Below are 138969 nucleotides of genomic sequence, written 5' to 3'. Positions count from 1 at the left end.
GGGGTTGGGGGGTATCTGGGTGATGACAAGGTGGGGGCGGGTCTTAACAGGGTGGTGAGGTGGTATATATTGAGGGGGTCACGTAGCCCTGGGCAGACATTTTGTCTGGGATCAAAAGCTGGAGCGTTCCTGTGACATTGCTGACACCTGTCTGGCTAGCATGGCGGGTATTGATGCAGCGCTGGCCTCCTTGAGAGAGGCGGCCGGTACGCAGGGAGCGGCCTGGTTACAGGAGCAGGTAGCGGGCCTCATACGGGGGTTGGGAGCAGACGCAAACACGTCTGCCCCATCTGGCGCCCGGCCTCGGAGGTCCCGGCCTCCGGAGCGCCTTAGCCCTTCCTTCACCCCCAGAACCCGGCGCTGGTCTAGGAGCCCCATTCGGGACCCTCCAGGCTGTTCCGCGGGACTGACACCTTCCTCCTGTCAGGTTCGGTCTGGGAGGAATCCATCAGGACGGCGGGGTTTGCAGCGCGGGAGGGGTCGCCTCCCCGTGCAAGAAGAAGCAGCAGGAGTGACGCCGGGTCCCGGCGCGGCGGAGGATGTCGGCCACACAGCTGCCCGGCGAGAGGGCGGTGGCGAAAGCGGTGGGAGAGCCACTGGGAGCGAGCGGCAGCCGGCTGGCTTGGACAGCGCTGAAGAGCCAACACACAGTGCGGCACCTGGGGGATCCCTGGCGGGTGTGCGTGCGGCGCCCAGACCGACCAGAACAGAAGAAGTGCCCAGGTCGTCCGGAGGAGAGGGAGCACGTCAGGAAGCAGGAGCTGCGGCTGCTGGGTTCACAGCCCCCAGGCAGCCTGGTGAGTCTAAATCTATGTCTTCTGCGCCCCTGTCAGTTAGTCAGGGGTGGGGGCGGGGGTAGGTCAGCAGAGTGAGGCTAGTAGGGGAGTTATGGAGTTGGTTACTGGTTTTGCGGAGTGGTTTTCTAGGGTGCGGCAAGGAGCAGGACAGTCGCCCGGGAGCGCGTGGGTTACGCCAGGCAGTGCTGTGGGCAATGGCAGTGTGGGTACTGCACAGGCTAGTGGGGAAACGGAGGTGGAAACAGTACGGGTTAGTGATTCTGCTAAGGGTGAAGTATATGTCTGCTTTGAGGGGCCGCTAGGGGCCCACCTGAAGCAGGAGGTAAAAGATAAAATTTGGAAAGGGGATTATGTGGACATCTTTTCATTGCTCCCATTGGAGCGCTTCAATTTAGACAGGCCGCGTAAGGAAGAGAAGAAGGAGGAGGAGGAACGTCGGAGGTATCGGTTGATACCAAGGACGTTTTCCAATTGGCTACAGGCTTTTGCTATTCTGGCAAGTGTGATTGGTGAGAAAGCGCCGGAGAATTGCTCACCCCTTTTTTGCTATATGGATGCGATTGCGGAAGCAGAGAGGGTTTATGGGGGTCAGGCTTGGCTGCGTTATGATGAGCAGTTTAGGCAACGGAAGGCGGTGCGACCGAATATCAGGTGGGACCATAAGGATATTGGGCTGTGGCTAAAAGTAACAGCGCCTAATCGGTTGGGGCAGCCCTTTCGGGGGGACAGGGGGGGAGCAAGAGAGGGGGTCAGTAACACGGCTGTGCAAAAGGGCCTATGTTTTGCATTCAATGAAGGATCGTGTCGCTTTGGAGCGAAGTGCAAGTTTAAGCATGAGTGCTCATCCTGCAGGGGTACCCATGGGGCAAACAAGTGTTTTAGGGGAAAATCGCGGGAGTCCACTTCAAAAGGGGGTGACTCCAATACGCCTGGAAAGGATGCTGGGGTATCTGCATAGATACCCGAACAGACAGGCGGCGGCGCTTTTGGAGGAGGGATTTCGGGATGGGTTTAAAATCCCTTCGGAGGTTGAGGCTACCTGGGCTTTTAGGGGAAATTTGAAATCGGCCAGAGAGCACCCAGAGGTCGTGGGGGAAAAATTGGCTAAAGAGGTGCATTTGGGGCGAATGTCGGGTCCTTTTTCATCGCCGCCAATAGCTGATTTGGTGGTTTCACCGTTGGGGGTAGTACCCAAAAAGGAGGTGAATAAGTTTCGCCTCATACATCACTTGGCATTTCCAAAGGGGGCGTCGGTCAATGATGGTATTGACCCTGACATTTGTTCAGTGGTTTATACGTCATTTGATGCGGCGGTACAGTGGGTGAAGCGTTTTGGACAGGGGGCCCTCTTGGCAAAGACTGACATAGAAGCGGCCTTTAGGTTGTTGCCGGTTCACCCATCGAGTGTTCGTTTGTTAGGTTGTTTTTGGGAGGGGGGTTACTTTGTTGACCGTTGCCTACCGATGGGGTGCTCCCCGTCGTGTGCCTATTTTGAGGCGTTCAGTTCTTTTTTTGGAATGGGTAGTTAGGGACGTGTCCGGGTGTGGTTCGATTATCCACTATTTGGATGATTTTTTGTGCATTGGCCCAGGGGACGGCAAAGTCTGTGCATTGTTGCTGTGCACTATAGAACGGGTGGCAGACGATTTTGGGGTGCCTTTGGCTCCTGAGAAAACTGAAGGGCCGGCATCAGTGATTAGCTTTCTGGGAATTACTATTGACACTGTGTTGATGGAGTGTCGCTTACCTGCAGACAAATTAGAGTCGCTGAAGGCGGAGGTTGGGAGGGCGGTGAGATTAAAGAAGATTAAGCTGAGGGAACTGCAGTCTTTGTTAGGCAAATTGAACTTTGCCTGTCGTATTATCCCAATGGGCCGGATTTTCAGTAGACGTTTGGCAGGGGCGACTGCCGGAATCACTTCTCCTCATCATTTTATCAGGTTAGGGAGGGAGTTGCGCGATGACTTGAAGGTGTGGGCGGAGTTTTTGAAGTCATTCAATGGCAGGGCCCTGTGGATGTCAGACGCGGTGGTGGCATTTGACATGGATCTGTTCACTGACGCGGCCGGGAGCGTTGGGTACGGGGCTTATTGTTGGGGTCACTGGAGTGCAGAAAAATGGCCGGAGCCATGGGTCCTTCGGGGCTGGGTTCGTAATCTGGCTTTGTTGGAATTGTTTCCCATACTGGTATCGGTGGTGATTTGGGGGCCATTATTTCAGAACAAGAAAATCTGTTTCCATTGCGATAATATGAGTGTGGTTGAGGCAGTTAATCATTTGTCGGCATCCTCTCCTCCTGTGGTTAAGTTATTGCAACGGTTGGTGCTAGAATGTTTGGCCTTGAATGCTTGGGTGGTGGCACGGCATGTTCCAGGAGTGTCTAACTGTATAGCGGATTCTTTGTCTCGTTGGCAGTGGGATCGCTTCAGGGAGCTGGCGCCGGGAGCGGATCAGAGTGGGGTCGATTGCCCGAGGCACCTTTGGGAGCTGCTGGAAGAGTAGCGGATCAGCTCATCAGGGATTCCCTTGCCTCCGGCACGTGGTCGGTATACTGTCAGGAGTGGCAGCATTGGAATGATTGGTGTAGATCTGTTTGCCTGCCGGAAGAAGAGGATGAGATCAGGGTGTTGCTATACATTGGCCATTGTAAAGAGCTGGGGTGGTCTGTATCAAAAATTGGGCGGTGCATGGCGGGCTTGGCGTTTGGTTTTCGGGCTTGTGCAAAGCCAGATGTCACGAAGAGCTTCTTGGTATCACGGGCGCTGAAGGGATGGAGAAGGGGTCATGCAGTGCGGGATAAGAGGAGGCCGGTTTCTTTCAAACTATTGCAGGAGTTGGGGGACAAGTTGGGGTTGGTCTGCCGGTCGGTTTATGAAATCAAGCTGTTCCAATTGGCCTTTTCTCTAGCGTTCTTTGGGGCATTGCGGGTGGGGGAATTGGATAGTCCGAGTGTCGCGGTACCGGGGGGCCTGAGATATGAGGAGGTTGGTTTCTTTTCGGATAGGGTGGAATTTGTTTTGAGTCGTTCAAAAACAGACCAATTGGGTAGGGGAAAACGGGTGGTTTTGTTTGAGGTACGGGGTTCTTCTATGTGCCCGGTGGAATGCCTTAGAGTTTTTAGAGAGTGTAAGTTTCCCGGGGGGCAGCTGAGGGACCCATTGTTGGTACACGCCGATGGTTCATTTTTGTCTCGTTTTCAGTTTGTTAGTGTGTTTAGGAAGGGTCTGCGGTTGCTGGGCTTGAGAGAGGAGGAATACGCAGGGCACTCTTTTAGGATTGGGGCAGCGACAGAGGCGGCACGCTTGGGTTTTGGGGAGGACTTAATTAAGAAGATTGGGAGGTGGGATTCGGCTCGGTTCAAATCTTATGTGAGGTTGGAAAAGTTGTAATGTCTTTTGTGAGCTGCTGACCGGGAGTTTTTTCGTGTTTTTGTTTCTTAGTTGTTTAGGGCAGCTTTCGTGCCTCATCTGGATTATGGGACATTCGTATGTTTTTTGGGGCGCCATTCGAGCTGGAATGAAACCGAACGGACGACGGTTGGGGTTGGACAGTCGGGAATTTGAAGTCCGCTGGCTGGGAAAGCGTGGTATGGTGTGGAGTGGGGTGTTGCCGGAGTTTCATCGCTTTGTTCGGCTGGATAGGCCTCCTGATATTTTAGTTTTGCATATAGGGGGTAATGATTTGGGGGTTAGGCCTTTCCGTGAACTGATTCGCGACATTAAGTTTGATTTATTACGCCTTTGGGCGTTATTTCCAGATGTGATTACTGTCTGGTCTGATATAGTGCCCCGGCAATTTTGGAGGGATGCGCGTTCAGTGGAAAGGATCAATAAAGCTAGGATAAAGGTTAACAGAGCTGTTGGAAAATTTGTGGCTAGGAATGGTGGAGTTATGGTGCGTCATTTGGAGCTGGAATCTGGTACTGGCGCATTTTGGAGGGGAGATGGGGTCCACCTGAACGCGGTGGGCATGGATCTATGGTCTCTGGCGATACAAGACGGGGTAGAAGTTGCTGTGGCTTTGTGGCGGGTACGCAGGGGGTTAAGGGGTTAACCCCATGCGTTGTGGCGGAGGGGATCCTCGAGGTTGGTGGTCAAGGAGGCTTGGCTTTGTGGAGGGGAGGGCCCCATGGCGGGGGCTGGACTCCTCGGGGTGAGGCTATATATATATATATATATATATATATATATATATATATAGATAATGAGCACTGGGTCTTTGCAGATCGGTGCCCTCGAGCCAGTGTCATCGGCTGGGGGTAAAAGCGTGAGGGAGAGTGCTCGGATATGTATGCTGGTTTTAGGGTTTTGGGCCTCGAGGGTCACCTTTGTCGGGTAATGTGGGGATTATTGTTGTAAAAAACTGTTATTGTTTAATAAAGATGGCTGCTGTGGCCAATTTCATCCAACATGAAGGAGTGGAGTGTTATTTGAAGGGAAGGGGATGGGGGAGAATGGTCACAGCGAGTTGACAATACCCTGTCATGTATGGGGCCGGACTGAGGCGGAGCCTAGGGGGAGGCCCTCTTGACAGGGGGTGGAAGGAGCTTAGGAATAATTGGGTAATAGGAGTTGGGGGGTATCTGGGTGATGACAAGGTGGGGGCGGGGCTTAACAGGGTGGTGAGGTGGTATATATTGAGGGGGTCACGTAGCCCTGGGCAGACATTTTGTCTGGGATCAAAAGCTCCCACCCACCCTCCCTATAGTTTAAGGTTAGCAGGGCTGTATGTTAGATAAGGTTAGTCATTAGGGTAGGTTTTAATTTCTGTCATGGTGGCCAGGGCGGAGGGGATCCTCGAGGTTGGTGGTCAAGGAGGCTTGGCTTTGTGGAGGGGAGGGCCCCATGGCGGGGGCTGGACTCCTCGGGGTGAGGCTATATATATATATATATAGATAATGAGCACTGGGTCTTTGCAGATCGGTGCCCTCGAGCCAGTGTCATCGGCTGGGGGTAAAAGCGTGAGGGAGAGTGCTCGGATATGTATGCTGGTTTTAGGGTTTTGGGCCTCGAGGATCACCTTTGTCGGGTAATGTGGGGATTATTGTTGTAAAAAACTGTTATTGTTTAATAAAGATGGCTGCTGTGGCCAATTTCATCCAACATGAAGGAGTGGAGTGTTATTTGAAGGGAAGGGGATGGGGGAGAATGGTCACAGCGAGTTGACAATACCCTGTCATGCCCATAGCATACTATATAACACACACCGTTATGCCCCTCGCATACTATATAACACAACGCAATGCCAATCACTTACTATATAACACAGCGTTATGCCCCTCGCATACTATATAACACACTGTAATGCCCATCGCATACTATATAACACACTGTAATGCCCATTGCATACTATATAACACACTGTAATGCCCATCACATACTATATAACACACCGTAATGCCCATCGCATACTATATAACACACCGTAATGCCCATTACATACTATATAACACACCGTAATGCCCATTACATACTATATAACACACCGTGATGACCATTACATACTATATAACACACCGTAATGCCCATTACATACTGTATAACACACCGTCATGCCCATTGCATACTATATAACACACCGTAATGCCCATCACATACTATATAACACACCGTAATGCCCATCGCATACTATATAACATACCGTAATGCCCATTACATACTATATAAAATACCGTAATACCCATTACATACTATATAACAATGCAATGCCCATTACATACTATATAACACACTGTAATGCCCATCGCATACTATAGAACACACCGTAATGCCCATTACATACTATATAACACACCTTAATGCCCATCGCATACTATATAACACACCGTAATGCCCATTACATACTATATAACATAGCGTAATGCCCATTACATACTATATAACATAGCGTAATGCCCATTACATACTATATAACACACCGTGGTGCCCATTACATACTATATAACACACTGTAATTCCCATTACATACTATATTACACACCGTAATGCCCATTACATACTATATAACACACCATAATGCCCATTACATACTATATAACATACCGTAATGCCCATTACATACTATATAACAAAACGTAATGCCCATTACACATTTGACACATAAGTGCCACTTACCTACATGCTCGATGCCAGGGGCGTCATGCTCGATGCCAAGGGGGACTGAATTTGCTCATTGCCAAGGGGGACAGAACTGTGCAGCAGCCGGCTCCAGGCTCCCCGACGTTATTTTCAATTCAATGCACCGCCAGCCCCCCTGCCCGCAGTTCCCCCACCCGCTCCCAGTGCTGACATCAGAAATCATGGGGCCCCTTCACTGATATCTGTGGGATAATATGGATTATTATTCCCTAGTGGGAAGTCTGTGTGTATTGATTCCAAATAAACAGTCCTGCAGAATAGATGTCTGTTGAATGGTTAACTTAGTGTTGTATCAAGAGAGTGTCGGTCAAAGAGCTAATCTGTTACTTAGCTCACAAAGAATAAATGTGTAGTTGCTTACAGCTTCATTTAAGTAGTGGTTGCAGTAATCGTGGTCCCTTATAATGTGGGGACCGCCGTACAAATACTAATATCGGGTGGCACAATATAGGTGAGGGCTAATACAAGCAAACATGTCCAATTTTATTACTGCAAAAAGTTGCTTTCTCAAGTGATTGATGCTTCACTCTCCCAACTAGTAAAGCAGTTACAACTTCATAAACGCTTGTGCGTATTAACTAATTGCTGAAAAGACTGCTAATATCTGACTGCCATGTGGGATTACTGTAACGCCATAGTGGGAAGGTACTGGTAATAATGAATTTTACACATTGGTGAATTGCTCAAGAATAGTATTAGGGTGATACGCTGCCGCTCCCTGCAGGGTTTCCCTGTGCGGGGATAGAGATTGCAGGGTAGTCACCCGCCTCCCTCCTCCCTGTCGCATGGCCTGCCCGCTCCTGGTTCTCCGCTGTGTCCGGGAGACGTGCTGCTATTTAAAATTCACATCTCCTGCTGGACCGCGCTAGCCAATAGGCGCTCGAGCAGCCACCAGTTATTATCTGCTGGACCGCAGGCACCTATTGGCTAGCGGTCCAGTGGGAGACATGATTTTTAAATAGCAGCACGTCTCCCGGACATAGCAGGGAGCCGAGAGCAGGCAGGGGAGTGGGCAGACGAGCGTGCAAGGGAGCGGGCAAGCTGGCGGTGCCGGCACAGCTCCGGCGCCCTTATATCTTCCGGCGCCGGAGCTTGTGCTCCGCTACGCCCTCGCTACGCCCCTGCCCTCCCCTCCCTCCATTAGGTAGAGACAGGGAAAGTGGTGGCGTTTTTGGCCTCCCCCTGCAAACTAGAATGCTTGGTACTCTTTACCTAGAAGGGCGACCATCGCGGTCATCGCGGGCATTGCATGCACTAAAAAATCGGGTGTGATGCGACCAACGCGATGCCCGCGTTTTCCCATAGGGAACAATGTTAAATGTCTCAATTGACCCGATTTTCCTGTTCAATGCCTCAATTGACCCGATTTTTCCATAGGAAATAATGTTAAATGGGCCACAGAGGCCAAATAGGCACCCTGAAGTGTGAAATGGCCCCCACAATTGTTAACGCCACCCCACGATCAACGTGAACCCGAAGCGTGGCGAGCGCAGCGAGCCCGCGAGGGGCGGCGGTACGCATCCTACTACTTTTTCATACCCCCACTATCCACGTCGGCGTGGAGTTGAGAATAGAAAGTGTGGCGAGCGGACGCGGATACCTTCACAGGTATCCGCGTCCCCTCGCGGGCTTCACAGCTGTCCGCATCCGCTCGCCACGCTTCGGGCTCGGTGGCTCGCTGCGCTCGCCACACTTTCTATTCTCAACTCCACGCCGACGTGGATAGTGGGGGTATGAAAAGGTCGTAGGACGCGTACCGCCGCCGCTCGCCACTCTTCGGGTTGACGTTGATCGTGGGGTGGCGTTAACAATTGTGGGGGCCATTTCACACTTCAGGGTGCCTATTTGGCCTCTGTGGGCCATTTAACATTGTTTCCTATGGAAAAATCGGGTCAATTGAGACATTGAACAGGAAAATCGGGTCAATTGGGACATTTAACATTGTTCCCTATGCGATTTTTTACTAACGATGCCCACGATCAAAATCGTGGGCGCCGTTCCAGGTAAAGAGTACCGAATGCTTTTCTGTGAGAGTTACTATGCAGGGCCAATGTGGAGGTTAAAATGTTCCCCCTCACCATTAGAGGTGATAGAACTCAGTTCCACCCTGTTCACCCTCACTTTAACCCCTGAGAACGAGTATTAGTAACAGGTGTCTCCCAGTTATATTGGGGGCACATAAAAGTAGAACAGACTGCACAGAGGGCAGTTTTCAGAGAGCATTTGAAGGTTGGAAAAAGCAGGACTGGTGGTAACACTAAGGGATTTATTTTGAGTTTTACACAAAGTGGGTGTAGTTGCGGGAAGATTCAGAAGACTGGTTTACTACCTTATGCTAACTCAAGAATCCATAGGGATTGTGCAAAGGTTTTTGTAGTCTGCAAGCAGTAAAGACATACTGCCTATTGATTTTATGCCAGTCATTGCAATGGTCTTCATTGGTATTGGCACCATCCTCGTGTCACTGTAAGGGCATGAGATCCATCAGAGATAGGCTTAACTACTCCATATCCATGACTCAGAATCGCACACAGCTTTTGGAATAAGTCTATAGCACTCACATGGAACTCTCATGAAACTCCCACAAGTTAGGGCAGTTTCATTGGCTCTCCTTGTTGCAGACCCAAAATGACCAATTTCACAGTAAAACAATTCCGCACGACTCAACATAGCACGGACATGCACAAAACAGAGGAAATTGGTATCTGTGAATGTTCCGTATACAAAAACATGCTGTTTGTGTCCATAAAGAGAGAATCACTCCAAAGATAATGTTAGCCACCATTTAGAGCACTGAATCTTCATGGAGATCTGAAAAACCAAACAACTTACTGGTTCTATTTTCTTTGCATTTCTGACTGCTGGGTGCACCCAACCACATTTTATTATTAATTGACAATCAGGTTAGGTCATTGATTGTGTCTCATTTAAGCATGCACTGTACAAGGCCTGATTCCCCTCTCCTTCTTCAAGTGCAGTGGAGATCTATCTCAATCATATGGTTGAGATGTTCTGAAAGCTGCTTTTCTGTGCCAGCTGGGGGAGTGGCACTGCACAATACCATGTCCCCAGTTGATAACACTAAGGACCAAATATAAAAGAGTGTGAGAATCAGAAAATGGGAGATCTTAAGAGTTTTCCCATTTTTTTAAAGCAGCAATCAATAACACTAGAAAAAAAACATTTGCCATGAAATTGAGTGCTGCTTTCAAGAAATTGAAAAATTCTCCCAAAATCCGTCACTTTCTGATTCCCACGCTCTATTACATTTGGCTCTAAGTGGGTACCATGAGAGGCAACAGAACCCCGGCTCCTGCTAGAGGCAACAGCGCCCAGCTCCCACAGACCCTGACTCCCGCATGAGGCAGCAGACCCTGCCTCCCACGGACTCGGCGATTGTAATTGAATAAAAAATGCCTAAACTACGGGATGGGGAAAGTCACGTGCAGTAAAGCGGGAATGTTTCTGATCCCATACTCTAGATCAATAACATATTGCTTGGGAACAAAACATGCTCTACTACAAGTCTGTTCCTAGTTGATACATCTCTGCACATAACTACATTTTACATATTTGGATAAGTATTTGATATAGCGCACATTGCATAAAGCAATACAGGTATTTATCAAATGGATCATCTTTTCCTACTTGTGTCTATTTTTCCTTATTAATATTTATAAAATGAACAATATTATTTTCCAGTCCAATAAAAATAAATTCTATATGCAATTCCTTTGAATATACTGTACTAAGACATTAACAAGACATTCCTTTAAAAATGGCACATTACCTAAATAGGAACATTGGCCTAGCTACTGTATATGGTGGGGACAATTCTATCCACAAAGTTGCTAAAATAAATATTCCATCGACAATTTTGTCAAGCTATAAGCAACCAGATACCTTGAATGATGCACTGTGCATGTCAACGGAGTGTAACATCATGTAATGAGGTTAATATAGGGGAACATAATTTAAATTTCAATTATAGCAAATGTAGTAATGTTAAATAAGTTTTCCTTAATCCCCTTTAGTTACGGAATGTGAGTCACAGTTGCGCCGCTCTTCTCACACTCATCACAGTTCTCAGAACACAAAGCACTGAGTTAACCGGCTAGGGAGGTAAACAGCTTAGTATTATGTAACCTGGTATCAAGTATTTCACTGTATAAATATGACTGGATAGCATCATATTAGTTTCAATGTAGGAGAGAGTACAGGGTCAGAATGGAGATATTCGGAATAACCACTCTGTTACTTATTGCCTGTGTAGTCTTCTTAATTTTAAGCATAACAGTATCTAGAAAACAGAAGATAAATAGCAAACTACCCCCAGGTCCATCTCCACTGCCCATCCTGGGCAACATTCTGCAACTCAATGGCAAAGAGGTCTTTAAATCACTCAATAAGGTACGTATATTAAATGCAGATTGATGGTGTTATTAATCAGCTGTGTTGAATAGATTATGGGGGGTATTTAATATGGGATTCTGACTGTCTGAACTTCCTACAGTCGGAATCTGGGGCTGTTTTGTTTGATCCAACAGTAACTCGACAGTCGGAATTCAATGTTCCAGCTGTCAAGTGTCGGAAAATCCGTGGATCATCGAAAACAGAAGCCGATTGAATTTGACATTCCATGGCTGTTACTGACAAAACAGATCCACCATTAAAAAAAAAAGATGGATCTAACAGCCCTCAATGCTGTCGGTAACGGCAGCATTGAATAGGTGTGTGCTGATAATTCCCCTGTCAGGAAATAACTGCACATATTGAATACCCCCCTAACTGAGTATTGGGGTTATGTGACGTGTGTAAGACAATAGGACTGGCTTACTAACATTACATGTAGGTGCAACAATTACAATATATTACTAATTGATCTGAATTATGTACTACATGCTTGATAATGAAATAAAGCGATTGATTACTATGGTTTGGTGAAAATTACACCAATTAAGATCTATTGTAAACAGTAACCCTTTTAGGTCCAATGTCTAGTCAGGCTCAATAGCCCTAGCGCTAGTAGCAAATCCAATGGTGAGCCACTTTAAAATAAGAACATTAACATCGATCCACATTCAATGTAGACCATTTTTTAATTAATAAAAATTACAATTAATTTAAACATTTAAACCAGACTGAATTGCAAAAAAGTTTTTTGCAAAAGGTTAAATCTGCTCATTTCACTGGCCCTTATTCTGGTTGGTGCGGATATGTCTGCGTGCGTTCGTTCCGCCGATGTTTTGTGTCTGCGCATGTGCAGAGGCATATCTGCGCATGTGCGAAAGGGACATACGTCCAAATTCCGCATGAATTGTTTACACTACGAACAGGGGGAGGAGAGGGGCGTGAATGGCTGTTTGGCCTCATTAACATATGCATACGCCCCGCGTTTCATGGGCGTTCCCATGAAAACGCTGGGCGTACGTATGGTAATGAGGCCGTGACGCACGTGTAGGGGGCGGACATATGACATTGCCGGATGTCAGCTGCCCGCCCAGATCCCTGCTTTTGCACGGAGAAATGCCCGAGTGGTCTGAGCTCGCGAGAGCTACCTGACCACTCGTTCCTGCATTCGATGGTCTGCGACCATCGAATGATGGGGGAGGTTCCCAGAGATGGAGGAGGTGTATACATGAGAAATCCACTCGTGCTCCGTGCGGTCAGCGGCTTACCGCATTCGGACGGAGTGAGCGATCCGTACGGAAGGCGGGGTTTAGGACGCACGGTCCTGGCCGCATATTCGGCTCCGGCCGCACAGACCAGAATAAGGCCCACTGTTATATACAGTTTCTTACTTACAGTTTCTTATATAGCGCAGAAGATTCCATTGCACTTTACAATTGTAGACAGTGATAAAACAAACTGGATAACAACAGACAGATTTGGAAGTAAGAGGGCCCTGCTGAATTTTTCACACATTGACCTTTTGAGGTCAACCTAGACACTGTCCGCCTAATTACTGTCCACCCTTTGATCCATGCCCAAATCCAGTAATTATGGATATCAGAGTCCCGCTACTGGGAGGGCTTCTTGACATTCAGAATGTGTACAGGAACAAAGGCAGTATGTCAGCTGCAGCATCGGAAATGTATTGGGTTAGAAATGAGTAGATACGGAAAACAAATAAAATAAACCCTGCAGCATATATAAAAATAGCAATGGCCATTTCACTATTGAAATTTAAAAAAAAATATGTATATAAAATCTAATAGAAATGTAATGTTAAAACAAGATTATATTTCCTATACTGTATAAAAGTAACCTTTTCAGGTCATAATGATGAATACAAATATTTGCTTTTCAGTTTTCAAACACTTTAAATTTTTATGGATTCACTTGGCAATCACAGGGTTAATAAACATTAAATTAAAAAATTCTAAGAAAATGAAGTCTGTAATGGCAGCATACAGTGCAATCTTCTAAATGTATAGCCACTTTACAATATAGTGTTCACTTTGGCAGCATAGTAATATTTATTTAATACCTTTGACAAAGCTGTACCCCCCAAACAGCGAAACGCGTCAGAGGCTTTTGGACCATACCTATTTGCTGCATTTGCTATTAGCAAGGATTTGGGGACCTCTTTCCAATTGTTGTTCCCGTATAAGCCCCTCATTGTGGTTGATCTTGGCCCTCCACTAGCTAAGTGGATTGGAGAAAAACCCCAGCTACTTCTACTCACTTGGATTACAATATACCAACCAGATTCACCGCCATAAGCCTCTGAGGACGATTGCTGCAATGCCATCCCAAGAGATTGAAATCCTCTAGCGGTGCTGGGTAACTATAAATCCAAGTGGGCATAACAAATGCTTTAATAATCTTCTCCACCGCCACAATTCCCACAGAATATCAGCCAAGACTATTATTCCACAATTTTCCCCCTGCAAATCTCCGGTCAAAGTCCATCACCACAGGGTTTTATCTATATCTTATTTTATTTTTGTTTTTAACTCAATTTAAGAATATTTTTATACATGTCCTAAATGTATTATGACCTGTAATTGTTGTTAATAAATTTATTGGCCCTTTTTTCATCAATCAAGCGCCACTTTTCTTGTATTTTATAGTAATATTTATTTCATATATTTACACAATGGGGCAAATGTATTAAGCCTGGTAAAGTGGTGATAAAGTGAAAGATGATAACGTACCAGCCAATCAGCTGTGTTTTAAAAATGAGTTAGGAGTTGATTGGCTGGTGCGTTATCACTAGAGACAGGATTATATGCAACATAAAAAGCTTGAAATATGCATGCAAATATGCATGAAAAACACTTAAAATATGCATGAAAAGTGTTCAAATATGCTACATTAAATAATGAAAAAAGTAATTTTTAACTTATTTATAAAAAAAATCAGCATACAATTAGTTGCAAATAAACCTCAAAAATAGGCCCACAGCATCTGCAGATGTCTAGTGCTATACACAGAACTTTTTTTCTTCCTGGCTGCTACAGCAGACTGCAGCATCCAAAGCTCTTCTTGCATCAACTACACAGACCCTCATCTCCAGCGAAGATGGATCAAATGTCAGCATTTCGTGTGAGGGAGGCGCAGTGGAAGGCTTCCTCCCTGCGCCGCATACTCACTGTGACACAGCATTTCCTCCGCACCTTGTGATGTCACAACCCTTCTGCCCACCTCCTCTGCTGCAAAAGTCTGTCTCTTGGGGTAAAGTCCCAGGCCAGGGGCAGGCCAAGGTTTGGGAGCTTCGTAATAGCATCCACCCCGACTGACTTTTATCAACATGGATTGGCAGCGTAGAGCAGTGTCAGACATATCGTACATTCAATGTTCACCACACTGCGCACATATTGCCCCAGCCTGCACACTCTACCACTACCTGGCCAGCAGCAGCAGGGCAAAGCAGTGCTGTAACTTGCGGGTGGAAAGGGGCAGGGCCTAAAATATGCACCATCACTAGATTTTAGGTAAAATATGCAATAACCAGTAAGAATGGGCAAAATATGCAAATGCATATGCAAATATGCAAATGCATATAATCCTGTCTCTAGTTATCACATATCAATTTATCAAATTTCCAGGCTTAATACATTTCCATAATATTTTATATATAAATGCAAAGGTAACTGAGCCACGTTTAGTAGGGGAAAAAAAATCTCCTTTTTTACCCCTTTCAAATCTCAAAAATAGCCCGGGTCAGACCTGGGTTGGTGATGTGTTGACCTGGGTCGATATGCGGTGTGAACTCACCACACCAGATATCCCGGGTCGACCAACTCGCCAATTTCACTCAGGTTATAAGAAGGGATAAAGCTGGGTTGCCCTCTGTATAATGGTCGGCCGGGTTTCATCTGATAGTTCCAGATGCGGGTCCAACCCAGAATCACAATCCCTGCTCCAACCGTGTTTGTGATCTGGAAGGGATGTTATTGATGACCCCAATGAATAATTGATATGTGCTGCCAATTTAACCAATTCTTTGTAAAGGGACTACAATATATCTTTAGACAAGTAACAGGTACCTATGGCTACAAGCTTTTTTTTCCAAGCATCTACTGGACATGTTGTCTTTAATTGACAGAATGCGAAGTTACAATATCTGTTCTAGTGTGTACTGTATGTATATACTCATACATGTAATGATAATTAATATCAGTGGTGGCACAGTTCATAGCACATATTTAGTGCCAGTTACAGATGTCCCTGGTACATTCCTGAAACTATGGTTTTTGGAATAATTTGGATAACAGATATTTGGATAAGCGGTACTCAACCTGAATATCCTGTTAACTCTTGTTTTGTTTTTAATTCAGAGGCCACACAATAGATTACACAATTGCATATTGCATTATGGAACCTACATCCTACACCCTCTTATCTGTCACATATTTCCTGCTGTTCCTGAAAGGAGTAGTTTTACTGAGACGGATCTACAAGATTAGCACATTAACAACAAATAAACTCCATCTTTATTTAATATTATTTAATTAACTCTCTAATGTCTTATTATACCTGGGGGGGGGGGGGGGGGGATTGGATGTACTGTACGTCTTATCACCATGTACAGTATAACAGGTATTTTACTTTTACATTCTGTGATATTTGCTAATGACCATAAAAGCTGCTTTTTATATAATATTTATTTATGGTATTTATCTGTTCCACCTTTTCTTCTATCCATTCTTACTGTACATGCTTACATCACTGTTGCTGACATTGAACCTGAGCCAACCGTGTACCTGGATTCGGTATGAAATCCTGACGGTCAAAATACGGATAGCTATTGACCGACGGTCAAAATCCTGACAAGGTCAAAATACCGACATTTAAATTCCCGACAAGGTCAAAATACCGACATATAGAATGTAGACAGGAGAAAAAGTCAACATGATTTTCGTTTTTTTTTTCACTGTTTGTTTTACCCGAATGTTGACACAGTCGACAAGGACACAGTTTGAAGTCAACCGTAGCCCCTCGCATCGCTCACTTCGCTCGCAATGCTTTGCGCACGGTGCCTCGCTGCGCTTGGAACACTATCTTATTCTCCCACCACGCCCTAGTGGATGGTAGGATGTCGGGTCAAAAAAAACAGTGAAAAAACCCAATGTCGACCTCGCAACCTGTCTACATTCTATATGTCGGTATTTTGACCTTGTCGGGATTTTAAATGTTGGGATTTTGACCTTGTCGGGATTTTGACCGTCGGTCAATGGTTGTCGGTATTTTGACTGCATCCCCTATACCTGCCTCTGAAAATAGGAGATAGACAAGGCAGTCAATATGTCAACTGGTACAAAAGGTTGACCTGTTGATCCTGTCGACCAAATGACTGTCAACAATCTTTTGTCGACCTACTAACTGCATATGATCCTTTGATCTTTTAATCCACCCCCTCGCAGGACATGTTTCTAGGCAGGGGTGACACTTCAAGTTTGACACCAGATGAGGCTGTGAAGTACTGTATCTATGTAGGCTGGGAAAACGTGGGTGTGGCTTGTGGAGGGGCAAAGCTTCACAGGAGGGAGCATGGCTTTGGAGGGGGATTATTCAGACCTGCCCAGACAGCTGTGAAATCGCAGGCCGGACGATTATCCATTGACTGTACATGCATATAGATCGCTGCTAGCATGCTTGAGGTCATCCTGCGATAATATTCAGCATCTTTTTTTTTTTTTAATCACTGGCCATTTGCAAATTGATTGACAGGACTTGTGGGTGTCTTCTGGGAGTGTCAGGGAAAATGCAGGTGTGGCCAAGCATTTTCAGGGAGGGTGTGTGGTGTCAGCTCCGACCTCCATCAGACGGTGTTCATCGCAGATGCTGACTAGGTCCTGGGCTACGCACAGACTGCACACACTGGAATTCGATTGCGAATGGATTTGCATGAATTGCTATGATATTTTAGCATCCTTGCACAGGGCAGGATTTCACTCTGGCTCTGCAGCCTAGAGATCAGGTCTGAATAACCCCCTTGGATCCTAAACACCATTTTTCATCACTCCAGGGATACCAGAGATGTTATTTACAGAACCCAGCTTCTGTCACTGAGTAGGAGACAGCATTTTGGTTTCACCCCTTAGGGGGTGATACCCGGGTGCAGGCAACCCGCACCCCTGCAGTGACATCGCTGTTTGTAGGATGTGACTTATAGCTTTGCAATAGTCCCATGGGGGACCAGACACTTAGATGCTTGGCATAGATATGAGATAACACAAAGGGGGTTATTTTGGTTCACTCTTTCTGACAAAAATCTTCTTAGATGGACAAAACCATGTGCACTGCAGGTGGGGCAGATGTTACTTGTGCAGAGATAATTAGATTTGGGTAGGGTTTTACTTCAAAGTGAGATCTATATTGCAGTGTAAAAATAAAGCAGCCAGTATTTACCCTGCACAGAAACAAAATAACTCACCCAAATCTAATTCTCTCTGCACATTTTACATCTGCCCCCCTGCAGTGCACATGGTTTTGTCCATCTAAGAAGGATTTTGTCAGAAAGAGTGAACCAAAATAACCCCAAAAGAGCTGTCAGCATGATGGATCCTCACCCAGTCTGTGATTCCTTGCACTCCCATATTTAGTTACAAAGCCTATCATTGAATCTGCCACTTTCCATTTAAGCATATGTACTGTGTGCCATGCAATTTCCATTCTCTTTTACTTGGCACCAAGCTGCTGAAACTGATGAAAGAACCATGTTCAATGGCCAGAATTCAAACACTAATTAATTTATTATATTAACACTTCTATGTATAAATACCTGTACTGAAGTCTTATGAAGGACTAATTTGTAAACTGTATTAAATACTGTCCTTATAGCTCAGTGAAAAGTATGGTCCGGTATATACCATCTACATGGGAATGGAACCGGTCGTGGTGCTCTGCAGCTGTGACGCCGTGAAGGAGGCTCTCATTGAATATGGGGAAGAGTTTGGTGCCAGGGGTCACATGCCTCTGCTGGACAGGATAAGTGGTGGCGGCCACGGTAAGGCTACAGCTAGAACAGTAATGGACGTCACATGACTCATATTCAGAATGTTGGCCTTGATATCATTTTCATGTTAACTTGGCTATTGTTTAATAATAGCTGTTACCCTAGCAGTATATTCTAAATTCATTATCTTCTTAGAATCATTCTATGTATACTGATCTCTCCCAATCCTGACCTACAGTATTGCAAGAGTCTATTTATATTACTCCATGGGGGTCATTCTGGTTCCTTCGCTTTTGTTTTGTTTCTTTGAATGTGCATAAGGATTTATGCGCATGTGCCGGCTCTCTTGGCGAGTAGACTCACATAGTCGTCAGCCCATTTGCACGGAGCAATGTGGACGTGGGGCGGTGGGCCTGGGTCGCGCCAATGGGAATGCCCAGCGTTTTATGGGCGTCCCCATAAAACCTCTGGGTGTTCCCATGGGATTGCGGGCTGGAGGAGGTGTGCCAGGGGTGGGTGGCTGACATCACATGACTCAGCCGCCCAGCCTGTATTAGGTTGGAAACTTGCAAATATAACTCAGTTTCCACTGAAATATATTTGCATGCCCTGGAGAAATCATTCGATGGTCGGTGACACATTCCCTCGCATGGTTCCGAGAGGATACGGTGACGGCAGAGGGTGGCGATTAGGTGGGTGGTGGTGGGGCCTCCTTTAGGACTCGGCAAGCTTCACAGCATACCGAGTCAAACAGTTGAAGGGCCCATGGCCCTAGATATGGCAGCTTCAGCCACCACACATCATCTCCAATCATCTCAAATTCGACATATCCCTAAACTGGTTACACACTAAGTTACCATGTGCATACACAGTTACCAATAGTTGGTGTGATGTGTTCTGACTGAAGTAACATTTACATGTGCCCGCCCAGTTGTGCCTCTCTGAGTTACTGGCAGCCTTTGCACAAATAGACAGATATATCGGCCATTGGCTGTGTTGCAGAGCCTACGTGATAGGTCTGTTGATAATATTGTTCACAGACATACAGTATGGCTGGCAAACACCCACTGACGTGCCCACAATAAAGTGAACATTCTGTTGAATAGCCAAATATATTGGCCAGTGTGACGCAGTCAGAGCCGTCCCTAACCAATTTAATACCCTTGAAAAAAATTTGGTCTAGTGCCTCCTAGCACCACCACACCTTTTGGTTCTGACCTGGCACCCACCACCCAGCAGCACAGATCACAGCAGCCAACAATACCCCATTGAAATCCCATTGAATTCCTAATTTTGGTGCCATGCCAGCAAGAGCATTGGCACCCCCATACAGTGGCGTAACTACCCAGGGTGCAGGGGGTGCACCTGCTATGGGGCCCGGGGGCTTGGGGGGCCCGGCAGGCACTCCCCTGCACCCTCTTGTAGTTTTTTTTTCACACTCTGCTCCCCATGTACAGCGGGGAGCAGGAGGTCTGGAGGCAGTAGCCGTGTGCAAGGAGCGGGGAGCAGGAGGACCAGTGGCGCCGCCTTTACAGTACAATGGAGGACAGAGGCAGCACCTGTCCTGTACGCATAACTGCCTGTACAAAGGGAGAGGTTTGTCCGGTGGCAGCAGCGGTGTGCAAGTCGCAGGGAGCTGTGAGGAAAGAAGCGCCTCATGTATAGTACAGCGGGCAACAGAGGCACAGCGGCAGCGTCTGTACGCATTGCTGCCTATACGCAGGGAGAAGGTAATCTGGTGGCAGCAGCAGTGAACAACGGAACAAGTCACCGAGGAGGCCCAGCGGTGCCACCTGTACAGCATAGGATAGAGGCCTGGCGTATGCAGGGAGAAGAACGTACTATGGCAGCAGCAGCGGTGAGCATAGGAGCGGGCACTTGGTTTATATACCTGACAGCATTGTGTATAGCTCTTACTGCAGTGATGGGGGCTGTGCGGAGGGGGTAAATTAGGGAGCACTGTACAAGGTGCTTAGCTCTCCCTGTTTCCTTTCCTTTCTTTTTTCCCTACTGCGATCTCTCTCCTCTTTTTCTCCCTCCCATGCTCCCCCCAACCCCTTCCTCCCCACTCTCTTTCCCCTGTGCTCCCTGCTCTTTCAACTCTTTTTCTACTTTCTATGCTCCCTCTCCCCTGCTTGCTCTCCTTTTTCTCTCTCTGCCATCCCTTTCTCCTCGTTTCTTTTTCCCCTCCCCAGTTTCTTTCCTCTCTTTTTCTACCTCTTATGCTCCTCCCTCTTTTTATATGAAGTACTCTGTCTCTCTTTCTTTCGTGACCACCCATCATTCCCTTCTGTTTTCCTCTCTCCCTTTCCCCAACACCCTCTTTGTGTTTCTCTCTTTATTCTGCCCTTTAAGGGGCACTATAGTGCCAATGATGGGGGGGCCCTCACAAGATTTTGCTATGGGGCCCACAATGTTCTTGTTACGCCCCTGCCCCCATATTTTAATAGAAAGAGTGCGTGCTGAAGGTGTTCGAGCCAAAAGGCTGTTATTGCTGGGAAAGGGTGTGGCCACACAATAATTATTATGATTTAGGCTTAGTGTGCCCCTAGCCTTTCCAAAATGCCTTCAGTATTTGCCTAGTTCGCCTATGCCTAGGGCCGGCTCTGGATGCAGCATTATTGCTCCTGTCCCCCGCAACACAAGCAAAGAACATTTTGCAACAAAGCTGATGTTCTTTATTACAAATTAGTTATCATGTCTTCTATCTAAATGGACCTATCTGTTCTGAGTCTTCTTTAAGGCCCTAATACGCTATAACCATGTATTAAACAGATCCCTGTCAAGTCTTTCAACTCAAACTGCTTATCTGACACCGCCAGCCCCTTCCCACCTTCCTTCCCTTACTACTTATGGCTTAACCATATACTTCAAAAGTAAAACTGACACCATGTGAACACAAACCTTAATCTGTTTGAACCAGCATTCCACACCCACATTTCCCTCTATTACCATATCCACACTACAGTATGGGGGACATTTTCAAAGATATACATACAAATTGCGTTCAATGGTTATATGAAAAGAGAGTTGATCCTAATTCACAGTATTGTTGCTGAATATTAATAGGCGTCTCTACAAATGTCTGAAATTCCATGCAAGCTTATTCATTGAAAACATATTTCTCATATTCTTTATATTATATTGTGACCCATTACGAATGTTGTATATACTATATTTTCCCATGAATATATCTGAGAACTTTCTAAATAAGGGAAAAATACTGTAGAAAAATACTATTTATCTTCCAGAAGGTGCTAAATAAATGAGTATATTCTGATTGGTTACCCGAAAGCAACTTCCCATGTGAGCTAGAACTCCCATCTTAGTAAATTTCCCCCTTTGTTATATTTTTCCTTTTAATGAGGGTTCTGACCTTACAGCTATAGCCCCGCTCCTCGCCTCCATGTTGCTACCGAACGACTTAAGAAATCCATGTGTAACCACACATGCTTTATTTAACTTTGACCCTCTCACTTAGGGACCGATTCAAGCCTCTTTGCACAGGTCTAAATTCGGCACCCGTCTCCGATGATGGAGGTCTGCCCATGGGCATAGGTGATAATGCACATATGCAAACCCCCATAAGCAAGCGCCTTCTGTGAATTTTTCACCCGCCTCCGATTCGATGGAAAGGATCAACCGAGAAATAAATCCTGACTTACTTTTCACGGCGAACAGTGAGCAAACGTTGAATGATTTTTTTTTTCCTCTGTGTGGGCACTTGTGAGCAGGTGTGTAAGAGTGTACACATCTGCTCGTAGAGTAACAAGGGGATTTGGCTGACTGGGTGGGGGGCGCGCAGCGGGGCAGCGTTTACCTGCTTGCTAGGACAGGACAAGGTCATGCTGGGTCACCCCCTGCAATTGCATCGCTAATATACAGCGCAGGGTCAGCATGTAAAGGGTTACTCCACTGCCTGCACAGATGAACTGCAAAGCCATGGTTTGGGTGGCAGCAGATGTCTGTGACATCATGCAGCCACTGCAGCCCGTTATGCAAAACGGTCCAGACATGCCCCCAACAATGCCAGGTCGATGTGCAAACAAATCCGCATGGCTGCTCTCCTCGCATGGCCTTAGGCAGAAGTCTCATAATACAACTGCAGTTTAAAGGGTCATACATGCGCCTACAAGAAAATGGCCTACAAGCAAATTTGATCCATCATTTTGTAATTAATTGTGCAGCGATAATTCATCAACTTTGCAAAAAAGGACCCAATTATGTTCTCATTAGCCTCTGTAAAACAATGCAGAATTTCCATCCACACAAACCAAAAAGCCCCCATACACTAGGTAATTCGCATGCAGTTTGGGCTCATTTTCTGCGATTGCAGTGATCAATCACAGGAAAAGAGCCCAAATTGCATGTGAATGACAGCAGGTCCGATGCAAAGCATGGTCACGTGTGCATCATACAGGAGCCTGTGAGTCACATTGGGCAGGCTTGGCTGGAATCCCATGCGATATATCAGATGAAAAAGGCTCAAGGGGGCAGCTCAAGGGAGATCGTGAGTGACTCCTTTGAAGGGAGAAGTCATCCTAATGTATACCCAGCAAAATCTTAGGTTACCATTTGCAGGCTAGGATTAATCATGTACACATGATATTCTTTTACACTATTTTCAGGGGTGGTCGCTAGCAACGGTGAACGATGGAAACAGCTACGTCGCTTCTCTCTTATGACGTTAAGAAATTTTGGAATGGGCAAAAGAAGCATTGAAGAAAGAATCCAAGAAGAAGCCCAGTTCCTTACTGAAGAATTCAGGAAGAGCAATGGTGAGTCCAAATAATTTGGTATTATAGGGGTATCCCACTATCTCCATCAGCATTGGTGAAACTGAGATCACCTCCACCGACCAAACGCGCTGCCTCAGTGTCATCATTGACTCCTCCCTCTCTTTCGTCCCCCACATTCGTGCTCTCTCACAGTCTTGCCGCTTTCACCTCCACAACATCTCGCGCATCAGACCATTCCTCTCCACTGACGCAACCAAAATTCTCATTCACTCTCGTGTCATTTCCCGCCTTGACTACTGCAAAATCCTTCTCTCCGGGCTATCACTCGCCCGCCTCGCCCCTCTCCAATCCATTCTTAACACCGCTGCTAGGCTCATATTCCTCTCCCGATGCTCTACCTCCGCCTCCCCCCTCTGTCTATCTCTTCACTGGATCCCCATTCCTTTCCGAGTTCTCTTTAAACTCCTCACCACCACCTACAAGGCTCTCTCCTCCTCCACCGCTCCTTACATCTCTTCACTGATCTCTATCCACACTCCCTCCCGTCCTCTTCGCTCCACCGCCGACCACCGCCTGACCTCTCACCTAATCACCTCCTCCCACACCCGTGTCCAAGACTTCTCTCGCGCTGCCCCCCCTGCACTGGAACAACCTCCAAACATTCATCAGGCTTTCTGATTCCCTTACCTCCTTCAAGCGCTCCCTCAAAACCCACTAGCCTACTTATTCTATTGTTTTTCGTTCGTCCACCTACCTCCTTTTAGTCTGTTAACTCTTATGAGTAGGGCCCTCCTTCTTAACTTACTCACCCTAACTCTTCACCTGCGCTCCTACACTGTTCGTCCCTTCCTCTACTTCATCTTCAGTCTCCTCGACAATTTCCACACCTACTTCTGAACTGATGCTGATTTTAGTTCTACCAGCTATACCCCTATTTATGCTGTATTTTATCAACACACCCTGTACGTTACCTTGTAATTAGTTTTTTGTTTACTATGTACGGCGCTGCGGACACTTTGTGGCGCCTTATAAATAAACAAACTACTACTAGTAATTAAGAAGAGATTATTATGGGAGGGTGTGGGTCATAGGGTTGACAAAAATAAGGTCGACAGTCAAAAGGTTGACCACTATTGGTCAATGGTGAAAAGGTTGACACATGAATAAGATCCGCATGCATTATGTCGACATGGTCAAAAGGTTTACACAAGCAAAAGGTCAACATGGAAAGGTTCGATATGAAAAATGTAGAGTTTTTGTTGACGTTGGACATTATATACATATAATAATGAACCAAAGGGGCTGTTAATGCAAATGGACAAATCAGTTTTGTAAGTCCAGTTTTTTGGACAAATCTTATGTGTTCTCTCTCTGCATACAGTGTGCCCAGTTTTGGAGCGTACACATCTATATACAATATATAGTTGTACTTAGGGAAGTCAATCCTGGGATTCGTATTTTGGAATATTATGTATTTCGGAATTTTTGGTATGGGAGACTCTGCCTGTATATTGGATACAGGTTGAGTATCCCCTATCCGAAATGCTCGGGACCACGAGCATTCCGGATAGGTGAATTTTTCGGTTTTTGGAATATATTTTTTAAAGCATACTTACCTGTCCCCTGATGGTGTCCGGTGGTCCCTCTGCGTCCACGCAGTCCCCGGGTGTCCACAGCAGGCCTCCGGCATCTTCTCTGGGTCTCCAGCGGTCCCAGGAATGCATTGCGCGAGTGTGCGCGCGCACCGGTGACGTCACCGGCACGCGCGCACACTTGCGCAATGCATTCCTGGGACTGCTAGAGACCCTGGAGATGATGCCGGAGGCCTGCTGTGGACGCCCGGGGACTTGGTAAGTATGAAAAGAGGGTTAGGGGGTTAAAAAAAAATAAAAAAATAAAAATTCGAATGATTCCAAAAACCACGGTTTTTGGAATAATTCGGATAAGGGATGTCCGGATACCGGATACTCAACCTGTACTATAATGAATTCAGAATACACAGATACAAATAAATAATACAGAAATATATATAAAAAAAGCAAATGGCAACAATTTCTGTTAACTCTTCTCTAATGACAGGACAGCCTCTGGACCCAACATTCTACTTTGGCAAAGCTGTTTCCAATGTAATATGCTCCGTGGTGTTTGGAGACCGGTTTGAGTATGATGACAAAACTTTCCTCCGCCTTCTAGGTCTCTTAAATCAAGTTTTTCAATTATTTAGCTCTGTATGGGGACAGGTAAGGAATAATTGTGACCCAATACAAAGCCTGTGCTATTTTTAGAAAAGCAATTATTGCACCGAAGGCATTCATTTTTGTTTCTTTAGATGTATAACGTCTTTCCCAAAATTGTTGGAAAGATGCCAGGACCTCACCAGAAATTCTTCAAAGCAATTGACGGCATTCAGGAATTTATTGCAGAAAGGGTGAAAATGCACAAGGAGACGTTTGATGCCAGTTCTCCTCGAGACTTCATTGACTGCTTCCTCATGAAGATACAGCAGGCGAGTTCCAAATTCGCCAATCTTCAATACTATACTATCCTGACAAATTATTTTACAAACTCTTTTTATAGACATGTTTTTGCTTCTGTTTTTTTTTTTTTTTTGTGTTATATTTAACAGAAAATGAACATTTGTTTTTTAAATATGAACACTGGATGTAACTTTTTTTAAATGTCAAATACTATCTATAGGACATTACTGACATGGTCAGTTTACCTGCGAATATACACAGCCTAGTCAACAGGTCTGAATCAGGCCCAATGTACTGTAGTGAGAACCACTCAAGTGATCTTATATTAGTCAATAGCTATATACTGAAGCAAAATATGTACAGTAAGAACATGAAGATACAATTTATTGCAAGAAGTGATAATGCCAAAAACGTTCAATTGATAACGGTATTAATATACTCCACATCAGTTTTCAATATTCAAATATGTACTTTAAGCTCTTATTATTATTATCACCAGTATTTTATAAAGAGCACACATATTAAAGAGTATATTTTGCCATTCCAATAAGCCCCTACTGAGCTCATAGAACATACTCCCTACCACATGTACAAATACGACATTAGTGCCATTAACATTATGCCCACACAGTAGTAGTGCCCTTCACACATTATGCCCACACAGTAGTAGTGTAACTTGTAAGTTATGCCCATGCTGTGATAGTGCCCCTTGCAAGTTATGCCCATACTGTGGCAATGTCCCAGACATGTGATGCTAACAGTAGTACAGTATTACTCCTTACACATTATGCTACACAGTAATAGTGCCCTGTCAGAAACCGCGGTGTAAGTTCACACCGGCGCATGCATCCACGTTCCTTACCTGGTGTGTTTTGCAGCGCAGGCCCCTGTCCTGTGCTGTCCCTGGGTACTGTCCATGGCAGGATCTGAGAGGCATTGCCCTGAATTATTGCCGGCGTCCCATGCTGGTCCTGGGCCGGGCCCACGACACATGGGTGCCGCCATGACACCTGCAATCACATGTCTCTGTTGTCCAATGATTTCCCTGTGACCTTATTGCTCTGACCTGTGCACTGACTCATGTGACCAAAGTTGTGCACAGGTACTTCCTGGACTTAATTGCTGCTGTAGCTTGCAGCCAATCACAGACCAGCTGTGGGGATATAGGCAAAGCCATTGGCCCATTACCCCTGCCTTGAACAACTTGCCTGATTCCTGTGTGTATCCAGTCCTCAGCGGTGCAAAGTGGATCCTGTCCAGAGTCCCTGTGCAAAACCCTGTGCAAACTACTGCTGTCATCTGCTGCTGATATTAAAGCTCCCTGGCTCTCCTCACCGGCCAGGTTACCTTCCTCACTGTCTTCTTACTCCAGCTCCCAAGGGAAGAGGATAGAGCACTCCAGCATCTTCAAGCAGAGTTTGCTGTTGCCCTTAAAGGGCTATACCACCTTTTGACTCCCAAGTCAACACAGGCGTCAACTCCTGTGTCGACTCCCAGGTCGTCAACAGCCATGTCAGCTCCCAGGTCATCAACAGCCGTGTCAGCTCCCAGGCCGTCAACTCTCATGTCGACTCCCAGGTCGTCAACATGCTCCTGTCGACTCCCAGGTCGTCAACAGTCATGTTGGCTCCCAGACCATCAACTCCCGTGTCGACTCCCAGACCATCAACTCCTGTGTCGACTCCCAGGTTGTCAACAGCCGTGTCGGCTCCCAGGTCGTCAACAGCCATGTCGGCTCCAAGGTTGTCAACTCCCGTGTCGACTTCCAGGTCGTCAACAAGCTCCTGTTGACTCCCAGGTCATCAATACCCATCTGGCTCCCAGGCCGTCGACTACCCTCTGGCTCCCAGGCCGTCTACAGTACCGTGTCAGCTTCCAGGCCGTCAACACTACATGCCGGCCTTCCGGGCCAGCACAGACCAAATATCAAGTTCCAAGTTCCTCAGTTCCAAGCTCACTGCCACTAGTCACCGTCCATCTCCAGTGACTGGCCAGTTAGCTGTGGGGAACTCAGGTCAGAGGGCCGCAACCAAACCTCCTTGCGGGGGTCCCTGGTGAAAACCGTCGGTGGTGTTAGACTCCGTGCCTCTGACCACAGTCTCTTCAGCTCTCCCTGCCTAGCTGTGCCCGCAGTGCCAGTGATACTTCTATGAACCTTTCCTACTTAAAGCCTCCTGTGTTCCAGTTCACAGCATCCACCACTGGGCCGCTGCTGCCACAGCCGGGAACACCAGAGACCCAAGCCTTGACATGCCCCTTACGCAGTATGCCAACACAATAGTAGTACCCTTTACACATTATACCCATACAATAGCATAGAGACAGAGAATTTGATGGTAGATAAGAACCTCTTTACCCTTTTAGTCTGCTCTTTTACATTTATCTTTTTAGTAACTTCAACTATATTTATTCTTTAGTTCTTTAAGAGGAATGTCTTATGCCTTCCCCAAGCATGTTTACATTTTCCTACTATCTTAGCCTCTATCACATATAGATGGAGCCCCTGCCATCATTGGCCGGGGCTCGCCAAACCCTCCCCGTTGGCGAGCGCCGGTGGCAGGGTCTTCACTGAACTGGGACGCATGTGTGTCTCACATGCACGCGCATCCCAGTCTCTCGGCGGGGACGCTGCATGTCCCTGCTTATCTCTGCTTCAGGGAAATGGGCAGGGTTATGGGGGGGGGGGGCGCTCAGGGCAGCGCGGGGGAGGCGGCGGGGACTGGAGGAAGGCTCTGTTGCCCAGGGGGCGCGCGACCATCTCGTGCGCGCGCGCTCCCTGGCGGGGCTGGAGTTAGAAACGCCAGCCCTGCAAAGATGAAGACAGCCCCATCTGTATGATGGGAGGCTATTCCACTCATCCACTATACTTTCTTTGAAGTTATTTTTACTCAGATTTCCCCTGAACCTCCCACCTCCAGCTTCAGGGCATATCCTTGTGTTCTTATACTTTTCTTCATTTGAAGAATGTCTCCTTCCTGCACCTTGATATAAATGAAATTTTTGATTATATCTCCCCTTTCCCTTCTCTGCTCCAAACACTTTCCAGGTAAATTTTGTGGTGTAGGCCATTCACCATTTTAGTTGCACTTCTTTGCATAGTCTCTAATGTAATGTCTCTAATACTTCTGGAGATACTGTATGGCCTCCAGAACGGGACACAGTATTCTAGATGAGGTCATACCAATGACCTATACAATGGCATTAATACTGATTTGGCTTCCTCGTTGCTTTGCTTACATGCCTTCAAATCATCTAAAATGGTGACTCCTAAATACCTTTCCTCCTTTGTAGTCACTGCATTGCAACAATGATAGAATTCAGTTTGGCAGTAAATGGCTATAATGTAGCAGCTTTTTCTTGATTAAGTGTTACTGTGTACACTGATGACTATTGTCGTTTTATCAAATGCTAGTTAAAAGCCTGATAATATGTCGGCTTAGTCCCTATCTGCTCCTACCTCCCATTTCTGTCTTCACAGCTCCCTCTCTTTATATCCAGCACTATTGAAACAGATTATTTTGCTTTCACTTTCTCTTTCTGAGTAAAAGTGACCTCCAGTGGTCACTGGCGGTACGTCCCCTCAAAAAGGTGAGGCGTAGTTAGGCTTTTATATAGGTATAGATTAATATTTATTAAAATGTATTATTAAATAATAAAATAAATCATCTTTTAGCTTACTATCAATGTAGCAGATGGGCAATAAATAATGTCTTCTTGTTGACATTATCGTATTTAATCAAAGACACAGGATGTATTAGTTATTTATTCCTGCATGCCATTTCTACAGGAAAAAGATATTCCTCAGAGTGAGTTTCACATGGAGGCCATTGTCAACACCACATTTGATTTGTTTGGTGCTGGTACAGAAACTGTTAGCACAACTCTACGTTATGGACTAATGATCCTCCTCAAACATCCAGATATTGAAGGTTAGATATTTACTTGACATTCTAATAAGAACTAGAGCTGTACCCAGACTCTCCTGTTATGTTTTTGGGACTAAATAGCTGTCATGCTTTGGTTTTAGCAAAACCACACCTCGTGTTTTGTTTTTTTAATCTGAATTTGGATTTCTTAAAAATTTATAAAAACATATAAATCATGTGATTTGGATGTGTTTTTGTTCTTAAAGTATTATTATCACAAATAATATAAATTTCCATTCTGTTTCAGTGGGGGAGGGGCTTAGGTACTTGTGTACTTTCACGGCTCCCATTGCATGCCATCACATGCCATATGTAGTGGCATGCGATGGGATGCGATTTTTGCCGGGTTTTAAGCATTTTTATAAAAAAATCGCATGCGATCGCATCGCATGCGATTTTTAACAGAAATGCATCCAAATGCATTGAAATTAGTATCAAACATGTTCAATGGCCCCCAAATGTCATTTTTCAGGCTGTACCACCCCCACTATCAACGCGAACCCGAAGCGTGGCGAGCGCAGCGGTACGCGTCCTACGACCTTTTCGTACCCCCACTATCCACGTCGGCGTGGAGTTGAGAATAGAAAGTGTGGCGAGCCCGAAGCGTGGCGAGCGACACCTGTGAAGCCTGCGAGGGTACGCGTATACCTGGGAAGGTATCCCGTGTCCCCTCGCCACGCTTCGGGCTCGCTGCGCTCGCCACACTTTCTATTCTCAACTCCACGCCGCCGTGGATAGTGGGGGTATGAAAAGGTCGTAGGACGCGTACCGCTGAGCTCGCCACGCTTCGGGTTCGCGTTGATAGTGGGGGTGGTACTGCCTGAAAAATGACATTTGGGGGCCATTGAACATGTTTGATACTAATTTCTATGCATTTGGATGCATTTCTGTAAAAAAAGCATGCGATGCGATTTTTTACTATGCGATGGACATCGTGGGAGCCGTGATTGTACACAAGTACCGGGGCTTAAATGCAATCCAAAACCCACTAGATATGGTTTATAGATCTTCGAAATGAATTTTGCATGGTGACATGAGTCGGGACTCAGAACCCTATAGTATCAAGATTTGGGTCTCAGTTCAACTAAGAATGCCAATGATTCTATGTGTTTTCTGCAAAACCAAACCACTCATCTCTAAAAAGAATATTCACAGTATGTCATTGGGCAGAGTCAGGCCAGAAGTTTGTATATTTTGACGAGGCTACTCCCACATCTAGAGAGAAATCTTTCTCAACAGCAATTATTCATTTAATGAAATACTGTACATTGGTGCCCTATTTAATGCAATGGCCCCATAGTAGTGCCCTAGTTCACATTATACCACACAGTGCCCCAATTCATATTATATTGTTCCAAATGAACAAATTAACCATATGCCATACTGTACTTCTACTAGTACACATGCCATACAGTGCCCTCAATTGACACTATGACACACAGTGCTCAGCTGGCATTTCTAGGAACCTGGATATACAACTTTATGACCTGGGTGCAGTTCATAAAGGCCCTAGAATTGGGCATCCTAAGGCTTTGGGCTCCATAGCAATGGCATTACCTGCACCCACATGGGCATAGTGATAACAGATCTGCATTTGTGAAAGGGGTTATGTTGAATTAGGTCTAGATCAGATGGAACAAGCAGACTCTGTATCATGCAATGCATTACAACAGAGTTTCCCAAACCCAGGTGACTTAACTTGTACCTTTAGTTAATTTATTAACCATCTGGATTGAACCATAGATATCATTAAAACATGAACTGTAATAGCAGAGTTTGGGAACCCTGATTTTCAGTATTCCTGATACTATCATGTCTAACAATTTGTGTCTATGGGGGAGGATGTATCAATGCATGGAAAGAGATAATGTGAAGAGAAATAAAGAAATACCTAGTCAGCGTCTAACTGCTATTTTACAGGCTGTGTTTGAAAAATGACTGAAGCTTATTGGGTGTTACTTTAAATCTTTCGCTATTATCTGTCTTCTGTTTGTAAAGAGATTTCCTGTTTCATTTCAATGTCAAAAAGTTGACAAATTAAAAATAAAAAAAAAAAACAAAAAAAAACAATTGCTCTGAGTTTGCATCTACTGTATTCATAAATTCTCACACAATAATACAAAGTTTGTCTAATTAAGTCTGTGTAGGTTGTGGCACCAACATAAGATGTTCAGGCCCCCATACATTAGTCCGACTTAGTTATCGTCGGACCTGATTGTCCTGGCAGCTCCCCAGGAGGGATCACAAGCGATTAGGTACTTCACGTGCCAAGTTTTGCATGTGATATTTCGCATACGGGGAGCTGCATGCCAAGGGAGCAGGGGGGCGGGGGATGCCGGCGAGGAAGCAGGAGATGGCAGCGGGCAGGGGATGCCCATGAGCAGAGAGCTGGGCCAAGGGAGCGGGGGGAGGGGGTTAGTGGAGGGAACCAGGGAGCCGGACCCCCCCCCCCCCCATATAAATGAATGGGCAGCCACTAATACCCCTTTCAGACCGCACTTTTGCCGTTTCTTTACCGTTTTAAAACGGTCATTTCTGCAGTCTGAAAGCTGCAGAGTGAATTTACCGGTTCTATTGAACTGGTATTTCTAAACGGTAATAAAGCAGGGTCCTACCCGTTTCAGACCCATTTATTTTCATCCACTGTTTTCTATGGGTTAAAACAGGTTCAGTGTTTTGAAGGAACAAAAACTGCATTCAAATACCGTTTAAGGAGAAAAACTGCACTGAAATACCATTTAAAGACATGCGGTGTGAAAGGGGTATTAGCTGACAGACCTGTTTTGAGAAACATTTTAAAATACCTGGTCAAAGCCAGTTTTGCGGTCTGAAAGCAGCATAATTGGCTGAGACCTTTCTCAGCCAATCGCTGATTCCCCTGACTGGTTCCCTCTGCCGCTCCCCCCTGCTCCCTCCACCCGGCTCTCTAGTCGCTGGAATCCCCCGCCGGCTGCCGCTCCCTGCCTGGCTCTGGACTGCACATAACATTTAGCAAATCTTATGTGCAGCACGTCCGACCTCCCGACTCCAATCTGATGTGCACGGGACCTCGCATTGGGTTGTACGGGATGTCTACATGTACGATTTGGGCTATCACAGCCCGATTCATTCGAATCAGGTGAAATTCTGCCCAAATTGCATAGTGTATGGGGGCCTTTAGAGATTAGAACATATATGTTTTACATCCCTGCAGAACACATCCATAAAGAGATTGACCACGTCATTGGCAGAAACAGAGCTCCAAATATTGAAGATCGTGCTCGTATGCCGTATATGGACGCTGTCATTCATGAGATTCAGAGATTCATTGACCTCATCCCGATGGGAATACCACACAAAGTGACTCGGGATCTGCACTTCAGAAACTTTGTCATTCCTAAGGTAAGGACAAATGCATCCATTTTTACCATACTGTATGTTACTGTCCTTATACTTATGTCACTTGTTATTGGGAGTCTCACTGCAAACTTCACTTTATAGAGCTTGACACAAAATATCGCCATCATTTGCATGGCAAAGTAACTTCCTATGAACCAGTTCCTCGACTGTAATAAACAGAAGAGTCAGAAGGAACTGTGGGCCTGTGATAGACTGCTACCATTGCTGTATTAGGTTTCTCAGAGCAGGTTCATACTATTTGAGATGTGTTAGGTGAGTGATCTAACTCTATTAATGGAAAGGTTCTTGCTCTTAGAATTAATTTTGATACAAACTCAGGTTCAAAATGGAACCCAAAAAACTTGAGTATGGTTTTGCAAAACAAAACAAAGATCTAGAACCAAAACAAAAACACAGGGGACTGCACTCATCTCTATTCATTATATATCAATGAGGCAATGAGGATTATACTGCACCAGGGCCTGATTATAGACCTGAACCTGGGCTGCATATGTTTGCAGCCTAGCGATCAGGTAAACGCTACTTGCCTAAATACCGCCCCCTCTGTCGTGCAAATCCCCACTGTAAAGTGTGAGGGGATGTGTACGGCAACACATCTCTATGCATGTGGCCGCAAGGAGGAGAAATAATTAGATGGTCACTCACTATCAAATGATTCCTGCAGCCTTCGCTAAGAAAAGTCAGCCTGGACCTCCTTTTCTACCACCCATCCGGGGCAGGTGCTGACGTCATGCGATGTCAGCCATCCACCCCAAACAGGCATCGCCACGCCTGGGGATGCCCATAAAATGCTGGGAGTTCCCCTGTTCCAGTCTCCAGTCTCCTGCCCGCCCCCTTCCCATTCCTGGGTCTTGCACATGCGCGTTTTCGCACATGTGCAAACCCCTAAATTCGGCCCGTTATGGAGGGTCTGAATCAACCCTAAAGTTCTCCGGAGACAGTGTAAAATGTGACATGATTACATTCACCAGCTTGGCATTCCAGTGTCCATAGAACTTTGGATATGATGGCAGTCCGGTGTTAGACACTCAATATTGGTTTTACCAGCTGGAGCCATATGCTTCATTGTGGAACCAGAACGTTTCTGCAATGTACATAGAGGCATCTGTAGGAGATAGAATCCTCCTGTTTGCATATGAAAATGCACAATTAGAACACTCTTCTGATCCAGTGACCAGCCAGGCTGTGTAAGCTGAAGCTTCAGCAGGCTGGCTCTAGCATCTAGACACCTGGGTCCAGGAAGTCTGTATACAACGATGTGAACCATGTAACCATCACACCTTCAAAACGGGGCAAAATGCCCGTGATTTGAGGAATGGTGCCACCTCGTTCTGTACTCCAAACACTGCAGCTTATCAGTAATGCAGTGGCTGACGGGGCTGTAAGCAATATCATAAGACCCTTTGTGTACATGCGCAGAATAGGTCTTGTGTCTGCACAGTCCCGACCTAAACACCATACTTGTAGGAAAAACCATTGTGTTTACCTACAAATATGAATTAGACCATTACAATATGTCTGTTGATAAATTATTGTATTATACAAACTACACAACATAAATCATAATTTATCGCACAATAGAGAGATTGTTTTAAAAAATAAATAATTTCTAATGTGTAACTACTATAGGAGATAACTGGTTAGAAACATTCTAAGAGACTGCAGTAAATGAATATTCTCTTATACAACCCAATGTGATAAAATGGTTAACCTCTTTACATTGACTGTTTCCCAGGACACAACTGTTTACCCAATGCTGAGTTCTGTACTGCGTGACCCCAAGCAATTTAAATACCCCAATCAGTTCAATCCAGGACACTTTCTGGATGACAATGGGAAGTTCTGTCGGAATGAAGCATTCATGCCATTCTCTTCCGGTACGTCTCTATAGTTAAATCCTAACTATTAAATGACAAAGCTATAATATTAATAAACTATAACAATAATTGTGCAATCTAGACAATGTGATTATAAAGGTCCTTCTTGTAGAGCAGGCATGTCCAACATTGGCCCTCCAGATGTTGTGAAACTACACATCCCAGCGTGCTTTGCAATAGTTTTAGCATTCTCTAATAGCAAAACTGTGGCAAAGCATGCTGGGATGTGTAGTTTCACAACATCTGGAGGGCCAACGTTGGACATGCATGTTGTAGAGTATAATAGTATGAGGGAAGTTCCAAAAGTAGAAATAAACAAGCAGATCTAATCCAAATTGTACATCTTATATGTACCTAATATTTGTGTGACTGCTGAGAAACTCCTACTTCATACCTCTAAACTAACACGAGAGCTCTTATTTTATCCAGTTATAATACCCTTTAGCAAATAACACATTTCAGTATACTGCCATACCCAGGATTCAAACCTATAACTTGTTGCATTCCAGTCAAAACCCCTACTCATTGAGCTATTTGTTGCTGAAAAAACACTATGGCCAGTATTCAATGGCCGGGCTGGCGGCTGGCAGCGAATCCTGTGTAGGATTCGCTGCACTTTCGCCACAATTCTCCCTTCAGAGAGATTCGCCCAGCAGCCTCCCGTCCTCCCTATTCAACGCGTCAGGGGCTCTCTACCCCTGACGGCGATAATCACTCTCTGGGGCGAATAGTCCAGGGCTCTCTCCCCTGCTGCTGCGGCTACACTGCCACTGCAGGGGATTGAGCAGAGTCCCGGCGGGGGAGCGCGCTGATACTGCCAGGAGCCCCCGCACAGCATGAGGATGGGGACGGCTCCAGCAGCAGTAGCAGACCTCCGGCTCCAGCAGCCCCAGCGCTGACATCTGCGATCACCGCGCTGGGGCTGCCAGAGCCAGAGGTCTGTTGCTGCTGGAGCCGTCCCCGTCCTCTTGCCTGTCAGCTCATGTCCCCCGCATCCCCTCCCCCCCACCACCACAACCAGCGCAGCAACACACATGTGTCCCACCTGTGGGGGTGTCCAGTCACTTTGTGGGGGTGAAGAAGGGCTCGCAGGGTGCTGGCAGGGTGCTGGGATCGGAGCCGCTGCACTCACTGGTCCCGATCAGTGCAGTGAATATATGAATATTAATGAGCGGCTCCGGCTCCCGGCCCCCTGCTGGCGAATGTGTAAAAAAAAAAATAATATATTGTTTAAAAAAAATATATATATATTAAAAATATATTCATGTGCTGCAAGTATATGAATAAAAATAGCATGCCCTTTCATAGGAAAAATATTCTGATTTTTTTAACAAAAAAAAAAAATTAAAAACGCTTTAATTTAAAAGATCACATTACAGTTCACCTAAAAAAGATGACGAATGCTAAACGGAGAATCATGGCGAAAATCAATGGAGAAAGCAGTTCTCCATTTGAGCATTGAATACACGGTCGGCGAATTCCACTAAAAACCTCATTGAAAATCACAGGCGAATTGTGGAGAATCCTTTATGGCGAATCGGCAGACATTCGCTGTTCATTTGTGGCGAATTGCCTCCATTGAATATGGCGAATTGTTTTTTGTGACAGAAAATTCGCCGTTAACCCAGCGAATTGCCAGATTCACTGGAAAAAAAACGGCGAATCTGAGGCATTGAATACTGGCCTATAAGATTTCTAACTACATGATGCTGTTTTACACGGGATTAAAACCCATTGCATGTGGTATCTTAAGTATCTTTACTCTGCCCAGTTTTATCTCACATTTATGTTGTGGCTACTGTTTTACCGTTCTCTAGAAAAATGGGGATCAACTAAAGTAAGTGTAATTTTATCCTCCAGGAAAAAGGATCTGTCTTGGGGAAGGTCTGGCGAGAATGGAACTTTTCCTGTTTTTCACCACCATTTTACAGAACTTCAGTCTTCGGACACCCATGGACACAGAAGATATAGATTTAACACCATTAATGAGTGGATTTGGAAATTTTCCACGTTACTACCAGCTGTGCTTTATCCCACGCTAATCATTAATGTTCTCAAAATATGTTTACTTTAGTGACTTGAAAAGTTAGTACTATGTGCATAATTTACTAATTGTTGCAGGAAAGAATCATATACAGATACAGAAAAAAGTAGGACTTATAGAGCATCTTGCACCAACACCTGACAATTCTGTAGTGTACAGGTACTGTACTGTCAAAAATATATTATACATTTAAAATTATATTAAATTATATTGTTTAATAAACTTTCTTCAGGCTTCACCCACTCTGTGGAATGCCCTCCCAAGCACAATAAGACTCTCCTCCGTCTCCAAACCTATAAGCGTTCCCTGAAAACTCACCTCTTCAGGCAAGCTTACCAAATTCCAGATCCAGCCACTTAACCTTCATATACTGTTCCTATCTAATCACATCCCCACTGTACAGTCCACACATATCCACTCTTTTCTTCACAGTTTCCATCCTCCTGACCACTGGCCAAACTGCTGAGTCACCGTATCTTACAGCACACGAGGAACCTTTGCATTCTGGTGGACTTTATGCAATAAAGATTATCTATCCTTGTGTATCAATGCCTATTTCCCTATAGATTGTAAGCTTGCGAGCAGGGCCCTCACACCTTTGATTGTCTGTAAATACCCAGTTTGTTGTATCACTGTCTCCTTTGTAAGGCGCAACGGAATATGCTGCGCTGTATAAGAAACTGTTAATAAATAAATAAAATAAATATTGTGAATGAGTATTTTCTCCCCTTGGCTGACAAGAAGTGGCGAACTAGTGTTGTATCTATGTCAGGGGTTGGGCACCTTTTTTCTACCAAGGGCCATTTGGATCTTTATAAAATCCTTTGAGGGCCATACAAAAATTCCCAACTGAAAAATGATCCTGCTGTAGTATATATGGTAAAAAATGTAATTAACTCACCCATAATGCGATGGTTGGAACTGCTTCTTTGGTCAGGCTTTTGATGTTAGCTGGTACTGATGCGTTGCTACAAGTGGTGCTGACAGGTCAGCCAAGCCCTGGTAAAATGGAGGGGGGTGGGGATGAACACTGAGTGGGGGGCCTGGCCCCTGGAAGGAAAATTTTTTAACTCAATTTGTGCAAGATGCAGGGTGTGGGCAGCAATGGCATTGCGCACAGAGGGAAAGAGATGACAGGCTGCAGCTGCCTCTCTCCCCAGTTCAGCACACGGCACTGAGCAGTATTTGCTGAGCTGGGGAGAAAGGCTGTGCTGCGGTGGCAACCTGTCCTCTCTCTCTCTTCCTGTGACCGACTCTCTGCAACAGGGGAGGGAGAAGCGGGACGCAGGTCCCTCCAACAGACCTGGATCAAAAGTACCCCCTCCCCCTTCTTCTCGACGTCACTGTTTGCTACTCACAACTAGAGATGAGTGGGTTCGGTTTTTATCTCCAAATTATCGCAATTTCAGATTTTTCCAATTGGCTATCGGCTGGCTTTTTTGAATAGGCAATAAGATCCCGCTTTGACATCCAAGGCGAACCCGCTCATCTCTGCTCACAACTGGTTTTACAGGTTTGCGTCGGTCAGTCTGGAGCGCAGTCGAGTCTTTGCAATGGTACAGTAAGTATTGAAAAGAATGGCTCACAGCAGTAAGTTGTTCCAAACAGAGATGCATACTGTATTTCGATGCATGGATCCTCAAAGTGGGAAATTTATTATTAGTAGATACACCCAGCTTTCATCTAAACGTCACTTTGTAGCGGAATGATTTAGTGTAATGTGCAGGTTACCAGGCACATCATCTGGTTCTACATTGAACGGTATAGCAAAGATGTTCAATTCCATTTGTTTACTATTCACATCCTTAAATCTTTCATTAAGTGCCTAAATTAAACCTGCACATTCACCAGGTTATTGAAGTGTCGTAGAAGCCTTTAATTTAGTTTCATATGATTTTACATTTAAAAGCAGGGAGCTGAGAAGCTGGTTGGGGCCCTGCAGCTTGACGTACAGCTCTGAGAAGCAATCCAGGCAGGCAACCAGGGCCTGATGGGTCTCAGGGGGCCCGACCTGCGACCACTGCCAGGGGTGGAGCAGAGCTGATTAATACTGGTCAGGCCCCTGCAGGCTCTCAGTGTCCGCCAATAGTCCTCTATGGGGGAGGGGGGTGGGATTTTATGGTGGGGCAATAGCCCCAGCTGTCCTGACTGCAGTTGATGGTGGGGAGTGCAGTCCCTGCTGTCCTGACTATGGGGGTGGGGGGAGCCGCTCAGAGGCAGAACTCTGGGAGGCAATGGAGTCATCTGCCGCCGGGCTCCTGTTTCCAAGGGGGCACCTCTCCTCCCCATGCAAGTATAAATCAATTATTTAAGAGCCAAGATATTGCCTCTGTAGCTGAGTTCTGAGAAATATATGTGTTATCTATCTATCTATATTTCTATATAAATATATATTTTATATAACGTTTTATTGGGTTGTGTTGTGTATGTGTGTGTGTGTGTGTGTGGGGGGGGGGCACCAATATATATCTTGCCTCCGGGCAACTGGAACGAACTTACGCCACTGGAGCCGCTACTGTCCTGACTGCAGGGTTGCGGGAACCCCTGCTGTTCTGACTGTGGGGGGGGGGGGTTCAGTGAACTGGTCATGAGGTTGGATTATTTGTATCCTCTCTACTCAAAGGTTATGGCAGGACCAATTACCAGTTAACTAAAGATCACCATAGGTGAGATGTTTGTAGATACGGTTGGGGCTCCTATGACAATAGGTATGAGTTCTTAACATTGTCCATCAGCTGCACCCAAGAACTTCAAGACTGGGTAAAGAGAACTCATATACTTGCGTACACGCTGGCCGATATATCAGCCATTCAAATGATTGGCCAAAATATATCTATGGCCACACACTGTAATGCCTATTACATATTATGCCACATAACTGCCGCTTACCTACATGCTCATTGACAGGAGTTACATGCCTGTTACCAGGGGTTTCTTGCTCAATGTCAAAGGTTACATTAGAAACATAGAAACATAGAATTTGACAACAGATAAGAACCACCTGGCCCATCTAGTCTGCCCCTTTTTTAAACATGTTACCATGTAACATGTAACATTTTGTAAAGATATAAATATGCCTACCCCAAGCATGTTTAAATTGTACTACTGTATTTGCCTCTACCACCTCTGATGGGAGGCTATTCCACTTATCTACTACTCTTTCTGTGAAGTAATTCTTCCTTAAATTTGAATAAAATATCAGGAAATATTTAGAGAGCGCATGTGTGACACTATTAAAATTAACACTCCTTTCTTCACTGAAGTGTTTATTTATTTATTTATTTATTTAAATCTTGTATATTTTTACACAAGAACCACTTTTGAAAGAGCGCACATGTGAAACTTTAATTGGTAAAAACCAATAATGATTTATTAGTATAATTCATAAAAAATACACATATAACACCATAATAAAATAAACAATCTATAATATCAATATCTAAGAGACACTGAAGGTAGTGGGAAGGGGTGGCCACCCTTTATTTCTGCAGTTGAACTGATAATAAAGAATAACTTCCTTTCATAAGGCTCCTTAGAGACTCACAAACTGGCTTCAACTTCCCAGCAACAAATATCCAGATAATATGATCACAGTGGATAAGGTATATTAATTTGAACTGCATAATACCTTTAGATTTGTAATATCCAGGGTCCATATCCAAATTCTTTGATGTGAATGCCGGCACAGTCTCCGGTGTTTTTTGTGTGCAGAGGAGAATAGCGTGTAGCGTAGACAGCGGCTGCTGATTCTGTAGACAGACCGCAGTGTGAGACCAGCTCACTTTAACTGCGTCTGTAGGTAGTCCGCTCACTCACAGCTGGGTTTAGGCAGTCTTGATGCCGCTGTCTGTACTTCCCTTGTCTCACCAGATTTGGATTGAAAAAAAACCACGGCTGTGTAGGCAAGGAGTCTTTAGAGATTTTGGGATCTGTCGCTGCGGGGCTTCGTGCCCACCACCATTCAGACGTCAAAATAGAGTAAATTCAGGAGGTCTCTTGACGCATTTCTCCGACTTTAGATCATGTCGGTTTCCTCAGAGAAAGGGGTGTTGCCGCGAGTTGAGGACGGAAATAGACGAGCTCCGGCCGGGAGATCGCCTATTTCCGGCTTTTCTTGGCAGAATGAGCCAGACAGCTTGTGATGTCAGGCTTGTTCTGCCGAGAACCCCTGTTCAATGCTGTCGGGAGCACGACAAAGATTGAATACCTCCCTTAGTCTTTGGCTTTTTGAGACCTAAGTGCATGATTTTGCATTTTTTGGCATTAAACTGTAGTTGCCATGCTCTAATCTACCTAGATCATCAATCATTTGTTTTACTCCTCCTGGTGTGTCTACCCTGTTGCATACCTTTGTCTCATCTGCAAAAAGGCACATTTTACCCTCAATTACATTTGCAATATCACCAATAAAGATATTAAAAAGCACCGGTCCAAGTACAGATCCCTGGGGTACTCCACTTGTAACCTTTCCCTCATTTGACTATATTCCGTTTACTACAACTCTCTGTTGTCTGTCCTGCAACCAAGATCTTATTCATTCAACTATCTTAAAATCCAATCGTAAGCTTTCAAGTTTATTTAACAGTCTGCGATGTGGGAGAGTGTCAAAAGCCTTACTAAAGTCTAGATAAGCTACATCTACATCTCATTGCAAGGGGTTACATCTCGTTGCCAGGTGGTTTTCTTGCTCATTGTCACTGGGAATTACATGCTCTTTGCAAGGTGGTGTTACACACTCATTGCCCAGTGGGGATTATATGCTCGCTGCTCACTGGGGATAACACACTCATTGCCCAGTTGGGATAACACTCTCATTGCCCAGGAGGAGTTACCTGCTTGTTACCCAGGGGGAGTTACCTGCTCATTGCCCAGTGTAAGTTCCATGCTCGTTGCTCAGGCGACATTACATGCTCATTGCTTGGGGGTGCGTGCTGTGCTCCAGCGTTTCTGGAATCTGCACTTCCGGGTAGCGCTAGGTGCTCTGCGCTCCCCTGTCAGACACTAGAGGTGCAGTAGCATTTCTAGCGTCTGTCCCCAACCAAACAAAGGACATCTTTGGAGGGGTGAATGGTATTTATGTGGTCAGACACTCAGCCCCTAAGGTGCCGCTCCCTGCTGCCAGGCTTCAGTAAATTTGTTTTTTGTTTGGTTTCATCTCCATGTACCCTCATCTCCATGTACTGCTTGACTTCATCCTGTGGTTTGTAAAACCTCATGAGCAGGGGCAGATTAAGGTCTGTGGGGGCCCTGGACAACGAAATTGTGGGGGCCCTCACAGACACCCACCAAGACACCCTGGTCTTGGCTGGAACCTGGGCAGTGCAGGGGGTCCCTGCAGTGATCTGGGCAGTCAGTGCCGGGGTCCCTGCAGTGTATGAGAAGTCAGCGCAGGGTCCCTGCAGCAGATAGGAACTAGTAGCGGTATTGGCTACTAGTTCCCATCTGCCACAGGAACCCAGCCACTGACTTCCCATCCGCGGCAGGGACCCTGGCGCTGACTGCCCAGCCCGCTGCAGGGACCGTCTACCCACTTGTGGTGCCTGACCCCATTGCCCGACCCTGCTGCCTGAGCACGGGGCGACAGGAGCCCCCCACTGGCAGCAGTGCCGGTGTGGGGACCGCTTATGTGTGGGTAGTCCCTGTTGCTTAATCTGTTCATGAGCATGTTCCCGCAACATGTTCCCGCAACTCAGCCACTGCAGTTCACCGTTATAAACTAGATCACCAAACTCAGAGTCAATATCAGTCAGCAACTCCTTAACTGGTGGCTGTTAAACCCTCTGCTTTTGCCAAAAATGTATGCATGACACTATTATTGACATCACACTGTTAAGCCGCAGAGCCTGTGTGCAGAGACTTTCTTGGTGTATAATGCAGTGGCATATAATTAAATTGCTTGGATCAAGACTGAGACAAATCAGTTCTTTCTTGACAAATTAACCCTTTTTGTAAGTCAACCATGGCTGGAGCTCCATCTGATCATTGCAACCTTTCAGTCCAATAAATTGTTTGTAATGTCTTTTTCATCCAATCCGATGCGCAGTCCCATGAGTGTCGGAAAGGAGCCCACAGATCGTCCGTATTGCACCATTGATTTATCGGAAACAGATGGAAATGGGTGGAAAAAGGGGCGCTACAGTATTTGTGCACATGATATATCATATGCGATGTATCGCAGGAAGTTTGACTGATGTTTCCAGTCCCCCTAGCCTGCTACCCCAGCCCATCAGATAGAATGTTACAATTGTAAACCATAAGATATATCACATGTGGCTGGATATATCTTATGCGATATATCTTACGCAAAAAATTACACCGAAGTACAACATCGGATGGAGTCATTCCCGGGAAGGTCCAGTGGGAGTTCAAGGGAAATCGCTTCTGACTTCAGGGTCAGACATATCATTGTAGTGTATGGGGCCATTAACAGTCTGAAACAGTTGTACTTTGTCTTGTGCTAACAACTTCGCAGAAGCCGATCTCCCTCTAATTGAGGCCTCAGCCTCTTTGCGATTAGTTCACTCACTACATAACTCATCTGAATAACGTTGCCTCTGTCACGAGCAGTGCAGTCGATAGCATACCCTCCAACATTCCCAACTAAAAAAACGGTACATGGGTGTGGCCATTGATAGAGGGGCGTGACCATGGGTAAAGGGGGGCGTGGCCTCAACCATTTTACGTTCAACTACATTGCCAATTTCTTCAAGCGTTCCATTTTAATATAAATATTGTGCTGGCTGTTCCTACCTCGTGACGTCACGCTGCCCCGGAGGTGGTGGCTTGTGCTGTAGCGGACGGGACTTGTAGTCTCTGCACAGCCGAGACATCCCCAGTCTCTCCCTGAGCACTGGGAGCTGAGCCTGAGCCTGACACAGACCTCTGCCGTGCACCCTGGGAGATGTAGTCCCGGCTGGCTGCTCCTCCATGCTCCCTCGGGAGCAGTAGGCAGTATAATCAACTACATCTTCCAGAGTGCCCCAGTCAGCCAGAGCCGATATTAAAAAAAGGTACAATCGGTACAGTTTATTTTAGCCGGTACAGACCGTCAAAAAACTGTACTGTACCGGCTAAAACGGTACAGTTGGAGGGTATGCGATAGGCGGGGAGGCACTTTTTATCCATGCCTGGGTCTGATGGATGGGCCTGGGTCATGCCGCCCCTCCCCCACTGCATAGACCGGGTAGTGTGGAACAGAGAGCACAGGCTGCCGCAGTAGCACTCCCTCTCTTCCCAGAACAGAGAGCACAGGCTGCCGCAGTAGCACTCCCTCTCTTCCCAGAACAGAGAGCACAGGCTGCCGCAGTAGCACTCCCTCTCTTCCCAGAACAGAGAGCACAGGCTGCCGCAGTAGCACTCCCTCTCTTCCCAGAACAGAGAGCACAGGCTGCCGCAGTAGCACTCCCTCTCTTCCCAGAACAGAGAGCACAGGCTGCTGCAGTAGCACTCCCTCTCTTCCCAGCTCCGCACATGCTGCTCAGTGTCGTGTGCTGAGCGGGGGACAGAGGCAGCTGCAGCAGAAGCCTGTCCTCAAGCACACAGCCCAAACTCTCTGCAAATTTATACATTTTTTTTACAGGGACCTACCAATGGCCACGCCCTCCCTTTGGCCACACCCTTTTTTACTGGGACCCAGCAGAGCTTTTAGCGGCCTTAGTCATGAGGCCTAGTGAAAGAAGCTTGTGATTACAAACTCCGCTGAAGAGCATTGATTTTATCCAGATGCATTTGGCCATGCAATTCATTGCGTTTAGCATGTTTTGAGCTGTTATGAAACTCCAGATTGGCTTTTTTCATTACTATGAACGCATCGCAACAAAGTAGGCATACAGGTTTGCCTTTTACTTCAACAAAAACGTAATCCTTTGTCCATTTCTTTTGGAAAGATCAACATTCAGCATCAACTTTTCTTTTCCTTGTAGTAACAAAATAGGGATAATATGTGTATATAAAATCTTATGTCCATGAGGAATGGTGATAAGTGATATCAATGAGCCTGTGAGTGTAGGCACACAGAGAGTATATGCCTCTCAAGAGGGCCGCCACTGCCAGTCTGTCAGCTTATGGAGGGCTGTGTTAATTCAGGGTCCCTGACTGTATTGACCACCTCCTGGTACCTGGTCCTGGTGAGGATCCCACTGCGGCTCAGTGCAGTCAGAATCAGGCCAGGGGGTGCGTCCATCCAGCTGGTGTCCTGGCTTTATGGAGTGGACTAGGCTGCAATATCAGTGGAGCAGCACTGGTATCCCCTTAAGTGTGGGATCACTTCCGTGTCTGGATACCGCTTATTTTGAGTTAGGCCAATTACGTTAGAGTTGGGGTGGAGTTATAGCAGTAGCCGTTCTTTCTTGGCCACCATTAATTAATTAATCTAAATGAAATAATCAATCTAGTTTAAACTTTGCTACAAAAAAATCAGTTAACAATTTCTGCCAAACCTATGCCTCCAAGTCTTTATTTCAGGTTTATTTATATAAGTTAAGAATGTATAAATATGACATGCTAAAGGTACACATGAGATGTTGGGATATTTAATACAATCACAATGTTATGAGTCGCCTCTGGAGGGTCTGTGTTACTGCAGCCTGACATCTGTATGTACAGTTTCACCTGTCATAGTTGGCCATTAGCACTCTGCCCGTGTGTTTGGCTGTCCAGCTGCTGTGATTAGGAGGCTTGTCCTTTCTGATTGTTTTCATTAGGAGTTGCACCCTATATTATATTATATGCTATACTGCTAGTTTCTAGTGCTGCTCATACTGAATTACTCCTGTATTTGGTGAATATCTGTTTCTTTGCATATACTGTACCTGTTTCTGTGCATATCCTGTGCACTGTAGTCTGTATGTACTTGCTCTGATTGAGCTCCTGTTGTGTCTCTTTGGATGCACCTGTTTCCTGGTGTTGCTATTAGAGACTAAAGGAGCCCATACACGGTCTGTTGTGTACGGTTCCGTTCTGTACTATGCGATGCGCGCTCCCGCGCATCACATAGTACGGTACAAAAAGTATGTGCTGCACATACTTTTTGTACTAGGTACACATCGGATCGGATCGCAGTGCATGCACACTGCATGCACTAGGGATGCGATCCGATCCGATGTGTGCTATTTAAGTTCCAAACGGATCCGTTAAATGGACCGTGTATGGGCTGCTTAATCCACATGGGCATCCTGTCCTTTTGCCTGTCCTCAACCGGCATCGCTCTGCGCTCCTGTCCTGTATTTCTGTCTGCCTCTATCAGTGCTGCTCCACTGTCTGGTCCAGCAAGTCCATTTGTGAGTACCTGTATTGTGTGTAACTGTTCCCTTTTTCTGTCTGCCTGTCCTATATTTAGACCCTACCCAGGACTGCACCACTTATATCATGACCATTACGGTTCAGTACCCAATGCTTGGCTTCCCATTTCCAGTGCTGTGGGCTAGTGTGTACCATCTGCTGAAGTGGTTCTGTGCCAGTGGCACATGGTAGTGCACTAAAGTTCTGTTTGTCTCATGTGTCTGGTTTTTCCTCTTGTGTCCCTGCCTGACTCATGTTCTGTACTTACCTTGTATAGTCTCCAGTAGCAGCCTTGTCCGTGGAAAGACCAGGCTGCATCCTGATAATTGGTGGATCTATTCCACTGAGGAAAGGTGGCTGTTATTGGTGAAGGTTTAGTTAGCATGAAGCTAGAAGATGACTGTGCAAGTGTAACAGCGCCACCTAGTACCATCTGATGGAAATTATAACACAATGTATTAAAATACAAATTTTAACATCATAAAATGTTAAAAATGCTGCTGTTGCTATTGTTACATCTGTAGTTAGGCAGTTGGTTTCCATGCTTGTTACACATTGCCATGGTTACGGACCTTGCAAGGCAACCATTTCCTTGTTGCCATGCTTGCATTATCCCTTTAATCTGTACCTATTTTACAACTGATTTATGGCTGCAAGCATGGCAGAAATTGATGATGATTACCATGTATGGCCGTGTGTGGTAAAAAATGTCATCATCACCATCATCATTGTCATCAATGGCTGCCAGGCTGTGTGTGGTATAGCCATTGATGATGTGATGTCCAGGCAACTATTAGTGTCAGTATTTCAAGACGATATAGGGACAGTCTGTGCAATTTTTTTTCTCTAGGCTAGAAATGGGTATACCTTGACAGCAGCCTATAACCAGGCCAAGATACTCGCCGCTGCAGCGAGATGGCGCAGCAACTAGTTGACTCTACTGAAGAAGTGGGCGGACTTAGAGGTGGGGCCCAGGGTATCACGCAGATGAAGCATGTTATACACAAGGGCCGGTAACACTACGATCAGGTCCTTGTACACTACAGTACTGTAGCACACACAGCCGGGCATGCATATTATAATATATATATATATATATATATATATATATATATATATATATATATATATATATATATATAGTGCTATTTTTCAGCAGGAACCAGCAGGAACTCAGTTCCTGAACCTCTAATTAAATATGACATCATCAGGAACTGGGTTCCTGAACCTGTTCTGGGCCAAAATGTACTTTCCATAAAATAAGTTTTATTTGAATGTCCCCTGTGAGTGCCTTTGTTTCTCAATACAATCTCTCTCTCTCTCTCTCTCTCTCTCTCTTTTTATTAATCGATCCACCCCCAGGCCCAGAGTTCCTGGACCTATTTTTCCATAAAAATAGTACTATATATATATATATATATATATATATATATATATATATATATATATATATATATATATAGGAAGAAGCTGGTGCGGCACTCAGTAGAATAATGTTGAAGAAAATAAACTCACGGAGCCATCAGGTAAAGGACAACGTTTCAGTTGTATTTAACAACTTTTGTCAAGTCTTACAAGACTTGACAAAAGTTGTTAAATACAACTGAAACGTTGTCCTTTACCTGATGGCTCCGTGAGTTTATTTTCTTCAACATTATTCTACTGAGTGCCGCACCAGCTTCTTCCTTGTTATCCCTTATTGTGAAGGCACCAGGAACCCTTGGCTGTTTTATTGGGAGTGCCTGACTAGTACTTTGTTATATATATATATATATATATATATATATATATATATATATATATATATATATATATAATCCAAAAAATCCACTAATGGAAATGAGCACTCGCCTCCAAGTTTTTAAGATAAAAAAACTTTTTTCATTTATTCATCAACAGAAAAAAAGATTTTTAGGTTTTACACATACCAAGTCAGTTGTCAGTTTTTCCAAAAACTGTCCCAACGTTTCGATCCCAATCCAGGATCTTTATCAAGGGGAAGTCACCAAAATATCACAGCCTTTGAAGGGAAAATGGAGTCAGCAGTCCAGAGGTCCTTCTGCTACATATATATAGAGGGGGATTGACCGGCACTCCAGCAGGTATCAGCGATATAGGACCGGGGTGCAGACACCAAAGAAATGGTACAGGGGGGCAGGGCCAACTTAACACCATTATGGGCCCCCGGGCAAAGCAGCGCAGTGGGCCCTTCCAGGAGCACACACTTCCTACTTGGGCCCCTCCAGGAGCACAAACAAATCTAAAAATAGAAAGCACAGAAACAGTGAGGAGAGAGGCAGTGGGGTTGGGCAGAGAGGGATCAGGCACAGAGAGAGAGAGGGTGAGAGAATGGGGTTCAGGCACAGAGAGATAGATAAGGATGAAAGAGGGGGGGGGTCAGGCAGAGAGAGAGAGCGACAGGAGTGAGGGAGAGGGGGGGCAGGAAGAGGGAAAGAGAGAGAGGGGGGTCAGGCACAGAGAGAGAGGGGAGATCAGGTACACAGAGAAAGGGGGTGAGGCAGAGAGGGGTGAGAAAGGTGGGGTCAGGGTCAGAGAGAGAGAAGGGGGGGTGAAAACAGGGGGGTCAGACAGAGAGAGAGAGAGATTAGAAAGAGGGGGCAGGCATAGAGAGAGGGGTAAAGGAGAGGGAGGTGTGAGGGGGGTTTAAGCAGAGAGAGAGAGAGGCATGATCGACACATAATGCACAAAGATGAATATAGGTCCAGAGCTGGCATCTGTTTACTTGTTAAGGGAGGGATGAGCCAGGAGGATATGATGCCGATGGACCAGGACAGCAGAGCAGGACTGGAGGGAGTCTCAGGAGGACCCATCACCCGAGGACACTCTTGGTAGTTGAGCTGGTGGCAGGACTAGCAGGCACTGGTAGCGTGGCTGCCCGAGTCCAAGCAAGGTACCCAGAGATACATAGTCGCGCTGGCTGCGCGGCACGGCAACCCTGATGCTTGCACAGTAAGAGCGCGGAGGCTCAGAGAGATCCCGCCCCCGCCATTGGCCGCATCCCGACCCCTCCTGCACTCCCAGTAATGCTGTGCGGGGTGCGGGGCGGGCGTCGGCAGCTGCACTGGGGTGACTTGAGTCCTCTCTGCGCCCACACAGACCCCGCTTCCCCAAGCATCAGCGGGGTCTGGCTTATTGTACACCACTGGCGGGGAAGCAGGGATGCGGGCAGCTGGGAGAAGTGGCTGACAGCTTCTAGAGCTATTTGCAGGCATTGCGGGAAGCGCTGCTGAATATGAAAAGACTTTCCAGATGCTGATTGGCTGAATTCTCTCCAATCAGCGTCTGGACAGTTTTTTTCATATTCAGCAGCGCTTCCCGCACTGCCAGCAAATAGCGATACTGTACAAGCTGTCAGCCGTCGCTATCCCGCTCCCCGCATCCCTGCCCGGATCCTTGCTCGCAACTGCTTGCCGCCATGCCGTCTTTCCTATTGGGATGGGCCCTTGATTCATTGGGCCCCTGGGCAGCTGCCCATCGTGCCCAATGGGAAAGACGGCCCTGCAGGGGGGGGCAAACGGGCGGCACTCTCACGGATTTCAAAAAAGACGACACCAACAAGCAGGTGAGATGATCGACGTTTCGGAAGTCACTCCTTTATCTTTATGTTCTTGTCTTGATAAAGGAGTGACTTCCGAAACGTCGATCATCTCACCTGCTTGTTGGTGTCGTCTTTTTTTAAATCCGTGAGAGTGCCGCCCGTTTGCCCCCCCCCCATATATATATATATATATATATATATATAATCTATATGCAATGAAATGAAATTCCTGGGTGTAATGGACGGTTGTGCTGACAAGCCCAGCTGTGTCTCGGCAGCGCAACCATCCATTACTCCCAGGAATATCCTTTTTAACTCATTTAGGGTAATTTACCCCTGTTCCCTGATCACTGATTTAGTGCACCGGGGGTCCTGCAGGAGAGTTAGAGATGAGCAACTTATCTGCTCCTGAGGAAGCCGGAGAATGGAATCCAGGGAAATGCATTGAGCCTTACACTGTATTCTACAACTGTGACCCTACCATCAGTTTGCTGATTCATTATTTAGAGACAATGGGTAAATTTACTAAGATGGTAATAAGACTTTACATGTTATGTTGCTATGGGCAACCAATCAGAATCTACTTCTCTACCCTCTGAAGATAGTAGATAGGATCTGATTGGTTGCCCATAGCAACATCACATGTGAAGTCTTATTCCCATTTTAGTAAATTCCCCCCAATACCTCACCACATAATTGGACATTGCTTGTTTTGGGACCTACCCTCAATTCCTCAGGAAAACAGCATGTGCTGACTGCATCTCCAGAGAACCAACACCACCACAGGAACTGGTTCATGCCATTTGGGTCACCCAGCCATTGTTCCTAGATAACCAGGACAACAATTGGATTGGTTTCAGGATTCCTGTGCCCTTTTCATACCCTCCAACATGACCCATTCCATTAGGTACAAAATGAACAGTTTCTGGACTTCCCTCTTAATTGATAATTGCAGTCACCTGTGTTGAACTAGTTCAGTGACGATAACGGTGTTCCAGAAAAGGTGAAGCAATCCTAAATTAAGGAAGAAGTCCAGAAGCAGAGCATTTTGTACCTAATGGAATGGGTCATGTCGGAGGGTATGCCTTTTCAATATAGACTGAGCAAGCAAGGATCATTGGGAGACATCTGCATAATTGGGACGACAGCATCTTCCCTAATTGCTCCTGTGATAAACTCATATATATGTGCATGCAGTGATTTTTGGGCATATAATGCCATACTATTTATCCTTAATATAAGATACTGAAAGTTGTGTTGTGAAAAGATATGCTATCCCCACAGTGGACATTGTCTGAGTGATGAACAATTCCCAGCAGTCTCTGCAACTGTTTAAGAGGTCAGGAGTTGGTCACATGACCAGGGTCAGGGGATGACAGTTGGGAGGGAGCAACTGTTGGGCTGTGCAGTCTGTGAGGGTAAGATGGAGAGTCTCTGTGGAAAGGGGCAGTGAGTAGGAGTTAAGGCCGGCAGCAGTCCAAAAGGAGAGAGGGGTGTGGTGAGTACGGAGCCAGCCCCCAAAGCAGTATAGTGCAGCCCTGGACCAGCCAACACAATTAGGAGCCAGTTCCAGTGGCCTCTATAGAAACGCTGACTGACAGACCTAGAACAGAGCTACAGCTGGGCCATGACGCCAGCCCTGCTGGAAAAGTGAATGGAGGTGTGGTGAGTCCAGCCCCGTGTAACCTGTGAAGGACAAGGAGGGGTGGCCATTCCCTATATAGTAACAGAGCAGCTGGGTTATCAATACCGAAAGCTGAAATATTTAAGAAGAAAGCCCGGGAATGAACTGTATCCTATCTAATAAGGTTCAGCTGATACAGCGGCCAAACAGCTTTTAACCATAGTCTGAAGTAAAGACTTTTTCACCGCAATTGCCACTTATGCATATGTATTAATGAAAATGGAGCTGTTGAAAATAGACTTTATTTCCAGTGTTAATCTCCTCAGATACTTTACCTATACTACGGAGAAGTCATATAATATTGCTATTCTGCATTAAAGACCTGAATATACACTGATAGAACAGCTCTGAGCGAAGTATCAGATTACGCAGGGCAAAGAACAGCATATAATAAGTGCCCTGTTACACTACCCAGCAAACGCCAGCAGTTGGTGCACGATATAGCCAGCAGTGAATTTGTCAAGCAGAAAGCTGTGAATACAGTGCTGTAAGGAGGCTGAAGTTAGAGAATTAGCCTGCACTATTAGAAAGGACAACTACCTCAGAAAGTGTATGATCAGAGACTAGATCACCCATACTATGCAATAAAATACAGGCTCTCCTTGGCTAGACACCTTACAGCTTCCAGCAGAAAGTTATTATATTCTTATTAAATTACATGCACGCAGTCAGCTTCAGGGAAGTACAGAGGAAAGCACAGGGAGCCGGACCTGCATGTATACTGCAAAGCTTTAACCCTTCATTGGCTAGCAAAGATATCCTTCATCCATTAAAAGTAATTGAACCATAACACAACAGCGTAGAATTTACCTGTTAATAACTCTGCTTAGTGGATTATAAAAAGGGACTGAAAACTTGAATAGAGCTGCTCCAGAGTTCTGGAAAATCTAGTAAAACATTTCTACTTTGTGTAAAACATCTCTGGATTTCTTAACTATATTCCTAAAGCCACATAGAACATTTCCTGTTGCTATTGACTTTCTCTCACCTTTAATTGAGTCAAGAGAGACTAGAAAGACTTCTACAGGGACCTGGAGGTGGGCCTAACCTAAAAGGAAAGGGGAATAATAAGCAATTGCCTATTAGAGTGTTTATAGCTGCAGCTACTACTACTATAATACTTAATGCATTAAGTAGCCTTGAGTGAGTTGTTACTAGGGATGTAAAATATATAGATTGTATTGTATTGTTGTCGAAATCAAATTGTTGTCACATTCAATCAGACCCTGATATTGTGCATTATTATTTAATTGCTTACATGCTTAACCTTGAATTCCTAGCTGAAGAGAAGCAGTGTTCCAGCAAAATAAAACCTTATTTATTGTACTACTGCTTTCCATTGGTGAACATTATACCATTGTTAAATTGATGTACCTGTGAAAGGAAAAAGAGAGAGAAATACTTACCAGAGTAGATACCTACCCATGATAGATTTCACACTCCCAGGCCCTGAGAATCAGCACATCAGCACAGGATGGTAATAGGAACTTGTTCGCATTCAAAGTTGGAGCAATACACAACATCAATTTCAGTGATCACTACAGCTCAATATTTTAGTTTAATATTGTACACATGTATTTTTTATTGATTACTTATTATTATTTTATTGTCTAAATCAATTAATATAATCAATATAATTAATTTGTACTGTCTAGCATCTTTTCAGCCATCGCTGGCACTTTTCTTCTTTTTCTTGCAGACGAGCAGCAGCCAGCACCGGATCTCCGATCGCTGGCCCCTCGCTCTTGGGGAGTATCATTTTTTTTTTCATTAGACATGAAAGGCTGATCACAGAGACGATGCCCAGCAGAGCTTTCTCTGCACTCGGTCAGAGAAAACTGTCTAGAAGGAATGGGATCATAAAGATCGTCGACAGTCATTAGGTCGACACCGCTGGGTTGACATAGAGCAAGGTCGACTGGTGCTTAGGCCGACACAAGCATTAGGTCAACATGGTCAAGGTCAACAGTCAAAAGGTCGACATGCAGTTTTTCACTGTTTTTTTTTACCCGAATGTCGACACAGTCGACATGGAGACAGGTTAAAGTGCATCACGTCCCACTTGCATGGCTCACTGGGCTCACCATGCTTCGGCCACCATGCCCCAGTGGATGGTATGGCATGAAATACTGCATGACGGCACATGTCGGCTCAAAAAAAAATAGTGAAAAACCCCATGTCGACCTTTTGACTGTTGACCTAATGCTTGGGTCGACCTAAGTACCTGTCGACCTTGTCCCATGTCGACCTAGACACCTTTCGACCTTGCTGTATGTCGTCCTAATGACTGTCGACCAACCGACCGTATCCCGTCTAGAAGGCAGGAATTGCAGGGATTGCGCTACCTCGGTATCATGTAATTATTACAGGGCTCACTGCTGTATTTTTGACAATTCTTTTGTGTAAGTTTGGCTAGATCACATTTCCCACAAAATCCTGGGCGTTCCCCTACAAACGCAGGTGTGTCAGTGCTTGCGTCGGGCAGGCGGCTGACATCACATGAAGTCAGTGGCTGGCCCCCTTTTTTAGCGATCTGCAACCAGGTATAGAGTTACTTTTATCTACCAGCAGAGAAAAAAATCGTCCAGGCAGCTGCATGCGAGGGGATGTGTTTGTGTACACATCCCCTCGCATGCTAGCATCCAGCCAGGAAACACTTACCTGTTCGCTAGGCTGCAAGTATACGCAGCTAGGTCTGAATCAGGCCTACAGTCATAACGTAACATGACGGGAGCTGATTTATCCCTCTCTGAGGCTTAGCACATCTGTCCCCTTAATACACAAACTCCAGCTAACAAGTTTCTAAGCTCATACCACCTGTATGGATATATTATATTATATAGAGGTATTGGGTGAGATTTAATAGGATGAGAGATTCAGAAAGTGAGAGATTTGGTAAGAAATCTCCAGTTTTTTTAAAGCGGCAATCATGTACACTACAAAACCAGTTTGATTTTGCAGTGTTAATGATTGGCGCTTTAAAAAAACTGGAGATTTCTAACAAAATCTCTCACTTTCTGAATCTCTCATCCTATTAAATCTCACCCATTATCTCTTAGTAATGTTCTAATACAGGGTTCTGGAATGCAAAGCGAAGAGCTACCGAGCTACAACAGGGCTATGCAGATCAGTGTACAGTACAGGTCGAGTATCCCGTATCCGAATATCCGTTATCCGAATTATTCCGAAATACGGACATTCCAGAAAGTGAAAAAAAATTTTTTTTTTGCTAAAAACTCACTGGGGACATATGTAACAGCATCACTGGGGACATGATATGTAATTGGCACTATATATGTGCAAGACAATGATTGCTTGGCATTCAAATTCAGTGCTGAGATAGTACACACATTTTGTTTCACGTTTTGAAACCTTGTTTTTTGAACAATTAAAATATGTTTGTGTGTATTTTATGTGGTAATAAAATATATTTGTGTGTATATTATGTGTTTATACAGCATAAATGCAAGATACTTCAAAATACATCATTGAAATATTAAAATATTCCGAAATACGGAATAATCCGTTATCCAAAATTCTCCTGGTCCCGAGCATTTTGGATACGGGATACTCAACCTGTACTTGTAGATGCTTTTCCTGTAACATTGCGCAGATTTATATTGTAGTATGTCATTGTCAAATACTTCAGCGATTAGCGAGGGATGAAGCTTAGCTGGTAATAAGGGGGTACATTCCCAAACCCACTCATTTGTGGGGTTAAGTTTATTTCTTCAATGTCCACTGGAGACCTGAGACTGAAGTTCTGTAAAAGAGTGGTAAAAAATAGGAAGAGCTCCGTTCTGGCCAATCCCTCCCCGAGACAGATCCGCTTCCCTGCAGGAGAATCGAAAATCGGGAAATCAGAATCTTATTGTTTACAGTTCCAGTCACCAGCGGTTACAAGATCATTACGATGCTCAAATGCGATCTGCAGGTGGGGGTCGGAGGGAACGCTTTTTCATTGGCGGGTGGATATGGAGAGGGGGCCGGAGGGACCAATGGCGGCGTGGCAGACGGCGGGCAGAGGGCTGCGTTATGTAGCGCAAGAAGTGCTAGCGGGTGGCGGGGGTCTGTCAGTTGTGGCGGCAGAAGTGTTTAAAACACTGGGCAGCCCTCTGATTGGCTGAGCTATCTCAGCCAATCAGAGGGCTGCCCAGTGTTTAAACAATTCTGCCGCCACCACTGACTGACCTCAACCGCAGCTCTAGCACTTCTTGCGCTACATAACGCCACCCTCTGCCCACCCTCTTCCAGCACCCAATGTGATGGCATGTGAATTTGGGTGCTGCAAAGGGGGCAGTTTAGCATCACAAGATGCGATCAGGCATCAAATCCGATCGCACATATGTATGGGCAGCATAAGAGAGGGCAGGGTCATGCCAGAAGTGAAGTATGTTCAAATAGTGATAGGGGTATTTAAACAAAGGCATAGGAGCTTCATGGCATTCATACAAATTCAATATATTAGTGTCATTTTAGATTACATTCATCTATAAAGTACTTTGCACCTTTGGGTGCAGCGGTGTGCAGTGGGGTGAGGCAGAGTGTTTCCTGTCAAACTAAAGTATATGCTAGAGTTTTTGAATATATCATCCATATATGTCTAGTGTCTGATTGTGTGTCTCCGAAACACTGCCATCTGTTGGCAGAGAGTGAAATGACATCTCTTTCACACCTGCACAAACACAGAGGCAATCACAAGGTAGCAGACTAGCTTTCGAAACATTTGCTTTGAGCAGGCTTACTAGTAAAGTATATTAAAAATACAAAGAATGTGTTCAATTTGTATTATTCAAGTCAAAACTCCAAAGAAAAAGGTCTGTGGCAGGTGAGGCAGTGATACCTTTTACGCCCATCTCTTATAAAAACTCCCCAAATTTCCATGGGTATAAACTGCTGCACCTGAATACAATACCCACATGTACCCCTGGGCTCAAATATTGTAAATCTGGCTCTGGTATTACCATATATACTCAAGTATAAGCCTAGTTTTTCAGAACATTTTTTATGCTGAAAAAGCTCCCCTCGGCTTATACTCGAGTGAGGGTCCCACTTGAGTCAATACGTTTTCCCAGTTTTTTTGTTGTAAAATTAGGTGCCTCGGCTTATATTCGGGTCGACTTATACTTGAGTATATACGGTAGACTGACACTCTTCAGCCATTTACCTAATCACATGTCCCTGTTTGGATGTACAGTACTTATCTGAAATACGCCTCATATATTTGGGAAAGGCATTTTCTAACATGTAAAATTGATAACGTTGATACCTTTGTAACCACACAATCATTTTACACATACTGTAGTTTATTGCTACATACTGTAGTGTGCATTTTATCACAAAATGTTGTGTTGCATACTGGGGGTTATTCTGATTTACTTAGAAAGGCACAATCACTCTCTAATGGACAAAACCATATGCACTGCAGGTGGGGCTGATGTAACATGCAGAGAGAGTTAGATTTGGGTGTGGTTTCTACTTCAAACTAATATCTATATTGCAGTGTACAGAAACCATAAAACACCCAAATCTAACTCTCTTTGCACATGTTACATCTGCCCCACCTGCAGTGCATATGGTTTTGTCCATTAGAGAGTGATTGTGCCTTTCCAAGTGAATCAGAATAATCCCCACTGTGTAGGACATTTTATGGAATGGAACTACAAAAATGTCCATTGATAAAGCAAATGTTGCAGATTGATAAGTTCTGATGAAGACGCACCTCACTGCGATCAAAATATGCATACATTTTGGACCACATTGGCGATTGGATTGAAGTGAGCTTGCTGCAGGTGGAATTATATTGAACATGCATCTACACAGACCTTTCCCCATTTATGGCCAAATTAGCTTTGCCTTAGTAACTGCGAGTTACTGTAGCCACTCCTTGCAATTTTTCTTAGGATATGCTCCATTAATCCGCTAATTTATACTGTACAAATTATTTTGGGTCAAAAGAAATGGGAACTACTCGTGGTGGAGCAATTTAGCTGGGCCACATCAGGGAAATGTATGTTGCTCCAATGTGTCTAAACCAGTGGTGGGCTGGCCAAATGTAAGGAATCTCGCACAATACAGTATGTGTTTTTTTTGTGGTCACTGGAGGTAATTTACTTAGAAGAATGCTTTTGTCGAAGTGTAATGAAAGATGCAAAATACATCCCAATTTTAAAAAAAATGATCTAATATTTTAGGGGTAAGGGATGAATTTGTAATATTCTACAACAATGGTAATGTTACCTAAATAATGCAACTAGTGATCACTGTACAGTAACTTTTGTCATAAATTGAGGTTCTAACTTCATGTACATACCTAAAGAGAAAGGCAAAAATGCATCATTCCGACAGAACTTCCCTTCGCCATCCAAAAAATGTCCAGGATAAAACTGATCGGGGTATTTAAACTGTTTGGGGTCATGTAGAGCAGAACTCAGCAATGGGAAGACAGTGGTGTCCTGGGAAGTTGGAAAATGAGTCAATGAGAGATGTATTCAACAAGGCCAACCATTTCCTCATTAGTTATTTATATTCCAATAACTAGAGTATATGGTTTTGGTGTAGCACAAGTGTATGATGTTGGTTATGCTATCACCTATTTTTATTTCCTTATAGTATTATAGGAGACTCATATCAGATCTAGTTTAACTTTTCCCTTACGTTCTTATAAAACTGCTTTAAAATGTCCTTGTGACAGCATTCAAATGAACTAATGGTATGACAACTTCTACAATGGAAAATGATCACCTGGTCGGATTGGGAAAGCAGAGTTTTGGGAGCCGCACAAGGTTATGAAGGTTATGAAGTGTGAATTGGGTCAAGAGAGACCCCTCTCACCACTCAGGTGGGGTTCGGCCTGAGTTGCCTGATGCCAACTGTTTTTAGATGTTATGTCCCTAAGCTGGGTAGAGGGTCTTTATATGTTAGCGGTGCTCCATGGAGTCCGATATGCATGCAAAGTTGGGGAGAAGGGAAAGTGGACTCTTTTTTGTGGGGCACTCTTTGTATCTGATTCTGATTTAAAACTTAACTTTTAATTTTATTAGTATTACTAATAAAATTAAAAGTTAAGTTTTAAATCAGAATCAGATACAAAGAGTGCCCCACAAAAAGAGTCCACTTTCCCTTCTCCCCAACTTTGCACCTGGTCGGATTGCCCCTTTAAAATAATGTCGAAGTTAAACCGATATCCCACATGGCCGCTTTAATCGGGTGGCATTGAATCTGGCCACTGATTTAATTTCTAATTATGGGCCTGATTCAGAGTCGCTCGCTGTTCGCCGGGTGAGTGAACGCCCGCTGCCGAGCAAATGTCCACACCTGCATGCGAATGGATGTGTACTTTGACAGATCCATTTACATACAGGTGTACGGGTGAAAAATTATCCATGGTCGCCAACCATGGAATGATTTTATGCCCGTTGACAAATAAATGTCAATGTAGACTGACTTTTATTTGCCTCGGATATGGCAAAATACGGGGAGGGCGTTGACATAATGTGACGTCAGCCACCCACCCTGTGCAGGTTTCACCGCACTTGCGTTTGCATGGTGACGCCCAGTGTTTTCTGGATGCACCCACCATTTATGTAGGCACATCCAGGAAACCCTGAGCGCCACCATGCGACAGCCCGCGGCCCGCCCACTACCTGCACTGCTGTGTGTGAATGCCTCGGCGGTTGTGATAGTTACTGAATGCGTTTGCACATCGGTCTGCACATGGGTATATTCACCGATACGCATGTGCAAACCCAAAACATCGGTCCCGCAGTGAATTTGCTGGAAACCGAGTCATCCACAAAAATTCCGGACGCATTTTTGGTAAAGCAGCACAATGCATCTTGTGAAAAATTAAAACGTGCTTTATTCTGTCAGTGGGGCCGGGGAGGAGCACATCCTGAAATGCAGCAGACAATTCAGCAGCAGGCACCAGGGCCGTCTTAACAGCAGTGTGGGGCAATGGGCAAAGCAATGCACTGGGGCCCTTACCCATTCTCCCCTCCTAGGGGTGGGAGGTGCTATCAGCAGCAGCTTTGATGTCCCACGGGTGGCAGGGGGTGCTCTATCTTCCATTCAACATGTAGGACCTGGTGCAGTAACTTCTGCTAATTACTCCTTTACTGCACAGGTGGTGGGAGGGAGAACACTAATGTGTGGAAGGGGGCACTGAGCTGAATGAAGGGTCCCTTGTAAATGACTTCCAGGGAGGTAGGGGGTGTTTTATATGCAGGCAGGGCAGGTGACGGGGGGGGGGGGGGGTCAAGGGGGACACCTGTACCGGGCCCCAAGCTTGTGAGGGGCCCCAAAGTTCTAACGGGCTGTAAGCATAGCTGCGGCAGTGCAGTGCCTAGAAATGGTTTATAAAGGCACCCACCTGGATTCCCGTAAGGGTACTTACCCAGACACCCCTCCAGTATTAGTGAATATTAATTGTGTCTTTTGTAATAATAAAAAAAAACCTTTAATAAGTGGTATACAAAAAATTTTCGGTACTTGTTTCCTAGAACGGCCACAATCGTGAGTGATCGTGGCTCTTAATTAAGGGACACGATCCTCACGATGTGGCCGATTTTTTACAATTTTTTCACTTTGATTGACAGAAATCGGGTCAATCGGTCGGTCGCGACCAATTAAAATCGGCCGCGATGCGACCGACCGATTGACCCGATTTTTCCATAGACTTCAATGTTAAAAAAAATTTTAACATTGAAATCGGGAGGATCGCGTCGGTCTTGTGCCATTATAATGGCACAAGATGAGATGGACTTGATTAAGTCCATCTCACATAGGGTAAAATGATAAAAAAGGTGAAATGGCCCAATATGACCCATTTCACATTTTTTATGTGCCCGCCATGACCCCACGATAGACGTCAACCCGAAGCGTGGCGAGCGCAGCGAGCCCGCGAGGGGCGGCGGTGCGCGTCCTCCGACCTTTTCATTCCCCTACTATCCACTAGGGCGTGGAGTGAGAATAGAATAGTGTGGCGAGCGCAGCGAGCCACCGAGCCCGAAGCGTGGCGAGCGCAGCGAGCCCCGCGAGGGGACGCGTATCCCTGTGAAGTTAGACGCGTCCCCTCGCGGGGCTCGCTGCGCTCGCCACGCTTCGGGCTCGGTGGCTCGCTGCGCTCGCCACACTATTCTATTCTCACTCCACGCCCTAGTGGATAGTAGGGGAATGAAAAGGTCGGAGGACGCGTACCGCCGCCCCTCGCGGGCTCGCTGCGCTCGCCACGCTTCGGGTTCACGTCTATCGTGGGGTCTAGCCCACTTAGTAACATTTGGGGGGGCAATTGAAACAAATCTGGTGAAAAAAAAAAAAAAATCGGGTGAAAAATCGGTCGGTCGGATCGGTCGCATCGTATGCGACCAAATCGCATGCGATGCGATCGATCCGATTTTTTATCTTACGACCACAACGATCTAAATCGTTGTGGCCGTGCTAGGAAACAAGTACCAAATTTTCTGCTCAAGGGGGCGTTGTTAGGGGGCCCCAGAGATATCAGTGTACCGGTCCCCAATATTTCTGTTGCCAGCCCTGTTGGTCTCATCACCTTCCAGATTTGATGCCTATGACCAGGGCCGGACTGGCCACCTGGCATTTCTGGCAAATGCCAGAAGGGCCGATGGACTTGTGGGCTGATTTTCTGCAGAACATCGCTGCAGTAATCAGGCTCCTGAGTCCGCCCTGCTGCCGCCCTCCCTGTCCATCAATGTGGCCACCGCGTCATTTGCATATTGACATCATGATGCAGCATCCAGCCCTGAGCCCACCCCGCTGCCTCCAGTATGCACCGCCCAGCCCCTCATTACCAATTTCATGTCATGACACCGCAGCACCATGATGCGGCGGCCACTACTGAGCCCCCCCCCATGCTGCCCGCCCTGCTGCCTTGTGAGCCCCCCTTCTGACCACCCCACTGCCTCCTGAGCCCACCCCGCTGCCTCCAGGTGATGCAACAGACCACGGCTGTGGCCAGAGGGAGAGAAGGAACTCCAGACAACCAGGGGACACTGGATCCCAATGGGATCATCCAGTCCATCCTGCAGAGTTCCAGTGCCAGTGGTGCCACAGTGCAAGCCAAGATAGTAAGTGTCCTGCTCTTGTTTTATTGTCTATGACTGACTACTAGTCCTTATTCTTAAACCCCTTGTCTTACCCTACCCTAGGCTATGAACCTCTGACGTATCTCTCGCATATTGTGTAATGGACATAACTGTATGCAGCATATTGAGTAAATGGGCATCACGGTGTGCAGCATTTTGTGTAAAGGGGCATTACGGTGTGCGCTTAATGTGTAATGGGCATTACGGTGTTCGGCATAATGTGAAATGGGCATTACGATGTGTGGCATAATGTGTAATGGGCATAACGGTGTGTTCCATAATGTGTAATGGGCAGTGTAATGCCTCCTTTTTGTGATGCCATGCCCCCTTTTAATGAGACCATGCCCCTTTTCACCGCGCAAGGGTCCCGTCTGCTAGAGGTGGGCCTGTGTGCTCGAAATGCCAGTGCCGATTTCTGGTCCCTGCTGATGACGCTCCTTGTGATCTCCAACTTGAGTTTATTGACCTGCAATGTGACGCTTTGCTTAAAGAGCAATTCAAATCAGATCCTCTTCCCCGGTTTTATGCCTCTCTCAATGGAAAAAACTTTCCAAAGATAAAGACTCATGCCCGGAAGATGCTTGTCCTATGTGGCTCAACCTACATATGCGAACAGGCATTTCCAGTGATGAAATTTAACAACTAAAAACACAGATCTTCCATGAATGATGACCACCTTGCAGATGTGCTCTGTATTGCAACAACAGAGATGTTCCCCTTCTCCTCCTCCATTCCGGATCCTTGTACTCCGACATAGACATTTACTGGATTTTTCATAATCAGTGTTAATTTTATTATTCGGTATGTTTTGTAACATGTTTATTAAAAATATTTGTGATAAAAATATTACAGCATTTTTCGTGATGCATATTGCATATACAAGATATTTTGTGTGCAGCCCTCGAATATTTACTGGAAGTGTTAAGCGGCCCCCCAGCCAAAATAGTTGCCCACCCCTGCCATATATGGTTAAAAAACTTTATGATAAGGCACAGAAATTATTACATTCAGTGGAAGAAACCAGGCAGGCTGATGCTGATGATGTCACAAACAGCCTTTGTGATGTCACAGCAGGAATGAAAGAAAAGACCCTGCTTGGAACAGGACAATCACTCATTGGATGAGAGTGAGCGGTGTTGGTAGCTATAACCTGTTGTAGCTGTATACTATACACGTGTTTTCTCATTGCTTTAAATTCAAGTTAATTCTTGGAACATTTACAGAAAATGTGGCGTCGCTGTATAAACGCATTTTCTAATTTCTTTAAATTCAAGGTTACTCCTGAACCAGTTACTCGTAAACTGGTTACTACTAAACCTGCACGGAAAATGTGGCTGCCTCATTTTGGGCTGACACAACAAGACAGACGTAAGATTCTACAGGGCTGCCGTATGACTTTCAGCGCTGTTGAAGCTGCACAGCAAATACTGCGCCAGCAATTTGATGTACAGGGACTGCAACCTATTAAGAAAGGTGCGTATGGCTCCTTTGACGCCATCTCTGGGCTTGCAGTACAATTACACCCAAATACAGATATCCGCCACTGCTTTATGTCTTGTTTTCGGAATGGACGGATAGAAGTTGCCGACAGTGCTACATGGCGGCTTACCCCCATGGCTAGCAGACAACTGAAAGATCTCTATGGGGCTGTCGTTCCAAAGGACATCCTGAAAAACATCAAACTCCTGGATGTGGAGAAACAGGACCCATACTCATTTGATTGTGCAGTATTTGCTATAGCGAATGCTGTGGAGTTCCTCTTCACCGGGGACATGCCCATCTGCCGATACAACCGTGCATTAATGAGGCCACATCTCATACAGTGCCTGGAGGATGGAGAGTTCACACCTTTTCCAAAAATCAGGAAAAGAAGACGCCAAGAAGAGTATGGAAGTAATAAGCGGAGGAGACTCAATCCGGCTTTTACTAACAGCATCGAAGAAACTGAAAAAGTGAGACCACCTCCAAAAACCTGTAGAAGACGCATCACTCAGTAAGGACGTCATAAACTGGGGAAACCTGATGTGGCAGTTATTAGCTGCAGCTCCACATTAAATCCCACGTGGCGTCATATTATAGAACTGAGCAGAAGGAAAAACTGGGGATTAGGGCTACTGGCGACACCCCAAAAACAAAAACGACACACAGCAGCCACCTCATGGGTGTGTTGGAAGAGCTGCTAAGCTGCTAATTATTATTTAAATGTTGTCAGTTACATCAAACTCATTGATAACTTAATAACAGGAAGAGATAAACCCTGGGTACCTTAGCTAGTAAACAAATAATAAATTATATTAACATAGGATGCTAGTCGCTGCCTGTGACCTTATCATTTTCAGTGAAGTGCTGACAGGTAATTGTCTCATGTGCATATATATATATATATATATATATATATATATATATATATACATATATATATATGTGTGTGTGTGTATACACATACACACATGTGTAACACTGTGTGTGTGTGTGTGTGTGTGTATATATATATATATATATATATATATATATATATATATATATATATATATATATATATTATACACTAAACATCGGCACTCACCTTTCCTAGTTTTGGGGTGCCCTATGGCTTGTGACCACATTGTTTAAACAGAAATTGTAGGGGCTCTGCACTCACTAAATTAACTGATATTAATAAATAGTAGAGATTTGGGGCATGAATTGATCAATGCATTTAAGCCTGCAGCCCCCTTCACGGGACAGCCCCCTTCACACATTAATGTGATAGCTATGTGTATTGTAGCCATTTTGAGCAATAGTGTTAGGACCTGCAGAAAAGTGGTACAAACACCCCGTATTCTTGGGAGTAAAGTCCTCAGTCCAGTGAAGTAGAGATAATAAAGTTCTTCCAAATAAAAGTGTTTATTTCATCTTTCAACCAGTAGATACAGGCAATGCTAATATGTGTCCGTACTACTGCATTGACTGTATCTACTTTGCCTGTTGATGACATCCCGGCATATAATGTAATGTATATTTGATTGATTGATCCAATACACTGTTTTACCAAATCCGTGGAGTGCCATCTGCTATGTTCATCTAGAACTGTGGTAAATATTTATGATATTTCAGCAAGGTATAATGTGAATTTTGGCTTATTCTGTGTGGCATAATGTTAATGTTGTGCCTAATGCATTGGGAAGGGAATATTTTGCATAGAGTGAGATGCTGGTAGATTACCAGGAAATATGTGTACAAAGGGCCTCATTCAGATGTGATAGCAGTGCAAATTTGTTCTCAAAATGGGCAAAACCATGTACACTGCAGGGGGGGGGGGGGCAGCTGTAACATGTATAGAGAGAGTTAGATTTGTGAGAGTTATTTTGTTTCTGTGCAGGGTAAATACTGGCTGCATTATTATTACACTGGCATTAACATTTCAGTTTCCACACACCCCACCCAAATTGAACTATCTGCACATGTTACAGCTGCCCCACCTGCAGTGCACATAGTTGTGCCCATTTTGAGAACACATTTGTACTGCAATCAGATCTGATTAAAGGTGCCCATACACGCGCCGATATGTGTGCTGTGCGTTTTGTACTTCATTTGTGCCGTGCAATTTTGGCACTTGAAGGGGGATGCGATGTGATGCAATCTACTGTACTGTGCGGGTGTAATGTGATGCGATGCGATTTTAGCCTCTTTTCTTTTTTTTTTTAGTTTATAGTTAAGTAATGTACATTGCATCGCATCGCATCGCATATGCTACAAAAGTGATGCGATGCAAGGCAATGCAGCACAAAAAGTACTTCCTGCAGATACTTTTTGTGCTATACAACATTGTACCCGCGTGGACGCGCATCGCATCCCCACAGGTACATGGTGCGATTCTATCCAATGCGATGCGTTTTGAACTTTAAAAGTTCAAAACCCATGCGATAATCGCAGCGTGTATGGGCACCTTAAGGGCCATAAAGAAGATTCCTGGTTACAAATATCACCCCTGCGGTAGGATACTGTTTTTATAGGGCATGTGTTGTAGAGGTGAGGGCAATTCTGTAGGCAACTGGGGATGAAGGCTGACTTTTTCAGTCTTTTGTAAATATTTTGCACTAATCTTAATTTTAATTTAAAATATGAACAGGCTGAAAAATGTGTTCCATAAAGAAAAGAAAGGTAGACAGTGAATGCAGATAATTCAACAAAGAATGGACTCCTAACCAGTGCTATTTTTCAGCAGGAACCAGCAGGAACTCAGTTCCTGAACCTCTAATTAAATATGACATCATCAGGAACTGAAAATGTACTTTTCATAAGATAAGTTTTATTTTAAAGTCTCCTGTGAGTGCCTTGGTTTCTAAATACAATATATACACCTATCCCTCCCTCCCTCTCTCTATTATATATGTTTTTTTTTTAAATGAATTGATCCACCCCCAGACCTGCAGTTCCTGAACCTATTTTTCCAGAACAATAGTACTGCTCCTAACTGTTTCTTTTACCTTGTGGGTGAAAAAGCTGTGTGCTTAATCTGTAAGGAATCTGTGGCAGTATTCAAAGAATATAATTTAAATCAACATTTTGAGACAAAACATGCTTTAAAGTATAAAGCGGAGGAAGCCAATGAGATGGTTGCTCGAATGCAAAAAAATTTCACTGAATTATCATCCGCACAGGAAGGAATTACTAGAGAGAGCTATATAAAAGCACACAAAATGCGCAAAAAAACAGTAAAACCATTCAATGAATGTATAAAGGAATGTATGGTTGACGCTGCTGCAATATTGTGCCCTGGCAAGAAAAAAACAGTTTGAAAACCTTAGTTTGTCACGGCGCACTGGATGAAAGTTATGATGTCAAAGACACAGCCCAGTTGATGATTTTCATTCGAGGTATCAATGAAAAATTTGACATTACAGAAGAATTGGCTTCAATGCAGCCCATGAAAGATACAAAAACTGGAAAGGATTTATTGGAGGCTGAAATTCAGTGTATGTCCAAAATTGGAGTGGATTGGAAAAAAATGCCTGGTGTGACAACAAATGGATGCCCCAATCTAACAGGAAAAAATGTTGGATTGCTAAAAAGAATTCAAGACCAAGTCACAGAAAATAATCCAGAACACAAAATGGTCTTTCTACATTACATTATACATCAAGAGGCCCTTTGTAAAAGCATTTTAAAATTAAGCAATGTTGTGGACACTGTTACAAAAGTTGTCAACACTATCTGTGCAAGAGGATTAAATCAATTTACATCACAAAATCAGAAAATATTTATCATTGGTCTGCAGGAGAAGGTTGGATAATGGAGTGGGCTTTATATTCATCATTTTCCAGTGGAAGGGCTGCTTGTTTGACTGCAGATCTCACCATTATCTGGAAATAGATTTCTTAGCCTTCAATAGAATAAAAACCTAGAGTCCCAACTTTCAGGAGGTGCTGGGAACTTGGGGATCAGAGATCAGGAGCCAGAGCAATCCATTGACAAAAATATAAAACTGTACACCAGACGTTTGGAGCTGGAGCAGGGACCGGCTGCTGGAAAGCTGATATCTCGGGGTCTGGGCATGATAGAGACAAGCCGCTAGTGTCAACAGAAAGGGGAGAGTCCCAGCTTTTGGAATTTACTCTCAGATATAAGTCAGAGAGAACCAGAGAAATATGACTGGGAATTGCAATTAACCGGGCAGATGTGAACTGCTGCTTTGAAGTTGGATATCTCCAGTTCCCCCTGGGCAATTTTTAAAATTCACGTATCCCTGGAAAAAGCTATCAGCATAGGGCCCTTATACACCTGGGGCCCCTGGGCAAGTGCCCATTAAGCCCATACAAAAAGACGGCCCTGGCAGGCAGAGCACTACTGATCCAGGTTTTTCCTTGTATGCTGGGTCCAGAGAGAAGGCAGGCTGGTGGAGTGCATGCCAGGCTCCTGCTTCCCGTTCCGTAAGAGCGCTGTGACCTTGCACCCCAGCATGCACAGTGGAAGGGGGAGTGGTGGCCACGGTGGAAGGGCAGTGGGCAGGCTGCTGGAGTGCACGCAGGGCTCCTATATCCTGCTCCTTGAGAGCACTGTGACCCTCGGCCCCATTGGCACTGGCTCCCTACCACCACTGCTAGGGCTGCAGAGCCCTAGTTATGCCACTGCTTGTCAACATTGACAAGCATTAAGTAGCCGCCAGAACCAGTGCTTACTGCACATTCGATTTTATTAATTGAATTCCAACTTTCACTGTTTTTAAAGCACTTTATTTAAACCATTCTTTTAATATGCTGTAAAAATTTTAGTGGTATCCTCACCTTTGGAATGATAAAATCTCTGAAGTGCACATCGCGGGTCACTTTGTGTGGAAGACCCATTGGGACGAGGTCGCTGAATCTTTGAATCTCATGGATAACAGCGTCCATGTACGGCATACAAGAACGATCTTCAATGCATGGGGCACGGTTTCTGCCAATGACTTGGTCAATCTCTTTGTGGAGGAGTTCTGCAGAGATGAAAAGTAGTTCTCAAAAATAATAGATTTAATGTCTTCAATCTTCTGATGAAAAATGGCACATTCAAATGAGAAATTAGTTGTGTTTACTGTTAATTCAGTGTTATACTGGATGACAGATACTGTATATATCTAATTTATTCCTTCAAGCAGTGGCGTAACAATAGCTCTGCAGACCTCACGGTCTGAGTAAGTGTGGACACCAGGGTCTGCGGGGCTATCGATGTGCTGCACTGCTCCCAGGACCAACCTTTCTCCTCTGCTTGCCGCCGCCGAGACCCAGAGGTTTACTTGTCTGCGGTCCCGGCTCTCAACCTGGCTGGCTCCTGCTAATGAAAAATAGCCCACACAAAATGTCCACCCCCTTACAGTGGATACTTTTTGAGGATGCTAAAGGAGGTGGCGACCTGCTGTTAGGGGCAGCCATTTTGTGAGGGTCATTTTCATTAGCAGGAGCCAGCCAGGAGGAGCGCCAGGACTGTAGACAAGTAGTTGTGCGGGTCCCGGCCACAGACCTGGCGGCGGCAAGCAGCAGAGTAAGGCAGGGGTGGGCTTTATTTTAGCAGTGGGGGGAGGCAGGCTTTTTTTTTACGGGAAGCAGGCTTTATTCTAAGGTGGGGGGGGGGGGCGTTGCCGAAATTTCCGTGGGTTGGGGAGCACATTTCTTGTCATGACACTGCCATCAAGCATATTGTAGTTGCATGGATAGGCACCATATTAAAAATGTATCGTTTGGACCCCACCACACAACATAATATCGATGGCCTTTGGGGGCAAAATATAATAAGGTGCAATATTTTACACAGCTAAAAAAAAATTGCACCTTATTAAACGTCACATGTGCGATTTTTGGTAAACGTCCGATTTTTACAATTTTTTTACCAAATCGCACATGTCTAATAATCGCACCCTATTACATTTCGCCCTGGGTTTCTAAATGAATGCATTTTGCATCCTATTATGGATACTTATACTACATTAAGTTCTACAACACGGTACAACTGGAGGCATTGATCTGCAGTATGGGCCTAATTCAGACCTGATCACATGGCTGCTCATTTTGTAAATGCCTACATTTTCCCTGACACAACCAGAAAACGGATGGCTACCACACATGGCCAGTGATTAAAAACATAACAGAAGTTTAGGTACTTGTTTCCTAGCACGGCGCCCAAGATTTTCATCTTATGGCATCTTCACATCACATCACATGCTATATAGCCGCATACGATGCATGCGATGCGATTCGATGGTATACGATTTTTTATTGTACAACCACCCTGATGGGTCCTTACAATGTTAAATGCCCCCCCCCATTGTCAACGCCACCCCCAGGATCAACGCCAACCCGAAGCGTGGCGAGTGCAGCGAGCCCGCAAGGGGCGGCGGTACGCATCCTCCGACCTTTTCATACCCCCACTATCCACGTCGGCGTGGAGTTGATTTTAGATAGTGTGGCGAGCGCAGCGAGCCACCGAGCCCAAAGCGTGGCGAGTGCAGCACGCCCCGCGAGGGGAAGCGTATTACTTTACATATATTGCGGGGCTCGCTGCGCTCGCTACGCTTCGGGCTTGGTGGCTCGCTGCGCTCGCCACACTATCTAAAGTCAACTCCACGCCGATGCGGATAGTGGGGGTATGAAAAGGTCGAAGGACGCGTACCGCCACCCCTTGCGGGCTCGCTGCACTCGCCACGCTTCTGGTTGGCGTTGATCCTGGGGGTGGTGTTGACAATGGGGGGGCATTTAACATTGTAAGGACCCATCAGGGTAGTTGTTCAATAAATATACCATCGCATTGTATGCCATTGTATGGCATATGATGCAATACGATATTTTATTGTACAATATCGCGTCACATCGCATCCCATTGTATACCATATTTAGTCTTATGGTATACGATGCGATGGGCGCCGTGCTAGGAAACAAGTACCGAAGTTTATTACAAGACAGCAACATGCATGCGAACAACAGGCCATATGCATGTGCAGTCTATTGATATTCCCCTATGTTGACCCTTTACTTCTCTTTTCCCTCAATGTTGTCCTTCGGTGATTCTACGCGACATTGACGTTGCTCGTGCAACCACTATAGGACAATGGTGAGGGTAGGTCTAACGCTTACCACTTCTTGTAGCAAGGAGTTTAAATGTATTCTCTTGACTTTTGTAACCTACATAGTTATCTGACTACAGTATTTGAGCATATAGCTGGAAGAATGTATCAGAGGGATTATAAACACTTATTGATCAACGACAGTGCTGGAATCAACACTTTTCTCCAAATTCTTAAAATCAATGTGACATGCAAAACCAACGGCGGTGGCTCACCTGGACCTGTGTCCACCACAACATTACTAAACTGAAGTATAACAGCAAACACAATTTAATTAAATCAACAAGTATGTGACTCTCAATAAGAAATTTTTGGACATTGGGTTCCCATGAGTTATTTTGTTTCTGTGAAGGGTAAATACTGGCTGCATTATTTTTACACTGCAATTTAGATTTCAGTTTAAACACACCCCACCCAAATGTAACTCTCTCTATACATGTTACATCTGCCCCAACTGCAATGCATATGGTTTTGCCAATTTTCCAAACAAAGTTGTACTGCGATCAGATCTGAATAAGGGCCTCAGTTTGAAAAACAACATGTCACTTTTTGAAGCTTGATACAACTGGCTCCATGTCAATGGACACTATTACTCAAAGCCTGGATCTTTGTGTCTACTAACCTTCTACATCTGGATGTTTGAGGAGAATCACCAGCCCATAACGTAACGTAGTGCTAGTAGTTTCAGTACCAGCAGCAAACAGATCAAATGTCGTATTGACAACTGCCTCCTTATGAAACTCGCTCTGTGGTATGTCTTCTTCCTGTGAAAAATACGACGCAGGAGTCTATTTCTGTGCTTATGCAGAAATAGCAAATAATCATCTAATAATGTGAAATACTGTATTCTGTATGTATAAATCAAAAAGTCACAGAAAACTTCTCCCACAACACAAAACATCTTACAAAAATACCTGAGGAGAGTTTAGGTATGTCCTTAAGTTGTATGTGTAAGCCTGACCTTTCAGAGAAGCCTCCATCATCCACTTCCTCAGTATATGTGGGAATGAGCAGCATCAGAATTGCTTATGACATAGAAATTGTGGATGCAACTGTGGAATTGCAAGAGGCTGAGGGGAATATTTGTGCAGCTGATGCTGGAACCAATGAGGATGTTAAGGAGGATGATGTTGTTTGTGTTACTTAGGCACCAGCAGAAGTCTCTTGGCCATGATAAGAAAAAGGAGGCCATTGTCATGCCTAGGACCAACAAATCCATCTCTAAAGGTGCCCATACACTGAGGCGATTTGGTCCGATTTCGGCCGATTGCGACCAATCGGGCCGTTAAATTGGACCAAATTGCCTCTCCCTGACATGCCGTCGGGTCCGATGCGCGGTCCCATATGCATCAGACCCGACCGGGTGGTTGGACCTGCTGCCCATCCGACCACCCGTGCTGGGACCTACTTTCTGGCGGCGAGGGAGGCGGGAAGCAGGGACTCATGCGATCCATCACAATGGATCGCATGCGTCCTTGCCGCCGGGAAGGTCCTGTTGGCTTGCCAGGGTATCGGGTGTCCAAACACTGCTGCAAGACGTCGCAGCAGTGTATGGGCACCTTTACAATATGTGTGGAATTATTTTTATCTAATCCTGATATTTATCAAGCCAACCGTAGCCCTTGTGGAACCACAGTAAGTAGAGGTAGGGACGTAAAGCATCTAGTCACCTCCACCCTATTACGTCATCTGCAGCAAGCTCATGACTAGCATTTGATAAGATTAGAAACTGGTGCTAAAAACACAACAACTACAAGCAGTCCAGCATCAGGTAGCTCCCTTCTCATTACTAGATCCCACCACCTACAATCTCTACCACCAACACCTTCATCCTCAATATACTCAGTAATGATAATGGATAGTCCTGCAACCAATCAGTTAAAGCTAAATTACTCCTCCCCTTTCCAGGATTCTTCAGAGGATTCCTTGAGCACTATGCCTGCTGCTGCTGCTGCTGGGGTGGAATTTGATCCCAAATGTGTACAAAAAAAAAAAACTACTAGTAGTAGTGTGACAAAAGAGTTGATTGTTAAACAATATTGTGCAAGGGGAAGCAAGTACGACAGTACTAACTTAGTCGCAGAGCGGATCAAAGATGCCCTGACTGCTATGCTAGTCTTAGATCTGTGTCCGTTGGGCCAGATTTAAGTTCAATTGCCAAGCAGTGGTCCCCCACCACCACCACCGAATCCCCTCATTACCATGAGAGGGAATGTGTACTCAAAAATATCCCTTCGCATACGGCCGGAGGGGAGAGAAATCATTCGATTTTACATCTCGGTTCAATTTCACCTGAAAAGCCATTCCTCAGCTGTAGCAGGACATTAACAAAAATGAATTATTGGCCTTCGGAAAATGCTATTGTACCCATATCCAATTAACCACAAATATGTGTTCAAGCGGTAACTGGCAAACTAAAGACTACATAACTGTGACAACTCACTTGGTGGGTGAATCGCCTTCAGCAGCAGATGCAGTAGATGTGTCCACATACATCTTGGCTTTTTTTCTCAATTTGTCACAACATGTAAAACACGGCTTAGCTGCTTTTAAAAATGTAGCAAATGGGTGGATTCTGAAAATGGTTTGCAGCAGTAGAATTTGTATAAAGTAATAGATTAGAGGTGGAAATTTTTTGAAAAATCACAAAGCGTGACTTTTGCAGAGTCCAAGGTGTGCCAAATTGTGCCATACATGGCACAGCAAAACCAAAATGTATGTGGACACATAACACCAGCTCATTCAGAGGCAGGCTAGTCTGTGTATCATAGGCTTCACTAAGAGGCATACTGCTGATAACCTCTTAGAAAAACAAAGGGATGTCATAGCAAAATGGCTAACTATGCTTGGACTCTCCGCAGGTTTTGTGATTTTTAAAAATGGTACAAATATCGTGAAAGCATTACAGCTGAGTGAATTCCAAAACCTCCCCTGTTTTGGTCACACATTTGTTTTTTCAATGACAGGGGCATGCAGGATATGCTGTCTGTCATTTGTTGGCATTCAGCTACAGCATGCAGTAGATTGCAGCACCTGCAAGAACAGTACAATTTGCCCTATCATCAACCGAAGCAAGGCGTGGTAAAAAGGTGGAACTCCACCCTCTACAGTAAATGCTTCAGTGGATGGAGGAACAACAGAAAGCCATCCATAGCTATACAACAAGCCATGACATTGGGAGAATAGGGGGAATGTCCATTAGCATTGGAGACTACTTTCTATGTTGTGCCTTCAAAGTAGCTACCTGTGAAGTGAGTTCTGACACCGCAGGCTTGAGTCAATTGATTCCCCTAATCAGGGGCGTAACTAGATATTCGTAGGCCCCATAGCAAAAGTTTGTAAGGGCCCCCTATTTAGCAACTGATGATGATAAAATATATGACTTAGACAGTAAAGATGGGCCCCCTTCAGCTATGGGCCCTATAGCAGTTGCGCTCCTTGCACCTATGGTAGTTACGCCCTAGCCCCTAATTAAGCTGATGGAAAATCATCTTAAGAACTTGAAGGAGGAGTTGAAACAAAGGGAAACCTCAAAGTATGCTGGACTTGTAGATCAAGTATTTAATTCGCTTTGCCAGGATCCAAGGGTTGCCAATATCTTGAAATTGGATCACTACATTTTGGCAACTGTGCTTGATCCTAGGTTTAAGTCATATGCTGTCTCTTTTTTTCCAACTGACCCAGATATTAAGAAATGCAAAGAGCTCCTGGTGAGCAAGTTGGTAGCGCAAGTGACACATGGCTTCTCATTCTTCATTTTTTTCAGCAGCAGCCAGTAAAAAAACTAAGCTTTCCAAAAAGATCCAGTGCCAATACAGGTAAGTCACAACATTTTGACAACTGGTCGGGTCTAAAAGAATTACCCAGAAGTAGTGACACCTCTACTATAACTTTATCTAATACGGTCAACATCAAAAGAATGGTGGAGGACTATTTTCATGACACCAAGATTGGAATGTCAAACACTCCCGTCCAGTACTGGCAAGAAAAAAAAAATGAGGCTCTTGTACAGAATGGCTTTGCTTTACTTAAGATGCCCACCCTTCAGTGTGTACTCAGAGAGAGTTTTCTGCACAGCCGGGAATCTTGTGAGCGAATGGCATAGGAGGCTACTTCCTCAAAATGTGGAAAAATTATGTTTATTAAAATGAACTAAACAAAGACCTTTCCTGGCAATTGTAGCACAATACAGAGGATCCAGTAATAAGGAATTCCAACGGGGATGAATTAATTTTGTGTGAGGAGGATGTACACACTGATGAGAATGAGGATGAGGATGACAACAATGATAAAATTTTGCCACTGTAGAGCTGGTGTCTTAAGCCAATCTGTACCTTGTTTTGTGGGGGACCAAACAAACAAAGCACTTCAGCCACAAAAGCTAGTCACTGGAGGGCTTGGTTTGTTAAACTGTGCATGTCCTTTTTAACATAAGAGTGGGTGGGAGAGCCCAAAGACAATTCCATCTTGCACCGCTACACTAGCGTCTGTTTGTGTCGCTGTTCTGTTGCCTAGTAGTAATCAACCAGCCAGCTCACTGCAGACTTTGGCCTAAAGTGGATGAATACCACATTGCGAGCTGTAAGGTGGATGAAAATCCTCTGCAAATGACTGGAAATTACTGTTTTTGAGTCAAATAAGGCTTGAGGCAATTAAAAAAAATCCAAATCCAAAACGTCTGTTTGGCAAATCAGTTACCAGTGGTTTTATGAATGCAGGTGCACTAGTGTATCTGACATCCAGCACTTCCTGTAATGCAATACATGCAGCGTGTCCCTAATAGACCCTTAAAGGAGGCAGTCATTTTTGGAGGCAGCAGGGGTGTCCCCCGCCACCCGTACAGCGAAAGGGGAAACGCGCGCAAGATATGCGCGCACATCCCCTTCCGACGGCGCTTCCCCCGGGTCACCGCCGGCTTGTCTGCGGTCACCCGGGGTCCCCACCGCCTCCCCGCACCCCCCCTAACCCTGTCCGTCTCCCTAAAGCGGAGACGGACAGGGTTCCCGTCGCCCCGCCGATCGAAACTGAGACGCGCGTGAGACGCACGCGCGGCTCAGTCAGATGGCGAGCCGGGCTTCTGGGGGATCGCCAGCGGTGATTTTCTGGCGATTCGCCAGCAAAGAAGAGCCTGGCCCCATCTGTAAGAGTCAGTTTAGACTGACTGTTATTTCTGAAGGGGAGAGAAAATCATTTGATGGTCGGCGAACAATCCTCTCCCCTTTGGCTGCATGCATATGGTACCGAGGGAATTCGGTTGCAGGAAGGGAGGTTGTGGTGGTGGTGGTGGTGGTGGTGGGGGGGGGGGGGTAGGGGGTTTAAGCCACTTTCTAAGTAGCGAACGACCTCTGCTTAGCAAGCAGTATCTAATCAGGTCCTTTGTTTGAAAGGGGGGTCAGGCTGTTTTTAACTACTGTGTTCAATATTTTAAATATTTTTAAATAATATTTATAAAATTCAGCAGTAATATTCATAAAAATAAAAACTTTTTAGAAATGTTTTATTAGAAAGAGAATTATACTGACATTTATATGGATGTGCTTAAAGTCTTTTCTTTATAGTCATATGACCAAGTAGAGGTATATTGAAGAATACCCACCCCATCTTCCAACAAGCAACAACGTATAAACAGAAAACGTTGACGAGTTGAACTAAGCGCGGAGTTAAACCACAACCTACTACTAAACAATAATATTGTTTCCCAGAGAATTCCTTTTGAAAAATTGTCATAAAAAAAGCTTTCAATTGGCAACCTTAGAACTCACCTGCTTCATCTTAACAAGGAAGCAGTCAATAAAGTCACGAGGAGAATTGGGATCCAACGTCTCCATGTGTTTTTTTACCATTTCTGCAATAAATTCTTTGATGTTATCAACAGATTTTGCATATTTCTTGTGGGGTCCCGGCATGTTTTCAATCACTTTGGGAAAGATATTGTACATCTGAGAAGACATGTATACTGTAAGGTTAGGGAATGTGGGAATAGATTGGGGGAAATGTAATAGGATGAGAGATTCAGAAAGGGAGAAATCCAGAAATCCTATGTCTGCTACCTGTGTGGAGTTTGGGTGTGGTATAATTACCTGACAGTCGGGATTCCGACAGTCATTAGTCAGACATCGGAATCCCGACTGCACAGCGTGGGGAGCGCAATAAAGCCCCTTGCGGGCTCGCCGCGCTCGCCACACTGCGGGCACGTGGCGAGCTGCTCTCGCCACCTATTTTATTCTCCCTCTATGGGGGTCGTGGACCCCCAGGAGGGAGCAGTCGGGATTCCGACGTCAGAGGAATGACTGTCGGAATACCGACTGTCGGAGAGTTTCTTTGGTCTCTTCAAGCTTGAGTGAGTTTCTGTCCACACTCCAAAAACATTGAAAACTCCTCCAGGGCAGGTACAGACAGGAATGGCCACATATTCTCTGTAAAACTGCTCAATATGAGTGCACATTATAGGAAACTATTAATAATAAATATTATAAAAAAACATAATTTATTTGATCAATAATGGAGCATGACGTATTTGTATACTATTGCGGCAAAAACGTTTTGTTCATCAAGTAGATTACACTTCTAGAAGACACTTGTGTCACTATGGCCCTTATTCTGATCGGTGCGGATTTTTCCGCATGCGGTCGGACCGCCGATGGTTTCCGACTGCGCATGTGCAGAGGTCACTCTGCGCATGTGCAGGCGGTTTCGCCGTACCTATTCTTTAGACGCCGCACAGGGGGCGGAGAGGGGCGTGAAGGGCTACTTAGCCTCATTACCCTATGCATACGCCCCGCGTTTCATGGGCGTTCCCATGCAAACGCAGGGCGTATGCATGGTAATGAAGCCGTGACGCATGTGTAGGGGGCGGGCATCTGACATCGCCGGATGTCAGCTGCCCGCCCCCATACATGATTTCATACGGACAAGTGTCCGTGTGGTCTAGGGTGGCGGGCGCTGGTGGAGCGTGCGGCCCTGCATTTGATGTTCGGCGACCATCGAATGCAGGGGCTGCTCCCAAGATGGAGGAGGCGTATCCCCGTCCACTTTCATGCGGACCGCCACATATCCGCGTACGGACGGAGGTGGCGATCCGTATGGAAGGCGGGGATTCGCCTGCACGGTCCTGGCCGCATATTCTGATCTGGCCGCACAGATCAGAATAAGGGCCTATAAGTCACGAAGGATGCATTGGAGCCAAGTGCATGCAACACTTTCGGTTCTACAAGGGTTAACATCCAAGAATGCTCATGTGTTCCCCATGCACATTGTTATCTGTATCAGGAATCAAGGGGGGCAAACGTATGTTCCACAATCTTTTCTCCATGTGGTTTGGCATAACATTACTAGGTTGCAATTGGAGTTGTCAACGTAATCTTTAAAGGTTAGTAAACTGCATACAAAGGCTCCGAATTCTTTCCTTACCTGTCCTGACACAGAGCTAAACCAACGAAAGAGTTCATTCAAGAAATTAAGCAGTTGAAGGAAAGATTTATCTTCGTAGTCAAACCGTTCCCCAAAAACCAAAGAGCAGATGACATTTGAAACAGCTTTGCTTAAAAAGAATGTTGGATCCAGTGGCTGTCCTGTGGTTAGAAAAGGCACAGTATATATTGTTAGCATCTTCATGTTATACAGTACATGCAATTTAAAGCACTGTACACAGCATTCAGCACCATTTGCGCCTCTATATCAGTGGGTCACAAACATGTCCTGAGGACCCCGCACATTGGGCTGATTCGGACCCTTGCCCGATGTTTGAGTTTGCACATAGGCATGTGCGTTTATACACATTTATGCGCATGTGCAAACACCAGGAGCGAAAGGCTTTGGTGAGTTCCACACTCGCCGAGCCGAGTGCTCCAGAGGGGGCGGGGGCGAACATCGGGCTAAAGCAAGGGAACGCATGAAAATGAGCGGCCGCATGAAAATGCTGGGCATTCCCCTGGAAACACTGGTTGGCTGATGTATGCTTGGGGCAGGTGGCTGACATCACATGACATCAGCCCCCCCTCCCCCCTTTATGGCCAGCTCCATATGAAATAAAAGTCAGTTTTCAAATACTTGTATTTGATGAGGGGAAAAAAAATATTTGATGGTTGGCAATCATCGAATAATTTCTGTCCCCTTAGGCTGCATGTGATTGGATGTGTTCTTGCATGCTTGCACAAATTGTGGCACATGGGCAGCCCAGTGCCGCTTTTGCACTTTGCAAAGTAACTTAATTCTTGTAGAATGCATTCTTTGGTTCTTCAGGCCCACAGCATGTTCACAACAAGGGACTTACCTTTGCTTTTCAGGAATTCTTCGGTAAGGAACTGGGCCTCTTCTTGGATTCTTTCTTCAATGCTTCTTTTACCCATCCCAAAACTTCTTAAGATCGTCACAGAGAAACGTCGCAACTGTTTCCACCGCTCACCATTACTGCAGATCACTCCTTGAAATAATGTATTAGACCGTGAGCAGTGAGGTATACATAGGTAATAAGTCTATGTGATTGATAATAAGCAGACAGTGGTGGCCAATGTGCAACAGCATCAAGACCTTGGGCATACATTTACTAAGGGCAGCTTTTGTTGATTTCCAGAATGTTATTCCAAATAAATGAAAATGGAGGTCATATAAAATATTCCATTATGTTCCTTTAATAGGATTATTGTCTTAAATATCAGGGTACAACAAGCTGAAGGTCGGCTACATGCAAGAGCCACTTCTTCAATAATTTCCCCCTTTGGACCTGTGGTTGAAATTGTAGCTTCTCCTTAACGGAGACTATTGAGAACATACAGGAGTTGAGTCAAAACATATCAGACACAATGGCAATTGATAAAGGATCATGTATATGTATCAATATTTGTAAGATATGCCATAGAGATTCTACAAATATTAAAGATCCCTATTATGTTCCATGGAAGCAGTGGCGTAACAATAACCCCCGCAGACCCCATGGTAGAGTGGAAGCGTTGAGTAAGTCACCGGGGGTCTGAAGGAGATATTGCTTCCCTGCAGCCGGGACCTGCAGATCTACTTGTCTGCAATCCTGCTGCTCTTCCTGCTGTTAATGAAAAAGCCCCTCACAAAATGGCCACCCCCTTTAGCGCAGACAGTTATTGAGGAGGCAAGACGAGGCGGCACCGGCAGCAGTGTGGAGTCTAATCACTGGGGTAATTATTTATTATTTTTGCAAAAAAACAAAACTGTAATTATCAGGAAATTTGCTTCATCTGCCTCCAGGCTTATTGGGGTTAATTTGTTGGAGACTTGAGCGCTCTTCACTCTGTTTCCTGTGTCCACTAGACAGTACTGGGCATGCTCTAGTGAGTCCCAGAGGGACCCTGGTCCTTGCATGAAGGAACCCCTGTTGACATTCCCATTGTCAACCTAATGCTTGTGTCCACCCTGCGACCCTGTCGATTTTAGCCATGTTGACCTATTTTATATGTCGAGCTAAGCCATGTCGACCTTCAGTGTTCGACCTAATGTATGTTGACCTTATAGTGTCGCTATGACCATACTGTGTGTAACATAACAGTCTTGATAAATCTATTTGCTTGTGAAATCCAAATGAAAGTTAATCTCAGGCTTTGCAGGATAGGCCATCGTTTGAACAGCCTTGATACAATTTTCAACTTACCGTGACCTCCTGAACTTATCTTGTACAGTAAAGGTGTGCAGCCTCTAGCACCAAACTCCTCCCCATGGTCAGTGAGAGCCTCCTTCACTACATCGTAACTGAAGAGCATCACGACTGGTTCATTTCCCAGGTAGATGGTATATACTGGACCATACTTTTCCTTGAGCTACATAGAACAAAACAATACAATAGGTCAACTGTAAATATATTGATTAGGTATTTCAACAGTCGGTATTATATACAGTATGTGCGCGGATATTGACCATGGCATTTACGGAATTGGGACATCTGTCAGAATGAACTTAGGTCTACAGTCATTAGGTCGACCCCACTAGGTCGACTGGCAGGAAGGTCGACCTGACTTAAGGTCGACATGGGCCAAGGTCGACATGACTTAAGGTCGAATTTGCATAAAGGTCGACATGAGGAAGGTCGACTGGTCATAAGGTCGACATGGGTTTTTCACTGTTTTTTTATCCGAATGTCGACATAGTCGACATGGACACAGTTGGCAATGAGAATCGGACCCTCGCATCGCTCGCTTCGCTCGCAATGCTTCGGGCACGGTGCCTCGCTGCGCTCGGCACACTATTTTATTCTCCCACCATGCCCTAGTGGATGGTAGGGCATGAAATACCGCCTATCGGCACATGTCGGCTCAAAAAACAGTGAAAAACCCATGTCGACCTTATGACCAGTCGACCTTCCTCATGTCGACCTTTATGCAAATTCGACCTTAAGTCATGTCGACCTTGGCCCATGTCGACCTTAAGTCAGGTCGACCTTCCTGCCAGTCGACCTAGTGGGGTCGACCTAATGACTGTAGACCTAAGTTAATTCTAATAGATGACCGCATCCGGGCATTTACACCATGCTGGTATAACAGTGTCGGTCAAGTAATTGTCGGTAATTCAGTTGTACTGTAGGTAAATCATACTGATCCCCCATTAGGGCTGCTTCTATAAGTTTCCCAGGCTGGTTTTTTATTCCAAGCCACACCTCTACAGGGGCTGATTGGGGAAGACCAGCCCAGGAAACCTCAGTTTCCCAGGTTGGTTTATACAAAATAAAAGGAAGTTATCGAAGCAACACTTACTGTATTTTGATCCATTTACAAGTGAACAGTATCTGGTGATACATAGGTGTACATTTAATAAGAGGATTTCAATTGAGGATGGGATGTCACCCATAGCAACCAATCCAATTCTACTTCTTATGTATTTAGCACCTCCTAGAAGGTAATAGAATCCCATCCACAATAGAACTCCCATCTTAGCAAATTTAGCAAAGTTATTATATGCTACCTAATTACCATAATAAGATATACGTCCAATGCACGTGTGCAATTATACATTACAGTATATAAGGTACAAGATAACATCTTTATGCTGTACTTATTTTTATTACAGATATTATTTTGCAGTTGTTTTAAGTCACATTTCCTACCTGCAGATGGAGCCTCATCTATGCAGCCTATGGCAGTGCCGTCTTTCCCATTGGGCACGATGGGCAGTTGCCCGGGGGCCCTAGGACCTAGGGGCCCCCGGCCCAGCCCAATGGGAAAGATGGTGGCCGGGGTCCGGGAATCCGCTCACCCTTGCTGGGGGATCCGGGCAGGGGGATCAGGGCGGTGGCGGTAGCTAGAAGCCTGATTCGGCGAAGTTCTATTTGCCGGCGGGGCGGGAAGCGCTGTTGCATTTGAATAGACTGGCCGGACGCTGATTGGCTGAATTCAGAAAATCAGCATCCGGCCAGTCTTTGAAAAGGCAAAAGCGCTTCCCACCCTGCCGGCAAATAGCGCTTCACCTCCTAGCTAGCAGTGAATTTAATTTCGGGGGTCCCTCACTGGGTGATCCGGCAGGGGGATCAGGGCATCGGTGGCGGTAGCTAGGAGCCCGAAGCGGCGAAGCGCTATTTGCCGGCAGGGGGGGGCGAGAAGCGCTGCTGCATTTAAAATGACTGTCTGAATGCTGATTGGCTGAATTCAGCCAATCAGCATCCGGCCAGTCTTTTCAAATTCAACAGCGCTTCCCGCCCCCGCCGATAAATAGTGCTTCGCCGCTTCGGGCTCCTAGCTACCGCCGCCCTGATCCCCTTCCCCAGCGAGGATGGTCGGATCCCCGCCACCCGGCCACCATCTTTCCCATTAGCGCTATTTGCCGGTGGGGCGGGAAGCGCTGCTGCATTTGAAAAGACTGTCTGAATTCAGCCAATCAGCGTCTGGCCAGTCTTTTCAAATGCAACAGCGCTTCCCGCCCCGCCTGTTAATAGCGCTTTGCCACTTCAGGGCAGGCTCCTAGCTACCGCCACTGCCCTGATCCCGCTGCCCGGATCCCCCAGCGAAGATGATCGGATCCCCGGCCGCCGGAAGCTGACTGGCTGCCGCACGGAGCCAGAGAGGTGAGGGTTGGGGAGGTGACTGTGGGCTCCTGGGCAAACTAATTTGGGAGGGGTCCAGTGAACTAGGTTGCCCAGGGGCCCTTCCTAATGTTAAGACGGCCCTGGCCTATGGCGCTTGTCCTGACAACTCGTCGCAGTGTGCCTAGCTGCACCGCTGCCCAATATGTCTCACAGCATGGCCTATGTCATTACCGGTGAGTGCAATACCAGCGATCAACCACCAGATGTCACTTTTTAAAACCCCCACTGAGCATGCATCAGGGGCCAAATGTAATAGGGTGAGAGTTTCAGAAAGTGAGAGATTTTGGGAGAGTTTTCCCATGTTTTTTAAAGCAGCAATCAACTGCATGGCAGATCAACCTGGTTTTGCAGTGTAATTGATTGCTGCTTTAAAAAAAGGGGAAAACTCTCCCAAAATCTCTCACTTTCTGAAACTCTCACCCTATTACATTTGGCCCCAGATGTCTAATTCAATGTTACAGTGAAAGAATCGGTGTTGCGCATGCGTGAAGTCTCCATTGAAATGCACTGTAGAGCAACACTACTTTACTGTACAATAAATAATAATACAAAATATGCATACCTCCCAACTTTTGACGCGAAGAAATAGGGACACTCGCGCGGGAAAGGGGGCGGGGCGTATGCAAATGAGGGCTTATGCTAATTAGCCGCGACCTCATTTTCATACGAGAATAGACGCTGTGCGCATGCGCACAGCGTCTATTCTACTAGATTGGGGGGTCTCCCAACTGCCACCCCCCGCAGCGGGACAATGCCTGCCGCGGGTGGGACAGCGGGACAGGACCCGAAAATCGGGACTGTCCCTCTAAAATCGTGACAGTTGGGAGGTATGATATGTATTTTCACCGATCACCGGGCTTACAGAAGCTTATCACAAAAAAAGATGCTTGTGAAAAAAGCTCACCAAACTGTACAAATAATATTTATTTGTATTTATTTATTATTTTCTTAACTTGCATTAACAAAGTTGGATACAGACAGCAGTCACAGTACCATATACACAGTGGGTTAAGGCCTGGAGTCACTGGGCGGTATTCAATGAGCCTGATTCGCCATGTTTTTATGGCGAATTTGTGCTGTTTGGCGAATTTTTGACTAAAACTGTGAATCACCCTATTCAATGACCACATGGCGAATACATTTGAAGATTTTTTTCGCCATGATTCACCGAGTAGCAATCGCTATCTTTTTATGGAGAAGTGGAATGTGAACTTTTAAAATAAAGTGTTTTGTTTTTTACATTTGGTGTCAAAAAAATCAGGAATTTTATTCTGATGAGGGGCATGCTATTTTTATTCATATGCTGTAATTTTGAAAAACTGGGATGATGATGATGATTATAAATGAATTCTTCTCTGTGATTTGGTGGTACTAATTACTATTTTGCAGAACAATGTTAAACTGGCATTATGCCAAAATATAGAAATCCAAAATCTGAGTGATTTGGTGCAAAATTGTACCAGTGTGAGAGGGAAATACAGACATTCCATTGATGCATCCTTACCCACACCTTGGATGTGCAGAGCCAGAATACACATTAGGGCAGCATGGACAGTGTCATGGGTTCGAATCCCACCATGACCCTAACATTGTGGAGTTTTTATATTCTTCCTGTACTTGCGTGGGTTTCCTCCGGGTTCTCCGGTTTCATCCCACAATCTAAACATTTACTGGTAGGTTAATTGGCTTCCAACAAAATTACCCTAGAATTTCTGTGTGTGCGTGTACATGTGGTAGGGAATATACAGATGGAGCCGCTCTCATTAGCGGTGAAATAATCATCATGCGCCATCCCCCGCCAGCTGCCGGAGCCCAACAGAATGGGGCGCACGCACGAAATGCTCGCGTGCCCCATTCTATCTGAAGCCCTGCAGTTGGCTGCCTGCTCGCTGCTCCCTGCCTGTCTCTCTGAAGCAGAGATGGGCAGGAAAGAACCCGTTTCCCACCGCCGAGTGAGTGCGTCCCTGTCCGCCACCCACGCCAGCTTCCGCAAGCGCTATGGATATATCGTTGTTGGCGGGATGGCTAAAGCTGGCTCCATCTATAGATTGTAAGCTCCACTGGGGCAGGGATGGATGTGAATGTTCAAATATTCTCTGTAAAGCGCTGCAGAATATGTGTCTGCTATATAAGAAACTGTTAATAAATAAAATAAATAAATTACACAAAAAAGGGAGCAGATTATGGAGCAGGTTACAGTAGAGAACGCAGGGGGGGTTTATGAGTACCCAGAACCCCCCCCCCAGGAGTCTAAGGGCACTAGTCTGAAAGCTGAGGTTCCCCTCTTTCCATGGATAAAAGAATCGGCCCTTGGGAACCAGAGATATCTGACTTCAAAGCAGTGGTCCCCATCAAAGCCTGTTAATTGCTCTTCCCAGTCAGATATTTCAGGTTCTGTCTGACTTAGAGTTTTTCTGAGGGTATATTCCAAAAGCTGGAACTCTCCCCCTTTGAAGGACACTAGCAGCTTGTCTTTACTGTGCCCAGAACCAGAGATATCAGCCTTCCAGCAGCTGGTTACTGCTCCAGCTCCACACACCTGGTATGTAGTTTTATATTCTCGTTGGCAGATTGCTCTGCCTCCTGAACTCTGATCCCCTAGTCCCCAATACCATTTGGTAGGTGGGATTCTCTAGTTTTTAATTCCATTAAAATCTAAGAAATCTATTTCCGGGAACTGGAGATATCTGCAGTCAAGCAAGCTGTCCTCCAACCAGAAAATTATGAATAATAAGCCCACTCCACTATACACCCCTCCTCTGCATATTAAACATCCTCTACCACCCTGGAAGTTAAGTATCAGGGCCCCTTCATTCAGCCCAATGCCCCCTTCTCCCACCTCATCTCCCACCATCTGTGCAGTAAAGGGGTAATTAGTGGAAATTACTGATCCAGGCCCTACATGCTGAGCGGTTGGTAATACCCCCTACCACCCGGAGGACATCAAAGCTTCCCCCACCCCTACCTCTGGAGGATCGGTAGGGGCCCCAATACATTGCTATGCCCAGGGGTATACACTGCTGTTGACGCCCCTGTATGTATATATAATATATATATATATATGATCTCCATGTAAGTAATTTCCCCCTGCTATACACTTGCTGGTATTTTCCCTCTAATATGCTATATGGTATTAATGCCCAGCCTATTTTTATCTTTAGGCACTGGTCTAATAATTTTTCACCAGTACAGAAAGACATATTCGGATTCTCGTTTGCTGAGCTAATCTTTTTGACTCACCTGCTGTGAGATTTGCTAGCTGCACAAGGCTAATATTTACCCTGGTGCAACTCCACTATTAAGCCACCTCCCGTGGCCCTCTATGTAAGTAACTCGCTTTTAGCTGGTTTTTAAACTTGTTGATTGAACAGGCATATTTTTTCTGGATTGTAATATGGTAATGATACCAAGCCCATTCTATCATCAGATTCTGATCAGATCCAATTGTACCTGATTTACTGGCTGTGAAACTTATCAGTTATATTACCTGCTGTGAACATTCATTTAAATTACTTGCTGTGATACGTTAAATTCACACTCAATTGGAAACCGGTATGTTAGACCTTTTATATACATGTATAAACTGCTTCCATATTCATAAGAACTGGTGACTGATGATATTCTAAATATGTCTCTGTATAGAGTTTTTTGATTTTTCACCGGACCATAGTATGAAAATTATATCTTCAGACTGTATCGGTATTGAACCCTTATAGGTATGTACTTCCTGACAAAACTTTCACGTGGTGTTTTCCGGAGTGGCTACAACTATTTATGGCGTCTTAAAGGGGATTAGACCCCCATGATACGTCTCCTTGCCTCACCTTGGCTGTTTTTTCATCTCCTGGTTGTCTTTTCCTCTCATCCTCTAGTCGTTCTCCTTTTCTCCATCTCCTTCTCCTGTTCTCAATCCTTATTTTTCAATTCTCTATTGAGACTGCATGATTTTAAATATTTCTTTCTGCATTGTTACGAACCCACAGTGTCTGCTGGCTATGTTAATCTGCCCCTGATGAAGTCAGGTTCTGACGAAACGCGTTGGGCTATTCTCCACCGATCTGAACATTACTTCATGTGAAGCTGTAAATTTTGTATCAAGCAGTATTTTACCTGTGTTTTATGTATTTGATCTTTATGTATTTGTGACACCCTATAAAGGGATTTTGTTCATTTTTATAATAAACGGTTAAAACCGGTATCTCTCTGTCAGACTTTGGATAGCGCCCTCTGGAAAACCCCCCCTTTTTTCCATTTCTATTCTGGGTCTTGTCTAACAGAGGACCCCCCAGAGGTGCTGCTGCCACTCTCTCGAGCGCAGAAAGGGTTCCCCCCCTTTGTGTTATATATATATGTGTATGTGTGTGTATATATATATATATATATATATATATATATATATGTGTGTGTGTGTGTGTGTGTGTGTGTGTGTGTGTGTGTAAATATATATATTTATTATTATTATTATTATTATTATTTATATACATTTGGTCTATCTATAATACTTTAACTGACCCGGCATATACTGGGTCACCTAAGTGTCCATCTCCGTGCTTTGCTCTGCCCCTCTGGAAACCCCCTTCTGAAAATCCTGCGTTTGCCACTGGGTTATTGAGCAGACCAATAGCAGAGCATATGGCTATAATTTTGGGCTTTGTGATCAATGCCACTATTCTGCTTGTGTTTACCTCTACATAGAAGGCACAACAAGTAGGCAATTGAAATTCCATTTATGCTGTAATGGAAACATTTCCAAGTCATCTGGACTATAAGAAACTCTGCCTGGTCCCAAGTGACCACACAATTATAATCAGGGTTTAAAGAGGGCCAGAACGGGGCGACCGTCAGTTCAAATCTGAGGCGAAACAATTTCGCCTCCATCCGCCCACTGCCAACCCACTCACCAACACAGCTCCTCTCCTCTGGACACTGAAACTCATGCCTGGAGCTGCAATAGAGATTATAAACGTCCAGAGGTCCCCCCCCCCCCCCCCCGCTGCTGCTCGTTCCTGCAGCCATGGAAATAAATAACGAGCAGCCCGGTGGCTGTACAGCACCCCCACCTTGCCGCTGCTCGCTCCCTGCAGCCGGGGAAAGAAATGATAAGCGGCACAATGGTTGCACTGAAAACCCCCTGCTACTGCTCGTCCCTGCAGCAGGGTATAGAAATAATGAGTGGCCCGTTGACTTGCCACATCCCCCCCCCCCCCCAAGAGGAGCGAGAAGATATATGGGTGAGAGGAGTAAGTCGGGAGAGCGGGTGGAGAGGAAGTCTGGAGCGGGTGAGCAGTAGAAGTGCAAAAGTTGGGGAAGTGAGTTCCAGCACATCAAACCTGCGAGTCATGTATAGTGTATACACAAGGCCCTTTCTGAGCAATATTGTGACCAATATCGTTTAGTGTGTGTAGAGGAAATATTGTATTAAGTTATGCCTGGCTTACTCTCAAGTTATCTTAGTATACGGCAATTATACAAATGTTTACTCTTTATTTCAATGAGCCCATTTTTTTTATGCAATGAGCCCAAAAGCAACAGAAATGTCTAATTGACCTCTTCTGTTAGTGCATACCCTGTATATTTTTCCTGTCACTGTGCAAGGTCACAAACATATTTGTAGCATCGTGGTAACACTTGGGTCTCATCAAAATTGTGCATTAACCCTTTGAGTGATGTTGCTGTGGGAGATCTTGAAAATATCCACTACAAATGCCAGTGTCGCTCACAGCCAGCGGTGCCGTGAGGGGGAGGGGCAGCTGGAACTTTTTACCCAGGTCGGCTTACCCCTTCCTCATTGCAGAGAGCCGGCAGTGGAGAGAGAGAGATGACAGGCTGGCGCCACAGCACAGCCTCTCTCCCCAGCTCAGCACATGCTGCTCAGAGAGCGCTGTGTGCTGAACTGGGGTATTTTGAGGATCTCTCGCAGCAACGTTGGCACTCCAAGGGTTACGTTCTGTACAGCCACAATTCTTTTCCCATCTACAGCTGAGATAAGTACATACCACTACACCCAAGCAGTCACTTGATTGCTAGCTCTCATTAGAAGTGGCTCTCATTCCTTTGCACTCAAACTAAGAAGTTTCTCATAGCTCAATAAACAATACGAGGGTTATCCAGTTACCAACCTGATAAAACACCAGAGCGAAAAACTTAATTTTTTCCCCTATTTCTCCTGATGTTTTGCCAGTGTTTCTTATCGGGCTTTCCAATTAGATCACCTGATCAAACAAGTGAAACCCATGTGTGTTCAGTTGCTGCAGTCCAGGTTTAGCTGAAAGGTGGCTGCTTGAGGCAGGTGAAATTAAATCCCCAATAAGCAGCAACTCGCATGGGTTTATCAGGAATAATTCATCCAGCTATAAAATCCAAAGTCTTTTTTATTTCTGGCTGTAGGCAAGTTGATTGACAGGAAACTGGCTTTTGTGGAGTCTCAAGGAAAACACAGGCATGCATGGGCAAATGCAGGATTTCTAAAGGGGGTTTCCATATATGCTATATATATGCATATATATATATATATATATATATATATATATATATATATATATATATATATATATATATATAGATACAGAAGTACCAACACACTCGCCATTCCTAGGAATGGGGTGCAAACAGCACCCACATCCCAGGGTGGGGTGCGGTGGCCTGTGACCACACACTAGTAAATACAAACACAGGGGGCCCAGCACTCACTACAACAAACTAACTCACCTTAACATTCAAATAATCAATAAATAAATAATGGGGTTTTAGTTCATGAATTGATCAATGCATTTAAGCTTGCAGCCCATCGCCAAGGGACCCCATTTCACTGCAAGTCCTACACTAACTGGTTTTCTTGGGAACCTGGCACCTGCTTACACATCATAGCTAAAATGAACATGTGTTTTTTCTCTGGGTTAATGCTCAACTGCCAAGTAACATGGCTTTTATAAGGTGAGACAATCCCAAACACAGCACCTGAATTAGTATTAAAGGGGCAGCTGTCACAGGTTTCAGGTAAATGAGCTTATCAAGGGTGCATGAGAAAGCTATGATCACAGTAACAGAGGTTAATTAAAAATCAACCCAAATATATAGATACAGAAGTACCAACACACTCGCCATTCCTAGGAATGGGGTGCAAACAGCACCCACATCCCAGGGTGGGGTGCGGTGGCCTGTGACCACACACTATTGTATTGTATTTACTAGTGTGTGGTCACAGGCCACCGCACCCCACCCTGGGATGTGGGTGCTGTTTGCACCCCATTCCTAGGAATGGCGAGTGTGTTGGTACTTCTGTATCTATATATTTGGGTTGATTTTTAATTAACCTCTGTTACTGTGATCATAGCTTTCTCATGCACCCTTGATAAGCTCATTTACCTGAAACCTGTGACAGCTGCCCCTTTAATACTAATTCAGGTGCTGTGTTTGGGATTGTCTCACCTTATAAAAGCCATGTTACTTGGCAGTTGAGCATTAACCCAGAGAAAAAACACATGTTCATTTTAGCTATGATGTGTAAGCAGGTGCCAGGTTCCCAAGAAAACCAGTTAGTGTAGGACTTGCAGTGAAATGGGGTCCCTTGGCGATGGGCTGCAAGCTTAAATGCATTGATCAATTCATGAACTAAAACCCCATTATTTATTTATTGATTATTTGAATGTTAAGGTGAGTTAGTTTGTTGTAGTGAGTGCTGGGCCCCCTGTGTTTGTATTTACTAGTGTGTGGTCACAGGCCACCGCACCCCACCCTGGGATGTGGGTGCTGTTTGCACCCCATTCCTAGGAATGGTGAGTGTGTTGGTACTTCTGTATCTATATATTTGGGTTGATTTTTAATTAACCTCTGTTACTGTGATCATAGCTTTCTCATGCACCCTTGATAAGCTCATTTACCTGAAACCTGTGACAGCTGCCCCTTTAATACTAATTCAGGTGCTGTGTTTGGGATTGTCTCACCTTATAAAAGCCATGTTACTTGGCAGTTGAGCATTAACCCAGAGAAAAAACACATGTTCATTTTAGCTATGATGTGTAAGCAGGTGCCAGGTTCCCAAGAAAACCAGTTAGTGTAGGACTTGCAGTGAAATGGGGTCCCTTGGCGATGGGCTGCAAGCTTAAATGCATTGATCAATTCATGAACTAAAACCCCATTATTTATTTATTGATTATTTGAATGTTAAGGTGAGTTAGTTTGTTGTAGTGAGTGCTGGGCCCCCTGTGTTTATATATATATATATATATATATATATATATATATATATATATATATATATATATATATATATATATATATATATATATATATATATATTATATATTATTATTTATATAATATTTTTTCTATATGTATATATATACTGTATATATATATATATATACAGTATACATAAGCCACACACCCCTATTGATGGGGCGACTCGCCAAATTTTTTAGTTACTAATAATAATACTGATTCCGGCGGATCAGCCCCTTGTGTACGCACCATAACAGTGACATACTGTAGATATGCATAAATACACTGCACAAAAAAATAAAGGGAACACTAACATAACATATCCTAGATCTGAATGAATGAAATATTCTTATTTGATACTTTGTTCTTTACGTAGTTGAATGTGCTGAGAACAAAATCACACAAAAATCATCAATGGAAATCAATTTTATTTATTATGGATTTGGAGTCACAATCAAAATGAAAGGGGAAAAATACACTGCAGGCTGATCCAACTTTGATGTAATGTCCTTAAAATAAGTCAAAATGAGGCTCAGTAGTGTGTGTGGCCTCCACTGACCTCCCTACAATGCCTGGGCATGCTCCTGATGAGGTGGTGGATGGTCTCCTGAGGGATCTCCTCCCAGACCTGGACTAAAGCATCTGCCAACTCCTGGACAGTCTGTGGTGCAACGTGGCATTGGTGGATAGTGCGAGACATGATGTCCCAGATGTGCTCAATTGGATTCAGGTCTGGGGAATGGGCGGGCCAGTCCATCGCATCAATGCCTTTGTCTTGCAGGAACTGCTGACCCACTCTGGCCACGTGAGGTCTAGCATTGTCTTGTATTAAGAGGAACTCTGGGCCAACCGCATCAGCATATGGTCTCACAACACAAGGGGTCTGAGGATCTCATCTCGGTACCTAGTGGTAGTCAGGCCACCTCTGGTGAGCACATGGAGGTCAGTACGGCCCCCCAAAGAAATGCCACCCCACACCATTACTGACCCACTGCCAAACCTGTCATGCTGGAGGATGCTGCAGGCAGCAGAATGTTCTCCTTGGCGTCTCCAGACTGCAGTGTGAACCTGCTTTCATCTGTGAAGAGCACAGGGCGCCAGTGGCGAATATGCCAATCTTGGTGTCCTCTGGCAAATGCCAAACGTCCTGCAAGGTGTTGGGCTGTAAGAGCAACCCCCACCTGTTGATGTTGGGCCCTCATACCACCCTCATGGAGTCCATTTCTGACCGTTTGAGTAGACACATGCACATTTGTGGCCTGCTGGAGGTCATTTTGCAGGACTCTGGCAGTGCTCCTCCTTGCACAAAGGCGGCGGTAGTGGTCCTGCTGCTGGGTTGTTGCCCTCCTCTGGCCTCCTCCACGTCTCCTGATGTACTGGCATTTCTCCTGGTAGCGCCTCCATGGTCTGGACGTAGTAAACCTTCAGTAAACCTTCTTGCCACAGCTCACATTCATGTGCCATCCTTGATGAGCTGCACTACCTGAGCCACTTGTGTAGCTGCTGGCTGATCCACCATTGCCATTGCCAATTGCCACCATGAGGACTCACAGCTCCCGGCTGTTACCTTACCCCGGCAGTACCGATCTCCACACTGCTGCTGAACACCACAGTGCCCAGCTGTTCCTCTCCCCCGGTGGTGCGGTTCTCTGGGTGGCTGCTAAAGAGCCGCAGTTTCCGGATGTCACTCTCTCCTGGCAGCGCTGATTTTTAGGTGGCTGCTGAAGCGCCGCAGTTCCCGGCTGTCCCTCTCCCATCGCGGTGCTAATCTTTGGGTGCTGCTCATGAGTCGCAGTACCTGGCTGTCCCCTGGCAGGTATGATTGCCAAAGTTTGCCCTGTCTTCAAGGGGGGGGGGGGTGTCTGGGTACTAAGAAACCCCCCTTTCTTGCGCTACTGGTGTGCACATGGGATGGTGTGTGATGTCAGCTCTGGCCCCAATCTGCCTGTTTCTATCGCACTGGCTGAGTCGGTCCTGGGCTACGCACAGACTGCACACAGTGAGGAAATGATGGTGAGTGAGTTGCGAATGGATTTGCAGCTATTAGCCGGGCTGTGATATTTTCGAAAGCCATTCTCAGATTTGCACAGGCCAGGATTTGGCAGGGCGTTGGCTAACTATTTGCAGGCTACTAAATATTGCCATGTCTTTTGTAATGGCTTTTTGTACACCAGGTGGATGATGCAAATACCCTATTAAGGGTGGTAACTATTCCATGTTTGTGTTCCCTTTATGCTACAGGGGTATTATAGGAACGGAATCTCCAGTTTGCTCTAACATTATTTGGGTGGCCATACACATTTGTATGTATATTGCATTTTAATTCAATTTTATCATGTTTCATTAAATTTATGTTAAAGATCATCCAATCCATTAATTTTTTACAGGGCCGGCGCTACCCACTCAGCAGCTCCTGCAAAGCAGGGAGGCGCCATGCTGAAAAGGCGCTGTCTCCCTTCCTGCTCTTCTAAAGCTGCCTCAGCCCTCACTGCCACTGCCTCCTGCACGCCGCCTGCAGCGCCTGCCTGACAGCGGGCGGGCGGCAGCATAAAGAGCTGCTCCCTGCACTGTGGGGGCGGCAGTATGGAGAGGCTGAGCTGCTCCCTGCACCACGTACACACTGTCCTCCTCCTGCGACCTGCCCCCTCTTCCTCACAGACACTTGCACTGAGGCATGTAGCGCTGTCTGTGAATGCCTGGATGCCATGTCATGTCCGTATCCACCTCCTACCCATTGCTCCCTGCACCTGTAAGCTGTCAATCATATGACGAACAGGCAGCAGTGCCGCATCCCTTTCCTTCCCTCTTCTCAGTGTGCTGTGCCAGTGCCAGTCCTCAAAATTCCACCCCCTCTATCTCCTCCCCTCTTCTTCCATCTCCTCCTTCTCTCCCCTCCTTTCCCCCTTAGTCACAAGAGGGGAGTAATGCCTATGCAGATAGAAGAGGAGGGACTGCACAAGAGTTAAACAGCAAAAAAACAGTGAGTCTTTGATTATACATGTTTATAACAAATTTTTTAATCATTGTAGATTTTTTTTAATATGAATTTAGACACTTTTTAAATAATGGGCTGGGTTATGTGCCTAAAGATGGCCATACATGCTGCAATAGCAGCGTGCGATGCGATATGCGCTCCTGCGGGCATCGCATCACATAGACCAAAAAATATGTGCTGCACATAATTTTCGTACGGCTTTCGGATCGCATCGCATACACATTGCAGGCATGCTGTGCGATGCGATGCAATCTAGCCCATAACGTATGCGATTCTCGCAGCGTGTATGGGCACCTTTAGTGCCTGCAACATTTTGCGGACACAGCACTGAGATGGTGTATGCATACATGTACATGCACCCGAGATCCTCCATAGGATCGCATGTTACATACACTCCCACAATCGGGCTGCAGCTTGTTGCAATGGCAATGTGAAAGGGCACAAAATTTATGGTTTGCAGGAGGGCGCCGGACACCCTAGCACCTGCCCTGATTTTTTATATATATATTTTTCTCAATACTGTGTGCTCTGCTCTACCTCTTTTCTCTTTATTGTCACTATGGAGCTTTATTGAAACAAATGAATAAATAGGCTGAGGACTGGATGAACTATGAAGTTCCAAGGGTCGGCAGGATGGCAATGACTAAAAAGTATTTTTTTTTATTTTTCCAAAAATAAATTTTATTTAGAGCAATTCCTATAATGCTTCCGAAATTCTGGATTTATAGAATTAATAGAGTAATGAATAGATACATCTGAGGGATTTAGAGGGCTAAATTGGCGAGAAACTACTGGCTATGTTAAACAAGCAGGGAGGGCTGGAATACAGAAAGGTATTTAAACGGACCTACTTTATGCTGGAGGTGTAGGGAAGAAGCTGGAGACACAATACATATGCTTTGGTCTAGTCAGGTGTGTCGAGTTAGATTAAAGTTTACTCCCCAGCTGATATTGCTTCTATTTTCAGATAGATCTGGGAAAATCGCAGAAATATATTATCTTGCACATACTGATGGCAGTTAGAACATGTATAGCACAGCTTTGGAAGCAGGAGAAGATCCCAAGTATATTATTAATTGAGGGGAAGCCCTAAAAGGGCTATATAGAAGCGCTGGTTTTTATGCACCTGAGAGATCACACCAATGCACACCGTTGCTGCTCCCTGTTAGAGTTTGTGTAACTCAAGCAGAACAAGAAAGGATAGGAACATGCAGCTTGCACTGACATGTACTACCAGGGAGCGCTATAGTGTGCAGCACAATAATTAACACTGTTTCTTATAACAATGTAAATTTTTTTTTATTAAAAATAAATAAAATATCAATAATAATAATACATATATGTGCACTTCATAAGTATTTCATTTTGCAATTGCAAGACAAAGACGAACAAGACTCACAACATTTAACATAGAGAGGCTTTTCTTATAGCTTGATTTGCTGATATGAGGCTGGATTTAAAAAGTCATTCAAAGCAACAATTTTGTGTAAGCAAGGCTTTTTGTATAGTTACCAGTCCCGCATAGTTGGAGGAGACAAATCTCCAAATGGTGTGTCCGGCTTGATTAGTGTCCGTGCTGTTAGGTACACAAATTACCTCTGTAGAATGAGAGGAGCTCTCCTGTTTAGTATGGAGAGGAGATGAAAAAGCTCTGCATCACCAATGCGTCCAACAGCTGCTCTGGTCAGTGTGGCAGCGATTATCTGCGGAGATGGTATCTGGTTATCAGTGGTCAGCAACAAAACGCGTTTCTCCGCCTTAGGGTCAGCGGCTTCCTCAGTTGTCTCAACTGAGGAAGCCGCTGACCCTAAGGCGGAGAAACGCGTTTTGACCAGAGCAGCTGTTGGACGCATTGGTGATGCAGAGCTTTTTCATCTCCTCTCCATACTAAACAGGAGAGCTCCGCGAGTGCTCAGATGCTGCCCGGCTACTCCCGTCCCGGAAATGCAGCTCTGCACAGTGTGACAAGGTCACAGGTCACGCTACTCAGGCCACACAGCCGCACAGCCTGCTGCCTGCCCTCCCACCCTGACTGCATTACCTGGCTTCCCAACACCCATCTTCACTGCGTGCCCGCCCACCGGCTCCTGGCTTTGCCCGCCCAGCTCCCAGCTTCACCGGCCACCCTCCCGGCCACACCGCACCTCACCGCACATGTAAGTTAATATGCGGGGCGGCCACGGAGGGTTTTTCTTATTAGGGAAGCCAATCACGGGATCCCGGGAATCCCGGGATTGGGCATTGTTCAATCCTGATTTCCGGGATTGAAAAAAATGCCCCGGGATTGGCATCCCTAATAATAGGTAAGGGGGGGGGGGAGTATGTCTGGCCAGTAGGTTCCGCTACTTTGCAGCTCTGCAGTGCAGCCATTCCATTTATTGGCTACTCTTTTACACCCGGGTAAGGAACCGTTGGCCATTGACAATGTATTTGTGTATTGCTTTCTCTCGCCTAACTTGCTGTAAATCAGAAAGTTGCTGAAGCTATTTTAGAAGCTCGAAGCAGATCTCAGTGAAGCCCCAATAATCCGCTGCTCCCATCAACCAATAATGTAAAATCAGCTAACATGGCATCCAACATTGCTAGGCGCAGAGCCAAGAGGTGTATGACTTCCAGTGCCAATACTTTCAGCAAATGTGGAGACATTGGACAATCAAGCCATATACTGGGGTTATCCTTTATTAAAGTTTGCTTGTAAATCAGGAATGCAACTTGTGAAGACGGCATGTTGAGATGTCGAGTCAAACATTTTTTAAAGTGAACACTTACAATTAGGAAGGAAGCCCCTGGTTTCCATGAAGAACAGGTATACTGTACATCTCCTACCTGTGTATCAAAGACATTGCTAAGAACCACCCCATATTCGGTGGACAAGACATCCCCCAGCGAACAACAGTCATGGACCAACCCTTAGAATGATTTTGTCTTCAAACACCATTTGTAGCCCGTATCTGAAAACTCCAGGCCCCAAGAGGACATCAAAAAGATAAACACATTTTTTCGTAGCCACCTGCAGCCAGCACAATGTTCCATGGCGACACAAGTTCAATCCCACTGCACCTAAGCTCAGGAGCAACTGCAAAGAACCACACCCTCCTAAAGAAATATAATCACAAATCCCCAAGGAGAGTCAAAGGGTGTTGGTGGTTGTGATCCCGAATCTTCCCATCATGCCACACCTTCACATCACTGTGGTGAAGGATTACTTTGGGGACAGCATCCAAGTAGACATGTCAGAAAGTCCTTACCTGTACTGGCAGGAGAAAAAGGCATTTTGGATGCCCCTGTACAAACTGGCTCTATTTTACCTGAGTTTCCCCCCCCCCCTCCACTGTGTACTCCGAAAGAGTTTTTAGTGCAACGGGGAACCTATTCAGTGAGCGGCGTAGAAGATTGCTTCCGCAAAATGTGGAGAAGATGATGTTCAAATGCTGGTCTTGAACGAAGACCAGCATTTGCCTCCAGAGACTACAGAGGGACCTGTAATTGTGGAGTCCAGCGGGGATGAATTGATAATCTGAGGATGAGGAAGTACACACTAAAGGGGGTGAGGATGAGGATGAGGACGACATCTTGCCTCTATAGAGCCAGTTTGTACAGGGAGAGGTGACTTGCTTTTTTTTGTGGGGCCTAAACAAACCAATCATTTCAGCCACAGTTGTGTGCCAGACCCTGTCGCTGAAATGATTGGTTTGTTAAAGTGCGCATGTCCTATTTACGCAAGGCCCAAGGACAATTCCATCTTGCACCTCTTTTTTTTGCCTTTATGTGCTTTCTGGTGCCTAGTTTTTCAAACTGCCATCCTGTCTGCCGCTGCAGTGCCACTCCTAGATGAGCCACGTGTTTGTGCCACCCACTTGTGTGGATTAGCATAGTTATCCAGCTACCTTGGTGTATGCCCTAAACAGAATATTGTGAGGTGTGAGGTGTTTAGAATAGACTGGGAATGATTGGAAATTAATGATATTGAGGTTAATAATAGCGTAGGTGCAAAAAGAAAAAAAAAATTCTGTGAGTTTAATGATTTTTATGTTTTTTTGCCAGAACAATACAGATCCAAATCACGAAACATAAAACACGAAAATGGTGGTGTTTTGGAACAGATCCAGATCCAAAACACTGCCCGAGATACAGACCCGAAACGTTTTTCACGAAACACAAAAAGTGCCAGGTGCACATCCCTACATATAATTACTCTTTTCCTTATGGACATTGACAAGAATATGAAAGGAGCCTATCGCTCAGGTGTCTATAAAGTATATTTAAAAAAAAAGATATGCCACCACTCTCTCCTTTAATAGTGTTTGCATTGCATTCCCTACTGCTGATGTAAGGCTTACTGGTCTGTAATTACTTGCTTCTTCCTTGCTTCTAATTACATGTGCTTTTTTCTAGTCTTCTGGAATTGCACCTGTATCTAGTAGTAAATAATGAATCTTGTTTTATGCTGTTTTGTGAAAGTGGATTTATACAAAAGAAAACACTTTGAAGTTTGCCCTGGTGGTATATTGAAATGAAAAAATAATATTTGGTTTTAGTTATTTATTATTATTTTTTTTTCAATAAAAAAAATCTCCATATTATTTCGGATAATTCAAATGACTGTATTCTGATAAATACAATGTATAATTTACTCTATAAACAAATGGCTATTAATAACTTTGGGTACTTATTGTTAGTTGGGCGCCCACTAAGCTATTTGCTTCGTTTTCTGCGGACCCTCACGGCGCTCGCTATGCTCGCTACACTTCGGGCTCAGTGGCTTGCTGCGCTCGCCACACTATATAAAATCAACTTCATGCCGACATGGATAGTGGGGGTATGAGCGTACTAACTATAGTGGGCACCCAACTAACATATAAGTACCTAACTTTGTAATGAAACTATTCAAAAAAGCGTGGAAATAGTTAAAGTCGATAGGGATAAAGTACTAGCCAATCAGGCGCGGTCTGTAGAATGACAGATGCTGATAGATTGGTACTTTATCTGTCCACTTCTTTCTCTCTAAAGTTTGAATCAGAACCACCATGGGGTAAGAAAAGATGCAGCAGTTAACTGGTTTTCGATTCATATACATTTAAGTAACTTATTATTGACAACATCAATAAGAAAATAATGAACTTACCTTACAGAGTGATTTATAGACCTCTTTGATGTTGAGTTCCAGAATGTTGCCCAGTATGGGCAGAGGGGTAGGTCCTGGTGGCAGCCTGCTGTTATTTTTCAGTTTCCAATCTTGTATTATAGTGATAAGCAGAATGACCACACAGCATATAACTAACAGAGCAGTTGCTCCTAAGAGCTCCATACTGGTTCTGTGATCTGCAGTATTGAAGCCAGTTTAAGGTTTACCAGGCTTGTTTATGAATCGAAACAATAGGTCTGCATTTGGCACAGCTCGTTCTAGGTGATACAGCGGCCAATTAGCTGTCTACCTGCCTCACAGACTAATTTACTTTGGCACCTGAGAGCTTCCATCCATTCGCTGTAGAGTTGCAATGAGTGAGAGATGAGCTGCATAAACATTACTCGCTGAGTCATCCTCCGGTATGTAAAAAGGATTACAGAGCACTTACATCACCTGTCTACACCTGCAAAAAAATTAATTTTTTAATCTAATTTTAACCACTTCATATCTTAATGCATTGGTCTGCAATTTTCTTAAATTCTCACCCTAGAATATCAGCATTTATTTCACAGCACCCAAAGGATCAAAAATTTTGTATTGATACATTTCGGAAAATTTTAAATAAATTGTGCATAGCTGCCATCTGTATGGGGCACACACATGGTTCGATGTATGCTTAGCAATGTGTGCTAAGCGAGCTAGGGTAGGTGACTTCCCTTGAGCTTCCCGGTGTCTAGATCGCCCTACACACATAGGCCCTTATTCTGATCGGTGCGGCCGGAGCCGCATATGCGGCTCTGACCGCACCAGGCGAATCCCCGCCTTCCATACGGATCGCCACGGCCGTCCGTACGCGGCCATGTGGCGATCCGCATGAATGTGTACGGGGATACGCCTCCTCCATGGTGGGAGCAGCCCCTGCATTCGATGGTCGCCGAACATCGAATGCAGGGCCGCACGCTCCACCAGGTCCCGCAACACAAGACCACACGGACACTTGTCCGTGTGAAATCTTGTATTGGGGCGGGCAGCTGACATCCGGCGATGTCAGATGCCCGCCCTGTACCCACGCGTCATAGCCTCATTAGCATGCGTACGCCCCGCGTTTGCATGGGAACGCCCATGAAACGCGGGGCGTATGCATATGCAAATGAGGCTTCGTAGCCCCTCACGCCCCTATCCACCCCCTTTGCGGCGGACAAAATACGTGTACGGCGATTTCGGCTGCACATGCGCAGAGTGGCCTCTGCACATGCGCAGACCGAAAACATCGGCGGAACGGCCGCATGCGGCCGTTACCGCTTCAATCAGAATAAGGGCCATAGTGATGTGTGATGAGCGGTCTGAGCTAAGCAGTGTTTTTTATGACTGTACTATGGTACTGTGAATGCTGGCCATACCCCAACTGTGTAAATAGTACTGTGAATGCTGCCCATACCCCAACTGTTTGTTAATGGTATAGTAACTGCTGTCCATACCCCAATGTTTTTTATGATTTTTGGGGAAAAAATACAGATCCAAAACCAAAATATACAAGGGTTAGCAAAACCAAATACAGATCCAAAACCAGAGGGAGATACAGATCCAAAACCAAAATCAGAAAAAATGTCCAGAGCACATCTCTAATTATAACCTAAGGCTGATGGCTGCATGCTTAATACAGTGACCTAAACATGATTACAGAATTGTATATTATTATTATTGTTTATTTATATTGTGCCACAAAGGTTTGGCAGTGCCTAACAATACACACATTTGCAAAAACACATACTGTACCAAATTACAGTAGAAGACAATTTAGGACAAGTACATGGTAAATATGGATACTGTAGTTACATCAGGGGACAGGACACTGAAGCAATCATTAGGGTGGCAGAGGTATATACATTCTATGAAAGGCACATGAGGAGAGAAGGCCCTGCCCGTGAGAGCTTACATTCTAAAGGGGAGGGTTACACAGACAGGTGACACAGAAGGTGAAGAACTGGGCATAAACAGAATGTTAGGATGAGAGATGGTCAGGTTTTATGTAGAGGTGAGTTGTTCGGAATTCCGTGGAATCCGAACCGCTCCGAATACAGCCCAGCTTGACGCCCCCGAGCCGTGCTCCCAAGTTTCCGGCTATATTCAGAAACCAGAGTGCGGCCGAACGTGGTTATCTTGCATGGGATTCTCACAAGATGCCAAGTCTTTAAAGGCTTGGCGTCTCAATAATTTGGCCGTGCAGGGGTCTGGGTGTATTGTGCAGAGGGGTATTGTGTAGAGGGGTGCAGTGCAGTGCAGAGGGGTGTTGTAAAGTGCAGAGGGGTTTGTGCTGTGCAGAGGGGTTTGTAGCATAGTGCAGAGGCATTTGTGCAGTGGTGTTTGTGTTGGAGTTTGTGCTTGGTTATTGTACTGGTCTTGTGTTAGGCAGGCTGTTAGTCAGTGTAGTGAGGTACAGTACACAGGCAGGCTGTCAGTCAGCTTTTCTTTTTTTTCCATTGTGGTGTGTGTGGTGTGCTGAACTGCAATCCAGTACACCACATACTACTGTCAGAATTTTTGTGTGTGATTGTTCTACCTTCATGCAGTGTTATACAAGCCCCGTCCATAAAAAAAAATCATAATATTTTTTGTGTGTACTGCACCCCAATACTATACACCATAAGTTCTGTGTGTGCTTGTTCTGAATCCACGCAGCGTAATACAAGCTACACATTACAAAAAAATAACAGTAAAAATGTAAAAAATAATTATCTTTATTGTTTGTGTACTGCACCCATACCAGTAGCGTAGCTACGTTTTGGGCGCCCCCCCGCCGTTAGGGGGGGGGGGCGCCCCCTGCCGCCCATGCAAACCCCCCCAATCCCCCGCAGCCTTACCTTTCGCGCTGGTCCCGGCGGCTCCGTTCTTCTGCTGAGGACCACCACAAAATGGCCGCCCCCATATAGCAGACAGTTTCTGTCTGCTGTATGGGGGCGGCCATTTTGTGGTGGTCCTCAGCAGAAGAAAGGAGCTGCCGGGACCAGCGAAATAGGTAAGCCTGCGAGGAATTGGGGGGAGGTGTAACTATAGCACCGCAGCCCCCGACGCCCCCATGTGCACAGTGCCCCCCCGCGGTGGCGGGGGCTGCGGTGCTATAGTTACGCCACTGACCCATACTATACTGCCTCCATGCAGTATTATACAAGCCCCGTCCATAAAAAAATACAAAAAAATTTAAAATGTTTTGCTCTTCTTTATTGTTTGTACTGCCCCCTCAATACACCATATACTATACTATCAGAAGTTCCGTGTGTGACTGTTCTGCCGCCACACAGTGTTATACAAGCTGCGCATAAAAAAAAATATATACTGTACATCTGATGTTCCACTCCCTAATTTCCCCCAACTCTAGGCTAAAAATCATGCTAGCTTCAGTTGTGAGCTACTTACCTGAAGAGAAAGGCATAAATGCATCATTCCGACGGAAGTTTCCTTCATCATCCAAAAAATGCCCTGGATTAAACTGATCGGGGTATTGAAACTGTTTCGGGTCACGTAGAACAGAACTCAGCATTGTATAGACAGTGGTGTCCTAGGAATACAGACAATGAGAAATGCATCACATCATAATTTCCACCTATTTCCCCACTGATTATGTTTTATGATTTTGTTTTACATTTAGAATTTTATATTTTAGATTAGAATGAGACTATGTGGTTATTCCAGTTTATTATACCTTTTACTTACCTATTATATGTGGGAGCCCCACATTAGATTTATTTTACAGTATCTTTTAATATTTTATTTTGTTCATTAAAAAAAAAATTGCTTTTATACAGTCTTTTTTATACTTAGTTAGGTGGAAGAACCATACAATAGTTTGTGCCTGTGAATTTAGGCAATGGTTGGTGATGCTGATAGATCATATTCCAACAGTTACTTTTATAAAGTAGTTTATAAACGGGAGGCAGATACCAATATACAGTACTGTAGCGGTTACAGACAAAATTATGTTTTTAAGTGCACATTTTTCATAAAAATCTCCAATGTTTTTCCAGTGCTGATAATAATTCAATAAACATCTTGTCAACATGAGCAAATTATAAATCATGGCAAATGGAGATAAATTATGTTCCCATTGAAACTTTATTGAAAAACAGGTTTATCACTTTTCTACGATTTTCAGGCTAATTTACATTCGACCTATTCAAGCCAAGTGCTGATTTTGATTGACTATTTTCCGCCAATGCAGATTTGACTTTAAACAAAAACAAACCTGCAAAGGTGGAGAAAATGGCCAAAATACCATCATTAAATAGTTATGTCCGGATATTTCAGCTAGTCAAAAAAATCCAGACATTATTGAATACCCCTTTTAGAATCACTATCACTAAATTAGCCCTAAATTACTTTCATAAGCAGGGGGCACAGATAGTCGCAATTCAAGAAACGCACTTCCAGAATCGTAACCCCCCCCTATTCACAGACCATAGCTATACGGCCAATGGCCCAAGTAAGAAAGCGGGAGTAGCTCTTCTTATTGCCCAACATTGTCCCTTTGTCCTAACCTCACAATATGCTGACCCTGAGGGAAGGTATCTAATTTTGACAGGCCTATTGGAGAACACTGAGATAACACTTGCCTCTTGTTATGTACCCAATACCAAACAAGTGCCTTTCTGTAAAAAGTTTCTTAGAATTCTTCACGAACGTACTAAAGGGGCCCTCCTTCTGTTGGGAGATTTCAATATGGTTCTAGATCCCACTATTGATAGATCGAGACCACTTAGGACTTCCTGCCCGAATAGACAGCAAGATTTTTCTTCACGATTCAGACATTTATTAGCAGAGTATGAGCTGTTTGATGTGTGGAGGTCCAAACACCCCTCGGTGCGAGACTACACATTTTATTCGCACGTCCATAGCTCATACTCAAGAATTGACATGGCTCTTGCTGATAAGTGGACACTTCCCTCCATTTGTAAAATTAATATTCTGCCAATCAGCTGGTCAGACCACTCCCCCATATCCCTGGTATGGAAAATAGAAAAACGTACAATCACGCCAGGTCAGTGGAGAATGAACACCCATATGCTAGTCAAGCCAGAGGCTCAGCAAGCCATACAAAACTCCTTGGACCAATATCTTGACACCAACAGCTCAAAAGACACATCCGTATTTGTACACTGGTGTGCATTAAAAGCAGTAGTGAGGGGAACGTCTATACAAATAGCCGCTAGGATAAAAAGAGAGCTCAAACAGCGCTATGCTGCAGCTGAAATGGAAGCGGACAATTTAGAAACAGCCCACAAGGCGGACCCTACAAACAAATCTCTATTTAGCAAACTTCTTGCTGCTAGAGACAAGGTTAATACCTTCTCGCTGGCAGAGGTCCAGCATAATTTACATCGTCTTAATCAAAAGTACTATACCCTTGGCAACAGAGCTGGGCGTCTCCTGGCTCGAAAACTCCGTGGTCGTAGAGCTAAAGAGCGTATCCATGCGATCCATACATCCAAAGGTGCAAAAGTTACAGACCCCACAGAGATTGCCAATGCATTTGCTGAGTATTACTCACAATTATACAATCTGAAAAATGACCCTGATACCCCACAACCGTCCCAGACGGATATTAATAATTTCTTAAATGGGCTTTCCCTTCCATCTCTAGACTCTGCAACCTGTGAAGCACTTAGTACCCCTTGGACAATTAGTGAGGTTGAAACCGCCATCGAATCCCTCCCATTAGATAAGGCACCTGGCCCTGATGGATTCCCTTCTAACTTTTATAGGAAATTTAAAAACACATTAGCCCCAACCTTGACATCAGTTTTTAATGAAGCGTCCAATTCCACCAATTTCCCCAAAGAAATGTTGGAGGCTCGTATTGTCACCATCCCCAAACCAGGTAAAGCTCCCACAGCCGTACAAAATTATCGACCCATTGCACTATTAAACGTAGATGTAAAACTATTTGCTAAGCTGATTGCCAACCGAATTTCCCCCCTCATGCCCGGCCTGGTCAATCCAGATCAGGTTGGATTCGTACTAGGCAGACAAGTGTCAGACAATACTCGCAGAGTTATTGATATTATGGAATACTGCCAGGTGCAAAAACAGGCGCTACTAGTCTTATCATTAGATGCTGAAAAAGCATTTGATAGACTACATTGGGACTACCTACAGACTACCCTGCGTCATTTTGGCTTTACAGGTAGGATACTCCAATCCATATTTGCCTTATACTCTTCCCCGTCGGCTAGGGTGTTCTCCAACGGATGTTACTCAACACAGTTCGACATAACGAATGGCACTCGGCAGGGATGCCCCCTCTCCCCCTTGATTTTTGCCCTGGCAATTGAGCCTCTGGCTGAATGTATTAGAACGCAGAATACAATTCTTGGACCTGTTATAGGAGGGGCCCCCCATAAAATAAGCTTATTCGCAGATGACGTGTTGCTGTGCTTACACGACCTAGAATCATCTCTCCCCCACCTGCACAACATCCTTGACAATTACTCAAAGATATCATACTACAAGCTTAATACCTCTAAGACTGAGGCATTCCCTCTTAACATACAAGAAACAGTAGTCAACCGTATGAAAGATAAATATAAATACACATGGAAAACTAACTCAATTAAATATTTGGGTATTAACCTGGCTAGAGATAATAACATTCTAGACCTTAACTATGGCCCACTACTGCGGGCTTTCGAAACACTCACGAAAGAATGGATGATGCACGAGGTATCCTGGGTAGGACGCATAGCGGCTGCAAAAATGGTACTTTTACCCAAGTTAATGTACCTCTTCCGTACTATCCCTCGCTCCCTCCCCACAGTGCTCTGTAATAAATTTAACAGATTAATCTCAGCGTATGTATGGAGAGGAGCAAAACCCAAAATAGCAAAAACGACTCTATCCTTCGCTAAAAGTGAGGGTGGCCTAGCGTATCCTGATTTAGAGAAATACCACTCAGCATGCATTCTAAATCAAACAAGGGACTGGTTCACACGGGACACAGCGAAACCTTGGGTGTTGATCGAAAGAGCTATCATGACTCCATTTGACCTTGCTGACTTGCTTAGATTACCACCAGCTGCTATTACATCTAATCTTAGAAAGTGTAAAGCAATTCACACTACTTTAACGACATGGCATAGATTGGTCTCCTCTAATGGTGATATTCTATTGCCCTCTCTACAATTGTCCTTACGTTCCATTGCAGCCCTAATCCCTGACTTAAATATAGACACTTGGTCTGACTTAGGACTAATGACACTACAAGACGTTCTGTCAGATGGAATTGTGGCCCCTTTCTCACACCTTCAAGTGCGATTCCACGTCCCGAAACAGGACTTCTACAAATACCTTCAAATCAGACATTGGCTCCATGACTACATTCCCAAACCCCCTGCCCAATTAGCCATACCGAAAATAATACCCTCCCTTTTGGAGTCTCGATCTACAAAAGGTGGTATCTCTCGCTGGTACCAATACTTGATCACGGAAAAGCTGGGAAATAAATTCTCTTCTCAGGTTAAATGGGAGACAGACTTACCAAATACATTCTCAGATGAAATATGGAAATCCATCTATCACTCATGTTTTAAAATCTCAAAATGTGTAAACCACGCAGAGATGTACTATAAATTAGTACATAGAGCGTATCTTACCCCAGCACGGCTAAACAAGTTCTGGCCTAGTGTCTCCTCACAATGCTGGAGGAAATGTGGAATGGTAGGTAATATCCTACATGTTTTCTGGTCTTGCCCAGTTCTTCAACCACTATGGAAAGAGATCGCACGCCTTATCACCAAGGTACTGGGTCGCGACATACCGTTAGACCCTCTTCTTGCCCTCTTCCACTACCACCCGGGTGCGTTGTCCATTAACGAGAGATACCTTATAGGCCACATTCTGATAGCTACTAAAGCATCTATAGCCCAATTTTGGAAGTCACCCGATATTCCAAACTTACAAATGATTGAAAATAAGATCCATAAACATTTTTTATTCGAGACAGCAGATGTGAACTACTCCCCCGCAGCAACATCTATACATATGAAATGGTTTGGCTGGAGCACCTACAGGGAAAAGTCAATTTGCCCTTACACATGTACCAACACTAACGCTATTGATCTATCTGTATTGCACTCTCCAATTCCCCCGTGAGGCTTGCAAATGTTAAAGACCATACCTACTGCCTTACCTTGAATGTTTGAATTTATACTTATAAAATCTTATACCTGACATGTATTTGTATATGTACATTACCTGTATCACAATTGTCTGCATAATCCTACCCCTTCTACCCTTTCCTTTTTTTTTTTTCTCCTTTATTCCATGTATATCAAAAACTTGAATAAAAATCGAATGATAAAAAAAGAATCACTATCACTAATACATACATTTTATAGGCTCATTCCTTTTGTTTTTCATCTCATAAAGTAAAATAAAAAATGTGTGATCATTGCTTTTTGTCCATACTAAGAATTAGATAACACTTAGGGGGGTATGCAATGTCGTTCGAGCTCCCGCAGCCATCTCCCGACGGGGGAGATGGCTGCGGGGCCCTATTCAATGCTGTCTTCCCCGACAGCATTGAACAGGGGTTTTGCGCAGAACGAGCCCGACATCACAAGCTGTCGGGCTTGCTCTGCCGAGAAAAGCCGGAAATAGGCGAGCTCCCGGCCGGAGCTCGTCTATTTCCGTCATCATCTCGCGGCCACGCCCCCTTCTCGCCGCTCGGCGGCCGGGACATTGAATCCCGACTGCCGAGCTCCAGGCGAGCTAACCGAGAACGGGACAGGGGCACGGCTGTCGCGCTAGCTCGACAGCCGTGCCCCTGACATTGAATACCCCCCTTAGTATAGTGATTTTTTAGTTTGTGATATTGCAACTACTTTTCAGATGATCATTTTCCAGCCTGCAAATTTTTAATAAATAGTAATAATGATTAAAATGGCATAAGAGCATATTCCCAGTATTGTAGATTTCTTGAATTTGTTGAGTTTACTGTTTGGGGGAAATTTACTAAAGGAAATTTGTAAAAAATAGGTGTATTTGTATCCAGAAATACGCTTATTTTTGACATTTACTATCCCGAAAATGCGGCAATTTGTATTCGTATTGATAGCACATCAATACGACTTCGAATTGCTGTATTTTCGGGATAGTAAATTTTAAAAATAAGTGTATTTATGGATACAAATACACCTATTTTTTTTTACAAATGTTCTTTTGTAAATTTACCCCTTTATATCTGGTAATATTCATTGATTAACCTAACTGTGTACAAGGCTTGTTGGGATGCTAAAAATACATCTGGATTTTGTTTAATAATGCGTTTCATTTGTATTGTAGTAAAGCCCATGGCTCCTGATTACTTTATATTTGGAAGACCAATCTTTTAGGGGAAATCAATTAGACATGAAAATGTACAGGGTGTGAAATTTTATGGTCGCCTTCAGGGGTTCAAGTGGGGGTGAACAGGGTGGAAATGACATCCACCACCTGTATTGTTGAGGCGGAATTAATCCAACCTCCACCGTGGCCCTGCACAGTAATTCTAAATACCATACTATAGTTTGTAGGGGGTGCCAAAAACCCTACTACTTGCACTGGCTCTGTCTAACGGGGGAGTGGTAGGAATTAGGTGGCAGAGGTAAATGAGTTCCACCACCTCTCCAGGACCAATTAAAGCCCCTGTTGCCTCTGGCTTTAACTCCCAGGGCTATTCAATTACACTCGATATATTAGCCTGTTATTGGGTGTCAACACATAGAATTCAAGATAAGTTCCCAGATCAACTGTATGTGTTAATGGGTTTGCGGCATTCGATAACAGACTGTGAATCAAGGATTTTCAGGTACTGTATGCTCAGATTTGAAAGGGAATCCCCATTAACTGCACCCTGTGGACTGCAGCTAGGGCTAATAGAATAGCCCCAGGGGATAATTAGCCCCCTGTAAATTACCATAGCTAACTGAATGCCCTCCTTCATTCCCTTGCACAGTCCATGTACCCTACATACTGTAGGTGCACAAAATATTAAATCTCAGCAATACATTAATCACAAAGTTCTTATATTGATTGTTATGAAGCAAAGGCGGAATGTACACTCAGTATATTCACCAGTATAAAACAGATAACACATGTACTGTATACATTGCTAGAAGTGTCCTCACCTTTGGAATGATAAAAGTGCACATCCTGAGTCACTTTGTGTGGAAGACCCATTGGGAGAAGGTCAATGAATCTTTGAATCTCATGGATAACAGCGTCCATGTATGGCATACGAGGGTCCTCATTACATGGGGCACGGTTTCTGCCAATGACTTCATCAATTTCATTATGGATGCGATCTGCAGAGAAAAGTAATGGATATGCTTAACTATAACCGCTTTAATAATGTACTGGAACTTTTTTTTAAAAGCTACAGTAAGCGTGATATTTACCGACGTTCCTGAACTCAGATCATAGAGCATGATTTCAGATTTCGCAGATTGAAACTGACATACTTTTTGTAGTTTTGTAAATCACAACAATTATTACAATTTGTATTGCTTGCAGGTGAGAGATTGGTTCTGATTGGCTGCCTGGTTATTACAATAACAATTACAGTGACTTAAAAGATCAATAACTTTCTTAGCTGCAACAGCTACCCATGAGTGATTGAATGTATCTAGGTGGATTTTTTAGGTTTTATATTTATGGATCAATTGGATCAAGAAAAAAATAAAGATTCCAGTTTAGTATTTACTAGGGATATTACACTATAACTACACAATAGAAGAAATGATGGGGACGATATTATAGTAAGGAGACACAATTATTTTTTGAATAAAGGGTCCAATACTTGCAGTGCATTTGTAAAAGGAGTGTCCTTGTTCTAGACCAGGCTTGAAGTCAATGAATTGGAAAACTGGATAAATCACCTTAAACCACATACCATGTGGCTTAAGCCACATAATAGTAAATCCTATTGTTTGGGGCTAAAGTCTGTATCCGGCATATAGAGATGTGTCCACATACATCTTTGTTTTATTGTGCCATGTATTGCACAATTTGGCACGCCTTGATCTCTGCAAAAGTCACGCTTTGTGATATTTGTAAAAATTTGCATCTCTAATCTATTACTTTATACAAGGTGTGTCGGGGTGATGGAGCAAAGAGTGAATATCAAACTTTCAACAAAGAGTACTTCGAAGCTGTTTTGCATCGGTTAGTTAAACGAGTACACCGTGTGTGACCGAATATGGATAAAGGCAGCTGGCTCCTACTACACGACAACGCGAGGCCCCACTGTGCTCTCAACGTAAAGCGCTTTTTGGCAAAACATGACATCATAGAGGTTAATCATCCTCCGTATTCTCCTGATTTGTCACCTCTTGACTTTTACTTGTTCCCAAAACTTAAGACTGCTCTGAAAGGGCCTCGATTTCAGGACGTAGAGGACATAAAGAAAAACGTAACCGCTCAACTTCAAAGCATATCTTCAGAGGACTACGAAGCATGTTTCCAGAATATGTACCGCCGTGCACAAAAGTGTGTGAGTGCCGGAGGTGATTATTTTGAGGACTATTAGACGTATGTTTGTTTTTTACATTCCGTTGTATTAGCCCCAGTCCTGGAATTTAATAGACACACCTTGTACAAATACTACTGCTGCAAGCAAAGATTAGAATCTATCTACTTGCTACATTTGGAAAAAGAGCTAAGCCAGTGGTTCCCAAACTGTGTGCCGTGGCTCCCTGGGGTGCCTCAGGACACTTGCAGGGGAGCCATGGGTTGGTGGTCCAGGACCAATACAAATTATTTGTGATCAATTATTTATGGACAAAACCAGTGCTGGTGGCTGCCAATCATAAAGGGCAGGATTTGCTTCTGATTGTACATATATTTTAACACATAACTGAACCTAAGAAGCACATATAAACACAATCTACTTAATTTAAAATATATTTTTCTGGGCCTAGGGGTGCTGTGGAAAAATTCTGATACTCTAGGGTGCCGTGATTCGGAAAAGATTGGGAACCCCTGAGCTAAGCCATGTTTTACATAGCAAAGATGTAGACAGATATACATTATTTTTTTTACTAAGCTCACAGCTGCTATAAAACCACTGATACACCCTTTACAATGTGTACGGGAAGAAGATAAAGCACTCTCTTTTGTTTGGGGGCACACTTGGTCTATAAAACGTTAATGTTTAATGTCTAAAACGTTTAATATTAATTATTTTAAAAGTTATCATTGGACTTATTCAGATCTGATCGCAGTACACATTAGTTCTCAAAATGTGCGCAACCATGTGCACTGCAGGTGGGGCAGATGTAAAATGTGCAGAGATAGTTACATTTGGGTGGGGTGTGTTGAAACTGAAATCTAAATTGCAGTTTAAGAATAAGCAGGATTTGCTATGCACGGAAACATAATAACTCACCCAAATGTAACTCTCCCTGCACATGTTACATCTGCCCCACCTGCAGTGCACATGGTTTTGCCCATTTTGAGAACACATTTGTACTGTGATCAGATCTCAATAAGGGCCCTTATCCCAAAACACATACCTAACATAAAAATACATACACACTGTACTGTACATAAAAATAAATTCTAAGGGCAGTATTCAATGAGAAAAGTTCTCCGTGTTTTGTGGAGAATTTGTGCTTTGTTCACCTTGGACGGAGCATTTTGCTCTCCAAAAGCGAGCAACCCTATTCAATGTGAAATATTCTCCGTCTTTCTAAGTGATTTTCGCCATCTCTCTCCGTGTAGAAATTCTCCATCTTTTGATGGAGAGCTGGAAAGTGAACTTTTAAACTAAAAGGTTTTTTTTTTTAATTTTGGTGTCAAAAAATCAGGTTTTTTTTTCTGTGAAGGGGCATGTTATTTTTATTCATGTGCTTATAGCACATGAATATATATTTAATTAAAAAAATATATTTTTTTAATTTTTTTTTTTTTTAACACAGTGCAGCCAGCAGGGGGCCGGAGCGCTCGAGCCGCTCATTAGATATTCATATATTCACTGCACCCGATCGTTAATATGCACGAACGGGTGCAGTGAATACTGGGTCCCCCGCTGGCTATAGGGGGGGGCAGCCTGTGCTGCCTGGGTCCCGGGGGGGCCCCCTACCCTCCACATATGTTCTGGGGCATCCAGGGAGACTTTAATCTCCCTGGATGCCACCGTCCCACGGCTCCCTGTCAGCTCCCTGCCGTGGACGCTCGTCCGCTGCAGGGGTTAAGACTCGCCGCGAGTGGCGGCGAGTCTTAAATACGTTGAATAGTGGGAGCAGGAGGCTCCGGAACACGGAGAGTGCATGGCGAGAGAAAAAATCTCTCGCCATGCACAGAGAATTTTCCTCATTGAATACTGGCCTAAATCTGTATTTCACAAGATTAACATCTAATGATAGTTTATATAATGGCTGATAGTCAGGGACAAACTAGTACGAAGCCATTACCAGAGATCATATCCTTGCAACACATATAAAGCATGTGGCTACATAAAAAAAAAAAATTGTAGACCGATACGGCAAAAATACTCCATTAAATAGTTCATGAGCTGTAGCTCTATCCAGAGGCAGAACTCTGGGAGGCATTGGAGTCATCTGCCGCCGGGCTCCTGCTCCCAAGGGGGCACCTCTCCTCCCCATGCAAGTATAAATCAGTTATTTAAAATCCAATGATATTGCTTCTGTGTCTGAGTTCTGAGAAATATACGTGTTATCTATCTACATTTCTATATAAATATATTTTATATAAGGTTTTATTGTGTTGTGTTGTAAATGTGTGTGTGTATGTGTGTGTGTGTGTGTGTGTGTGTGTGTGGGGGGGGGGGGGGGGGGCACCAATATATATCTTGCCTCCAGGCAACTGGATCAAACTTACGCCACTGGCTCTATGGGTCTCATTTATTTCCTTGAATGCCCCTGTGGCCTAAGATATGTGGGCATGACAACACATGCCCTGAAACAGAGGCTGCTTGAACACACGGGCAATATCAGAAATGCCAAAACAGACATCATTAAATCCAGTAACATGTAATTTTCTATTTTTTCACCAAGAAAAATCAGATAAACTAAGGGCCTTTGGTTTGGAAAAAATAAAACTGGGCATAAGAGGAGGAGACCTACGAAAGATCTACTCCAGAAAGAATGCAAATGGATCTTTAATTTGGACACAGTTAGCCCCTGGGGTCTTAACAAATACACAAATTACAGCTCATTCCTGGGATAAAGGAAAACAGGGACCAATCGCACTGGAGAAAATTTTATAATAGATTGTATGACCCCTCACTTGTGGTATGGTACAAAGTGTTGCAAATGCTAACAAGAGGGTGTGCCGCCACTGGACATTGGATATTGACAGAAAGACGGTAGACAGAGAAAGAAATGTCTCTGTGTGGCGCACCAGAGAAGAAGGATTGAATAAAATTTAGCTTTTAATTATTATTTCTAAAAAGGAGCGAAATAAAAAACACAAATTGACACATACATATACAAACATGTATTTAAAACGGGATAAGACTATCCCTACAACGTGAGACCCCACTGTCACGTGTACCTTCCAAATAGTGTTTATATTTGTAATTTTTAATGTGAAAGTTTCAGGTAAATGTATAAATTCACAATTTTGTCTGTTAAATACATGTAGGCATGGGTGGATACATATGTCTTTCTCTGAAGTTTGGGTACTCTTTACCTAGAACGGCGCCCGCGATCAGAATCGCGGGCGTCGGGGGTAAAAAATCGCGGTCATCGCGGGCATCGCGGGTAAATCGCGGGTACATCAAAATCGTGTACCCGCGATGACCGCGATTTTCCCATAGGGAACAATGTTAAAAAGCCTAATTGATCGCGATTTTAATGTAAAATGCCTCAATGCCCGCGATTTTCCCATAGGAATCAATGTTAAATGGGCTACAGAGCCCAAATAGACCCAATTAACCCTTAAATGTCACCCCAATTTTTTTACGCCACCCCACGATCCACGCCAACCCGAAGCGTGGCGAGCGCAGCGAGCCCGCGAGGGGCGGCGGTACGCGTCCTCCGACCTTTTCATGCCCTACTATCCACGTCGGCGTGGAGTTGAGAATAGAATAGTGTGGCGAGCGCAGCGAGCCACCGAGCCCGAAGCGTGGCGAGCGCAGCGAGCCCCGCGAGGGGACGCGGATACCTTCACAGGTAAACGCGTCCCTTCGCGGGCTTCACAGGTGTCGGCGTCGCCACGGACACCTGTGAAGTCCGCGAGGGGACGCGTATAACTGTGAAGGTATCCGCCTCCCCTTGCGGGGCTCGCTGCGCTCGCCACGCTTCGGGCTCGGTGGCTCGCTGCGCTCGCCACACTATTCTATTCTCAACTCCACGCCGACGTGGATAGTAGGGCATGAAAAGGTCGGAGGACGCGTACCGCCGCCCCTCGCGGGCTCGCTGCGCTCGCCACGCTTCGGGTTGGCGTGGATCGTGGGGTGGCGTCAAAAAATTGGGGTGACATTTAAGGGTTAATTGAGCCTATTTGGGCTCTGTAGCCCATTTAACATTGATTCCTATGGTAAAATCGCGGGCATTGAGGCATTGAATGCAAAATCGCGGTCAATCTGACTTTTTAACATTGTTCCCTATGGGAAAATCGCGGTGATCGCGGGCATCGCGTCGCGGCCGTTTATGTACTGCCCGCGATCCCGCGATCACCCCGATGGGCGCCGTTCTAGGTAAAGAGTACCGAAGTTTGTACCACAATTAATTTGTTGACACACAATGTGTCGATATGTCAGTAACTCTGACTATTAATCTTTATCTGTGATATATCAGGTGGTAGTAAATACTGTTCAGTCACTGGCTGTAATAACGGTTATGTAATCGGGGTTTTAATCCTCCGTAATCCTGCTGCTAAGAGATGAGATCCGAAGCAGACTGTAGTCTGTCTATCGGTATCCCGTCTGTCACGCAGTTTCTATCAGCCGCTAGTGACTTAGAAGGAGGCTGCAGCGCTGGGGAGAGAATGCCGCCAGGTATGCGCCTGAGTTTGCTGAGCACAGAGGTCGCGGTCACGGACGTCAAGTGCCGCGCCTCAGGTTCAGCCGCTTCAGAGTGCAATGCACCACTTGAGTAATCAGCCCTATCTAAACAGATCAAAATGCATTTATATTAGGGAAGGGAACAGGGGGTCAAACGGAGTGTTTGGTCAGCGCACGCTTCGCTGGGGAGCTTCGTCAGGACCAACCTGGAGGGGTGGCCGGAAGCTGTTTAAATACCTGTGCCGCTCATGAATATGCATGATTGATTAATCAAGTGGGAGTAACAGTTCACACCTGTGTGTGGTGTCCTGCCTTCATATACAGGTAATTTCCACCTGAGGTGCACATCAGGTGATTTCCATTATACAAGGTTTTTTGTGTTTATCCTTCCCCCGGGGTACACACCATGCAATTACTTCTGATGGTACTTGCCAGACAATTTTTCAGTGATGAGAATTCATTGCTGTTAATGAAAATGATACTAGAAAATTGTTGACATTAGTCAGATTTTTAAAATAATCAGATTTTTTAGAAAAGGTAATGGAGTTCATCTTTAGGAACGATCACAAGGATTCAATTATGTTTTTGGTGTTACAAAAAAATATATAATAATACAATCAATGTCAACATTGACATGTACATGAGATTTGAACAGCAATTATATAAATTCTATTAATGTGTTGCTAAGCGCAAATAGGTGAGATAGGAATTATACAGGAGACCATGTGGTAAGTATTAGTGGAGTTGGTGCAGAAAGTACCAATGAGGTGACGAAATAACTGTTTTTTATTGAAGCTCCCATTTTTCTCCCTATGGAAGTTTCTATGTTCTTTTCCATACAAAAACCACCTCTGGGAAGCCTCCTATGGCTTCAAATTGTTCCTTCAAGAAATTCCTTTATAGTACAAACCTTCAACGTCTGGATTTGTAAGGAGAACCATCAGTCCATAGCGTAAAGTTGTGCTAATAGTTTCTGTACCAGCAGCAAATAAATCAACTGCAGTGCCAATAATCGCATTCGCATGAAATTCACTTTGATGGGAATGTTTTTCCTGCAAAAATTGGACAGAGATATAAGTTTCCACTTCTGTGATGAAATAAAATATATAGGGCGAGATATACCGTAGCAGAGTACGATTTTTAGACTTTTACGATTTTTTTGCAAAAAAAATGGCTGAATTTGTATGCTTTCCAAAAATCACACATTTAGTCATGGGAAATAGAGGCGGCTTCCTATTCAATGCTGTCTTTAGTATCAGCATTGATGCGGGATCACGGCAGAACGAGCGGTGTCATGCCACAACTGGGGGATACTTTTTATGTAAGATCCCTTGCACTACCATGCGCAACGTGACTGGTCAACCCTGGCCCCCCAAATAAAGGGTCCCCCCTGGCTTCACCCATCCAGGGCTGAAGCCCAGAGCTGTCCCCAGCTTCCCTGGGCAGTGGACGCTGGGCTGATATGCGTAAAATGTAAAATAACATTGCTTTTTAGAGGTGAACTATCACAAGTCCCAGCATGCGGGGCATTAATGGGCCCCCTTGCACTTGTAGTTCACCTGTAAAAAGAATGCTTAAATAAAAACACAAACAGAGAAAAGTATAAATTTTATAAACATACACAAATTTTACAACACTATACATTACCATTTGTATAGCACTGTCATAGCGCTATATAAGTACTCAGCCGTGGTTGGTTCTATGCGTCTCCATGGAGATGCTTTCAGCCAATCAGGGAAAGCCACTCAGCCCTGATTGAAGATGCATAGAGCCAACCAATGCTGAATGCATGTATAGAGCTGTGACAATGCTATACAAGCTGTCATTTTCATGACTAAAAATCGCACCTTATCACATTATATAGCATTCTTTTGCCATAAATTTGCATCTCATTAAATAGTCAAAATCTTCCAAAAAATTAAGATTTTCAAGACCTTTCGAAACCTTACTAAAAATCGCATCCTATTAAATCTCACCCGTGTCTATCCAACAGTTCTAACAGTTATAACACTCACCACACCATTGAGTTTGTATGACTAAGGGGGGTATTCAATCGCCGGTGAGCATCTTCCGTCGGGGAGATGCCCGCTGGGCCCTATTCATTGCTGTCTTCCCCGACAGCATTGAACAGGGTATCTCGGCAGAACGAGCCCGACATAGTTACATAGTAAGTGAGGCTGAATAAAGAATTGCGTCCATCTAGATCAACCTATGTTTATAGTAGCTAATCCTTTGTTATAGTATGTTCTGATATTTTAAAGACAGATTGTTACTTATTCATACCCGTGGATGTTTTTAATCAATAAATGTTTATCCAACCTTATTTTAAACGTATTTATAGTGTCCGACACCACTTCTCCAGGAAGAGAGTTCCAAAGTTTGACTGTTCTGACTGTAAAGAAATTTTTTCTTCTAGATGAACAAAATCTTTTTTCTTCTAATTTAAACTCATGCCGTCTCATCCTAGATTCCTGTCTAGCATAAATAAGGGTGCTTGACAGTTCCTTTTATTGGCCTCTGATATATTTGTACATGTTGAGCATGTCCCCCCTTAAACGTCTCTTCTCTAGTGTAAATAGGCCCAGCTTGCTTAATCTCTCCTCGTAGCTTAAAGTCTCCATTCCCTTAATAAGCTTAGTTGCTCTTCTTTGGATTTTTTCTAATTCTATGATGTCCTTTTGATAGTGTGGGGCCCAGAATTGTACTCTGTATTCGAGTTGCGGTCTAACCAATGATTTGTACAGAGGCATAATTACTTTTGAATCCCTAGTTTCCATGCCCCTTTTAATACATGCCAGAGTTTTATTGGCCTTTTTAGTTGCTATATTACATTGAGCACTACACCCTAGTTTGTTGTCTATTTGGACTCCTAGATCCTTTTTGAGTACTGAATTACCCAATTCATCCCCGCTTAAGTTATAACTAGCACACTGGTTATGTCTCCCAAGGTGCATGTCCTTGCATTTGTCCACATTGAACCTCATCTTCCACTTTTTTGCCCACTCATCTAGATTGTCAAGATCATTTTGAAGCGCGGTGACATCTTCTGATGATTTGATAACTCTGCTCAGTTTTGTATCGTCTGCAAAGATGGATACATTGCTGAGTAACCCTATACCAATATCGTTAATAAAAATGTTAAACAAAATGGGCCCTAGAACCGAACCCTGTGGCACTCCACTTAGTACTGGTATCATATTTGAAACAGCACTGTTCACAACCACTCTTTGTTCTTTATTACACAGCCAGTTCCCTACCCATCTGCAGATATTTGCCCCTAATCCCAGTTCCTCCATTTTATTTATCAACCTCTTGTGTGGTACCGTGTCGAAGGCTTTAGCAGAATCTAGGAAAATCACATCTACAGCATTTCCATTATCAAGGTTTTTGCTAACCTCTTCATAGAAACCAAGTAGATTAGAACGAGCTGTCAGGATCGTTCTGCCGAGAACGGCCAGGAAGTGACAAGCTGCCGGCTGCAGCTCGCCTCTTCCCGGCCGCAACTCACAGCCAAGCCACCTTCTCGTCCCGATGCAGGCAGGACATTGAATCCCGCCTGCATGTTCTCAGTCGAACTGACCGAGAATGGGACTGGGTCACGGCGGTCGAGCAAGCTCAACTGCCGTGACCCTCACATTGAATACCCCCGAAGTCTGATGCATAATTTACATTAAGATACTACTTCCTTCACTTATTTAAATATTTTATAATTACATGTACTGTGTAATATTTTAAAAGCTGGTAACCTTGGAATTTACCTGCTCTACTTTAATGAGAAAACAGTCAATGAAGTCACGTGGACAATTATGATCCAATGTCTCCTTGTGCTCTTTCACAGTTTCCGCAATGATCTCATGCATGTCATCAATAGCTTTGAAAAGCGTCTGGAGAGGTCCTGGCAACTTCCCGAAGACTTTGGGAAAAAAATTGTACATCTGAAGAGATATTTATGCACCAATATCATGAAGTGTGTACAGTGCATACGAGTCTCATTTAAACACAGCACTTTTTACAGGTTCACAATTATTTCCTTACCTGTCCCCAAACAGAGCTAAAATATTTGAAGATAACATTTAACCCCTTCCCGACATTTGACGTATATATACGTCATGGCCGGGAAGTACTTCCCGACACATGACGTATATATACGTCATGACTTCTAACTGTCACTGCGTCTAGAGACGCAGTGACAGAGGGACGATGTCTGCTGTCCCTGACAGCAGACATGTCCCTGCATGCCCAGGGGGGGCTGCGATGCAGCCCCCCCGTCGGCGATCGCTGTGATTGGCTGTTCAGTGTGAACAGCCAATTACAGCGTTTTCTGTGTCACCGGCGAATAACGTTCGCCGGTGACACGGGATCGGAGGTGATTGGTGCTGTAAAGTACAGCACCAATCACCGCGGGGTGTAAGGGTGACACTGGTGTCACCCCACCTCACCCCGCCCGCCCCCAAAGGCCGTGATTGGTCCGTCGGACCGACGGACCAATCACAGCCATGGAGGGGGGTTTAAACTAACGGGGACTACACTGCAGACGCCATTCCGGTCTGGAATAGCGTGCAGTGCGGTCACCGTGCCCAGCTGTCGCCATTTACTGACCAGAACCTTGCTCAATACTTACCTGATCACTGCTTGGGATCTTGCTTCATCTTGTGACATCCTGTGCTGTGTTGTGCTGTGTTGTGCTGCTGCAGTGTCATCGAGTTAGAGAGAGAGAGAGATAGAGAGAGAGAGATAGAGAGGCCTAGTGACAGAGAGTGCTATATTTTGTGCTGCTGCAGTGTAATAGAGTTATAGATAGAGAGAGATAGAGAGAGAGAGATAGAGAGAGATAGAGAGATAGTGACAGATCGTGCTATATATTTTTTATATAACTGACTGCTGCCCCCCCTTTTGTGCTGATCAGTATAAATTAACTGATCAGCAACTTTTTGGGGGCACAGGGTATTTTTTATATATATATATACCTGTCAGTGCTGCTGCTGCAGTGTCATAGAGTGATAGATAGTGAGAGATAGAGAGATAGAGAGATAGAGAGAGATAGTGACAGAGAGTGATAGAGACTGCTATATTTTGTGTCTGCTGCCCCCCTTTTGTGCACCCCCAGCAACTTTTTGGGGGTGCAGGGGTTATTTTTCATATATATAACTGTCAGTGCTGCTGCTGCAGTGTCATAGAGTGATAGATAGTGAGAGATAGAGAGATAGAGAGAGATAGTGACAGAGAGTGATAGAGAGTGCTAAATTTTGTGTCTGCTGCCCCCGCCTTTTGTGCTGATCACTATATCTGAGGTGATCAGCAACTTTTTAGGGGTGCAGAGGTTTTTTTTTTTTATATATACCTGCCAGTTGCACTGTCAGTTGCACCAAAGGTTGTGCACCTGCTGCCCCTCACTGGTAATCAGTGTCGCATCACTGATCACCTTTTTTTTTTTTGTGTGTGCTGTGGGGTCTTTTTTTAATTTTTTTTTTACACACACTGTGATTTTGGGGGTGTCCTGTGGCCGCTGTGCGCTGATCAGTGACGTACATCACTGATCATCTTTTTCGGCACAGGGTTGATCTATTTTTTTTTTTTTTTTATCAAATTCCTGTTGCCTTTTAGCGCTGTTCAGTGATGGACGTTACTGACCAACATCTGTGCTCAATTTTTGGCGCAGGACCTTTTTTTTTTTTTTTTTAACCCCTTCAATTTTTTTTTTAACCCCTTCAATTTTTTTTTTTTTAACCCCTTCATTTTTTTTTTTTTTGTATAAAGTATTTTTTTTTTCTGCACTACATACACACTACACACTACATACCCCCCTGGTTGAAATAAAGTTTGTACCCCCCCCTACACTATACACGTGTTGAAACATTTCACTACCAGTAACACAAAAATAAAAATGGCATCCCAAATGTCATCCCAAATGTCATCCCAGTCATCCAGAAGAATGTATTCAGTGGAGGAGGCATATGCCATGCTTGCTTCTGACTCTGACACAGCCAGTGATGCAAGCGGGGAATTTGAAGGATTCGCCTTAAGCTCCTCTTCCTCCTCTGGTGATGAGGGACCCCCTCAAAGACGCCCCCGTAGAGCAGCTGAGACCCCCCCCCAATAATTGATCTCGTATGGACCCCACCACCAGACAATTTTGAGCCCCAGGTTCCTGAGTTTTTGGCCATGCCAGGAATCCAATTTGATTCCACAGGTCTCAGAGAAATTGACTTTTTCAAATTATTTTTCTCTGATGATTTTATAAATTTAATGGTGGACCAAACTAATTTATATGCCCAGCAGTTTATTGCTCAAAACCCCACGTCATCATTTGCTAGGTGGACCCCTGTAGATGCAGTAGAGATGATGACGTTTTGGGGTCTGGTGTTTCATATGGGCATAGTAAAAAAGCCAGAAATTAGGCAATATTGGAGTACAGATGTTCTGTACAGCACCCCATTATACCGTATGGCCATGCCCCGGGCTCGATTTGAGACGATCCTTAAATTTTTGCATTACAAAGATAATGCACAGTGCCCACCCAGAGATGATCCCACCTTTGACCGGCTATTCAAAGTCAGGCCGGTCATTGATCATTTCAGTGCCAAATTTGAAGAGATGTACATCCCAGATAAATTCATTTGCATAGACGAGTCCCTTATACATTTTAAAGGAAGGGTTAAATTCCGCCAGTACCTTCCCAGTAAGAGGGCAAGGTATGGCATAAAAATGTATAAGCTGTGTGAAAGCACCTCAGGGTACACTCACAGGTTTAGGGTATATGAAGGGAAGGATTCAAGAATTGAACCGCCAGAATGCCCCCCCTCCCTCGTAGGTGTTAGTGGAAAAATTGTCTGGGATTTAGTGCACCCCTTCCTGGATAAAGGTTATCACCTCTATGTGGATAACTTTTACACTAGCATCCCCCTGTTTAAGGCCCTTGGTTCAAGAGGTACAGCAGCTTGCGGTACTGTGCGCAAGAACCAAAGAGGCCTCCCAAAAACGCACATTGCCCAAGTAATGAGAAGGGGTGAAAGCAGGGGAATATGCACCGAAAATATGTTGTTGGTCAAATATAAGGACAAGAGGGATGTCCTTATACTGACAACAATTCACGGAGACAGTACCACCTCCGTCCCTGTACGAGGTACCAGTACCCACACCTCAAAACCTAATTGTATCCTGGATTACAATAGGTACATGGGCGGAGTGGATCTTTCAGATCAGGTACTGAAGCCGTACAGTGCCCTGCGGAAAACAAAAATCTGGTACAAGAAGCTGGCCGTGTATATCATCCAGATGGCACTGTATAACGCTTACGTGCTATTCCGTTCTACCGGCCAGAGGGGGACATTTATGCACTTTCAAGAGGAAGTCATAAAGGGCCTAGTATTTGGGAACCAGCAGGCAGAGGGCCCCAGTACTTCTAGTACTGGCCCCCGTATTGTACCAGGGCAGCATTTTCCGAACGAAATCCCCTCCACTGCAAGAAAGGGCAGGACACAAAAAAGGTGCAAAGTTTGCTATAAAAAGGGAATAAGAAAGGAAACTATTTTCCACTGTGAAACTTGCCCCGACAAACCCGGCCTATGTATAAAGGAGTGTTTTAAAATATACCACACATCTATGGATTATTAGGTTCATCATTTCACCGTGCTTCGGGGGTCTTGCTAATGCCACATAGCACCCACCAACATTCCACCAGAATCTGAGCTGCAAAATCCAAAAATCACTCCTTCCCTTCTGAGTCCTGCCATGCACCCAACTGGTATTTTTTGGTCACATATGAATCATTGCCATACTCGGGAGAAATTGGGGCACAGATTTTGGGGTGCTTTTTCTCCTTCATACCTTATGAAAATGAAAAATTTTGAGCCAGAACTGCATTTTTGTGTAAAAAAATTTAATTTTTCATTTTCACTGCCCAGTTGTATCAAAATTGGTGAAACCCCTGGGGGTTTGAAATGTACACTATACCCCTAGATGAATTCCCTGAGGGGTGTAGTTTGCAAAATGGGGTCACTTGTGGGGGGGTTCCACTGTATTGGTGCTTTGGGGGTCTTGCTAATGCGACATAGCACCCACCATCATTCCACCAGAATTTGTGCTGCAAAATCCAAATATCACTCCTTCCCTTCTGAGTCCTGCCACTTTTTGGTCACACATGAGGCATTGCCGTACTCGGGAGAAATTGGGGCACATTTTGGGGTGCTTTGTCTCCTTCATTCCTTCTGAAAATGAAAAATTTTGAGCCAGAACTGCATTTTTGTGTAAAAAAATGTAATTTTTCATTTTCACTGCCCACTTGTATCAAAATTGGTGAAACCCCTGGGGGTTTGAAATGTACACTATACCCCTAGATCAATTCCCTGAGGGGTGTAGTTTGCAAAATGGGGTGACTTGTGGGGGGGTTCCACTGTATTGGTGCAACATAGCACCCACCATTCATTCCACCAAAATCTGTGCTGCAAAATCCAAAAATCACTCCTTCCCTTCTGAGTCCTGCCATGCACCCAACTGGTATTTTTTGGTCACATGTGAGGCATTGCCGTACTCGGGAGAAATTGGGGCACAGATTTTGGGGTGCTTTTTCTCCTTCATACCTTCTGAAAATGAAAAATTTTGAGCCAGAACTGCATTTTTGTGTAAAAAAATGTAATTTTTCATTTTCACTGCCCACTTGTATCAAAATTGGTGAAACCCCTGGGGGTTTGAAATGTACACTATACCCCTAGATCAATTCCCTGAGGGGTGTAGTTTGCAAAATGGGGTGACTTGTGGGGGGGTTCCACTGTATTGGTGCAACATAGCACCCACCATTCATTCCACCAAAATCTGTGCTGCAAAATCCAAAAATCACTCCTTCCCTTCTGAGTCCTGCCATGCACCCAACTGGTATTTTTTGGTCACATGTGAGGCATTGCCGTACTCAGGAGAAATTGGGGCACAGATTTTGGGGTGCTTTTTCTCCTTCATACCTTCTGAAAATGAAAAATTTTGAGCCAGAACTGCATTTTTGTGTAAAAAAATGTAATTTTTCATTTTCACTGCCCAGTTGTATCAAAATTGGTGAAACCCCTGGGGGTTTGAAATGTACACTATACCCCTAGATGAATTCCCTGAGGGGTGTAGTTTGCAAAATGGGGTCACTTGTGGGGGGGTTCCACTGTATTGGTGCTTGGGGGGTCTTGCTAATGCGACATAGCACCCACCAAAATTCCACCAGAATCTGAGCTGCAAAATCCAAAAATCACTCCTTCCCTTCTGAGTCCTGCCATGCACCCAACTGGTATCTTTTGGTCACATGTGAGGCATTGACGTACTCGGGAGAAATTGGGGCACATATTTTGGGGTGCTTTTTCTCCTTCATACCTTCTGAAAATGAAAAATTTTGAGCCAGAACTGCATTTTTGTGTAAAAAAATGTAATTTTTCATTTTCACTGCCCACTTGTATCAAAATTGGTGAAACCCCTGGGGGTTTGAAATGTACACTATACCCCTAGATAAATTCCCTGAGGGGTGTAGTTTGCAAAATGGGGTCACTTGTGGGGGGGTTCCACTGTATTGGTGCTTGGGGGGTCTTGCTAATGCGACATAGCACCCACCAAAATTCCACCAGAATCTGAGCTGCAAAATCCAAAAATCACTCCTTCCCTTCTGAGTCCTGCCATGCACCCAACTGGTATTTTTTGGTCACATGTGAGGCATTGCCGTACTCGGGAGAAATTGGGGCACAGATTTTGGGGTGCTTTTTCTCCTTCATACCTTCTGAAAATGAAAAATTTTGAGCCAGAACTGCATTTTTGTGTAAAAAAATGTAATTTTTCATTTTCACTGCCCAGTTGTATCAAAATTGGTGAAACCCCTGGGGGTTTGAAATGTACACTATACCCCTAGATGAATTCCCTGAGGGGTGTAGTTTGCAAAATGGGGTCACTTGTGGGGGGGTTCCACTGTATTGGTGCTTGGGGGGTCTTGCTAATGCGACATAGCACCCACCAAAATTCCACCAGAATCTGAGCTGCAAAATCCAAAAATCACTCCTTCCCTTCTGAGTCCTGCCATGCACCCAACTGGTATTTTTTGGTCACATGTGAGGCATTGCCGTACTCGGGAGAAATTGGGGCACAGATTTTGGGGTGCTTTTTCTCCTTCATACCTTCTGAAAATGAAAAATTTTGAGCCAGAACTGCATTTTTGTGTAAAAAAATGTAATTTTTCATTTTCACTGCCCAGTTGTATCAAAATTGGTGAAACCCCTGGGGGTTTGAAATGTACACTATACCCCTAGGTGAATTCCCTGAGGTGTGTAGTTTGCAAAATGGGGTCACTTGTGGGGGGGTTCCACTGTATTGGTGCTTGGGGGGTCTTGCTAATGCGACATAGCACCCACCAAAATTCCACCAGAATCTGAGCTGCAAAATCCAAAAATCCCTCCTTCCCTTCTGAGTCCTGCCATGCACCCAACTGGTATTTTTTGGTCACATGTGAGGCATTGCCGTACTCGGGAGAAATTGGGGAACAGATTTTGGGGTGCTTTTTCTCCTTCATACCTTCTGAAAATGAAAAATTTTGAGCCAGAACTGCATTTTTGTGTAAAAAAATGTAATTTTTCATTTTCACTGCCCACTTGTATCAAAATTGGTGAAACCCCTGGGGGTTTGAAATGTACACTATACCCCTAGATCAATTCCCTGAGGGGTGTACTTTGCAAAATGGGGTGACTTGTGGGGGGGTTCCACTGTATTGGTGCAACATAGCACCCACCATTCATTCCACCAAAATCTGTGCTGCAAAATCCAAAAATCACTCCTTCCCTTCTGAGTCCTGCCATGCACCCAACTGGTATTTTTTGGTCACATGTGAGGCATTGCCGTACTCGGGAGAAATTGGGGCACAGATTTTGGGGTGCTTTTTCTCCTTCATACCTTCTGAAAATGAAACATTTTGAGCCAGAACTGCATTTTTGTGTAAAAAAATGTAATTTTTCATTTTCACTGCCCAGTTGTATCAAAATTGGTGAAACCCCTGGGGGTTTGAAATGTACACTATACCCCTAGATGAATTCCCCGAGGGGTGTAGTTTGCAAAATGGGGTCACTTGTGGGGGGGTTCCACTGTATTGGTGCTTGGGGGGTCTTGCTAATGCGACATAGCACCCACCAAAATTCCACCAGAATCTGAGCTGCAAAATCCAAAAATCACTCCTTCCCTTCTGAGTCCTGCCATGCACCCAACTGGTATTTTTTGGTCACATGTGAGGCATTGCCGTACTCGGGAGAAATTGGGGCACATATTTTGGGGTGCTTTTTCTCCTTCATACCTTCTGAAAATGAAAAATTTTGAGCCAGAACTGCATTTTTGTGTAAAAAAATGTAATTTTTCATTTTCACTGCCCACTTGTATCAAAATTGGTGAAACCCCTGGGGGTTTGAAATGTACACTATACCCCTAGATGAATTCCCTGAGGGGTGTAGTTTGCAAAATGGGGTCACTTGTGGGGGGTTCCTAACTTTTAGCATCTTATGGTGCCTAGAAACCTACATGGTGCCTAAAAAATAATCTCATAAAAAGGAGGCTCCAAAATCAAGTAGGTGCTCCTTCTATTATGAAGCCTGTGGTTTGGTCAACGTGCACACTAGGGCCACATATAGGATATTTATGAAAACAAAATAATTGGGGGAATCAATTTTTAGTCACATTTCTCTAGTAAAATGTACTGTGTTCCTTAGAAAAATGTATTAAAATTGCAAATCTGCAAAAAAAATGAAATTTTGAAATTTCACCTACACTTTGTTTTAATTCCTGTGAAACACCTAAAGGGTTAACAAACTTCCAAAATGCTGTTTTGAATACTGTGAGGGGTGCAGTTTTTGAAATGGTATCATTTATGGGGGTGTCTCACATACAAGTCCCTCAAAGTCACATCAGAACTGAACTGGTCCCTAAAAAAATCAGTGTTTGAAATTTTCTTGAAAATTTGAGAATTTGCTATTCATATTGTAAGCCTCCTAGTGTCCAAAAAAATTAAAAGGAAGTTGAAATAATGATGTCAACATAAAGTAGACATATGGTCTATGTTAGTTATTAACTATTTTGAGTGGTATGATTATTTGTCTCACAAGCAGAAAATTTAACATTTTGCAAATTGCTAAATTTTCCATTTTTTTACGACATTTTGGTATTTTTCACAAAAAAACACAGACTGTATCGACCCAAATTTACCACTAATTTGAAGTACAATGTGTCACGAAAAAACAATCTCAAAATCACTGGGATAAGTAAAAGCAAAAAAAAGTTATCCCCACTTAAGTGAGACATGTCAGATTTGAAAAAAAGGGCTCTGTCAGGAACGCAAAAACTGGCTCTGTCAGGAAGGGGTTAAGAGATGTAGAAGATGGAGAAACTTTTTGTCTTCATAGACAAACCTGTCCCCGAATACAACTGACCAGATGATGTTTGACATAGCTTGGCTGAAATAGAATGTTGGGTCCAGAGGCTTCCCTGTCAATAGAGAAGATGGAGTAATGATCATTATTATATGTACAGTATATTAGTGTATTAGCACCATGGAAATAAGTAAGCAATGGTAGAGATTCAAACTTGCACTCTGAACTTGTTTATTGAGTTCATCCAACTTAAATTAAATATCAATAAGGAATCAAAAACTGGCACTTGAAATTTTCAATTTATATCCAGAAATCTTAGATTACAATAGGCTTAATTCAGCATTGATCGCTAATCTAAAAATTTGTAGTTGACTGTAATTAAATAGCTGCCGCCCCAGATAGAAAGATTAACCGCCCTGTTCAAATTGGCGAGAGAATTGCAAATGGATCGCTAATCACTAAAGTACCTAGGAGGAGATTCATCATTCCTCTTTTTTCGTTTCTTATTAGCCCATTTCTGCTTCACCACTTTATTGTGGTGAAGCCGGCGCTCACATTGCCTGCATGTGTTATCTTCAAAGTATTTGTTATGGGAGTGCATTATGCCCACCCGATGTGGATACGCTTCCTCCCATAAAGGCTGTGTGTCCCTCCGTGCTTTGTTGTACTGCACATGCACCGGTTTTCATTGGGGCATCACAGATGGTGTAATGGTTAGCATTACTGCCTCACAGCGCTGAGGTCATGGGTTCAATACCCACCATGGCCCTAACTGTGCGGAGTTTGTTTATTCTCCCCGTGTTTGCGTGGGTTTACTCTGGGTACTCCGGTTTCCTCCCACAATCCAAAAATATACTGGTAGGTCAATTGGCTAGAATAGTAGGTCAATTAACCCTAGAATGTCTGTGTGTGCATGTACAGTATATGTGGTAGGGAACATAGATTGTAAGATCCACTGGGGCAGGGACTGTGAATGTTCAACTATACTCGCCCTATATAAGAAACTGTTAATAAATAAATAAATATTGACCTGATCAACGGTAAATAAATCTACCCCCTAGATCTGATTTTTATGCATGTGTCTGTATCTACTTTTCAACAATTACTTGCAAAATGACATATCATTTATGAGGTACTAATGGTTGCACATATTTCCAGGCATCAATGAGTGTTACAACAATGGCACAGACTTTCCCACTTTATCTCATTTCTCTGCAAAAGACAATTGATTCCATTAACCCATACTTTAAAAATAAAAATAAACCCTCACTCTAATCATCTCTTTCCCATTGTGTATATAAACCTATACAGTTTGCAACTTTTCCATCTTCTCTTGCAGCGCCAGGGCTTTGCATGATGTGCTGAGCGGGTAGCAGCGGCCCTTGAAGGCTCTTCCTCACTCCTCCGAGCCGAGACTGTAGCTGCAGGCTGCCGCCGCCTGTGCCTGTCTGTATGACAGGCAGCGGTGCAGACCCAAATGCTGGACATTTAAATAAATTTTGGTACCAGTCGCAGCACTCCTGGCCACCCACTGGCCGCCGCTGCTCAACTCGCGCTGTCGCGCTGTCCCGTGCTGCTGAATGATGCTTCCCTCCTCCTGCCCAACATCATTACATGCATGTAGAGGTGAGCTACTAGAGCTACTAGAGCTGAGCTGGCGGGCATCGGTGCGTAAGACACTGAGGGGGGGCCGGGACACAGTCAGGGAGACCACCCAGGCACTCGCAGGAAACAAAGGTGCATGCCACAGGGGCAATTATTGATGGGCAGAACAGTGGAACACTATAATAGACACTGCATTAACACATAGGTGGCAGTGGCACTCACAGGATTAATTAGAATTAGATTCAGAAGGGCCACTAAGCATTTATTCATACGCTTCATTCTGTGAGTGCCGGTGCCACCTCTGTGTTAATATAGTGCATTAACTTTGAAGGGCCCCTTAAAAACTGTAGTGATAGAGGACAGTGTAAAGGACTTGCTTTTTGAGTGTGTCTGTGTGGCTGTGAACAGAGAGGCACCGCTACACCCACTGCCGTGCACCTCCCCCCTGTGCTCCTGCTGGGCGCTGACACCCCCCTCCTTGCGGCCACCGCCAACAACCGCACCTCCGCCCACCAACAACAACATTACTGTGGGCATTAGACGTAACCTTCATTACTCTGGGCATTATGTGTAGGAGGTACTAATATGAGCATTAGGTGTAACCTGCATTACTCAGCCTGGGAACTACAGTATGTATAAGTGGCATTACTGTGGGCATTATGTGTAAGACATATTAATCTGGGCATTATGTGTAAAAGGCACTATGATTAGAATTCTATATAAGGGGCACTACTGTGTGGCATAATGTGTGTAAACGGTACAAATACCTGAAGTAACATAAATAATGGACTCTACTGTGTTTCGTAATGGGAAAAAGGAAAACTGATGTGTGGTATAATATGAATCAGTGGCAATACATGTGAATAACATTGTGCTACGGTGTGGTGTAATTTTAGAAAACATTCCTTGTCAAAACACAACTTCTTTATTTGTGGCATTTGCCTCTAGCGTGCGCTCTTATATGGTATGGGAGGGTGCAAATTTAGAGTTTGCAGGGAAGCGCTGAACACCCTAGCACCAGCCCTGTGCAGCACTAAAGGAAATCATGACCCACTTGCATGCATCAAGGCATGTGGGTTAGGTAGTGCACAATGGGCCTTATTCTAGTTCACTCTTTCTGACAAAATCCTTCTTAGATGGACAAAACCATGTGCACTGCAGGGGGGCAGATGTAAAATGTGCAGAGAGAATTAGATTTGGGTGCGTTATTTTGTTTCTGTGCAGGGTAAATACTGGCTGCTTTATATTTACACTGCAATATAGATCTCACTTTGAAGTAAAACTCCACCCAAATCTAATTCCCTCTGCACAAGTTACATCTGCCCCCCTGCAGTGCACATGGTTTTGTCCATCTAAGAAGGATTTTGTCAAAAAGAGTGAACTAGAATAAGGCCCAATGTGATGGAATACCGCACTTTGTAAATGACCTCCTATGCAGGGCTATTTTTCAGCAGGCTCCAGCAGGAACTGAGCCCCTTATTCTAGTTCACTCTTTCTGACAAAATATTTCTTAGATGGACAAAACCATGTGCACTGCAGGTGAGGCAGGTGTAACACTCCACCCAAATTGTGGAAAGTGTGGAAACCATACAGAAAAGTTAACAAGGAAAGGGTAGCAGGAGCCGGGGGGGGGGAGTGGTACAGATGGGGCAGGCCTCTTCCTTGCTGGCGCATCGCCAGAAAGTCAGTGCTGGCGATCTGCCAGCAGCCTGCCTCACCATCTGACTGAGACTCGCGTGCATCTCACGCACACGCGCGTCTCAATCTCCATCGGCGGGGTGACTGGAACCCTGTCCGTCTCCACCTCAGGGAGACGGACAGGGTTAGGGGGGTGCGGGCAGGCGGCGGTGACCCGGGGGAGCGGCTGGAAGCGCCGTCGGAAGGACGCGCGCCTCTCATGCGCGTGCGTCCCCTTCTCGCTATGCAGATGGCGCTGGTGGGGGATGGCGGCTGGCTTGCCATCGCCATCCCCTGCCAAGATGGGACCTGCCCCATCTGTAGATCACAGCTACAAGGAGGTGGATAGGTTAGAAGAGGCGTATAGTGTGTACCTCAAAGGTGGAGAATGTGAGGGAGGGCTCAGGAAGGATGATGCGGAAGGTGCAGTTGGGGGAGAGAAGGATGCCCACTCCTGCACCCTGGTGGCCATCAGGTCTGAGTGAGTGGGTGAAGGAGAGGCCTCCATAGGAAAGGGCAGTAGGGGAGGTAGTGTCAGAGGAGGAGAGCCAGGTTTCAGTGATGGCGAGAAGGATAAAAAAAAGTGGGAGATGAAGAAGTCGTGGATAGTTGAAAGCTTGTTGTAGATCGAACTAGCAATCAAACAGGAGAAAGGAAGGGAAGAGACAGGTGAGATAGGGATTAGGTTGTCTGGATTGAGGGTGCATGTAAGTGGTATGGAAATTGGGAGGGTGTGAGACCTGACAGTGACCTGACAGTGAGAACTGGTATGGGACAGGAATGATGAGTCATATATCAGTACAGAAGTTGTTCAGAGGGACAGTATAGAATGGAGTTGGTGTAGCTTTAAATGAGCAGTGAGAAGGTGAGGTACTAGAGGCAAGGGGTGCCTACAGAATATATTGGAAGATAAAAAAATGGCTGAAATTGTTTCACAGTGAATTCAGTTAGTCTATATTGGAGCAAAAAGGAGTGTGTGACAGCATTTAGTGCATGCAAGATGTATACATCAATCACATGTGGCCGAAGGGGAAAGAAATCATTCAACAGTCGCCTTCGTTAATAAAAGTCAGTCTAAACTGACTGGTATTTCCTCCGGAGACCACCAAAGAGGGGGTGGGCACTGACATCATGTGCAGGCACGGAGCAGGCATCAACCCGCCTGCATTCCCCAGCATTTTCATGGGGATGCCCATAAAATGCTGGGCATTCCCCTGCTCCGGCCATTGACCACCCCCCTGCCAGCCCTCTCTCTCTCCATGCGAAGGCCTTGATACTCACCGGAGGCATTCGCACAGGGGTTCTGCACATGCATGCACAACCCCTCCCCCGACCATCGGAACAAGACCAAATGTGGCCCCTTCCCATCACTATTGAATCATCCCTCAAGTCTGATGCTTAATTTAGATTAATATACTTCCATCACTTATTGAAATATTTTATAATTACATGTACTGTATAATATTTTAACGGCTGGTTACCTTGGAATTTACCTGCTCTACTTTATTGAGAAAACAGTCAATGAAGTCACGTGGACAATTATGATCCAAAGTCTCCTTGTGCTCGTTCACACTTTCCGCAATGATCTCATGCATGTGGTCAACAGCTTTGAAGAGCGTTTGGTGAGGTCCTGGCAACTTCCCGAAGATTTTGGGAAAGAAATTGTACGTCTGACGAGATATTTGTGCAATCACGTCAAGCTATGTGTACAGTGGGTGCGAGTCTCATTTAAACACAGCACTTTTTACAGCTTAATAATTAATTCCTTACCTGTCCCCAAACAGATCAAAAATATTTGAAGATAACATTTAAGAGATGCAGAAGATGGAGAAACTTTACTATACTACAATATATTAGTATATTAGCACTATGGAAATAAGTAAGCATTAGTAGAGATTAAAATGTGCACTCTGAACTCCCTGTTTCCAGCTTTGGTTACTGAGTTCATCCAACTTAAATTATATATCAATAAGGAATCAAAACCTGGCGCTTAAAATTTTCAAGTTTATATCCAGAAATCTTAGATGATAATAGACCTAATTCAGCATGAATAGCTAATCTGAGAATAATTAGCTGACAATGATTAGATAGCTGCTGCCCAGATATCAATAGTAACCGCCCTGTGCAAATTATCGAGAGGATTATGAATGGATCGCTAATCACTATTCACTTGTAAATCTATAAGCAATTCCAGAAACATTGAAGAGACTTTGCCATCTATGCAAATGTGAGTAGGTCTGAAGCTGCCACTAAACTATGACTGATACAGGCTGGAAGTGGTCAATGCTGATGTAACAAAAATGCCTGGACACTTCTGCTTTTTTTCCAACACATCCAGAAAATGTCAGATTTCATCTTACAAATCAACTGCCGCCTGCCCTATGCCTGCGTCTGCAGGGGCACACCCAACATTTCCATGGGCACGCCCATAAAATGCTGGGCGTTCACCTGCTCCAGTCCAATGCCCTTCCTGCCCCACCCAATGAGTGAATGCCCCAGCAAGTGTGAAACTCACAGAAGGCTCTGGAAGTTTACAAATGTGCATATTCGCACATGCACATGTGCAAATCCCGACCATGGGGAAAGTGGCCAAATTCGGATCTGATTGGTCAGGTCTTCATTGAACCCTAAGTAGTCTGAGAATGGAGGGTGGAGATGTGGGGTTGGGGCGAGAAATTAGATTTAGAAAGGAATCAAACAGAAAAAAAAACAACTTTGATAAAGGAAAAGAGGTGCAATAAATTGAAATTCGTACTGGTCAATGCAAGAAGCTTGACAGGTAAGATGGGTGAGCTTGAATCTTTGGCCTCAAAGGACCACTACGATATAATTGGTATAACAGAGACACGGAACAATGAGACACATGACTACACAGAATGGGGAAGGAGAATACTTTTCAAATGCGCATATATTGATGGTTCACAAATGGAAAATATGTCCTTATGTGGGATGTTTCCTTTTGAGTGAATTCTTGAATGAGTGCTCTATGATGGTGATTTCTCAGAAGTAAAAGTGACAACAACAAAATTGTGTTATTGTGTTTTTTAATAGATATATCTATATGGTGTATACCAAAAAGGAAAATGAAGGGCATACCCCCCTACTCACAAAAAAGGGGTGTTTTCAAACCTATCAAGGTTTCTTTGATCCAGAATGATTGTTCTATTTACTGATGAAGGATTCAATTGATCGAGGGTGGTGCTCCAACGTGAGGAAATAAAAAAATAAAATTAAATGTGTAAGTGCGCTTTGAGCTGTGAATAATGAGTGTTGATTCGATTTAAGTAGGTGAATACTCCAATCCACTGCATACCTCACTCACCAATTTAGGTGTGAAAAAAACACATATCAAGGTATCTTTAAAGGGTAAATGAATTAAATGTGGGCGTACCCCAACTCACACGTGATAGATGAGGTATGTTCATATAGCGGTTTCTTTGGGGGTCCGTCAATTCTTCACGGGTATAATACAAATAGCAGGAATGGTGTTCTCGACATGTACCATGAATAAAAGTAAAACAACAAAATCCAATGTGTCAGTACAATCACTATAGATTATGTGTAAAATCGTGGTTTGAGGTAGGTATGTGAATACTTCAATCCACAGCGTACCTCACTCACCAATCTAGGTGTAATAAAATACATCAAGGTATCTTTGGGTATAAAGAAAAAAAACCAAATGAATCAATGATAAGCGTACCCTGACACACACATTATATGGGCATTATGTTTATATAGCGGTTTCTTTTCTAGATTGTTCTCAGGGGTTCTGTCTCAGTGGTTCTATCACAGTGTCTTCTGCCATATTTATTTGTAGTGTTCAATATGAAAAATAATAAAAATCCAATTTAAAGGCTGAGGTGCCGCATAATGAGAACATTATGCAGCACCTCAGCCTTTAAATAGCACACAGGACTGCTAAACGGAATCTGTCTTGAGAAAGTTCCCAGTGTATTGTGGGTACGAAACGTGTTGACGCAATCTACAGCTCTCGTGGAGTCTCCAAGCTTCCCCCAGCCGGCGTACATCTAACACGCTGTACGCCGAGCTAATCCAGACCTCGCTTCAAACCAAACAGCAGCACGGAGAATCTTTTCTATCTGCGGTGAGCACATCGGACCGGCTTCTCTCCTCTGGCCTTCCGCTCTCATCAAACCGAGCAAGGGAGATCCCTGCCGGTACCAACGGGTGTACAGAAAGCGCATTAGCCCTTTGCCATACGGCGTGCCACGCTCCGTGAGTGTACAATTATAACATTACAAATGTATACCTTGTATGAAATGTTATAATTTTTATTATTGTTACTTTTTATAAAAATGGTTTAATTTATACAGTATGTCCGGATTCATTATTCTTGATCAGCAGACTATTATTTTAAGTATTACTAATCTACAGCAGCGCAGAGCATCACAAATTTTGTTTTAGTTCTTTTGTCCTTTTGGTGAGCTCTGGTGAACTCACTAGATCAGTGGTTCCCAAACTTTTTTGAATCATGGCGCCCTAGAGAATCAAAATATTTTCAAGGCACCCCTAGGCCAAATGCTTCTTATCGAGAAATTCAGAAAAACAATATTAAATTAGGTGCATTGTGTTTATACTGTATGTCACAGTTATCTGGTGAGGGACAGGATTTGCTTCTGTTTGTCCACATATATTATGATTGACAGCCACAAGCACTGGTTTTGCCTGGTACATTGAACATAAATAATATGAATTGATCCTGGTCCACTAACCCAAGGTACCCCTGCAAGTCTCCTGAGGCACCCCAGAGAGCCTAGGTACACAGTTTGGGATCCACTGCACTAGATGCTTGCAGCAGCTGGCTTAAATTTAATTGAACACATTTGTGCCTTATACTAAATCTTGAATTAAGCGCCAGGATTGTGAAGTCGGGTGGGGGCTCCCAACCTCTACTGGACTACACACCTCTCCTCCTGTCCCACCTCATTTTGCCTCATGTTGTGATTCTAACCTTGATTGGTTTTCTTTTAAAGTGCTCCAATACGTCACTCTTGATGAAAGAGGTGGTGATTTATTGATGAAATTGAGCCTCAGAGAAACTTATTGGATTTTTACCTTAAATACCATATCTCCGGCTGGTATGAATGAGGGTGTTGATATAGTGCCTTTTCTGCACTAATATGATCGATGTTCGGCCCTGGACTGGTGGAGCATTGTTGTTGGGTTTTTACCCCTTTGCCCTTCCGATAGTCTATGGTTGTAATATCGATGGTGTGCAGTTCTGTGTCTTCATCTTGCATTTTACTTTGCCGATTTTTATATGCTATTTTTTTATGTATGTATTTGTTATAGTTCTGCTATCAATGTATGTACTTTCTATATAAGTCATTTCGTATCTACCCTGTGCACATTGTAATATATTGTATTTTTCATCCAGTATTTTTCATTCTATAATGTAAACTTTTTATTTGGGGTATTGTACCTTTAAGATCAAGATTGAATTCATTATGCAAATGTTATCCAGAAGGGTATTTAAATGTTATCCAGAAGGGTATTTAAATGTTGACTGAGCTACCAAATTACAAAGTCATCACTGACAAAAACTAGTTGCGGTGTTAATCCTGAGTGACGCAGACTCTTCCTTTGACGCTGCTGACGTCCATCTGTCTGGATTGCGCCTTTCTGGTTTTTCTGAGATTGAGCAGCACTGCATGATTCTGTGGATACACATGGACAGATTTGTATTCTAATTGGACATTGCGCAACCTTGGAAAATGATATATATATATATATATATATATATAGCAGTGATCAAGTGTCCGTTTAGGATCCTGGTGGGGACCCCGAAAGAACAGGCGGCACTCACAGCTTAAAGGAAAAATCCTGTATTTAGCAGAAATATACAAGCATCTGTCGACGTGACGTTTCTAAGCCGGAACGGCTTTGTCTTCAGGACGTGTGCTGTGTAGAAAGTGCATAAAGTGCTGTGTACAAAAATTAGAGCTGTGTGCTCTCTTACCTTTTAAACTGCAGCGTGTTTCTCCCCACCGGCGTCTGCACCCGCCCGCAGCGCTTCCGGGACTCCTGCTCCGCCCTGTGACGTCACCTGGGCCGTTGCCTAGATACCATAGACGCTGCTGGGCTGACATGTAGAGCTCTGTGGGAGGAGGTAAACGTGATAAAAAAACTGTTAAGACCAGCGATACAATTCGCTGGATGTATAATATATAAGTGCCACAAAGAAATAGTGCTGTGAAAACATAAGCGCTGCAGGTGTGTGATGAATATAATAAGGATAGGGAACCTAGGATCTGGATTGTGGACTTAAGAAGTATCAATTATATATATATATATAATATATTAAAATAATTACCACAGCAATTTATCTACTTCTGGTTCAAGACATACAAGTGTATTTATGCCGATATTGGTACATATTATTTTAGCTCAAAAGTCTATATGCTGCATCTTGTGTTTAAATGAAGGCGTTCCAGGCTATTTTTTCATTCAATCCTGTCGGGGAAAGGGTATTCAACTTAAAAATCCACTGGGATTCTTTTTGAGATAACAGTTTTTGGCGATCACCTCCTCGAGCCAGTGGAGGGACGTGGTCGATGATTTTCGTTCTTAGATCTCCCAGTGTGTGGCCGCTTTCTTGAAAATGTTTCGCCACTGGTTGCTCTATTTTCTCTCCTTTTAGGCGAGCGCTAATTGCTGATCTGTGCAGCGCCATACGTTCGCGGAAGGTTCTGATAGTCTGTCCTATGTAATGTTTATTACATGGACACGAGATCATGTAGATTATGAACTGCGATTTGCACGATAACACATGTTGGATTTTAAACTTCTGGCCCGTTTGGGGGTGTTCGAATTCATTGCCAGGAATCATGGTGGTACACGTGGTGCACGACGGGCATCTGTAACAGCCGGGCTTCTTTTTTTGAATGTTGAACAGAGGGTTTTCTGGTTCTTTTGGGGGCAAGTTGGTCCGTACTAGCATGTCTCGCAGGTTCCTACCCCTTTTGTAGCTTGCCATGATAGATTTGTTTTGAAAGCAGGGTAACTGTTTGTCACTAGTTACTATGGGCCATACGGCCTTAGTGGCTCTTGGTATGACTTGGCTTGCTGGCGTGTACGTGGTTACAAAAGGTATTCTGTTGGTAGGTAATCTGCTCGCATTGGACTTTAATAAAGATGTACGTGGAATTTGTAAGACTTGATTTTTTTGTTCCCTAAGTAATTTAGGGTCGTAGCCTCGTTTAATGAATTTAATAATTAGACTGTCCAGATTTTGTTCTAGTTTGGATGTGTCACTTGTGATCCTGGCTATGCGGATCATTTGCGATTTTGGTAATCCGCGTTTGAGAGCCGGGGCATGGTTACTGCTGTATTTTAATAGGGTATTCCTATCTGTTTCTTTCTGGAAGACCTCAGTTTCAATGCTCTGGTTTTTCAGGGTGAGGGTTACATCAAGATAATGAATTGATCTGGTATCAATGGTAGATGTTAGTTTAATTGGTCCCTCTGATTGGTTGATACTGTCTATGATGTTTGTCAACTCATCCGATGTCCCCCCCCAGAGAAGTAAGAGATCATCTATGTATCTCACATACATGATGATTTTAGAGCTAATTGAAGTGTCCGAAAAAAAGAATTGATTTTCTTGCTCAAACATGTAAACGTTTGCCAGGGAAGGTGACACATTTGACCCCATTGAGCAGCCCGTCAGTTGTAAAAAGAAAAACCCGTTGTGCAAGAAATAATTTTTAGTTAGTGTTAACTCCAAGAGGGTCAAAAATAATGGAATGTCCAATGTGTCGAAATGTACTCTGTGCAAAAATGATCTCATGGCCGACACATTGGACATTCCATTATTTTTGACCCTCTTGGAGTTAACACTAACTAAAAATTATTTCTTGCACAACGGGTTTTTCTTTTTACAACTGACGGGCTGCTCAATGGGGTCAAATGTGTCACCTTCCCTGGCAAACGTTTACATGTTTGAGCAAGAAAATCAATTCTTTTTTTCGGACACTTCAATTAGCTCTAAAATCATCATGTATGTGAGATACATAGATGATCTCTTACTTCTCTGGGGGGGGACATCGGATGAGTTGACAAACATCATAGACAGTATCAACCAATCAGAGGGACCAATTAAACTAACATCTACCATTGATACCAGATCAATTCATTATCTTGATGTAACCCTCACCCTGAAAAACCAGAGCATTGAAACTGAGGTCTTCCAGAAAGAAACAGATAGGAATACCCTATTAAAATACAGCAGGATCTCCAGTGTCGCTGGCTCCTGGAGATCCTGTGATTCCTGATTCCTGGAGACCCTGTGACTCCTTTCACTGAAATTTTTTTAGAGACTGTATGTACTAACCGGGAACTAACAGCCACCTGGTCTGAATTAACATCTCCTTTGGATATAGAGATATCTGCTTTCTATGCTGAGATTGTGTGTACCTACCAGGGAACAAACTGCCACCTGATCTCTGAATATACATCTCTTTTGAATTTAGAGATATCTGCTTTCCATTCTGTGGCTGCCCACTTTATATATTTCCGTTTGAACGGAGTGACATCTAATTGAAGTTACGGGTGATCACTGGTCAGCTATTTCTGATACTGGGACCTTACACACCCCATAATTGGTCGCACCCACCACTGCGAACTCCAGAACTTACCTATTTTTCTATAAAGAAACCAGTATATACAAAGAAGCCTAACGAGGTAGAATACCTATTCTCTCACCCATTTCGATTGGGTCATCGCCCCTGATGAAGTCCTAAGGGACGAAACGCGTCGGGCCGCAGATCTATATGCAACATAAATGAAAACTTCTTAACATTGAAAAGAAAAATGCATTACTGAATTACCTTCAATAAATGCTAATTTGTTTTTATGAAATTACTGACTTGTTATATATATATATATGTAATTTTGTAGTGGTATCTTAAGCGCACCCC

At 44.5% G+C, this 138969-nt stretch overlaps 2 protein-coding genes across 2 annotated transcripts; one reads left to right on the top strand and one right to left on the bottom strand.

Annotated features, from left to right (window-relative positions):
* Window positions 1-18230: 18230 nt before the first annotated feature.
* LOC146035966 (cytochrome P450 2C11-like) lies at window positions 18231-37451 on the top strand. The gene is made up of 8 exons (XM_083159694.1): window positions 18231-18392; window positions 22970-23119; window positions 25160-25320; window positions 25410-25586; window positions 29345-29486; window positions 32677-32864; window positions 34618-34759; window positions 36620-37451. Exons 1-8 carry the CDS (start codon window positions 18263-18265, stop codon window positions 36799-36801), a joined length of 1272 nt encoding a protein of 423 aa, XP_083015820.1. The 5' UTR covers window positions 18231-18262; the 3' UTR covers window positions 36802-37451.
* Window positions 37452-54578: 17127 nt separating this feature from the next.
* Window positions 54579-98617, bottom strand: LOC146035956 (cytochrome P450 2G1-like). Its single transcript, XM_083159682.1, has 9 exons — window positions 98384-98617; window positions 79623-79788; window positions 78276-78425; window positions 77414-77574; window positions 75766-75942; window positions 70626-70767; window positions 67695-67882; window positions 57639-57780; window positions 54579-55159 (listed from the first exon to the last, which is right to left on the bottom strand). Exons 1-9 carry the CDS (start codon window positions 98564-98566, stop codon window positions 54978-54980), a joined length of 1491 nt encoding a protein of 496 aa, XP_083015808.1. The 5' UTR covers window positions 98567-98617; the 3' UTR covers window positions 54579-54977.
* Between the last annotated feature and the right edge of the window lie 40352 nt (window positions 98618-138969).

This window comes from Crinia signifera, chromosome 9, assembly GCF_055691185.1.
Source record: "Crinia signifera chromosome 9, ASM5569118v1, whole genome shotgun sequence".
NCBI classification, from domain to species: Eukaryota; Metazoa; Chordata; class Amphibia; order Anura; family Myobatrachidae; genus Crinia; species Crinia signifera.
This window is presented reverse-complemented; position numbering and strand designations above follow the sequence as displayed.

Bases quoted from the DNA above. Each gene is read 5' to 3' on its own strand.
- LOC146035966 (XM_083159694.1), top strand. From the start codon at position 18,263: ATGGGAATGGAACCGGTCGTGGTGCTCTGCAGCTGTGACGCCGTGAAG. The intron at 23,120-25,159 runs GTGAGTCCAAAT...CTCTAATGACAG, and splicing joins AGAATTCAGGAAGAGCAATG to GACAGCCTCTGGACCCAACA. The intron at 29,487-32,676 runs GTTAGATATTTA...ACATCCCTGCAG, and splicing joins CAAACATCCAGATATTGAAG to AACACATCCATAAAGAGATT.
- LOC146035956 (XM_083159682.1), bottom strand. From the start codon at position 98,566: ATGGAGCTCTTAGGAGCAACTGCTCTGTTAGTTATATGCTGTGTGGTC. The intron at 79,789-98,383 runs GTAAGTTCATTA...TGTTCTATGTAG, and splicing joins TCTATAAATCACTCTGTAAG to CTCAAGGAAAAGTATGGTCC. The intron at 70,768-75,765 runs GTGAGTTCTAAG...TATTTTTCACAG, and splicing joins TCCTTGTTAAGATGAAGCAG to GAAGAAGACATACCACAGAG.